Here is a 144179-nt window from a genome sequence, read left to right as displayed (position 1 = left end):
TGTATGTTACTTTTCTACCAATCTGTATTAGAGAGTCTCATCAGATACGGTATTACAGCTTGGTTTGGTAACCTGTCTGTACAATTAAAGTCCAAACTGGTCCGTCTGATGCAGACTGCATGGAAGCAGGGCCATAGCCAGGGTTTAGAAATTACGGAGGTCCATTTATTTTTTTGGCCCAGACCAGCCCACTATAATCGGTTGGACGTCACACCACCCACCAGTACACCATCCTTGCGGTCCCCTTAAATATGCGTACCTGGCGGTCAGGTGGCGTAGCGGAGATTGCGCTCGTCACCAACGCAGGAGATGCTGGGTTCGAGCTCAGCTCTTGGCGTTGCTACCAGCTTGGCTGGTCGTTCATACTAATACAATTGGCAGTATTAGGGGGTGGGAAGCTGGTGGGTGGGAAGCTGGTGGGTGGGAATCTGGCATTGTGGACAGCGACGCCTACAGGTCAGGTCTCGATGCTTGCTCAGCGGGGGCAGGACTTGGTGGAGATAGCGTGCCCTCCCACGCGTTACACTTCACCAATGAGAGTCCTCGCTGCCAAGTGAAAAGACGTTACTGGCTGTCGCTGCACGTATCGGAGGAAGCGTGTGATCGGCTTCGGGACGCCCTTGTACCGACTCGTAGGAGAACATGCATACAACAACCAGGTAGGGTAGGGGAGGGGGGAATTGGCACAATGACTAAATTGGGACGGGGAGAAAAACAGAGAAAAAAGTGGAGAAAGAGAAGGTAAACATTTTTTTTAATGAAATATGCGTACCTACTGTACTATTCCCCCAACCCACTACAAAGCTGGGTAGTAAGTGCCATGGACAAGTGGACCAGTGTACTCACTCGCTCTTGGCTGAATCTTGTTTTGGGTGGTGATGTAAAAACACCTGCATCATAGCAGGCTCAGGATGGGCAAAGTAGTCTATAGCCTGTTCATCCCTGTCTCTCTCCTCCACAACCTGGCTTGACTAGACATAAGGAGAGAGAGATGATTACAATTAACTGGTACATTCAGGTCCAGAATAGTTGGAATTCCCTGACAAAGATGTGCAAAAAGCTGTACAATTTAAACAATACCATACTGGTAATGAGCAAATAGTTGTTTATTCAATGAATGCATAGAGCTGTTCCATCTTATTTCATTTGATACTAACTACTCAGTTCATACAGATTTCAAGTATTCAAATATCAATGATGAATATTGCATAAGGTTTACACAGTTAATAGATCACCTTATTGTTTTATATTCATGTTCAGAGAGGAGTAAAAGTTAGATCTTTGTATGTGATTTATATGGCAATTAAATCAATGGTGTGTTTGTTTGGGGAGTTTGACCTACAGTTAATGTGCCTACCACGTGAAGGTGCATGATCAAAGGACAGCACAAAACCAATTTGTGTAGGTGGAGACTAGAGCTACCACAGATAGTAATAAGTTATTTAGAGTAAGTAATCCATACCATATATATCCTAATAGTTAACTTATTACCATACTTGGCTGAAAATAAACTTTGCTGCCTGTTGTGAATGTGTTTTTCCCTGTAGGCTAATACATAAGTTAGTAGGCAACTAGGCATACATTTTTGCAGTTGAGCAAAAATTAGCAGTTGAGTAGGCTATATGTGCTGTGTTTTTATCTCTTCCATCGAGGACCACCTTGGAAATAAGTGTTTTAATGAATGCTTGTAGGTGATATCCTCAGGAATACAAATTGGTCAAGATAATTTGTTTTTATGATGTGTTTTTAATTTCCAAATAAATCTAATCAAATCAAAAGAGCAGTTTTTGCAGTTGAGATACAGGTGTTGTTTTTTATACAGCCTTTTCATGCATCTTTATCAAGGGAACCCTTATCCTAATGATTTTTTAAATAATACTCCTACAAGTCGGTTGGTGCGCCTGCGCAGTAGAATCAGGAAGTGTCGGGGGCAGCGTGAGCCTCCCACGCGTTACTCCTCGACACAGAGATCGAGCTGCGCAGGTGAAAAGATGCGACTGCTGTTACCTCAAGTACCGGAGGGGACTTGTGCTATGTATGACTTAGTCCATATTGCAGCCGGCTTGTGGGAGGCAAGAAACAGCGTTCGTGACAGGGGAGGGTTGAATTGGATGATACGAAATTGGGATGGGAGAAAAATATAGAAAATGGGAGAAAAAGTGGATAAAAAAAAAAATTATTTTTTAAATAATATTATGATGATACGATATGGACCTAGTAGTTGGGTCATCTGTGGCACTTCGTTTCTCAATGGATTTGTCATCTAGGAGGGATAATAAACTAATTTAGCTGGGGTGTATTTTTTAAAAAGGCGGGGGAAATTTGTGAGAGACCAAAATCCAAAATGGCTGCCGTGGAAATTAACTTTAATGGTTTGACATACAATGATGAATGGTACCAGCCCCCTCTCAGTCATGTACCAGCCCCCTCTCAGTCATGTATACCAGCCCCCTCTCAGTCATCTACCAGCCCCCTCTCAGTCATGTACCACAGCCCCCTCTCAGTCATGTACCACAGCCCCATCTGAGTCATGTACCAGACCCCTCTCAGTCATGTACCAGCCCCCTCTCAGTCATGTACTAGCCTCCTCTCAGTCATACCAGCCCCCTCAGTCCTGTATACCAGCCCCCTCTCAGTCATGTACCAGCCCCCTCTCAGTCATGTACCACAGCCCCCTCTCAGTCATGTACCACAGCCCCATCTCAGTCATGTACCAGCCCCCCTCTCAGTCATGTATACCAGCCCCCCTCTCAGTCATGTACCAGCCCCCTCTCAGTCCTGTACCAGCCCCCTCTCAGTCATGTACCAGCCTCCTCTCAGTCATGTACCACAGCCCCCTCTCAGTCATGTACCACAGCCCCATCTGAGTCATGTACCAGACCCCTCTCAGTCATGTACCAGCCCCCTCTCAGTCATGTACTAGCCTCCTCTCAGTCATACCAGCCCCCTCAGTCCTGTATACCAGCCCCCTCTCAGTCATGTACCAGCCCCCTCTCAGTCATGTACCACAGCCCCCTCTCAGTCATGTACCACAGCCCCATCTCAGTCATGTACCAGCCCCCCTCTCAGTCATGTATACCAGCCCCCCTCTCAGTCATGTACCAGCCCCCTCTCAGTCCTGTACCAGCCCCCTCTCAGTCATGTACCAGCCTCCTCTCAGTCATGTACCACAGCCCCCTCTCAGTCATGTACCACATCTCGAAAGTAGACGAGAGTAGACGAGTGCAGCCGGGGGAGGAGTTAAAAAGGCGGACACTTCAGATTTGACGAGAGCCTCTCGCCTAGTCTTGCATGGCAGATACGCGTTCACGTTACCACACACACATACACACCCGTCCCATTATAATGCGATGGCCGTGTGCAAAATTAGATTAGATTCAAATGTACAGCACACCATATACTGCTATAGTGGAATATACTATTCATATACCATAATGTATACCATCTTGTTGCACGCTCCTGGCCACCGCAGCGCGCACGCACGCACACACAACACAGACACACTGCTGAATAATTCTGTTTTGCATCAATATATATTAGGGGTGCACGATATAGATTTTTTGACCCTGATATCGATACCGATAACTTGCTGCTCCTCAAGGTCGATACCGATAACCGATATATATATATTTATTGTATTATAATCTTTTTTTAATGTATATTCCTGTAGTGTTGACCTAACCAGATTTATCATGACATGAGCGTTACTACTATGAACAAAACAAAGCCAAGACAACAGTTTTGACTCTTCAAATAAAGTGACTATATTTATTTTTCAAAATAAATATAATTTGAGTCAATCACAAAATTCACAATCCGTCAATGTCATTAACAATGTGTTTCCCTGAACAATGAGTGAACTAAAAACCAACAGGTATTGTGCTTTGTCAGTAGGGATGGGTACCGTTCACATTTGAACCGATACGGTACCGGTACCTGTGAATCGATACCGGTACCCAACGGTACCTTTTTTCGGTACTTTAGTCTCTAAAATTTTAATCTACCTACCTCAGTTGTAAAAAAAAAAAATCCAAACTTCAAATAACCACATTTTCTACCGTTTTCGGCTTGCCATTCCCCCGACTGCTTTGTTGTTGAATCAAGTCAAATCCTAAGTAAGCATATATTGTGCGTGTGAACGTTGACATGAAAAGAAAAAAGTTAAAACATTTAAAAAAAAAAGTGTAAAAAATATATATATATATTTTTTTATCAGAGCTATCAATAATTGTATCGGTTTATCGGGATGACGTCATAATTGCTGATCCCTAATATATATATATATATAATACTGTATATTGAGGCAAAACAGAATTATATATACAGTATATATTGAGGCAAAACAGACGACGCGTGTGTGTATGTGTGTGCGGGATACAGTATTCGTTAATCTATCTAGCGATTGGGTTAATTGAGAGCCAGATTGCTTAGAGGAGTACTGTACATAGAGCCAGGGGCGTAGCTGTAGAATCTGGGCCCCATGAATGTATTTGTAGGCCCCCAGTGAATGCGAGCGCGTGTGAGCGAGCGAGAGAATTTTTTGTGTGGCCATTTATTTATTGATGAAAACGCATAATATGGTTTTTACCTATACATTCGAATCAGCAGTTCAGCACCTGCACTGTTGGTGGGTGAGCCTAGTAAAGGATGTCGCATTGCGTTCATCTTCAATGAATGGACCAATGCAATAGTCTACCAAAGCCCCCCCTCTCTCTCTATATATCTCTCACACACACACACACACACACACACACACACACACACACACACACACACACACACACACACACACACACACACACACACACACACACACACACACACACACACACACACACACACACACACACACACACACACACACACACACACACACACACACACACACACACACACACACACACACACACACACACACACACACAAACATAGTATCAATGAGAGCATCAATAATACACCTGAGTGATGTCTAGTAAAAAAAAAATGAATAAAAAAAATTTTGCCCCCCCCCCCCAGTGCTGGGCCCTTGGAATCATCCTAAGCTCCCCCCCCCCCCCAGCTACGCCCCTGCATAGAGCGGTAATGCTCAGATTGCTCATTGAGTCATGACTATAAATGCAAAACGTAATTGTCGTATTTATTATCATTATAATTATTTAATTCCGATGATAGAAACAGTCTGTAGAATCGACTTGAAGAAGCAATCACCATTTGTTCAGGGGGGTTGATATATTGTTATTTTGATAGAAACTCCATTGCAGAGATGGTTATTAAGACAGCATTTATTACTCTGATAAAAATAATTTGGTGTCTGACAGCTTGAAGTTTATCATGATGATATGATGATAACGTTATTTGAGGAAGCTCTTGGTACCCAAACTCCTGTATCCAATAATAATAATAATAAATATATCTGATAAGACGGGATAGACGGGACCCGTACTGTATTGTACCCATTCTGCAATCGGTTAACAAAGTTTTCAATCAATCAATCAATCAAACGTCTCATAACTTCCTCTTGTGGGCGTGGCTGGTGGTGACAACCAGGTGACAACTTTTCTGAGCCAATAGGCGCTTTGCGCAGCGATAGCAAGTCGTTTCCCATCATGGATTTGCGTGGAGCAGTCGAGTGAGAGGTATACTGTGGCGCCTCGCTCTGAAGACTCTGCGTGGTTCGCTCCCGTGAGATTTCCGCGGCTCGCCTTGTCAGATTTCGAGAGCAAGTCGGACAACAGACGTGTTCGAGATTGATTTCGGCTCGCCTCGAAAGTAGACGAGAGTAGACGAGTGCAGCCGGGGGAGGAGTCAGAACGTCGGACACTTCAGATTTGACGAGAGCCTCTCGCATGGCAGATATCGCGTTCACGTTACCACACACACATACACACCTGTCCAGTTCATTATAATGTACTTGAGGGCCGCGTGCACAATTAGATTCGATTCAAATCAGTGGCGGCCGCTGTGAACTACATTTGGGTGGGTGCGAGTTCATTCATACTACACTAGTACACGTATGATCATCAATCCAATAATGAACACATATATATCTTGTCATTTTAAACAAGTTACCATTCATTCATTCAACCATTATGCATCACGCGCTGCGAAATTAACACGCTGTGTTGAGAGCGAGAGAGAGAGAGAGAGAGAGAGAGAGAGAGAGAGAGAGAGAGAGAGAGAGAGAGAGAGAGAGAGAGAGAGAATTAACTCACTTTGTTTAATTGAAACGTGGTCCAGCCGGAGGGCTTGATAAAGTGTATGTCCACTGACTGTCCCACAGTCCCAGACTGTTGTCGATGTATATCCACTGCCCACTGTCCAGACTGCATCACAACACAACAGCATAGAACAGCCTGCAAACTACCTGGCGTTCTATCGCCATGCTCTAAGACAAACTCTAACCTTAACCAACTTTGAAAGAGTGCCTAAGCTTAACCGTCGAAAGAACTTGCCGTCAGCCCATCACGCTCTAAGACAAACTCTCTCTAACCTTAACCAACTTCGAACAGTGGCTACGCTTAACCAGTGTAGAAACTGACGTCGGCAAATCAGAGAGTCTCCGAGAAATGCGGCTACGGAAAGTATAGACGCTGCTTGCTTAGAATGATATAGACCGCTTCAAAACGCGCCCGGCATCCATCATAAATACATCATATTTCAACGCACAGCGCGTTACGCACTGATTGGCTGCGACGGATACAGCGATGAAACCAGTGCAAGCCCAATGTAAGGCGCTATTGCGTCTAGCCCGAGCGAAATGCGGCTACGGAAAGTATAGAGGCGGTATTATTCTCAGACAGTCACTTCCAGACAGTCACTTCCTGTTAATGAAAATAATTATTTATATTTGATATATTAACGTTATATTATGCATTGGAAACACAAACATACTTGAAATGAGTAAATATTATTCATTTTAAACATGTTTATTTTATTTATAGGGCTATAAAAAAAAAAAAAAGATCTTCTTCTTCTCTCGTTTAACCAGGGAGGGCGGCGCTCTAGCGCCCCTATTGACCAGCCGCCACTGATTGAAATGTATTGTCATCACACAGCACACTAGACTGTATTCAGTGGTGCAGTGGTGGTGCCACGCGGTACCATGCCGTCCCAGCAGTTTTCTGAGCAGAAGTACGCACAGTCGCGCATGGATGTGCACGCGCGCGCACACAAAAATGCATTCACAACTTTCACTCGACTCGACGTCCGTGCGCCAAGTACCGGTACTCAGCTATCACCTAGTCTTTGCATAACAATGGCATAGCAATAGCATAACAAAGAACGAGAAGTGCAAAACCAAAATACAAGCCCTGTGGGCAGTGAGTGCTGGTCCGGCTACCCTGCTTTTTGATATAATGAACTTTATGGGATTGCAGCACCCAGTGTTAGAACTTGTGAGCGCGGTCTAACTTGACTATATTTATATTGAAGGCTACATCCTGCTACCTTTTTCAGCTTCTCTATTTCAAGGCAATATTTACAAAAACTAAACTAAAATTAGTAATTTCCTATACAAACATGTTTCCTACTATTTATGCATAATAATCATCTGTTCTGTGCGCACGCGAGGGAACATGTATGCACATGCGCGTTAAAGAGACACTACAAAAAGATTCAATCACTTCACACGTCAGTGGTATGGTATTGGTTATACTACAACACTTAACACTTTGCCTGCCACTCACGAGATTTCTCAGGTTTATTTATACAGTAGGTGGTTGAAAGCCACTCACGAGATTTCTCGGAATTATTATTATTATTATTTTTTTTAGCGATCTGAAATCATATTGCATCACCCGAGCCTACCCGAGTATAGCCGAGCGGCGCCGGCGATCATTGTGGAAAAAAAGCGCCCCCTGTCGTCTCCCAGATGACATAAGTGATTTTGGAATGGACTCAATGAAAATGAATGGGGAAAAAAATCCGGTACTCCACATTTTCCAGTCCACTGATCCAGCCGGGGTTACCACAGTTCATTCTGGAACCTCAGAGCCCCGCGGATCAGGGAGTACTACTGTATCGCGTTGGATCCATACACGTATCGATTTTTTCGAATGGTGATCAGGAATTGGAATATACCAGTTGGATACCATCTCATGTCAGGTAAGGACTCTATGTTATCAGTGTTAGGATAATCAGAGTAAGTTTGATGAAGTTATAAGCTGTTTTGTGAAATGTCTTCTTTCGGTTTCACTGTAAAAGTCTGTGAGGAAATCAATGGAGCGATTATCCGTGCGCGGCCGTAATGTGCTTGCGTGCACGTATAATATTGATCATCTAGCGTTTATTTGAAAACGATTAATAAAAAGGCAGACGAATATCAACGTTGTGGAATATTCCAGTAAAAGACGATTTTCATAGAATGCTCCAGAATGAGCTGTTTTTTTATCTGAAAACGGGTGCTTTTCTAAATGCTCTGAAACGGAAACGACGCGATAAAAAACCAATCTGCCTTGACAGCACTGACTGGAAAATAGTCTTTAATAATGCGATGGGCAGATTAGACACATAGCCATAATTTAAAACATAGATTAGGCGATATTAACGTTAACATTGGCGCCGATGGTGGCATTCAGCCGGTAAAAAGGAAAACCAGGCGTGGCGCTCAAAGTGTTAAGATTTGGAAAAAATGCTTTTTCATAATTCTGGGGATTTTGTATAGGAAAAAACATTAAATATCTTCACTCTTATAGAGTGTAGTGTCACCAAACTCACTGCACACATCAATGTTATCCTACTGGTTATCCTCTTGACTAGCTCGTAGAGTGGGTGGGAGGGATTCTCCAGGATAGCAGCCAGCTTCCTTCTCATCCCCCTCTATATATTTATATATATTTTTCTATGCAGTCAGGCCACTGAACTTAGAAGCAGGCCAGGCCAGTGTTTCTAGTTGCAGCAGCGCAATAGTTAGATAACCTAGATGGGGAACAACCTGGAGATCACTGCAACTCACACAAGTTGGAGAACTATCTCTCTCTCTCTCTCGCTCACACACACACACAAAGGGAGCCGCATGTGATTGGTGGAGGCGGGACCCTTACAAAAAACTGTTGTTGCTAATCATTGACACATGCTAGCCTGTAATAATCCCCCCCAGATAAATCTACTTTGCATTTGATATATTGTAAATATATGCCATCACACACACTGGCATTTAAAGGGTTAGAATTATAAAATGAATATGTGGTGTTATGATCAGGGCTGAAGTTGAATAAAATATTGTATTTTCTTCAATCTGACATTACAAATTTTTTTGTTGCTAATCATACATGTGCTAGCCTGTTTTTTAACAATAATTTGTGATGCCATCACAAACACTGGCATTTAAAGGGTACAAATAAAAAAAATTGCTGCACCAGAATTAGGGATGTCCGATATTATCGGCCTACCGATATTATCGGCCGATATCAGCATTAAAATGTGATATCGGAAAATATCAGTATCGATTTTAAATTTTAAATTTTTTTTTTTACATTTCTATAACCTTTATTTACCCAGGCAAGCAAGTAAGAACAAATTCTGATTTTATTTATTGTCAAAAGTATGCATAATGTTGTGTTAATTCCACAACAAGAGATATGTAATGTTAATTACCTGAAATTATTAAATTTTCTGGGGGGGAAACCCTGCATATATCGGTATCGGTTGATATCGGTATCGGAAATTAAGAGTTGGACAATATCGGTATCGGTAAAAAAAGCCAATATCGAGCATCCCTAACCAGAATGCAGGAAATTAAGTCTTTGTAACAAAAAAAATCCTGGTGGGGGGCCCCCAGACACCCTGCTTAAAAAGTGGCCTGACTGGGGCTATATTTTGCACTATATTTCCTGGCCTGAATGATTTCCCCAGTCCGGCCCTGGTTAAAAGCCTCCGTTTGCATGTTTCAACCATACATTTCCATTTATAAAAAAAAATATGTATATATTATACATTTTTTTCTTTTTTTCTTTTTACCTCCTATAATAGTGGAGGTACCCCTCCGCCTCCTGTTATCCGGAAATCATAGCGAGAGTATTTGTTTTCATGTTACCAGCTCTCCCCACAATCCCATTGTCCTTGGCATGCCTTGGCTCAAATTACACAACCCCGTCATCAACTGGCCTACCGGCTTAGTGACCAGCTGGAGCGCTCACTGTCACGTTGCCTGCCTACAATCAGCTCGGTCGCTACTAGGGGTCGCTGGTTCCCACCTCCCCAACGAAACCATTGACCTGTCTGCTATTCCCCCTGTCTACCATGACTTAAAGGCTGTATTTAGCAAACAACAGGCTCTCTCCCTGCCTCCCCATCGCCAATACGACTGTGCTATTGATTTACTCCCAGGACCGCCACTCCCCGCTAGTCGCCTGTTCAACCTCTCACGCCCAGAGAGGGAGTCGATGGAGAAGTACGTCCACGAGTCTTTGGCCTCAGGCATTATCACTCCCTCCTCCTCTCCTGTCGGCGCAGGGTTCTTCTTTGTCTCCAAAAAAGATCGTTCCCTTCGCCCCCGTATCGACTACCGGGGTCTCAACAATATCACAGTCAAAAACAAGTACCCCCTGTGTTACAAAGGATCAGATTAAACCGAATATATATATTTATTGATTGATATATATTGCATAGTATTTGTATATCGTTTGATATCCCTTGTATATTCCTTGTACATATACACGGAATATCCCTTTAGCCCAGACCATAATATTTCATTCTCCTATTGGACAGCGGTCCACAGGCGCCAGAGCCGTGCCTCCAGAGTCAGGTTCAAAGTCACCGTCAAGACATGTCTGTGCATGCCCGGCCTTGCCCAGGGCTACGAGACAGAAATGAGGCTGGCACTAGATTGTTCGCCGTGCATATAAATATGGCGCAGGTGAATACAGAAGCACTTAGTCAGAAGTCAAGAGTTACCCAATAAGTTGAAGCCTCACCCACGATACTCCGTGCGGTGAAGTATGGCCTGTTTGGCCCCAAAGTAGAGCATTGAGACCGCGTGCGAATTAATAACTGAATTGTCAGAGTTTGGCGCTATACCGTCGAGTGCGACATATTTCTATTAAGTCAGTAATAGTCTATTTGTGTATAGTGTATCGTGCGGCTAAAGTTCTACAGTGACCAGCATCACCAACGCTTCCTCGTATCAGCTAGAGTGCTTATCCAGGCTGGGCTGCTTTCATGGCGCTTTCACCCGAGGAGACCTAGACGAGAACCGTGTGGACATGTACACTGGATTAATCTACCCGACGACTACATAGCCCTTTGCGGCTGGATTATATTTGTTTTGGTCCTGTGATTTATGGAGCGGAGAATCGCCGACGCCTACACGTGTTGGATTTACCCTGTGAGGAGCCAGGTCGAGTCGGCGCCTCAGAGAGCCTGAGGCCGGCTAGCTTTCTTCACTGTGGAGCTACAGTCTACGGAGAACAGCTGTATTCGTCTGTGGATCAAGAGACTATTGCACCGTCTCCTGTACTTGGAGTCTCCTTAGTCATCGTTGACCAGACTCTCTACTACCGACAGATCCTCTACCCCTGCTGGCTTACAACCGGGGGGACCCTTCCAGTATCTCCCGCTATATATTACTAGTGTACCATAGATATAATTCCCTAAGATTCAGGTTGTATAATTACCTCCTGCGTAACCAGAGAATGGACATTCATTATTGATTTGCCTACGCACATTCCTTTGCCTTATAAGCGCATCCAAAGTATAATAGAGAAGTATTATGTACCTTTTGCTGCAATAAATACTTAAAGACAACTTTGTGTAGAACCGGTTCATTGTGGGAAGTGTTCATTATATTTAGATATCATGTACTGTATGGCCAGTAATTAAAGTACATAAAGCGGTAGTGGTTTAATGATACCATACTTATCAATACAGTCAGGGAATTGTACCCCTCAGTTACAATTGGTCCTTCGAGCCGGAGGGTAACTAGTGTAATATTAATATAGTGGTATTAATATTGACATGGCCTATGATGAACACTCCACAAAACGGTTCTCCTAAAGTAGATCGCCCGCAGCGTAGACGGCAGACACCTCAGTACTTAGAGGATTACGTTGCCAATATACTACCTAGCTTTCTACAGACGGTAAACGCGGAAAAAGTAGATAGTAAAATTATGTCCGACCCTATCGACCAGGCTACCCCGCCAATAGAGGCCCTAGTGGGTTCTAACGTAACTGACCAAGCTCACGGTAGGGACCAGGAGGGACCCGACATGACTTTACCCCCCGCCAAGACCGAAGAAGTAGTCCCCGGAGAGCTCCAGGATAAAGACAGCTCTCCAGGGATGGAACTCTACCCGCTACAAGAAGAGGAGAGCACCCCGGAGATGGATCTCCAGGACTCGCCACAGGAGAACAGATCTCCAACGAGTACTGCCAGGAGCGGATCACCTCAACCAGCGTCTTCCCCCAGCGAGGCGGACAAGATGCTGGCACAGGCATTCCTCGCCAGCCTAGCAGCCTCAACAGAGCGCGATTGACTCCAAGCACAGACGCTTAGTGAGCGCGAACATTCTTCCATGAAAAGAGAACGCCTTCAGGCGCAGCAACGGAGCGACGAAGATCGTATACGTCTAGAGATTAGACGCCTTCAGACGGAAGAGAATATGGTAAGGGACCGGGCCGAAGCCCAGCGCGCCGCCGCCGAAGCCCAGCGCGCCGCCGCCGAAGCCCAGCGCGCCGCTGCCGGTGCCCAAAGAGAAGCAGAGCGCGACCTCGCTCTCACCAAGCGCGAAGCCGAGCGCGACCGATTACAAGCGCGGATAATGGAGCAGCTGATCACCAGGGCAACACCCCCTCCCTCCGCACGGGGTTCCAGGGCCTCGTCAAGACAAGGGTCAAGGGCACCCTCCCCTACCCGATCAAGCGACCCTGAGCCCGACCACCAGAGAGAGCCTATACCCCCCTCCGAACCCCTTCCCCGACCGGTCCAAGTGAGACCCAGCTACAAGGAAGAAACGGTCTACACCGCGGAGAGGCTAAATAGACGACTACAGGATCTAGAGGACCTGCCAGAGGAAGAAGAAGAGGGAGAGGAGGAGAGTCAAGCCCGACAGCAGCACAGTACTCCACAGGACCAGGAGGTCCAGTACAGCCCAGGCTCTACCCCCGCGGCTCTGCGCTACAGACCCCCGACTCAATTCACGGGTGAGCTTGACGCACGACCAGCCCCGAGGGACAGCACCTGGATACGCGGGCCATGGTACCCAGCAGGTACCAGCCCACCAAGAGGCGTAAGAGGAGACTCGCCTAGGAGGCCTCTCTTCCAACGCTCACCGATGTGCCAGCCATCCATGGCATCATACATTGGCACACCGACGTTTCCGGACTTCACCCACGAGAACAGAGCACAGTACACGGAGCTACGAATGTGCTTAGAGACAATGATGTCCGATGTAGCTAATGAACCGTACAAGTATGCTATCCTACTGAAGCACCTCAAGGTGCCCCGAGCGCACAATATAGCGCTGGCCTATGCCACCTCTACTACCCCATACACAGCGGCTCTAGCAGCACTCGACCAAAGATATGGACGCATATGGGACTATGTAATACAAGAGATAAGGCATATTGACCGCCTACCCCCAGCCACAGACAATCGCTCACTAGATGACCTGTCTATCAAGGTACAATCCCTGGTAGGGATGCTGGGGGCGCAAAGAGAAAAGGGTATGCACGAACTGTACGCAAACTCTAATGTCGAGAGGATTTTAGAGAAGCTTCCGCCCGCCCGACAAGAGCGCTTCAGGCGGCAAAGAGACCACCGTGATCCTAACGGTCCCGAGCCATCCCTCCTAGACCTAGCCGACTTCCTGGCGAGAGAAGTCAACAGCCTACGGTTGGATACGTTCATGCGGAGCACCCCAAGCTCCAGAGAGGGACCTAGGAGAGCAAACGATGGCCGAAGATTGGTGACCGTCATGCACCAATCAGAATCAGTACCGAGCAGCAAGAACCACAGTACCCCCTCGATGAAAGAGAAGTGGAAGATGGTGTGCCCGTACTGCGAAAAGGAACACTGGTTGTCACAATGTGACACGTTCAAGAAGATGACCGCCGACAAGGTGAGTCAATGGATAAAGTCCAACCGACGCTGTTACCGATGTGCGCGCAGTCACATGGCAGCCGATTGCCGCTTAAAGAAGAGGTGTAGTCGGTGTGACGGAGCCCACCTAGATGTCCTACACGACAGTAACAGAAGAAAGCCTGCACCCTCAAGCAGCACAAAGGCAAGTGTTATGTACATTGACCCCGCCAGCAGCGGGGGCGCCCGGGTGCTCTTAAAGGTGGTCCGCGTAACACTGAGTTACCAAGACAAGGTCATGGACACTTACGCCGTCCTTGACGACGGGTCAGAGAAGACCCTTCTCCTCGCGTCCGCTGCGGCCCAGCTGGGGCTGCGGGGGAGCGAAAACCAGATGACGATTCGGACAATAAGAAGAGATCTAAAGACGATAAAGGGCGAGAATGTCTCCTTCACTATCGCAGCAAGCGGGCAGCCAGAGAGACGGTATAGGATTACTAATGCTTTCACCAGCCAAGAAATAGGCCTGTCGCAGTACACCTACCCCATCGCCAAGCTGATGGATAAATATGTGCACCTGCGTCAACTACCTATACCGCTCATAGACGGTGCCACCCTGACCCTGCTGATAGGCTCCGACCATGCAGACCTCATCGTCCCGATAGACCGGGTCCACACAGGGCCCAGAGGCTGTCCTGCAGCAGTCGAGACCCGCCTAGGATGGACATTACAAGGCCCCCTCGCTAAGTCTCTTAACCGAACAGCAGCCACTAACTGCCTCCACTCCAGAGTGACAGAAGAAGACACCACCCTCCTACAGCATGTCGAGAGGCTATGGACACTAGAGACAATGCCCTTTAAGAACGAAAAGAAAGACATTCGTTCCAAGGAAGACATTTACGCTATAGCCCTCCTCGAGCAGGGGACAAAGAGAGTCAAAGTCAACGGAGTGATGAGATACGCAACTCCACTCCTGAGGCGAGAGGGTATGCCTACCTTCCACGCCCCAAAAGAAGCGACGGAGCGGTATCTATTGAACACAGAGCGGCGCCTAGCCAGAGACCCCGCTCAAGAGACGGTGTACCGCGCTGAGATTAACAAGCTAATCACAGCGGGACACATAAAGAAAATTGACATTAAAGAGGCCGATCAGACGACCGAATCATGGTACGTGCCGCACCACAAAGTCCACCACAACGGCAAGGATCGTATTGTGTTCAACTGCAGCTACCAGATCGGATCACAAAATCTGAATAAAGAGCTCTTGCCCGGCCCAACACTCGGCCCCTCTCTACTAGGCGTGTTACTACGTTTCCGCCAAGACAAGGTGGCCATCAGCGGCGACATCAAAGGGATGTTCCTGCAGGTGAGACTAGTGGAGGAGGACAAGCCCCTGCTGCGGTTCCTATGGAGAGAGAGGATCGGGGATGAGCAACCAGCCATCTATCAATGGGAAGTCCTCCCTTTCGGAACCACATGCAGCCCATGCTGTGCTACGTTTGCACTGCAAAAACACGTCGCAGAGGACCCAGCAGCTGATGAAGAGGTCCGACAAAGTGTAGGAAATAGTTTCTACGTGGACAACTGTCTGCAAAGCGTCTCGACGCCAGAAGAAGCCGAGGCCCTTCTACTCAAGCTCCGCGCCTCCCTGATCAAAGGCGGCTTTGATCTCAGGCAGTGGGCCAGCAGCGACCCGCAAGTATTGCGCAGCCTCTCCCTCGAGGACAAGGCAGCAAGCAGCGAGACCTGGATGGCGACCATCCCAGGAGAAGCCCAAGAAATGACATTAGGACTAGTCTGGCGCTTCAAAACAGACTCGCTCCATTATAAACACACACCCCTGACCAAGGAGCAGGGAAGGTCGACTGCACTACCGACCACCAGACGGAGTGTATACAGAACACTCGCCAGACAATATGACCCGTTGGGATGTATTCTACCTTACACCACCAGGGCAAAGATGATTGTAAGAGCGTTATGGGACAAGGACCAGGGCTGGGACAACCCCATACCCGAACACCTTGCATCCACATGGAGAGAGTGGGAGACGGAACTCAGCTCACTCCCAGGTGTCAACATACGCCGCAGCTACTTCCCACCCACAGTGAGGCCGGAGACGTGCCAGATGGACCTGCACGTCTTCAGCGACGCCTTCGAAGTAGCCTACGGTTCGGTGGCCTACTTGCGTGCCCGAGAGGAGGGAGGAGAAATACATACTGCTTTCATCCTGGCTCGCTCAAGAATAGCCCCACGAAAGCAACAATCTATCCCGCGTCTAGAGCTCTGCGCAGCCCTAGCAGGAGCGCAACTCGCCACGTTAATCCAACGTGAACTCACCATTCCGGTGCAAAGAACAATCTTGTGGTCAGACTCCACGACAGTACTCACATGGATCCGGTCTGATTCGTGCAGATACAAGGTCTTCGTGGGAGTCAGAGTCACAGAGATTCAAGATTTAACAGAAGTAGCAAGCTGGAGGTATGTGGACACAAAACACAACCCAGCTGACGTCATCACCCGGGGAATGTCCCTGGATGACCTCACCCGTCACAACCTATACAGTGACGGGCCAGAGTTCCTCAAGCTCCCGGAAGAAGAGTGGCCTACACCCACCCCACGGGAAGCGAGTAAAGAGGAGGCCGAAAACAAGAAATCTATGTTCTGTGGATTGAACACACTCGTCTCCACAGACCCCGACATAGACGATTGCCTCACCCTAGAGAGTGCGCAGCTAAAGACATTCCTGTGGCACCACCCAGAGGTTCAGCTCACTACTGACATTACAGCAGCTGACTACGAAGAAGCAGAACTTCTTCTACTACAACGAGCCCAGAGAGACTCGTTCCCCGATGAGCTAGACTGTCTACAGGGTGCAAAGCCCGTCCCATCAGACAGCAGACTGCTCCACCTAGCCCCCGAGAGCGACGCCCATGGTCTCATCAGAGTGGGTGGTCGTCTGCGGAGAGCTCCAGACTTACCGGATGACGTCAAGTACCCGATAGTCTTAAACAGCCGACACAAGGTCACAGAGCTGATCATAAAGAAATACGACGAGGATGTGCATCACGCCGGGGCAGAGAGAGTCTTCGCGGAGATCAGACGTCGTTATTGGATACTGCAAGGGAGAGAAGCAGTGCGGCGCTTCCAGCGAACCTGTCTAGACTGTCGTAAGTGGCGAGCGCAGCCCAGTATACCCCGGATGGCTGACCTACCTCCCTGTCGCCTCCGACTCGGCGACAAGCCTTTTCACTCCACCGGTATGGACTGTTTCGGCCCGCTGTATATAAAGAAAGGAAGAGGAACCGAGAAGCGGTGGGGTATTGTATTCAAATGCATGACCACCCGAGCGATGCATATAGAACTCCTTCCAACCATGAGCACAGACTCATTCCTTATGGCCTTCCGAAGATTCTCATCGCGGAAAGGCAAACCGTCTATATTATTGTCTGATCACGGGACAAACTTCAAAGGCGGAGAAAGAGAGCTGAGAGAGAGCTTCCAAGCTATGGGCCCAGAACTTAAGACCCACCTCGCTCCATCCCAGATTGACTTCCAGTTTAATCCCCCGAACGCACCTCACTTCGGTGGAACTTGGGAACGAGAAGTACGTTCAATAAAGACAGCCCTGTACGCCGTGCTTGGGGCCCAGACTGTGGCGGAAGAAGTCCTAATGACAGTCCTCACGGAGATCGAGGGAGTATTGAACTCAAAGCCCCTCGGTTACGTCTCAAGTGATGTAGCAGATGTCGACCCAGTCACCCCCAACACACTCTTGATTGGGCGGCTGGACCCCGCGCTACCACAGACAATGTACAGGCCTGAGGAAGCGAACGGCCGAAGAATGTGGAGGTACAGTCAAGTATTGGCTGACAAGTTTTGGAACAGCTTCCTACTCCACTATCTACCGTCTCTACAGACCCGCCAGAAATGGGTGAAAGAGAGAGACAATTTGACAGAAGGAACAGTCGTCATGATTATCGACCAGTCACTACCCCGAGCTATGTGGCCGGCTGGCCGCGTAAGCAAAGTGATCACCGGTGCCGACGGAAAGGTCCGAGCAGCCGAAGTGCTCGTCCAAGGACGGATCTACACCCGACCCGTGGCGAGGCTAATAGAACTGCCAAAGCTCCCCGATACTATCGATGACGACCATGACCCCATGACTTTGTGAACTGCCCGACCCCTCACAGCGGACATTGAGTAGTGGACAGTGCGGTTAATCTGTCTCTGCTTAGCTAATTAGGTGGGACTAATTAGGGGGCGGCTGTTACAAAGGATCAGATTAAACCGAATATATATATTTATTGATTGATATATATTGCATAGTATTTGTATATCGTTTGATATCCCTTGTATATTCCTTGTACATATACACGGAATATCCCTTTAGCCCAGACCATAATATTTCATTCTCCTATTGGACAGCGGTCCACAAGCGCCAGAGCCGTGCCTCCAGAGTCAGGTTCAAAGTCACCGTCAAGACATGTCTGTGCATGCCCGGCCTTGCCCAGGGCTACGAGACAGAAATGAGGCTGGCACTAGATTGTTCGCCGTGCATATAAATATGGCGCAGGTGAATACAGAAGCACTTAGTCAGAAGTCAAGAGTTACCCAATAAGTTGAAGCCTCACCCACGATACTCCGTGCGGTGAAGTATGGCCTGTTTGGCCCCAAAATAGAGCATTGAGACCGCGTGCGAATTAATAACTGAATTGTCAGAGTTTGGCGCTATACCGTCGAGTGCGACATATTTCTATTAAGTCAGTAATAGTCTATTTGTGTATAGTGTATCGTGCGGCTAAAGTTCTACAGTGACCAGCATCGCCAACGCTTCCTCGTATTAGCTAGAGTTCTTATCCAGGCTGGGCTGCTTTCATGGCGCTTTCACCCGAGGAGACCTAGACGAGAACCGTGTGGACATGTACACTGGATTAATCTACCCGACGACTACATAGCCCTTTGCGGCTGGATTATATTTGTTTTGGTCCTGTGATTTATGGAGCGGAGAATCGCCGACGCCTACACGTGTTGGATTTACCCTGTGAGGAGCCAGGTCGAGTCGGCGCCTCAGAGAGCCTGAGGCCGGCTAGCTTTCTTCACTGTGGAGCTACAGTCTACGGAGAACAGCTGTATTCGTCTGTGGATCAAGAGACTATTGCACCGTCTCCTGTACTTGGAGTCTCCTTAGTCATCGTTGACCAGACTCTCTACTACCGACAGATCCTCTACCCCTGCTGGCTTACAACCGGGGGGACCCTTCCAGTATCTCCCGCTATATATTACTAGTGTACCATAGATATAATTCCCTAAGATTCAGGTTGTATAATTACCTCCTGCGTAACCAGAGAATGGACATTCATTATTGATTTGCCTACGCACATTCCTTTGCCTTATAAGCGCATCCAAAGTATAATAGAGAAGTATTATGTACCTTTTGCTGCAATAAATACTTAAAGACAACTTTGTGTAGAACCGGTTCATTGTGGGAAGTGTTCATTATATTTAGATATCATGTACTGTATGGCCAGTAATTAAAGTACATAAAGCGGTAGTGGTTTAATGATACCATACTTATCAATACAGTCAGGGAATTGTACCCCTCAGTTACACCCTGCCTTTAATTGACTCTGCTTTTGAGCCCCTGCAAGGTGCCACCATCTTCACAAAGCTGGACCTCAGGAACGCCTATCACCATGTCCGCATCCGGGAAGGAGACGAATGGAAGACGGCCTTTAAGACACCACTCGGCGCTTCATCAGGGACTACAGCCGGGTCGCAGCACCCCTCACCCAACTCACCTCGCCTTCCGTGCCCTTCGTCTGGTCCGACGAAGTGGACTCCACCTTCGCCGAGCTGCGACGATGCTTCACAACCGCACCGATCCTCGTCCAGCCTGACGCGTCCCGCCAGTTCGTGGTGGAGGTGGACGCCTCCTGTACCGGAGTGGGGGCGGTCCTTTCCCAACGCTCCATCCTCGACCAGAAACTGCACCCCTGCGCCTTCTTCTCGCGCCGCCTGACCCCAGCCGAGGTCAACTATGACATCGGAAACCTGGAGCTCCTGGCAGTCAAACTAGCCCTGGAGGAATGGAGGCACAGGCTGGAGGGTTCAGAGGTCCCCTTCCTGGTTTGGACGGACCACAAGAACCTTGCCTACATCCAGACGGCCAAGCGCCTGAACTCCCGCCAGGCCAGCTGGGCGCTGTTCTTCGCCAGGTTTAATTTCACCCTTACCTACAGGCCTGGTTCCAAGAACACCAAGCCAGACGCTCTCTCCCGGCAGTTTGTCCCCGAGGAGGGTCCCGCGCACCCCGACACCATCCTCTCCACATCCTGCTTGGTGGCCGCCGCCACCTGGGAGATCCAGTCTATCGTCAGGGAGGCTCAGCGTGCCCAGCCGGACCCAGGTAACGGTCCACCTAACCGGCTTTTTGTCCCTGACCTTGTCCGCTCCCAGGTGCTCCAGTGGGTTCACGCTTCTCGTTTCGCCTGCCACCCTGGGATCGACCGTACCCTGTCCCTGCTGAAACGGCACTTCTGGTGGGTCTCCATGAGAGAGGACACCCGTGCCTTCGTCCTGGCATGCACCGTCTGTGCTCGTGCAAAGGCCTCCCATCGACCGCCCGCCGGGCTCCTTCGTCCGCTCCCTGTTCCCGGTCGGCCCTGGTCGCACGTCGCCCTGGACTTCGTCACCGGCCTTCCCCTCTCACACGGTAACACAGCCATCCTCACTATTGTTGACCATTTCTCGAAGGCTGTGCACTTTGTTGCTCTTCCCAAACTCCCCTCTGCTGCAGAGACCGTAGATCTGATGGTACTCCACATCTTTCGCCTCCACAGGATCCCGGTGGACATCGTCTCCGACAGGGGCCCTCAATTCATCTCCCAGGTCTGGAGGGCTTTCTGTCGCAGACCAACGGCCAGTCGGAGCGGGCCAACCAGGACCTGGGATCCGCCCTCCGCTGCGTGACAGCCCGGGACCCCTCCGGCTGGAGCACCTTCCTGCCGTGGATCGAATACGCCCACAATTCTCTGTCTTCGGGGGCCACAGGTCAGTCTCCCTTTGAGTCCTCTTTGAGCTACCAACCCCCGCTGTTCCCTGCCCAGGAGGAGGAGATTGCTGTTCCATTGGTGCAGGACCACCTCCGCTGCTGCAGGAGAATTTGGGAGGACACAAGGGCCGCGCTTCTCCGCTCTACGGACCAGAACCATTGCTTCGCCGACCGCCACCGGACCCCGGCTCCCGACTATCAACCAGGTCAGATGGTATGGCTCTTGTCTCGGGACCTGCCGCTCAAGTCCGTTTCCCGTAAACTAACCCCCCGTTTCGTTGGTCCCTACAAAATCCTGTCTCTCATCAATCCCTCTGTCTTCAGACTCCAGCTCCCCTCCCATATGCGGATTCACCCCTCCTTCCATGTCTCCCAGCTGAAGCCGGTGGTCTCCAGTCCCCTGTCTCCCCCTGCTCCGGAGCCTCCTCCTCCGCTGGTCATCGACGACCACCCGGCCTACGTAGTCCGGGAGTTGCTGGACGTGCGGCGCCGCGGCCGAGGCTACCAGTACCTGGTCGACTGGGAGGGCTACGGCCCGGAGGAGCGCAGCTGGATCTCCCGCCAAATGATCCTGGACCCAGACCTCGTCCGGGATTTCCATCGGGCCAACCCTGACAAGCCTGGGCCACCAGGAGGCGCCCGTAGAGGGGGGGGTCCTGTCATAGTCACAGCACGAGCGTACTTCACTCCCCCTCCTTTTCCCCTCACATTCACCACACACTCCTCTCCATCCTCCCTTCCATCCACCATGCACTCCTCTTCATCGTCCTTTCCATCCACCACGCACTCCTCCTCATCCTCCCTTCCACCACGGAAGCCTCACGCCCTTATATGGCCAGCATCCCTTCACTTCCCGTCACTCAGCCCAGCTGCACTTCATCCCCCTGATTCACACGCTGTCAGGCACCTCACTCCTCACAGCTGTATCCCATCCCCCGTTGATGAAGACCCTACTTCTACCGGACGACGCTGACCAGAAGTCATCGTGGTGTTAGTATCACTACCTAGGTACGACGTCTCGGCCTGAAGCCCTGCTAACCTGCTCTTGTGATTATTCCTTGCTCTAATCTGTTTCTCTTGTGCCCAGGACCCCCGTTCCAGTGCACCTTCCTGCCTGGACATCTCGTGCTGCACAAGGAGTGCTCTTGCTCTCTCTCCCGACACAGACCTGTGTCTTCTGCCCACAGCTGCACTGGGAGTGGCTGTGGGGCGGCGTGGCTCTGGGGTAGAGCGGGGCGTCCAATGATCGAAGGGTTGGTGGTTCGAATCCCGCTCAAGTCCATGTCCATCCCATTGCCGTTGTGTCCTTGGGCAAGACACTTAACCTACTTGCCTCGTATGAATGTGTATGCAAGTGAATGAATGTTGGTGGTGGTCGGAGGGGCCGTAGGCGTTGATTATTCGCCACGCTTCCGTGAGTCTGCCTCAGGGCAGCTCTGGCTGCAATTGTAGCTTACCACCACCGGTATGACTGTGTATGAACGAATAATGGACTATGTGAAGCGCTCTGAGTCAGAGCAACAGTCAGTCAGAGAAGAGCGCTATATAAATCCAATCCATTATTATTATTATTTGTCCTCACCCCCCAAGAACATTCTAACCCCTGTCTGTTGCACATTCCTGATGTAATACTTGTCTGCTTGGGAAATACCATTAAAACCCCTTGAAACGCTCCATTCTCCTCTCCTGTGTTCAGCGATTGGGCTGAATTTACCCCAATCAATCAGATTATATTTCTTTAAATGTGCCTGATGGCAGTAGGCTTAATGGAATGAATAATCAAATGAGATCTATTGCTAGCGAAAATAATTAGTTAAACTCTTTCAGAATAAGTAGATACAAACAAGCCCAAAGAGTATCTAATTGATACGAATTAATAGATGCTTATGAGGATATCTGTACTGTATGCGCTCGGCTTAGGTATCTTTATATATAAACACAGTTTTCAAGGCGCGACCCCCGAAATAACGTGTCAGAGAGACTTGGAGCCGGCTATACAGTTTCACTATTAATCAGGTTTTAATCTGTTTCGGACATAATCCATACATGTATTGAATTGATCAACCTTTGGTTCATACCAGTGACACATGTTCATCATCAGATGGAGTGCTGGAGTGCTGACCGGAGTGTCGGACGTCCCGTGATGAAGGCCGGGAGGATGCGACCCTCTCTGCGTGCCCTCGTGTCTCCGGAGGTCTCGTAGTGGTGACCGGAGTGCCGGACGTCCCGCGATGATGTCGGGGAGTTCGCGACCCTCTCTGCGCCGCCCCCTATCTCCCTGTCTCCGGCTGTCCCTGAGCAATGACCGGAGTGTTGAATGTCCCGTGATTAAGACGGGGAGGATGCGACCCTCTTTGCGCCGCCCCTGTGCCTCAAATAGATTCGCTATCAGCTCTATCTTCAATCTTTCAAAATGCTCAGTTGCTATAGCTATCAGCTCTATCTTTAATCATTCAAAATGTTCAGTTGCTATTGCATGCACTCATCTGTGTTTCACTACATACTTGAGTGCATGCTTACCAACTGTTAGTCTGCAACACTACTATCACCGACATCTAAGAAGGGAGATCCCCCCTTGAATGGCCCTTCTAAGGTTTCTCTCCTCCACACTGCCTGTGGAGCATTTTTCCCTATTGTTAGGTTTTAGTGAGTTTTTCCTTACCTTCGCGTGGGGTATATCTGGGAGTGCTTGCATTCTTTCATTTATTTGCATTTATTTTAAATTTGTTGGACCTTATGGTGTTCTTGTTCTGTTCTTGACTTATTGTTATGTTTTCTTCTTGACTTGTTTAAAGAAGACTTGTACGGCCCATGGGGACATTAACGTGTGTTGTCGGGCCTTATAAATACATTTGATTTGATTTAGATAACAGTGCTTGAACAGATACATGCATTTTCTCAAATGCATTAATGTCAACGGCTCATTCAATCTCTCAAATCCATCAAACAGCGCATCTCATCAGACATTTTAATCCCAGTTACAATATCACAATAACGTGTGAGTGACAGTGATACAATTCAACAATCCACAGATTCAGATTCCTCGTAATTCATAATCCACAATCCACGCATAGACACTTCAATTTATGCTTGAATGAAACACAATCCGGGCGCTCCGTTAAGCAAATACATCCAAGTTATTATTATTATTATTAATCAGAGCCAAACGCCCAATAGGTTTCATTCAGTAAAAATATCCCAGCGGGATTCACATTTGCAATGCGCCGTTATTAAAATAACCACATGCAGTGTGTATCGCGACTCCGAGCGCCGTATCCGTATAAATATGACGTGTATTATTTAGGACAAAGTAAATCTATAGGCTGAATATGATTTATTATCAGCATTTTAGGTCTATTATTTTACATTTCAAAAGCCCCCTCTAGGAAAACAAAGCACAAAAACATAATTCAGAATGGTATAATGCAGATCTACACTGTGATAATTATTTCAGGAAGCAAGCTGGCATTTCTTTGCGAGGGTGTGGCCATGGTTCATCCAGCTAACTGAACTTAACCCTGCTCCGGACCAGGTTCAAACTTTCTGATCTGTTACCATGGCGATTTAGAAAATCCGACGTCGGGGAACGGAAATGTCTGGCTTAAGTCAAGCTATGCTGAAAATTATCCGGCTAACTCAGTTAGCCAGGTACGGGGAATAGGGCCTGGTTTCCATTTACAGTGCAATCCTTCTGGCCTTCCTTGCTGCAATGTCATCAATCATCATATGAAATCTGACCACCAACCTCATGGTTAATACTGATTACAGCCAGACCACTGAGGCGTTCTTGAGCCATGGTTGACCTCAGATATGTTTTCAAGAGTTTTAATTTGCGGCTGGGTAGCGCAGCGGACTAAGCGTCTGTCTACCACCGCAGAGACACTGATATCGAATCCAGCTGTCAGCGGTGCCTCCGGCTTGGCCGGTCGTCATACTGACACAATTGGCAGTGTCAGCAGGAGGGAAGCAGGTGGGTGGTAATCTGGTCATTGTAAACAGCAACTCCTACAGGTTGGTCAGGGCGCCTGCACAGCGAGGAAGGGATCTGGATGAGGTAGTGTGCCCTCCCACGCGTTACACTCACCCAATGAGAGTCCTTGCTGCCAGGTGAAAAGAGGCTGCTGGCTGTCTCCTATGTATCGGAGGAAGCATGTGATAAGACTTCAGGGCTCCCTAGACCGGCAAGTAGGGGGCAAATGCGTGCAACGACCAGGAAGGGGAGGGGGGAATTGGCATAACGACTAAATTGGGATGGGAGGAAAATACAAGAAAAATAGGAGGAGAAAAAGTGGATAAATTTTTTTTTTATTATTTGGAAAAACTCCTCTCGGCTGAAGCTACTGTTACTGGTAGCGTTGCACTGATCCGCAGAGCAATACACAAGTTGGGATATATTTCTGTGAGCTGCTTTGTGTGTATGAATTTCAACAACTCAAGAGTTGTCATGCTCTTTGATGGCAAGTCAGGTACATTTTCCAACTCCTGAGCCAGCTCCATCCCATCCAAATCAGATTGCCCTCCATGGTTTAAGGTGTGTACAAGTGCCTCTGCTTGCTTCATCAGGTCTTGGAAGTTGTACAAAATTGCATACCTTTCACCTTGGCATGTTTCTCTTATTCTTTTCTTCTCTTTTTATACTGCGACCCGGATGGCTTTTGTCTCTTCATAGTTCTCTAACAATAGTATTTCTTTCCTCAACGCTCAAATCTATAAACACTTGACCGATACCCATCAATGCACAGCACTCTAGCATGTTCTGACTGTGAACACCTAAAGCTGAGGCTCAGACCGACTGACCGTTTTAGATTTTTGGCTCATTTTCCCTTACAACAACCTACCGCTCAGCCTGGACAAACACCAATACGCCTACAGACAAGATAGATCCACAGAAGACACAATAGCCACAACATTACATGAGGCCACCACCCACCTGGAGAAGGCGGGGAACTATGTGAGGATGCTGTTTGTGGACTACAGCTCAGTTCAACACTATAGTCCCCGCCAGACTCAGGGAACTAGGAGTCAACCCCAGACTGGATCCTGGACTTCCTGTCGGATCGACGCCAGGTGGTGAGGATGGGCCCTCACACCTCCGACCCCCTGACTCAACACTGGAGCCCCCCAGGGCTGCGTCCTGAGCCCTCTCCTCTACTCAGTGTACACCTATGACTGCGTAGCCACACACAGCTCCAACACAGTGATTACATTTGCCGATGACACCACAGTGATAGGCCGAATCACCAAGAGTGACGAAACGGCCTACACGAGAGGTTGACAACCTGGCAAAGTGGTGCCAGGAGAACAACCTCTCCCCGAATATGGAAAAAACAAAGAGCTGGTCATAGACTACAGGAGAGGGTGAGAGAAGCTGGTCATAGACTCCAGGAGAGGGGGAGAGAAGCTGGTCATAGACTACAGGAGAGGGGGAGAGAAGCTGGTCATAGACTACAGGAGAGGGGGAGAGAAGTTGGTCATAGACTACAGGAGAGGGGAGAGAAGCTGGTCATAGACTACAGGAGAGGGGGAGAGAAGCTGGTCATAGACTACAGGAGAGGGGGAGAGAAGCTGGTCATAGACTACAGGAGAGGGGGAGAGAAGCTGGTCATAGACTACAGGAGAGGGGAGAGAAGCTGGTCATAGACTACAGGAGAGGGGGAGAGAAGCTGGTCCTAGACTACAGGAGAGGGGGAGAGAAGCTGGTCATAGACTACAGGAGAGGGGGAGAGAAGCTGGTCATAGACTACAGGAGAGGGGGAGAGAAGCTGGTCATAGACTACAGGAGAGGGGAGAGAAGCTGGTCCTAGACTACAGGAGAGGGGGAGAGAAGCTGGTCATAGACTACAGGAGAGGGGAGAGAAGCTGGTCATAGACTACAGGAGAGGGGGAGAGAAGCTGGTCATAGACTACAGGAGAGGGGGAGAGAAGCTGGTCATAGACTACAGGAGAGGGGGAGAGAAGCTGGTCATAGACTACAGGAGAGGGGAGAGAAGCTGGTCATAGACTACAGGAGAGGGGGAGTGTGACGGTGCGGCTCCGTCACTGACTTTGCGGGCAGTGCGCATACTGTACATACACACACACTCATTGTCTGTCTTTCCATATACCATAACCGTATAATGTAATGTGGTGCGTTTCATGTGGACAGCGCACATGGGAACGCACACACGCCATATGCCGCGGAGCACACACACACACACACACGCCAAACATTCCCTCTTGTCAGCTTTCGTAGGATGTCCGAATGCGCACAATCATTTCATTCCGTTTCCGTTGTTATAGCAGAATGACGTTCATACAGCAAGACATTCATTCATCACATCACATTTATTTACTCAGTCATGATGCATTCGCTTCGCTCTGCACTCCTAGGTTGACGTGTTGGCCAAGCAGAAGCACACATATCCGCCAGGTTAAATGGGAGGGGTTGACGCAAGGTAATCGTCATGTGAGCGATATGATTGTATTGTACTGTTTACTTGGTTATCTGTAATTTAAAACAGTTGGAAGTGGAGGATATATATTTTGTGTGTAGGAATTGGTTTAATGTGTTAAAAAGAATAATAATATGTACATCCTGTTTAAAGCCTAGTGGGAGGGGCTATTGGATACAAGAGAGCTGCTTTGGCCCAGGGACGTCAGTCTTGAATGGACTGAGTTACAGTGAAGGTAACCAGGATCCCTAGTACAACGTGTTGGTATTGCTTGTAGTAGAAGTAGTAGTGTATATTGTGTATTTAGACTTTGTGTAGTGTTAAGTATTAAGTATATTTTGTTTTGTTTATTTGTTTTCTCTTTTTCCACTTTTGTTAGATATAGTAAGTATAGGGTATTTTGGTTTACGTTACTTTCACTTTTCACATTTTTTGTAAAACTATATCACCTCTGCACTTTTGGGAGGCGGGAAATAAACACCCACCAACGAGATCTTTCGACTACGCCTGTTTATGAGAGAATCAAAGGAGTTCGGGAGAGGACCCCGTCACATATGGTGTCAGAAGTGGGATGGCTAGCCGAAAGAAGATAACCCGCCTGCCCAGGCAGCGCGCCGGACTGCGCTCCCAGAGACAAGAGCGAGATGAGGAGTTGGCAGCCAGTGATACCGACCGGGCTTGGGAGACAGACCCGGAGGACGAGAAGGGCGCTGCAGCCCCAGCGCCGACCGGTGGACCAGGGGGAGAACTGCTGGTAATAATGAGAGACTTCCTAGCAGGACAGCAAAGGAGAGAGGAGGGCCTGCTGGCAGAGATTCGAGGCCTGCGGACCTCTCTTCCACTGGTTCAACCAGCTCCCCAGCAACGTCAAAATATTTCACTGCCTGCCCCAAATTTGCATGACCCTATTGCAACTCCAGGGACAGCAAGCAACCCCAGACTTGACCCGCCAACACCTGCACCCTCTCTGCAGTTTTCTGACTCAGTCAATAGGCCGGAGCAGTCAAGGCCAGATTGGAGGCACTATAATGAGCCTAAAATTCCCCAATTTTTGATGGGTGAGGACATTGAGAACTACCTGTTACGTTTTGAGCGCATGGCTAGAACATGGAACTGGGCGGAAAGTGAGTGGGCATGCCGACTCGTGCCACTGCTGTCCGGGAAGGCATTGGAGGCCTACACGGCGATGGATGAGGAAAGAGCCCACTGCTATGCAGACCTGAAGACGGCACTGCTGATGAAGTTTGACATCTCTCCAGAGACGTACCGGCAGAAGTTCCGGTCCACTGCAGTACCACCGGGAGAGAACCCCACCGAGACCTATCACCGCCTGAAGGGGCTCTACCGTCGTTGGATTCGGCCCGAGCAGCACAGCAAGGAGGAGGTTGGAGAGGCGATCATCTTGGAGCAGTTACTCCTGCTACTTCCCTCCGAGGTGAGGACATGGGTGAAGGAGCATGAGCCAGGGGAGGGACTGGCAGCTGCTAAACTGGCTCTACAGTTCGTCAACGCTCGAAGAGGAGGACCAGCTGTACGCTCCACCAGTGCAGAACCCCGGCAGTTGCTCCAGCCACCTTATCTAAAGCCTGCACCGCGAAGGTATAACCAGGAACCTCCAGGTAACCCCAGCTCTGCCCCAAACCAACGATCAGCCGGTAAGGACTTTGACTTTGTGTGTTACTATTGCCAGCAGTCAGGCCACAAAGCTTCTGAGTGTCCCATACGCAAGGCTAAGGCCACAGGCGCTTGCTATGCACCCCGGCCTGAGGTGGAGACTACCGGGGATAAGGAAGTGCAAGCTCAGCACTATAGGACTGTGACTGTTAATGGCCGCCAGGTTACTGCTCTGTTGGACACTGGTAGCTTTATGTCATTTGTGAAACGCAGTATAGTACCAGTAGGCAGTGTGGACTATAGCCGCCAAGCAGATGTGTTGTGTGTGCATGGGGATAAGCATCTGTACCCCAAAACAGAGATAACTGTTACCCTTGAGAACCAGCCTTACCTATTAACTGTTGGGGTGGTAGACAATTTGCCGGTAGATCTCATATTAGGGAGAGATTTACCGATACTGGTGGATTTACTGCAGGAGACAGAATTGCCAGTCCAAACTGTCTCGGGGAAGAGGGGAGATGTTGTGTGTCCTGTGATAACTCGAGCCCAGGCAAAGGCTGGAGTCCAACCACTCCCAGATTTTGACAGTAGTCTGTGTGAGGGTGGCACTAAGGGGCCAAAAAAATCTCGGTGCCAACGCCGCTTTGAGAAGCAGCTAAAATCTACCGAACCTGAACCAACAGACAAAATGTGGGAAGTGCCTGAAAATATTTCTGTGATACAGAGGGAAGATGTAACTTTGAAACCGTTGTTTATGCAAGTGGTAGAAGAGACCAAAACAAATTGTGTGGGAAAGGAAATGTTCATTGTTGATAATAACGTGTTATACAAAGTTACAGATGACCACAGACGTCTTGTGGTGCCTGCTAGCTGTAGAGGACTGGTCATGCACCTAGCACACACCCTCCCATGGGCCGGCCATCTTGGCCGCCATAAAACATTTTTACGGGTTAGTGCGCGCTTTTATTGGCCCTGCATGTACACTGACATTGATCAATATTGCGCCACATGCCCCACATGTCAGAAAACATGCCCTGCCCGCAAATCTGACCGAGCTTTCCTCCAGCCACTCCCTGTCATCTCTACTCCATTCCGCAGGATTGCTATGGACATCGTGGGCCCTCTGGTGAAAAGCAGCGGTGGACACCAGTACATCCTGGTTGTGAGTGACTACGCCACCCGTTTCCCAGAGGCCTTTCCCCTGCGCACCATCACCGCTCCCGTGGTTCTGCGGGCTTTGGTACAGCTGTTCTCCAGAGTGGGGATACCAGATGAGATCTTGACGGACCAGGGGACCAACTTCACCTCTAGGCTGATGCATCTCTTCCACAAACAATTGGGCATCTCAGCTATCAGGACCACCCCTTACCACCCGCAAACTGATGGTTTGGTCGAAAGGTTCAACCAGACGCTGAAGAGGATGTTGCGGAAGTTTGTGGATGACACTGGCAAGGACTGGGATCGCTGGCTCCCATTTCTGCTCTTCGCCTACCGAGAAGTTCCCCAGGCCTCAACAGGTTTCTCACCATTTGAACTGTTGTATGGCTGGGAGGTACAGGGACCGTTGGATCTGCTCCGAAAGGGCTGGGAGGGTCCTTCCACCCATTCGAGTGACAGAGGGGTGGTGCAGTTTGTGCTGGAGATGAGGGATCGGCTGGCCGGATACCAGGAGGAGGCAGAGGTCAACCTGCGTGAGGCCCAGAAAGGTCAGAAGGCCTGGTATGACCAACAGGCCAGGCACCGTGAGCTACAGGCTGGCCAAAAAGTCCTGTTGCTCCTCCCTAAGTCCAACAGCAAGCTCTTGGCGAAATGGCAAGGGCCATACCTCATCACCCGCAAGATGGGTCCTGTCACATATGAGGTCCATCACCCGGACAAGAAGAAACAGAAACAGACTTATCACGTGAACCTCCTGAAACAATGGAAGGAACGTCCAATCCAGGCGCCAGGAACAGCTCTGCTGGTGAGGGAGGTGGACGTGGAAGAGGAAGTGGAGACAGGACTGAGAGCTCTAACTACAACTGCTACCCCTGTCTTAGTACATCTAACTCTAGAGCAAGCTGCACAGCTCCTCCAGGTCTTCCAGGAGTCTCCATCCCTCTTTGCCGCCAGGCCAGGGAAAACCACCCTCATTGAGCATGTAGTTCGCCTAAAAGATGGACGGCCAATCCGCCAACGTCCCTACCGTGTCCCCCAACAGCTGGTGGAAAAGCTGCGACTGGAGATAGAGGAGATGTTGAAGCTCGGAGTGATTGAACCTTCTAACTCAGAATGGTTCTAAAAAGATGGTTCACTCAGGATATGCATTGACTTCAGGAAGCTCAATGCCATCTCTGAGTTTGATGCCTACCCCATGCCAAGGATCGACGACTTACTGGAGAAGATCGGAGCTGCCAGATACATCACAACCCTGGATCTCTGTAAAGGATACTGGCAGGTCCCGCTGGAGAAGTCGTGTCGGCCATATACAGCATTCCGAACACCAGCTGGCTTGTACCAGTTCACAGTGATGCCCTTTGGACTTCATGGAGCACCAGCCACCTTCCAAAGACTGATGGACAGAGTCCTCCAGGGGTGTGACCACTGCAGTGCAGCATACCTGGATGATGTGGTCATCTTCAGTGCGACTTGGGAGGAGCATGTCCAAGATGTGTCACTGGTGCTGGGAAGAATCCGAAAGGCGGGATTGACACTCAACCTTGCCAAGTGTGAGTGGGCACAGCAGGAGACACGGTACCTGGGCTACCTGCTAGGACGGGGTGAGGTGCGTCCGCAAGTGGATAAGGTGGAAGCTATCCAAAACTCCCCTCGACCTCGGACCAAGAAGGAAGTACGGTCCTTCCTGGGATTGGCTGGCTGGTACCGACGTTTTGTGCCCCAGTTTGCAACCATTGCAACCCCACTTACAGCACTGACCAATAAGGACCAGAAGAATCCAGTAAACTGGTCAGAGGAGTGTGAAACGGCTTTCAAAGCATTGAAATCCCACCTATGTTCTTCCCCTGTCCTCAAGAGCCCGGACTTCACCAGAAGATTTCTGGTACAGGTGGATGCATCCGAAGTTGGCCTTGGAGCGGTTTTGGCCCAAGGAGACCCTGGGGAAGAACATCCAATCCTATACCTGAGCCGCAAGCTGAAGCCACCGGAGACCAGGTATTCCACAGTGGAAAAGGAGGGCTTGGCCATTAAGTGGGCGCTGGAGAGTCTGCAGTACTACCTGCTTGGACGGGAATTTGACCTGGAAACGGACCACCGAGCTCTTACCTGGATCAACTCCATGAGGGACCACAACAGCCGCCTTACCCGATGGTACCTCTCACTCCAGCCATTTAAGTTTAACATCCGACACCGATCGGGCAAGACCAATGTGGTGGCAGATTACCTATCCAGGTTGCCTCGAGGAGGAGAGGGATGATGTGACGGTGCGGCTCCGTCACTGACTTTGCGGGCAGTGCGCATACTGTACATACACACACACTCATTGTCTGTCTTTCCATATACCATAACCGTATAATGTAATGTGGTGCGTTTCATGTGGACAGCGCACATGGGAACGCACACATGCCATATGCCGCGGAGCACACACACACACACACGCCAAACATTCCCTCTTGTCAGCTTTCGTAGGATGTCCAAATGCGCACAATCATTTCATTCCGTTTCCGTTGTTATAGCAGAATGACGTTCATACAGCAAGACATTCATTCATCACATCACATTTATTTACTCAGTCATGATGCATTCGCTTCGCTCTGCACTCCTAGGTTGACGTGTTGGCCAAGCAGAAGCACACATATCCGCCAGGTTAAATGGGAGGGGTTGACGCAAGGTAATCGTCACGTGAGCGATATGATTGTATTGTACTGTTTACTTGGTTATCTGTAATTTAAAACAGTTGGAAGTTATGTGATATAGTGGAGGATATATATTTTGTGTGTAGGAATTGGTTTAATGTGTTAAAAAGAATAATAATATGTACATCCTGTTTAAAGCCTAGTGGGAGGGGCTATTGGATACAAGAGAGCTGCTTTGGCCCAGGGACGTCAGTCTTGAATGGACTGAGTTACAGTGAAGGTAACCAGGATCCCTAGTACAACGTGTTGGTATTGCTTGTAGTAGAAGTAGTAGTGTATATTGTGTATTTAGACTTTGTGTAGTGTTAAGTATTAAGTATATTTTGTTTTGTTTATTTGTTTTCTCTTTTTCCACTTTTGTTAGATATAGTAAGTATAGGGTATTTTGGTTTACGTTACTTTCACTTTTCACATTTTTTGTAAAACTATATCACCTCTGCACTTTTGGGAGGCGGGAAATAAACACCCACCAACGAGATCTTTCGACTACGCCTGTTTATGAGAGAATCAAAGGAGTTCGGGAGAGGACCCCGTCACAGGGAGAGAAGCTGGTCCTAGACTACAGGAGAGGGGGAGAGAAGCTGGTCATAGACTACAGGAGAGGGGGAGAGAAGCTGGTCATAGACTACAGGAGAGGGGGAGAGAAGCTGGTCATAGACTACAGGAGAGGGGGAGAGAAGCTGGTCATAGATTACAGGAGAGGGGGAGAGAAGCTGGTCAGACTACAGGAGAGGGGGAGAGAATTGATTGATTGATTGAATACTTTATTTTGACACAAATCGTAGAAAAAAATTAAAAATAAAACATTTTAAAAGACAAGGCAATAACAGTGTCAACAACGCTGGTCAAAAATGGATAAAACACAATAAAGCCAAGGCTTGTTTCCATTGTGGTCCATACATGGAACATAAAAAGGCACAGAAACACAAATGGACATGTACACTAGACAGGATACATCCTAAAAATGTGTATAAAAACACCTAACCTGACAACTCATACAGTTAACTAATGTTAAAAGAAAATCCGCAAACCCTTAAAAGCAACTCATGATAAAAGAAATAAAAGCCAAGTTATGATAAAAGAGATAAAAAACATTTTAAGACCAATTTGAGTTGCTGCTGAGCCATGTTTTTAGGGCGGATTTAAATCCGAGAGGAGAGTTCAGGAGTTTTATGAATGTTGGCAGGGCATTCCACATTACCGTAGCCGAGTAAAAAAATGCATCTTTCCCCATGCATGTCCTGACTCTCGGCGGGACCAGGTCCGTGGGGCTTCCTCTTGTGGCGTGTTTGTGGACATCTCCTACTTTATTAAAATAATTTACTAGGTACTTGGGGACCGTTTCTTTCAGTACTTTAAAAACCAGTAGCATTTTAAGCTGGTGTACCCTTTCTTCAACCCTAAGCCATCCCAGACTGCTAAAGTGGGCTGGCGTTAGGTGAGTCCTAAAGTGAAGGTTGTGCAGGAGTCTCACTAGTTTGTTTTGGGAGGTCTGGAGCTTTGTCTTCATTTGTTTTGATATGTTGCTGTACCATGAAGTGCAAGCATAGTCAAAGTGACATTGGATGAGGGCTCCAGCTAGGGTCCTCAGAGCGTTTCTATTTATGAATGAGGAAATTCTAAATAAAAATTTGGTTTTTTGATTGACCTTAGTAATAGCTTTTTGTGCCATTTTTTCATTAGAAAGTTTGTTATTTAAAATAAAGCCCAGGTAGGTGACCTCCTCTTTATCCTCAATAATGTTTTCACCTACTCTAATTTTAAAACCCTGGGATTTCTTTAGGTTGGCATTTGACCCAAAGAGTATAGCCTCTGTTTTTCCCAGATGTAGAGACAATTTATTGTCACTGAGCCAAGAGCAGATCTTTTTCATTTCACTGCTCAGGACACTTTCCACTTTAGACTTATCCCTGTCAGAGACCAGGAGTGCCGAGTCGTCAGCAAACAGGAACAGGTTGCAATCGCATGCCGATTTCATGTCATTAATATATATTAAAAACAGTTGAGGCCCCAAAATGCTTCCTTGGGGGACCCCACATGTCACTGGAAGGGACGAGGACAAGGTGCCATTGATGTCTACCACCTGTTCTCTTCCCTCCAGGTAGGACTTGACCCATTTGGCTGACTTGCTATCAAAGCCTATCGCTCTCAATTTTTCTAGTAGGATGGAGTGGTTGACCGTGTCAAACGCCTTTTGCAGGTCCAACATTACCATCCCGCAGTAGTTCCCCTTGTCCATCTCCCGTTTTATATAATCGGTCAGGTACAGTAAACAGGTGTCAGTGGAGTGTGATTTTCTGAAACCTGATTGGAACTGGTACAGTAGTCTATGTTCAGTCAGGTAGTTGTCTATCTGCTCATATACCAGCCTCTCAATTACCTTTGATATGGAACAAAGGATAGAAACGGGGCGGTAGTTACCTGGATCTAGTTTGTTTCCTTTTTTAAATAGAGGGGTTACCCTAGCAAGCTTGAGTGATTGCGGGATGTGACCCTGGTTGATGGAGAGGTTGGTGATATGGGCTACAATGGGAGCTATGATGGAAGCAGAGTCTGGTGGGAATATTGTCATGGCCTGTGGCTTTTGTTGGCTGCAGCATACTGAGCTTTTTCATAACCTCTTCAGTAGTTACTTCAGTCAATTTAAAATCATTTTCACGTACACCCAGTTCCTTATAAAAGGCCTGGATGTGCTGTATGCCATATCGGCCAGAGTGGATCGGCAGTTTGTTCACCAAAGTGGTAGCAACAGTTGTGAAGAAGGTGTTTAAACAATTTCCCACGCTCAATTTGTCAGAGATGATCGTGTTATCTATTTTCAGGTTGAGATTTGTGGTTTTAGTCTTGAGTCTATTATTGTGACCCAGTGTTTTTAAAGACTTCCACAGTTTTTGAGGATTATTTTTATTTTCCTCAATTTGTTCGTTAAAATAGTTCAGTTTTGCTTTTTTGATCATATTAGTTACTCCATTTCTTAGTGTTTTACAGGTCTCAAAGAGCTGTTCATTTTTAGTTTTTCTGTATTTAGAGAAGCTCTCATTTCTCACTCTAATGGCTTTTAGAATCTCGGCAGTGACCCAGGGCTCTGTTCTAGCTTTGACCCTGGTCACCTTTGAGGGTGCAAGCGTGTCAATAACTGAAAGGAAGGTGGTTTTAAAGCATTACCAAGCTTTTTCTGTCGATGTGCAGTTTAGTACATTTGTCCAATCTACTTTGTCCAGAGCTGTTTTTAAGGCTTCACTTGTGTAGTTTTTCAGAGATCTGAATCTGATTGTGTTGTGACAATTTATTACAGGTCTGTGAATTTTACGAGTGCAGAAAATGATGTGATGGTCACTTAGACTGCACTCTATCACGCCACTTCTAGAGATCTTGGTCTGGTCTGATGTCAGAATTAGATCAATGATGGTTTGTGTGGAAGAGCAGACTCTTGTGACTTGAGTGATCAGCTGATTTAAGTCATGTAGGTTGCAGTAATTTCTGAATGATTTAAAGATTGGTGCATCTTTTTTAAGAGTGTTGGTATTAAAATCTCCAATCAAAATCACCTCAGATTTACAAAGATCCACTGAGCTCTCCTCCAGTAAATCATAAAATTAATTTTGAGTTGGAGGTCTGTAGAGGACACCGATTAAGAGAGGTCCTTGGAACAGGCTGTCATCCCCACCTGTCTGAAGAAGTCCACCATCATCCCTGTACCCAAAAAATCTACGCCCGCTTGCCTCAACGACTACCGCCCTGTAGCCCTCACCTCCATAGCCATGAAGTGCTTTGAGAAGCTAGTGAAGGGCTACATCTGTTCCTCCCTCCCCATCAACCTGGACCCTCTGCAATTTGCATATCGCCCCAACAGGTCCACGGAGGACACCATAGCCCATGTGCTGCACACAGCAGCATCACACCTGGACAAGAGGCAGGGGAACTATGTGAGAATGCTGTTCATCGACTACAGCTCAGCATTCAATACCATAGTCCCCTCCAAACTCATAGCCAAGCTCAGGGACCTGGGCTTGAACTATGACCTCTGCCAGTGGGTCTTGGACTTCCTGACGGGCAGACCCCAGGTGGTAAGAGCCGGCAACTGCACCTCCTCATCCATCACGCTCAACATAGGGGCCCCCCAGGGCTGTGTTCTGAGCCCCCTCCTCTACTCCCTGTACACACATGACTGCGTAGCACAGCGGAACAACAACACCATCATCAAATTTGCTGATGACACAGTAGTGGTGGGCCTGATCTCTGCCAACGACGAAAGGGCCTACCTGGAAGAGGTAGAGAACCTGTCACAGTGGTGTCAGGAGAACTGCCTCTCCCTGAACGTCAGCAAAACAAAAGAGATGATTGTGGACTTCAGGAGGTCGGGGGTCAAGGACTACAGCCCCCTCAGCATCGACGGGGCACCGGTTGAGAGAGTGAACAGTTTCAAGTACCTCGGAGCCCACATATCCGAGGACTTGACATGGACCACACACATTGACAGTGTTGTGAAGAAGGCACGACAACGCCTCTACTTCCTCAGGCGCCTAAGGAAGTTCCAAGTCAGTCAGAAGATCCTTAGGAACTTCTACTCATGTACAATAGAGAGCATCCTGACCGGCAACATCACCTCCTGGTTTGGGAATAGCACTGCACAAGACCGTAGCAGACTACAAAGAGTGACACGTTCAGCCGAACGCACAATTGGAGGGGGGCTTCCCACCCTCCAGAACATTTACAACAAGCGGTGCAAGGGGAAGGCTAAGAGAATTATTAAGGACTCGAGCCACCCGAACAACTGCCTCTTTGAACTGCTGCGGTCAGGCAAGCGATACCGGAGTCTTAAGGCGAGCACAGAAAGACTCAGAAGAAGCTTCTATCCCCAGGCCATCAGGCTGCTAAACGAACAATAATCACTATGCAACAACCATCAAATGCACACACACACCCACACGCACACACTCACTCAAACAAACAACACACTGCAGCACCCACTCTCCACACTTTAGATCACACAAACACACTTACACTTTATATATTTTTTTTTTTTATAAACAAAGTTTTTTATTCAAAGATTGCATTTACATTCATATCTTGCATACAGATGTCATGTCCTTTGTTTTTTCCTTACTGAATATCCCTCCCTCCCGCCCCACCCAGAAAAATAAAAAAGACAGTACAAAAGTAAATAAATACATACAAAATAAAATAAGACAAATACAAAATGTGACATTAGGATCCACTTTAACAGCAATATGGTACTCTTAAAGGATAAGTATATTTGCTATGGATATAATGAAACATAAGTGCAACTCCAGGTCCGATACACAAGCCAGGTCGTATGACCCTAGATACGTGAGGTGGGAGATTAAATAAATACACGCCCACTGTCCCCAACAGCCCCAATCAACAGGTAAGCCCACTCAGTGAAAACTGTCCCCCCCCTACATGGTACTCGACATAACTTCAGTCAGGAGGAAATGGATCTATTCTATCTACATATGAGATTAGCGGTTGCCAATGTGTGTAGAATTTATCAGCTGATCCTCGAATTGTAAATTTTATTTTTTCCAGTTTTAGGAATGACATCACATCATTCAGCCATAATCTGGATGATGGGGGAGGTTCTGCTTTCCAATGCAAGAGTATCCTCCTGCGGGCAATCAGTGAGGCAAAGGACACTACATTGTATTGTTTTTTGGTCAAGATCACATCCTCCTCGGGGATCCCAAAGATAGCAATTTGGGGGCAGGGCACTATAGTAATATCCAGTACCTCCGAGATGGTATCAAAAAAGAACTTCCAGAATGTTATCAGTTTCGAGCAGGACCAGAACATGTGGGTTAGATCCCCTGGTGACTGTGCACATCTGTTACAGTTGTCTGTCACATTGGGATATATTTTAGCCAATCTGGCATTACTATAATGGACTCTGTGAAGGACCTTAAACTGAATAAGGCCAAGTCTGGCACAGGAGGAAGAGGTATTAACTCCCTCTAGTGCGTCCCCCCACCATTCATCCGAGAAGGCTACCCCTAGTTCAGTTTCCCACCCCGTCCTAATCCTGTTTATGGCTGTGTCTTTTCTAGGTATGGTATCATAGAGATATGAAACATGGCCCCTATCCATACTAGCCGAGTGTCGAAAACGCTCCACACCTGATGGAGGGGGCAACTGTGGAAACGTAGGGGAATGGGTCCTCACAAAATGCCGAATCTGGAAATATCTAAACCGGTCAGAGTGAGGTAAGTTATATGTGTCACATAGGTCCCCAAATTCTGCAAATACACCATCTATGTATAAGTCACTCAAAGTGATTAGTCCCTCTTTCTTCCATCTAGCGAACCCAGAATCCAGTGTAGCAGGTAAGAAAAGGTGGTTATTACAGATGGGTGCTGACATAGAGAGCTTAGTCCACCCGCATATCTTTCTCATCTGGGCCCATATCTTTAATGTGGAAACAACAATTGGGTTCTTACTATATTTTGTTGGTGACAGTGGCATTTCACCACAAGCTAAAGCTTGAAGGGAAGATGTTGGGCAAGAACTGGCCTCAAGTTGACCCCAGCTGCTGTCCGGTTCACTCGACCACAAGACAATTTTGTGAAGATTGGCGGCCCAGTAATAGAACATGAAATTTGGTAGGCCCATTCCTCCCTGATTCCTATCCCTTTGCAGCAAGGATAATTTTATTCTTGGTGTTTTGCCCTCCCAGATAAATGAAGAGATCATCTTATCCAGATCAAGAAAAAATGCTTTGGGGAGAAATAAGGGGAGACTTTGGAATAAGTATAAATATCTGGGTAATACATTCATTTTAATGGAATGTACTCTGCCAGCTAAGGACAGGGGTAAGCCATTCCACCTCTGTAAGTCAGCCTTTACCTTTGTTGTTAATGTGGTAAAGTTTTGTTTTCGAAGAGAGCAAAGAGATTGGGAGATGTTAATGCCCAGGTACTTAAAACCAGTATCCGCTATCTGGAAAGATGGAAGGCGATGGGAAATATTCCGGGCGAGATCATTAATTGGGAAGCATTCACTTTTCTGTACGTTTAATTTGTAGCCAGAAAAGCTTCCAAAAACCTTTAGAAGAGACAAAATATTTGGGATACCGGCCATTGGGTCCGATATGTAGAGCAATAGATCGTCTGCATAAAGAGATACTTTATGCTCGCTACCTCCCCTCCTAATGCCAGAGAACAAGGATTCAGCTCTAAGAGCTATGGACAGGGGTTCAATGGCCGCCGCAAAAATCAATGGAGACAGTGGGCACCCTTGGCGTGTCCCACGTGTGAGCGGGAAGGGCTTAGAACTGAAGCCATTAGTTGTGACACATGCCTGGGGGGCGGTGTACAGTAAGCGTATCCACGCCAAAACTTCTTCCCCAAATCCAAACTGTTTTAATGTAAAGAACAAATAGTCCCACTCCACTCTATCGAAGGCTTTTTCCGCGTCCAGAGAAACCACTACCTCCGGGACTATTTGAGAGCTTGGTAGTCCAATAATGCTCAACAGTCTACGAATATTTGTAAAGGAATGGCGGTTCTTTATAAAGCCTGTCTGGTCCTCAGATATTACTGTGGGGAGAACAGCCTCTAGTCTACATGCCAACGCTTTAGCTAATATTTTATTGTCCACATTAAGAAGAGACACAGCTCGATAAGAGGAGCAGTTTATGGGGTCTTTATCCTTCTTAAGGAGTAAAGAGATGGAGGCCTGCGTGAGAGTAGGTGGCAGAGTACCCTTCTGTAATGAGTCATCAAACATCTCTAATAATAAAGGGGCCAATTGATTTGAAAATTTCTTAAAGAATTCTACAGGGTAGCCATCTGGGCCTGGAGATTTTCCGCTCTGCATCTTTTTAATAGCTGCAGCAACCTCACTTAGTTGTAGCGATCGGTCTAAGTCCTGACAATCTTCTGGAGAAATTTTAGGAATAACTTGGCCTGAAAAGAAATCTAGCATTACAGAGGTGTCTTTGGGCGCTTCAGATGTGTAGAGCTGTGAATAGAATGACACAAATGCGTCATTAATTTGTTTAGGATCCGTTGTTAGTGAATCTGAACTATCGCGAATCTGTGGTATTAGTTGTGAGGCTGATCTGCTCTTCAGCTGTTGGGCCAGAAGTCGACCCGCCTTGTCCCCACTCTCATATAGGGCACCCCTTGTTCTAAGCAACAGTCGTTCTGCCTCTTTGGTGGATAAAAGATTATGTTCCGTCTGAAAGCCAAGCCGGTCCTTATAAAGTTCCGGAGTCGGAGCCACGGCATAGCGACGATCAAGATCTGTAATCAGAGTCTCCAATTGTTGTTGCCTTTCGAGACGCTGTTTGTTAGCATGTGCGGTGTATGAAATAATTGTGCCCCTAACATTTGCCTTTAGTGTCTCCCATAATAATGAGGGTGAGGTTTCGTCATTTTTATTTGTCTCGAGAAATAAGTCAATCGCTTGAGATACCACGTTACAGAATTCATCAGATGCTAGTAGGGTAGAGTCCAGTCTCCAGAAACGGGCCTCTTTGGGTTTAGATTTGAAAATAAGTTCAAAGGTTACGGGGGCGTGGTCTGAAATAGTTATAGCAGAATAGCTAGCTGAGGACAAAGACGGTAATAAGGCCTTATCAAAGAAAAAATAGTCTATGCGTGTGTAGGAGTGATGCACATGAGAAAAAAAAGAGAATTGTTTATCTGTAGGATACAGAAATCGCCACGGGTCAATGTAGCCATTGTTATTCATAAAAGTAGACAATGTTTGAGACATCTTTGAGGGCACAGCAGTCCTGGTACTCGATCTATCAAGGTGGGGGTCCATTACACAGTTGATATCTCCTCCCAGTATTAAGTGATGTGTGTCCAAGTCGGGAAGTGAGGACAGCAGTTTCTTTATAAAGTTAACATCATCCCAGTTAGGTGCATACACACTCACAAGGACCACTGGGGTCTGATATAGTGAGCCAGTTACTATTATATAGCGACCATTGGGGTCTGAAACAGTCTTAACGGGAGTGAACTGTACTTTCTTGCCTATCAGTATGGCTGTCCCTCGTGTTTTAATTTCAAATTTAGAGTGGAAAATCTGACCGATCCATGGTCTAGCGAGTCTCCCCTGGTCAGTGGTACGTAAATGTGTTTCTTGAAGAAATATAATATCGCCTTTCAATTTTTTTATGTGGGAGAAGACCCTAGCCCTTTTGACCGGCCCATTTATTCCCCCCACATTCCATGAGAAGAATCTGACTGTGTTCCCCAGTCCCATCGAAACCTTTGTGTTAGTCATTGTCAGTTGTTAGTGGGTCAGACATCATACATAATAATAGTTGCAGAGTGTATAATAGTATCCCAACCAGGGAAGGGTACCAACCTAGACTGCCGTGCATCGGACCTAGAAGAGCACACGCTAAAATGTCAATCACAGCAAACAGACAGAGTGTATAAGAATAACAGAGTACCATAAAACAAAAACAAAAGCAAACACAAACCCTCCCACCCCCCTCCCCCCTCCCCCCGCACATCAAGTGTTCCATCCCCGAATGATGGGAACAACCGTGCTGACTCCAACAGGAGCCTTTCCCTTCAGTGATACTTACGGCTATAACCATGGCTAACAAAAACAAAAAAAAGGAGCTCAGCAGAGTTATATGTAAATATAAATATTAGGCACCTAGAATACAGTGCAACCTGAGTCAAAATAAAGGATCATTTTATCTAATGTTTAATCTATGACTTTATGGTCCTTGGATGTAAATGCAAATTAAACATGGTCAACTTTCAAAAATAGAAAACCACTGGTTATTGACCGACACCAGACCTTATATGTAGTGGGTACACCCATTACAAAGAATATTCAGGCTCTGGAATATCCCCCCTCCCAATGTCAACCTCATTAAACATAGAATACAGTGCAACTTAGATCTAGTGCTTAACCTACAACATGTATGGTCCTAGGGTATAAATGCAGATTGAACCTGCCAATTTTCAAAAATAGGAGAAAATTGGTAGATGTTTAAATCAGGCGTGATTAGGTATAAAACAAATTATACATATATACATGGTATATTGACCAACCTCAAACCATACGATTAGGGGCACAACTGTTACTAAGAGCAATGATAAGAGTACAGTGCAACTTAAATCCAGTATTTAACCTATGACTTTATGGCCATATGATATAAATGTAAATCAAACATGGTCAATTTTCAGGTATAGTGAATAAATGGTGTATTGACCAACCTCTCGCCTATGTGTAGTGGGAACAGCCGCTACAAAGAGTAATGATAAGATCTTATTACAACTTAATTCTATTGTTCAACCTACGGCTTTATGGCTATATGATATAAATGTAAATTAAACATGGTCAATTTTCAGATATAGAACGTGTTCCCTTCACAGTTATAGGGCATCTTAAATCTAGTGTTTACCCCCGACCCCCTTGGCCATGTGCTATAAATGTAAATTAAACGTGGTCAGTTCCCAGATACAGAAAACATCTGGCACTAACCGACATCACACTATGTGTGTCGTGGGGACGGCAGCTACAGAAAGTAATGATGAAAACACCCTACAACTTAAATAAACGTGGTACATTTGCAGATATAAGGGAATAAGTGGTATCTTGATCGCCCTCGTATCACATGTGTGTACACCGCCCCCCGCGCGCACCCCCACCACGGCCCCACACCACCCGCAGGCGGAGGAGTGTCTCCCCCTGTGGACCGCGACGGACCGCGGCCAGAGCGCACACGAAGGGCAGCGCACCCACACGGCCCGAACAGCCATAGAATAATAATAATAAAAATAAAAATACACACTGTACCACCCAACTCTAATGTTTAGAAAATGACTGTTGTATTGACCTACAGTACACCATACCTGGTCGCGGTGGCAGCAGCTACACAGTAATGATAAACATTGTACCCCTCAAATCCAAAAATGTAACGTGGGGCATTTTCAAATCTAAAAAATAAATAGCAGTTGACTGACATCCTATTATGTGTAGCGAGCACAAGTTGAGGCTTTCATTTTTCTTTTTTTATACAACTTAACTAATAGTTGGCCCGAATATGTCGTTGACTCACCAATCAGTCCGTGGTAACTAATCGAAAACAGTCCCATCTTTAATTCAGTCTAGTCCCCATTTCTGTTCAACGATTTGACAAAAGTTGCAGCCTCCTCAGGTGTGTCGAACTGACTCTCTTTGTCGCGATAGGTAACTATGAGGCGGGCTGGATGGCGAATTCCAAAACGGAGCCCCTCCACCTCTCGGAGCTGGCTTCTCACCTCGTTAAACGCTGCACGCGCCCGTGCTATCTTGGCTGTGTGGTCTGGGAAAACGGAGATGGACACCCCCTCGTACATGATCCTCTTCGTCTCTCTTGCCTTCTTTAGGATGTCGACACAGTCTGAAAAGTAGTGTAGTCTGGCCACAATTGTGCGAGGTCGCTCCCCCGGTCGGAGTCGCTCCCCCGGTCGGGGTTTGGCCTGGAGTGTACGGTGCGCCCTGTCCAACACAGGTTCCTTCTCCATGTTGAAAGCCTCCTTAAGCAGCCTGGAGACGGCTGCAGTCGTGAGGGGGGAGCCTGTACCTTCAGGAACGCCAACAATCCGTATGTTGTTGCGACGAGACCTAGATTCGAGATCTTCACATTTATTTTCTGTTTTAATCAGTTCTTTGACGAGATGTTCAACTTTCTCCTTCAAAATGGCGACGTCGTCGGTGCATGTGGTTAGCGCGTCTTCCACTCCTGCCACTGTGCCTTTTATCAACGTTACCTCAGATTGTAAAGTTGTTATCTTGGCTGACCATTCAGTTTTCATGGCTTGTAGTTCGGATTTGATGGTTACTAGGTCATTTCCCAGAGCCGAGTGCAACTCAGTTTTAAAGATTTCAGCAATATCCGTGCGCACAGTTGCGAGAATGTCCAACTTGAAGGCCGCGGCTTCTGACTCCCTGGTATCCACTGGGAGAGAGTGGATCGAAGGCTCACGCGAGAGCGGGGCCGCACCACATTGCGTTATTTTCTGCTGCAACTGAGATGAACACGGTATTTTAGTAACTTTTGGAGGCATTTTGAAGCCCAAACAAAAACTGTCTAGTTCACGGGTGTATTATATTCAATACTAGTAAAAACGTTTTCTTGAAAGGGTGCCTTTAGATTATATAATTAGGCAATTCTGCCGGAGCTCTTAAATCTGCGTGTCACTCCATAGTACGTTAAACCGGAAGTCCACACTTTATATTTATTGATAAAGGATTTGCACTACAACTCGTACACCTACTGTGAATTGTACCTAAATTGCACCTCGTCCCATTTCTCCATTTCTGCCTTGCACTATATAGTATTGTATATTAGTACACTGCACAGTATTGTATATTGTATGGTAACTACGTCTATTCTGCATCGAACATTGTACATATGTCTAAACTGAACACTGTGACCTCGTTTTTTTTACTTCTAATTTTACTATGTTATTTTATTTCATACTTATCTTGTCTTGCACAGTCTCTGGAGCGCAACAGTAAGAAGCATTTTGTATAAAAGTATTCTGTACTTCTGTATGACAACTATTAAAGAAACTTGAACTTGAAACTTTTGTTTTAGGAAAAATGATATCAAGCCACACTGCTTCGATATCATTGTGATTTAACTCGGGCCTCATGTTAAAACAAATGTCTGCTCGGACATAGACACATACACCCCCCCCATTTCTATTTCTGTCTTTACGTATGACAGTGTAATTTTCTATTTCAATCTCAGAGTCATTTATGGAACTGTCCAGCATTGTTTCAGAGAAAGTTAGTATTGCGGCTTTGCTATTTCCAAACATTATTCTGATTTCGTCCATTTTATTGATTAAGCTTCTTACGTTGAGATGAGTGATATGGAGTCCTCTGGAAGAGAATACACTGTCCATTTCTGCGGTAGTTAGAAGATCCGCGCTGCCTCCCTCGTCCGCTGGGTCCGACGGGCTGTAGCAGGAGCCCACGGAGGGCACCCTAATCTCCTCTGGCGTTTGCAGCTGAGTCGACTGAGACAGTTCTGGGCCTGGATTCGGTTGTATGTTACCCGACATCAGGAGTAGGAGAATTAGAAGTCAGGTCCTCCTCGCTGGGCTGTTCGGCTTGCCGTCGCAAGTGCGCACTGCATAGGGGGAAAATCTCCCATTTCCCTGGGCCCACAGACAGCGTAGTCCTCGCGGCAGAACCCCGAGTAGTTGAGACGTCCATGAGAGAAAGTCCTCCCCGAGCAGCGGGGTTTTCATGGCAGGATCTCTCACTGAATCCGGGGAATCCATGGTGCCTGGGGTAGGCGGCGGCCACACATCTAGCGGTGTGTCTTGTGGATCTTCCGCGTCAGCAGGGACACCAGTCCCGGGGATCCCCAGCACCAGGTAACCGACCAGGTAGAATAGCAGGGGAGGTGGCCACATTTGGCACATTATGGGATTTCGTAATACAATGTAAAAAAAAATTTAATAACCCAAACGCCTAATTGCTACCAAACATTTGGCAAATGTTCTCTCTGTCACAGAGAAAGAACGTGTACAAGATTTTACACAGACACGGTGTCACATTCCACGCTGTCACATTCCAAGCATTCTAAATGGCCGCGCCAGTGTTGTTGGCTGGAAATGTCTGGATGTTGTTTGTGTGTGGCCGAGTTTTGCAGAGAGTGGTAAAAACAGGATAAAACAGGGTACAATCGGATAAAACACTTGATAAAAACAGGCTAAAAGCACTTAAAAACGTGAGTATCAGACGTGACCGCAGCCCAATGCAGTAAACATTTCCCGGGAGCTCTTTGAAATGCGACCGACCACGTCAGGTAAGTATTTGGTAGTGAATCTGGTCATAGACTACAGGAGAGGGGGAGAGAAGCTGGTCATAGACTACAGGAGAGGGGGAGAGAAGCTGGACCCCATCACCATCGACGGGGCTGCAGTGGAGAGAGTCAGCAGCTTTAAGTTTCTCGGTGTCCACATCACCGACAAACTCATCTGGGATGTCCACAATAATCATGTGGTAAAGAAGGCCCAACAACGCCTTTACAACCTCAGGAGGCTGAAGAAGTTCGGCATGACACCCAAGATCCTGAAGGTGTTCTACAGAGGAACAACAGAGAGTGTCCTGATGGAGTGCATCACTGCCTAAAGGGGGAACTGCACCGACCTCAACCTCAGAGCGCTGAGCAGAGTCGAGAGGACAGCAGAGTCATGAGTGTAGTATTAGGTTATATTTGTATAGGAACCTTTGTGCGGTAGGAACCTTGATGTGTGACGGGGGGGGGGGGGGGGGGGGAGTTAAATAGAGCATGCACGGACTCGAAAGCTATCGCCTGTGTCATATCGTCTCTTGATTATAACAAACCTAAGATCTCATGATTATAACTCAACATGGTGTCAGAAGCGGGATTGAACATTAGATATAGCGTTAACTAAGTAGTATAGACTTTAGAGTAGGCTGCTACAGTAACGTTAGTACTAGTTTGAGTTTGAGTTTAGAGACAGCGGCGCAAGCCCAACGGCGCGAAAGCGAAAGTATGAGTCAGTTTCAAGTTCCCCCGCCAGAGAAATTCACCTTCAAGGCAGAAGACTGGACAAAATGGATAAAAAGATTCGACCGTTTTCGGATTGCGTCGGGATTAGAAACCCAAGCAGAAGAAAACCAAGTGAATGCATTAATCTACACTATGGGAGAAGAAGCTGAGGATATTCTGACTTCTCTGCATCTGAGCGCCGAAGAACAGGCTGAGTATGAGACGGTCAAAGACAGTTTGGATGCTCACTTCATAGCACGCAGAAATGTCATTTTCAAGAGGGCCAAGTTTAACCAGCGGCAGCAGGAGCCGGGGGAGTCAACAGATAATTTTATTACTGCACTGCATTGCCTGGCCGAACATTGTGGATATGAGACACTGCATGATGAAATGGTGAGAGACAGACTCGTGGTTGGGCTGAGGGATTCAAGACTTTCAGAACAGTTGCAAATTGACCCTGACCTAACACTTGTAAAAGCTGTAACCAAGGCTAGACAGAGTGAGCAGGTAAAGAAACAACAAGAAGCTCTCAAGAGAAACTTTAAAGAGGACTTTACAAATACACAGCTTGATAGTATGCAGGCCCAGCAGCGGGGCAGAGCTAAATATACACAAGCCAGGCCACAGTCATTCCAGTCGGGTAAGAGAATAGCACAGAAAATGAATTCTAAGCAGACAGTGTATATGGTGTGGCGACATGGAAGGCCACAGCCGACAGAAATGCCCGGCTAGGGAATCGCTGTGTAACCACTGTAAGAAGCAGGGACACTATGCCAGAATGTGCAGAGCTAGAAGGAGCACTGAGGGGCACATAGCCACGTTGACAGATGAGCCACGTTGACAGATGACAGGAATGACTATGAGGGGGATGACTACGATGTGGATGAAGAGGCTTCATTCCTTGGCTCACTGACTGTCGATTCAGATGAAGGTCCATGGATGACGGAAGTAAAAATGGACCACTGCAACATTGTGTGGAAGATACACAGGTGCGGATGTAACAGCAGTGCCAGAGACCATGTGTAGTCAGGAGCAGCTCAGTAAAATGGGGAGATCAACAAAGCCTTTAAAGGGGCCAGGAGGAAGGCCACTGAATGTAAAGGGGAAATTCACAGCCACACTCAAGAAAGGTGAGAGGATCACAAAACAGGATGTTTACGTTGTGGAGGAACTGGCCGTACCATTGCTAGGCCGGTCAGCTGCCATAGCACTGCACATGGTGGCAAGGCTGGATGCCATCAGCCTAGCTTTAGTCTCAAAAGAAGATGTGAAACAGGAATTCCCAAAGCTCTTCAATGGTCTGGGGAAAATGCAGGGAGACTACAATATTGTATTAAAGCCAGGGGCTAAGCCCTTTTCTGTCTCCACTCCTAGGCGGATATCCCTCCCCCTCCTACCAAAAGTAAAGGAAGAACTAAAACACATGGAGCAACAGGGAGTAATTTCAAAGGTGGAACAGCCAACGGACTGGTGTGCACCAATGGTGGTGGTTCCCAAGCCGACGGGAAAGGTGATAATATGCACAGACCTCACTGAACTGAACAAATCTGTCAAGAGGGAGAGGCATCCACTTCCCTCAGTTGAACACACACTGGGACAGCTCGCCGGAGCCAGAGTGTTCTCTAAGCTGGATGCAAACTCAGGCTTCTGGCAGATTCCACTGTCAAATGAGTCATCGCTATTAACCACCTTCATGACACCATTTGGACGGTATCGCTATAACCGCATGTGCTTTGGAATATCGTCTGCACCAGAGCACTTTCAGAAGCGCATGACACAAATCCTAGAGGGTCTGGAAGGCGTTGTGTGTCAGATGGATGATGTGCTCATCTGGGGAGCCACACAACAACAGCATGATGAGAGGTTACGCACGGCACTGACACGACTCCAGGAGGCAGGGGTCACGCTCAATGCTGGAAAATGTGAGTTCTCCAAGAGCAAAATCAAGTACCTGGGACAGGTCATCGAGGGGTCAGGGGTGAGCGCAGACCCAGACAAAGTGTACGCAGTGAAAGCCATGAAAGAACCGAGGAACGTCAGAGAAGTGAGAGGATTTCTGGGGATGTTAAATCATCTTGGAAAGTTTCTGCCTCACCTGGCAGAGAAGAACCATCCACTCAGAGATCTGCTAAAGAGGTCAAACATGTGGGCATGGGGGCCCCCACAGCAGGAGGCCTTCGTTAATATAAAAAAACAACTGACTACACCCCCTGGATTGACACTGTACGACCCAAACGTAGAAACCTTGGTCTCCGCTGATGCCTCGTCATATGGGCTGGGTGCAGTCCTTCTCCAGAGGCAAGCTGAACAAGCATGCAAACCGGTGGCGTATGCCTCGCGAGCCCTCACCAACACCGAACAGAGATACGCTCAAAGAGAAAAGGAGGCACTGGCCTCCACATGGGCCTGTGAGAAGTTTGCTGAATTCCTCATTGGGAAAGACTTCCACATTGAGACAGACCACAAACCTCTGGTCCCTCTGCTAGGCTCGAAGACCCTAGACCAACTTCCACCACGCATACAACGTCTTAGGATGAGACTGATGAGGTTCTCCTACACCATATCACATGTGGCGGGCAAAAACATCACGACAGCAGACGTGCTCTCCAGAGCTCCTGTAAGCAGCACAGCAGACGGGCTACAAGAGGAAGAAATAAACCTGTATGTCGACTCCATCATGACAAGCCTGCCCGCTACAGAGAAAAGGCTCAGAGAGATCCAAACACACCAAGACAATGACCCCATAGTATGCCAGCTTAAGAGGTACTGTGTGGAAGGATGGCCAGATAAGTTCTCCATAGAACGCGTGATTCAGCCCTACCTGCCACACTCAGGAGAGTTCACGGTGCAAAATGGACTGATGCTAAAGGGGGAGAGAATAGTCATCCCAGCAGCACTCAGAGCTGACATACTGGAAAAGCTGCACAAAGGACATCTCGGGATAACAAAATGTAGGGAGAGGGCTAAAAAGTCAGTATGGTGGCCAGGCCTTAGCAAGGAATTGCAAAAGATGGTAGAGAACTGTGACACATGTGCACGTGAGAGGGTAAACAAAAGAGAACCGATGATGATGATGTCCACTGTCGGAGCAATCTGTTTCAAAACAACAACCAACACTACCTAGTCATCGTTGACTATTATTCCAGATATGTGGAAGTCGCCAAACTGACATCCACAACATCAGAGGCAATGATCCAGCATTTCAAGTCATATTTGCTCGTCATGGGATCCCAGAGGAAGTCCGCACGGACAATGGCCCACAGTATGCATCAGAGTGTTTCCGCAAGTTCTCACAGGACTGGTGTTTCAGCCATGTGACGTCCAGTCCTCGCTTTCCACAGAGCAATGGGGAGGCAGAGCGCGCAGTGAGAACTATAAAAAGTGAAACCGTGAACCGTGAAACAGATGTAGTGGAGACACATGTCGCTAAAGTGACTCAAAACCAACAGCAGTGGCAGCCACAGAGCTTAATGACTGAGATACGATACCCACCTAGAGTGAGGGGCCCTCCAGGGCACCTAAATGACTTTGTGTGCACACGTAGTTAAGTCCCTAATAATAATAATAATAATAATAAAAAAAAAATAACAGAGTGAGATATGGGGCAGAATAATCCTCACACTCTGCAGAAGGGCTGGGCAGTCTACCCCACCCTTCTCTAAGAAAGAAGTTAAGTTACCGTTCTAATGTGTTGTATAAATGCAAATAACTTTATACAGAAGAAGCGGAAAATATTATTAGTTAGTTATATTTAGCTACTATGGTTGATTGTTGAGACTGTCATGTTATAAGTTCAGGGAAAGTTATTTATCCTAAGTTCAGGGAAAGTTATTTATCCTAGGAAGGGAGATGTAGTATTAGGTTATATTTGTATAGGAACCTTTGTGCGGTAGGAACCTTGATGTGTGACGGGGGGGGGGGGGGTTAAATAGAGCATGCACGGACTCGAAAGCTTTCGCCTGTGTCATATCGTCTCTTGATTATAACAAACCTAAGATCTCATGATTATAACTCAACAATGAGGACAGCACAAAATAGGCCGTATGGTGAAGGCTGTATCGTTTCATCCCGTTCCCACCTCTGCGAATTACACAATTTTCACTCTGGGTGAAAGTTCGATTGGTGTAGATTTAGGAACAAAAAGTTCTCCATTGACAAAATAGCACATTTTGCGCAATCATAATTTAAAAGTCGGGACTAGATCTTTCCTCGCGAACGGATATTTGGGCACTGCAGAGTTTTATTTGACGCAATTGGTGCTAGTTCGGTCACGTATCTGGCGCTCGACCAATAGCAGCTCTCCTTGTTGCGAGGTCATCGCAACAACGATAGCTGCTATTGGTTGATCCGGTGTCAACAAAGAAATTACATCCACACAGTACTCTAACGTTACGGACTAAAATGGACAGAAAACACCTTCTAAAGTTTGCAAAAAGGTTTCTAAACAATGTTATATGCATCTCACGTCCGTTCAGAAAGAATGTGTACAAGATTTGACAGACACGGTGGGATAGATATAGAAACTGCATCGAACGGTGGCCTAACCCACCAGGCCAGAATCATACCATTGTGGAGACATAAACATTGTTTAGAGATCGATTTGTGTCATAAATGTCATGATGAATTGAAAATGGGGGACCCTGACAAGACGAAAGTATTTCTCTGGTCTGCATCCCCTTAACAATTGTGTGTATTGAGCTGTACTGTATTGTACCCATTCTGCAATCTGTTAATAAAGTTTTCAATCAATCAAGATAAGATATTCCTTTATTGATCCCATTGGGGAAATTCAGGCATCATAGCAGCATGGGGGAGGGGAGGTACAGGTAGTAAAAACAAGCAATGTAAACAATATAACAAGTTAATATAATTAACTAACTAACTAACTCAAATATACAGTATTCACATAAGGTGCAGTATGCATAAGGTAGTGTTATTGTCCTTTTTAGGTTCCTAGTAGTTGTAGTTGGATGTCTGGCAGCAGTCCCTGCCCATGTTGTGGAGCCTGATAGCCACTGGTATGAAGGACTAACCGGATTCGTCACATACATACACAACTAACACACAAGTTTCAAGTTTGTTTATTATTTATCACAATAAAATACAGGTACTTTATGATGAAATGCTTGTTTCTGTATGAGCCCCTGAGAGTGTGCTTCATACAGTAAAAGAAAGTAAGTAAGTAAACAGGAATATTCAATATACAATACAGAGTAAAATGAGTAAACAGTGAGGTGTGTGGAGAGATCAGTGTCAAACTGATCTCAACAAATACAAACAAATCACACTACTACTGTATAATCCTAATCCCCTCGCCCTATACATCCCAATCCAGTCCACACCCTCATCCACCACTGTGATGTATGTGGCTGTGGGTGTTTTGACTACCTCACCATTCCTACTCCTGCCCTCTAGGGGGGGGGGGGGGGGGGGGGGGCAAGCACTTCTTAAGGTGACTGCTGCTCAGGCCGCTTTGGGCGTTGTTGTTATGGCAATAAAGCTAGCTACAGCCATGGTGTGGTACAACGTATTCCGTGTGATTAATATGCTACCATGGTCTGGGATCACATATATAATAAATTGGCGATGAGTACGTTTCATCCAGTGACGACACTGGTTGAAGAGAATCCACGCTAACGCTGGCTTATGACAGAACAGGTTGACGGGGAATCCGCGTTAGCGCCTGCTAGCGACGGAGCTAACGGCAGCATATCTACGAGACAATTACGCAGAGAGATGGCTGGGATCATCGGACATATCGTGGCTTTTGATGAATCTACGGAGCAGTGGGCGACTTATGTGGAACGGATTGAAAATTTTGTGGCTGCAAATGACATTTCCAATGAGAAGAGGCTCCCGGTGTTTTTGAGTCTAATAGGGTCAACAACATACGGATTACTGCGCAGCTTAATTGCTCCGGATAAACCAGGGGATATAAATGATGCTCAGACTGTGCGAGTATTGCAAGCCCATTTTTCTCCCAAGCCCATTGTGATTGCGGAAAGATTCCGTTTCCATAAAAGACATCAATCAGAGGGGGAGACAATCGCCCAGTATATTGCGGATTTGAAAAAGCTGTCGGAGCACTGCGAGTTTGGCCTGTACCTATCAGAGGCTTTGCGGGACCGGTTCGTGTGTGGTCTCATCAGCGAGTCCATACAGAAGAGACTATTAACTGAGAATGCCCTCACCTATCACAAAGCAGTGGAAATCGCCATTGCTATGGAAACGGTGGCGAGGGAGGCCCAACAACTCAGCAGCTCCGTAAAGGTGAATGCAATGTCTCTTTCGTCTACACCTGGGAGAAAATGCACCCGGTGTGGAAGGACCAACCATATGGAGAGTGACTGCTTCTACAAGGACCAGACCTGTCACCGCTGCGGTAAGAGCGGCCACATTGCACGTACATGCAGAGAGAGCAAGCAGGAAAGTAAAACCGCAAGTAACACAAGGTGGGAGCAAAAAGACAGAGGGGGAAGTAACACAAGGTGGGAGCAAAGAGACAGAGGGGGAGAAAGGTCAAAAAGGCGGATAAATAAGATGAACACCAGGGAGAAGCAGAGTGATACAGAGTCTGATTCATATGTGGAACCCTGCACAGGGTGGATGCAGCAGAGGATATGTCTCAGCAGGGCAGTTCAGCATCATTAGTAATCTGGGTCAGGCCAAAAGTGGAGGGGAAAATGATTGACATGGAGCTAGACACTAGTGATGTGACGATTCATCGATTTGCATCGGTGCGCCGGCATACACGTTCACGATGCGAGTGCACCGGTGGAATAAGTCCGCTTCGGCTACAATTCAGGCTGAACTCGCGATGCATCTTGTTGTAGCGTCTTTGCATCGGTCAAAAACCGATGCATTCATATAATTTCCTCTCATCCACTTGTCAGCAGTGCACTGTGACTGCACACACACACAGCAGATACTATTGCTTCGCTACTACATAAGGCGAGAGCCGCGTCACAGTTATCAACAAACAGTGGAAGTCAAGGAGACATAGAATAGAATTGATCAACATGCTAACGCTAGTAGCCTCTGGCTAACGCCAGTTAGCTGTTCAGCTAACGCTAAACTAGTGTCTAACTAACTGACTAAAGTGACTCTGCAACACCAGTACCATTAGTGAGGAGGGGGGGGGGGTATATTGAAGACGCTTGACAACAGGGGTTCAAAGATAACTTCACATTTATTGGTTATTTGTTTCTTAATTATATCGCTTCATGCAATCCATCCAGCCTGGCTCCGTGTTGTTGACATACGGTCGGAAAGTATAGACGCATCCTAGTGACCTAGTCTAGTGTGTGACATCATCAACTGTCGACGGCAGCTCAGACGGAGAGGGTCTCTCTCTCTCTCTCTCTCTCTCTCTCTCTCGTGTGTTTTTAGCTAAAGTCGATAGAAAAGACAGTTTATGCAAAAGTCTTCTTAGGCACCCAAGAGTTTTTATATAAATTGTCTTACAGTAGATTATTTTATTTTTAATAATAATATAAGCTGCATATAAGGAATACAACCAAATCCTCTGTCATACCATAAAATTGTATCATTATTTTGCATCGTGTTGAATCGCATCGTATCGCCCCGAATCGCATTATGTTGAATCAAATCGTATCGAATCGTATCGTATCTCAACAGGGGGTGAATCATATCGCATCGCCCGGTGCTTCAAATGTATCGTTAATGTATCGTATCGTTGGCACCGTATCGAGATGCGCATCGCATCGGCCTCAGTGAGGAGATGCACATCCCTACTAGACACAGGGGCAGCCGTTTCACTTATGTCAGCGAAAATGTATAGTGAAAAATTCAGTCATATTCGCCTGCGCCACACCCACACCCTGCTGAAAACATATACAGGTGAAGTGATCGCACCAGTGGGGGTGGTAAAGGTGAAGGTTCAAATGAACAGAGAAAAAGCACGGCTCCCACTATATGTGGTGAAAGGCGATGCACCCCCCCTATTCGGCCGTGAGTGGCTGAGAAGAGTGAGACTGGACTGGAGAGCCATAAAAACAGTTAGATCTGGACAACGCATGCAGGGAAACACGCTGGAAGCAGTGTTAAAGAGGCATGCCAATGTATTTAAGGACGAACTGGGGACATTGAAGGGCTTTGAAATAGCTCTGACACTCAAGCCAGAACATTAACCGAAGTTCTGTCAGGCCCGGGTGGTTCCCTATGCACTCAGGCCAAAGGTGGACGCTGAGCTAGAGCGCCTGCAACTGCTAAATGTGATTTTGCCTGTGCAGTTCAGTGAATGGGCGACCCCCATTGTGCCTATCACTAAGAATAATGGGAGTGTGCGCATCTGCAGGGATTTTAAAGTGACTTTAAACCTGGCCCTCTGTGCTGAACATTATCCAATACGCCGGATGCCTAAATATTAAAGGCAACCAACTTGTGTCTAACCACGCCCAACTTGCGTCTAGCCACGCCCCCGCGGCGACAGAGCGGAGCTCATTATATGCCAGTAACCGCCCCTTATTCTGTATCCAGAAATAGCTCAATTGGCAAAGCTGCATGGCTGTGGATCCTACGGCTCGTTGCTGGCTAGTTCGATTCCCTTCAATTTTTTTTTTTTTTTTTACGTGCATTCGCATTCTTTCGCCGTTAAGTTTAGGCATAACTTTAAGCATTGTTTCGGAGTTGGTTAAGGTTAGGCATTGTTTCGGAGTTGCTTAAGGTTAGAAGGGTTAAGTTTAGGCGCTGTTAAGGAGCTGGTTAAGGTTAGAGTTTGACTTAGAGAATGGCAATAGACAGCCTATTTCCGCGCTGCAGCGCGAGGCAATAGACAGCCTATTTCCGCGCTGCCGCTCTCTCGCGCTGCCGTGGTCACATGGGCGTATTGGCCAATCAGAGAAACGCTAAACACAAGTTGGTTGCCTAAAATATTCACGCACCCCGGATAGAGGATATGTTTGCAGGGGGGCAGCGGTTCAGCAAACTAGATCTGGCTCATGCATACATGCAGGTGCCGGTGCAGGAGAGTTCCTGCAAATATCTCACTATCACAACACACAAGGGGATGTTCTGCTATAACCGACTGCCTTTCGGCATAACGTCAGCGCCCTCTATCTTTCAGCGTATTATGGATCAAGTCCTTCAGGGGCTTCCCAATGTGCACTGTTTTTTGGATGACATCTTAGTAACGGGATGTAATGATGCAGAGCACCTGAATAATCTGGAAGTGGTGCTGTGTCGATTGGAGAAGTTTGGTCTCAGGGCGCAGCGAGGGAAATGTGAGTTTTTCAAGGACTCACTGGAATACCTGGGACATTATATTGACGCCACGGACCTTCATAAATCCCCAGAAAAGCTCAGGGCAATTGCTGAGACCCCAGCCCCAACGAATGTAGGCCAGCTGTGCTCCTTCCTGGGATTAATGAATTATTATGGCCAATTTGTTCAAAACATGGCAACAACACTCAGCCCCCTTCACGCATTACTACACAAGGGGACACCATGGAAATGGTCACAGGAGTGTGGGAAGGCATTCTGCTCAGCTAAGGATCAACTGCTCTCGGAGAGGGTATTGACACATTACAATCCCCAACTGCCAATCATACTGGCATGTGACGCCTCGCCCTATGGCGTGGGCGTGGTGATTTCGCATGTGATGCCGGGGGGTCAAGAGAGGCCTATAGCGTTTGCCTCCAGGACGTTGAATAAAGCGGAGCAAAATTATGCTCAGATTGAGAGAGAGGCCCTGGGGATCATATTTGGCATGCGCAAGTTCCACGCCTATTTGTACAAGCGCTATTTTACCCTGATCACAGACCACAGGCCCCTGACTACAATATTGAGCCCCAGTAAAGCTATCCCATCGATGGCGGCTGCAAGACTACAGCAATGGGCCCTAATATTAGCTGCTCACAACTACACGATTCAGTACAGGGGGGTGGCGGAACATGGCAATGCAGACTGCCTCTCACGCCTACCACTGCCGGTTGAGCATAAGGACAAACCAGGTTCAGTGGATACCGTACTGATACATCACCTTGAATCGCTGCCAGTATGCAGCACTGACATTCGTAAATAAATGAGGTATGATCCAGTGCTCGCTCAGGTGATGGACATGAGTTTGTCAGGTCACTTTCCTGTGGCGCAAGGGCAGGACAGTGCACTGACTCCATATTACACAAGAGGAGATGAACTCTCAGTGGTACAGGGGTGTTTGTTGTGGGGAAATCGGGTGATTGTGCCTCCAAAATTAAGACCCCAATTGCTACAGGAGCTGCATGCAGGCCATCCGGGAGTAGTGAAAATTAAAGCTGTGGCTCGTAGTTACATATGGTGGCTGAGGATTGACGCTCAAATAGAGCAACAGGCCAGAGTGTCAGTCATGTCAGCGCAACCAGAAATCTCCCGGTCTCTCCCCACTTCACTCCTGGCCATGGCCAATCACTCCGTGGCAGAGGCTACATGTGGACTTTGCAGGGCCCTTTGAGGGTCATAAATTATGTTTATGGTGGTGGTGGATGCCCACTCCAAGTGGCCGGAAGTGAAGCTGATGGGCTCCACCACAACCACTAAGACTATTCAAGTGCTGCGGGGGTTGTTCAGTCGCCATGGACTGCCAGAAATGGGCCGCAGTTCATTTCAAATGAGTTTGCAGTTTTTCTCAAAGGAAATGGAGTGAAGCACATGCGCTCTGCTCCTTTTCACCCGGCCACGAACGGTCAAGCGGAGCATTTTGCACAGACGCTAAAACGCTCATTGAAAGCGTCCCGAGGATCAACGACAGTGCAGCACAGACTGGATTTGTTTCTGCTCAGCTACAGAAATGCTCCCCATGCCACGACTAATGAATCTCCTGCGGTGCTTTTCCTTCGCTGCCGACTCCGCTCCCGCCTTGACCTCCTCAAACCCAGTGTGGCGGCGGTGGTGGATCAGGCTCAGACAATCCAGCAGGGTCGCAGAGCCCTGTTCGCTAGAGACAAGAACTTTGCATCGGGAGACCCGGTGCTGGTCCGTGATTATAGACGGGGGGAGGATAAGTGGATGCCAGGGGTGGTGGTCTCCCAGGAGGGGCCAGTGTCCTACACAGTTGGGGTCAGCTCGGGTCATTGGAAACGCCACACAGAACAGATGCGGGCCTGTGACCCGATGCTACTCACATCAGGGGAGCCAATACCACCAGCCCCATTGGTTCAAACTGCTACAGTCCTTATGCCAGATCCAGTGACCGTTTCCCCAGCGGGCGGACAAGAGTCCCCCCTAACCGGTCACTCAGTCACGCACACTGAGGCAACTGACTCAGAGCCAACCAGAACATCCACAGAGACTAGTAGGAGGTACCCATGAGGCTGAGTAAAATGTCATGGTAAGCCAATCAGAGGTAGAGGTGGGCGGGTCTAACGCATCCAGAGTCTGAGCCACAATACAAGCGATTCATTCAGCGTGAGACTGCGGGTCCGTGTAGTGTACGGTTTGAGCCATGGACCGCGGAACCGGTATGGCCAGTAGGGCCGTGGCACTACCAACTTTTGGGGTGTTAAAAAAAAAAAAAAAAAAAAAAATTCATTTGTTTTGCTCTGCGCAGTTTTGGCGCCCTCCTCTATATCTGAAACCATTATTATACCATGAGCCTCAGCTTTAGGTGTTCACAGTCTTTCTTTCTTCTTAATTTTCTTTGAAAGCAAATTTGCACATTCTTTTATTGTTTGTTATTGTTATTATTATTATTATTATTATTATTATTATTATTATTGTGTGTTAGCTAAGTTGTTTATTTGTTTTAATTCTTTAGTGTGCACTTTACATTTATTCTTAGCTCTTGTTCTTGCTTGTAAAAAATAAAGGTGCAGTACTTTACTGTATAACTGTTAACCCTTTCACTGCCACACAACGGAGGGTTAACCCTTTATTATCACACAACCGACAGTCGTGAAAGGGTTAACCTTCTGTGTATTGTCGCAGTGAAAAGGGTTAACCGGTTGGTAGCGCGGCGATGTTTTGATTTGATTGGGGGGGGGGGGGGGGGGTTGGGGGGGGGGGGGGCAGTGGTGAACCTCGCCTAGCAGTAGGGTTTATCTCCTACGATTGTGCAGGTGAATTGACAGGTTTGACATATCCCTGAATCTTCTCTCATAAGTGGATTTTCTCATGTTTACTCAAATATGCTAATGTTCTGAATCTCTTATCACACAAACCACAATGATGTGGCTTCTCTCCTGTGTAAATTCTCCGGTGTTATTTCAGACTATGCAGTTGACTAAAGCTCTTCTCACACTGGTGACAGAAGTAGGGCTTTTGTCCCATGTGTGAATTATCTGGTGTTTTCAGATGAGACAGTTGACTAAAGCTCTTCCCACACTGGTCACAGAAGTAGGGCTTTTGTCCCATGTGTGAATTATCTGGTGTGTTTTCAGATGAGACAGTTGACTAAAGCTCTTCCCACACTGGTCACAGAAGTAGGGCTTTTGTCCTGTGTGAATTCTCTGGTGTGATTGCAGACTAATCTGATGTCTAAAGCTCATCCCACACTGGTCACAGAAGTAGGGCTTCTCTCCTGTGTGAATTCTCTGGTGTGATTTCAGATTATCCAGTCGACTAAAGCTCTTCTCACACTGGTCACAGAAGTAGGGCTTCTCTCCTGTGTGAATCATCTGGTGTGATTTCAGACTAGCCAGTCGACTAAAGCTCTTCTCACACTGGTCACAGAAGTAGGACTTCTCTCCTGTGTGAGTTCTCTGGTGTGATTTCATACTATCCAGTCGACTAAAGCTCTTCTCACACTGGTCACAGAAGTAGGGCTTCTCTCCTGTGTGAATCATCTGGTGTGATTTCAGACTATCCAGTCGACTAAAGCTCTTCTCACACTGGTCACAGAAGTAGGGCTTCTCTCCTGTGTGAATCATCTGGTGCGTTTTCAGATTAGACAGTTGACTAAAGCTCTTTCCACACTGGTCACAGGAGTAGGGTTTTTCTCCAGTGTGAATGCGCTGGTGTTTATTGAGATTCATCTTTGAACTGAAGCTTTTTCCACACTGGTCACAGGAGTAGGGCTTCTTTCCAGTGTGAATGCGCTGGTGTTTATTGAGATTCATCTTTGAACTGAAGCTTTTTCCACACTGGTCACAGCAGAGACCTTTTCTTCCATCCAAGCCTCTTTGTTTCATCCCAGGCCTGGCAGCACAGTTATCTGGATGGAGATAGTGATGGAGAAGAGTGTCAGAGGAAGGATATTTGGTGATTTTATTCAGCTTAATTTCCATGTTAGAGGTTTATAATGGTATGTAGCTGGGTTTTATGGTTTAAGACAGTGTAGTCCAGAGTCGTCTACAGTTCTAGACTCAACGCCCACTTTGAAGTCACTTTGAAGTCCCCAACACCAACCAACAGAGAGGGGTTCTGACCACGGAGCACACGCAGGACTCACCACTCACTGTGACAACGGCAGAGGTACGTACGGTTCTGAGCAGAACAAACCCACGGAAGGCAGCCGGCCCAGACAACATCCCCGGCCATGCCCTCAGGGTCTGTTCATCAGAGCTGGCTGACGTACTTGCTGACATTTACAACCTGTCACTAGCACAAGCTATTGTGCCCACCTGCTTCAAGACCACCACCCTCGTGCCCCTGCCAAAAAAAAACACTGTAACCTGTCTGAATGACTATCGTCCCATTGCACTCACACCAATAGTGATGAAGTGTTTCAAGAGGACAGTCATGTCGCACATCAAGGAGACCATCCCAGACACACTGGACCTGCTATGGCTGCACGATTTTGGGAAATAATCTAATTGCGATTTTCCTGACAGATATTGAAATTGCGATACAATTATTATTATTATTATTATTTTTTTTTTTTTTAAAGCAGCCAAAAATGTTTCTTTTTACCTGGGAATAGATACCGGTACCTTTTTTCTGTACTTTACTCTCTCTCTCTGAAGTATAAACTTCACAACACACACTCTCTCTGAAGTCTAAACTTCACAACACACAATCTAAAACCCCTCCCTACCTCCCTCTCCCAAACCGTTCCTACAAGAAAAGAAATATGTTGCATGATCATGTACATTTATTTTGTATTATAATTTCTTTTACGTTTAAATATCAACATTATCTGGCAATCCTCAGTAAATACTATCAAACTCCTCTGATGTCATCTGGTCTTTCAGAAGACCAGATATGGGAGATATACACACACACACACACACAGACACACAGACACACAGACACACACACACACACACACACACACACACACACACACACACACACACACACACACACACACACACACATTTGAATACTTTATTTGGTTCCACAAATTATATTACATAAACAGGGAATCAAATGTATCGCACTGAACACTTAAGGGTACACAATACATAGCACCTCGTCCTCCATGTGGCTAAGCTGCCAATAATAGCTGAGACAGAGCAATATTTGGCAATTTGTTTGGCTTTTCTTTTAGACATTGCAGCAATTCTCAGACCGGTCATGGTGCATTTGTATACATGGCCAAGACTTCCAAATACAAGTACACCATATCTACACCTATACCCAAGGTCGGCCATCACATTGAGCAGTGGTTGGTATTTGATATACTTGTCCCGGAAGGCCTGGTCCATGTACAAATCAAAGGTACAGCCTACTTCTAATGACCATCACCTCCCTGTGGCTGGTGTCAACAAAAACAACATCCGGTGTATTTGGTATGTTAGCAAATACATTGTTGGTAAGGCCAAACCACTCTGGTTGCACTCTAGCATGTTTGTACATTGCTGCACTAGATGGTTCCGTACCGCATCAGACACAATGTCCACAATACGGTCATGACGAGCAATGTACAGGTGTTTGTATGCATTACATCCATTTGTTATGTGTGCAATGGATTCTAGGTGTTGTGAATCCTGATGGTTTAAACAGAATGGACTGTGAGTTTGAGGATACCAAGTGGACAGATTGTATTTAGTGGTGAAGAATTATGGTGATTCGCCTGTGATTATAATATGAATTAATGTTGACAACAGCAACCACACTCCTTGCCTGGCAGAGGTGAGGTGCGTGACCTCTCTCTCTTGGAGCTGTAACTAGGGCGGAGTATGGGACAGGTCGCTCGACCGGGCTCTGGAAGTCATAATAGGCATTCCTTAAAGATAACGGGTGGAGGAGAGCAGAGGGGGTGAATCGTCTCCAGTCGAATGATTACCGGAACGAGAGAGAGAGCGAAACAGGAGAAGCTGATCAAATGGACTTTTATTAAATGGACTTTTATCAATGGACTTTATTACAAACTGTCGAGACTGTCAAGGAACCCACATCATTCCTGTGAAACTTCCCTGTTTGGTTGAATAAATGTTCTCCCTGATAACTGTCAACTGAGCCGTGTGAGAGGTGTTCATTCTGATGTTTCTGTGAGCACACAAGAGGGATCACTAAATTACACAACGGAGGACACTATCGGTGGAGCCATCACTCACTGGGATTATCGTAACATCTAACAGTGGGTAATACCTGCAGTCTTGCTTTGATGGTCAATTTAAAAACATCCTCACCAACAGCGCCGTTCTTAAACACTGAGTGTGAGACTGAGTGGTCAACAAACTCCAAACAAGCTAGCTTTCCCTGTAATCTGAGTCCACACCAGTGCTGCCTGATCTCAGACTGCTTCATGCTAAGCAGAACCCTCCTTGCAGAGTCTCTGTGCAGTTCGACAGTCTCTTCCTGCGGTGTTGTGATGTTGGCCTTCACAACCACACAGGGGTCTGTGATAAGTTCATCAGAGTCAGGGACTCCAGCGACCGACTGCTCAGTACATCTCAGGAGCAGCCTTTGTTACAAGGGAATGGGGAATGTTATATAAACACCCCCACAGTGGTGTGTGTAGTTTGTACGTCCCAGCAGGGACCAGAATGTAAACTATGATGTCGTGTTATGGGTTGGCAATACAGACGCACAGTTGACACACACGCTCTAGTCTCCTGGCTCGTTATTGAACACAAACATGGTGTCAGAAGTGGCTAGACCAGAACGTGAGTAATTGTACGGGTCAGGGTTAGAAATTAACGGGGCTTGGGGCAAAATGCCCTAAAAAATTTACCAAATGCCCTCGAAAATCAACCTGTTAAGCCTTAAGGTCCCCCTATAGGACCCCCTGCTTTTCTTTATCATAAATCTATCAATAGAGACCGTATTAGATCCCCAATTATTATATCATGGGGTATCATTGGAAAGCTACACTCATTGGCTACAACCCTGTGCGGAACTAGAGCCCCGGGAGTCGGGGGTGGTAATGTGTACTTTTGCGTACTTTGGGGCACGCCTCACATATCGGCATGTAACTCGAGAACCGCTGAACGGATTTTGTCACCTGAAAGGGCAATCGACAGGCAACAAATAGGGCTTTAATTCTATCTATATATATTGTATTAAAAGAAATGCACACCCGAGCCACTAGAGGTAGGCAAAGAATCGTCCAGATGTGTGCCCTTGGATGTTAACACTTTGCATGCCACGCCCGAGATTTCTCGGGTTCACCCCCTGCGGGTTGAATGCCCACTCATGAGAATACTCGTATTTTCTCTTTTTTAGCGATCTGAAATCATATTTCATCAACCAAGTCTACCGTTGGAAATTCAACTACCTCAGGCGCTCAGATGTGAAAAAAGCGCCACCTATCGTCTCCCAGGTGGTAATTCACCCTTTTGGATTTAACTCAATGAAAATGAATGAGAAAAAGAAACCTGCACTCCACATTTTACTTCTCACTCACGCAGCCGGCATCTACCAGCTTCATGCTAGACTCTCGGTGCCGCAGAGAATATGTGTTTTACTGTATACACAGTGGATCACTAAAAGGAGCGATTTTTTCGAATGGCGATCAGGAATTGGAATAATCCATTTGGATACCATCTGATCTCAGGTAAGGAATCTATGTTACAAATCTAAGGATAATCAGACCCGTTTTCACGGATATATAAGCTTTTATGTGATTATGTGATATCGCTGTTTGACTGTGCGCGCCGTCAGGAAATAGGAGAAGCGATTTTCAGCGCGCGCCACGAGCGTGCATGCGTACACATATACTATCGATAATCTAGCGTTTATTTGAAAACGATTCATAAATAGGCCGAACAATGACAACGTTCTAGAATATTCCAGTAAAAGGCGATTATCATGGAAACCTCTTTTTTCTCCGTGAAAACGAGGGGTTTTCTAAATGCTATGAAACGGAAATGAACCGATAAAAAAACAATCTGCTTCGACAATGTTGACTGGAAATAGGTCATTGATAATGCGATGGGCAGATTAGACACATAGATTAGGCGATATTAACGTTAACATTGAAGTGGCCTTGGGCATTCAAGGGGGTAAAAAGGAAAACACGGCTGGCTCTCAAAGTGTTAAGAGGTTAATGTTTTTAAATATTTTTTTTTGTAGCAAAGAGTAAAGACCATAACCCTATCAAAAACAGTAGTCAAAGTGTATATTTTCATTTTCCGATTTATCGGAAATACGAATTTATCGGAAAATGCTAATTATCGTAAAAACCGCAAGGAAATGACTAAATCCAGATTCAACCCTGCCATTGGAAAGAGGAGCATTTTCCCTATCCATAGATGTATGATTTGGCCATAATAAGGTTTTATTACTTGTGATTTTATTACTGCACCTTAGGTTTGAGTCCCAAATTTCATTGTATGCAAATATAATGACAATAAAGTACAATCTAATCTAATCAGGGTCCCCCATTTTCAATTCATCATGACATTTATGACACAAATCGATCTCTAAACAATGTTTATGTCTCCACAATGGTATGATTCTGGCCTGGTAGGTTAAGCCACCGTTCAACGCAGTTTCTATATATATCCCACCGTGTCTGTGTCATATCTTGTACACGTTCTTTCTGAACGGACGTGAGATGCATATAACATTGTTTAGAAACCTTTTTGCAAACTTTAGAAGGTATTTTCTGTCCATTTTAGTTCGTAACGTTAGAGTGTGGATGTAATTTCTTTGTTGACACCGGATCAACCAATAGCAGCTCTCGTTGTTGCCATGACCTCGCAACAAGGAGAGCTGCTATTGGTCGAGCGCCAGATACGTGACCGAACTCGCACCAATTGCGTCAAATAAAACTCTGTGGTGACAAAATATTATGATTGCGCAAAATGTGCTATTTTGTCAATGGAGAACTTTTTGTTCCTAAATCTACACCAATATATCTTTCACCCAGAGTGAAAATTGTGTAATTCGCCGAGGTGGGAATGAGAATCGTTTTCTAGCCACTTCTCAGCCTTCACCATACGGCCTACATGCTAACATTGACCAGTCGTGAAAAATTCAGGTGCTCATTCAGCACCTTCTTGAGATCAAGTGTACAAAAAATTCATAAAAAAGTAAATTAATAAAGGGAAGATTTTTTGTAGATAAAGTACTGAAGTGTGCATGCAATTTGGAATGTGAATATACCACCAGGCTTGTATAAGTGGACAGGGGAGGAAATTAGGCCATTTTACTCACCAAATGAGTATTTTCTATGTTTGGCGAGTGATTCATGAAGACCACTCGCCACAGTGGCGAGTAAAGAAAACAAAACAAAAAAAGATTGGTTCATATTGCGATACTCTTATTTTGAAAATCCGGCGAGTCGTATCCGCCGGATACGGATAGTAGTGTGAAACGCTGTGTAGCTCTGTACAGCAGAGCAGGGCTACAGAGCGCCTATTTTGCGACGCGATATAAGTCTGTGCAGTTTTTTCCCCGCAACGGGTCAAATGCAACTAACATGCTTTGCATCGTCGCCATTCCTTTATGCCCATGTCGCGTTACGTACCTAAATTAACGTTACGTTAGCTGCTTACGCTAACTAAGCTAAGCAGCTAACCCTGAGAGAGAACAGGAGACGGAGAGGGGAAGGAGGGGCAGTCTCCCTTTCTGTGTGGGGACTGGGGAGGGGCATTCTGTGTGTGTGTGTGTGTGTGTGTGTGTGTGTGTGTGTGTGTGTGTGTGTGTGTGTGTGTGTGTGTGTGTGTTTGAAAAGACCAGATGAAGTCAGGAGTATTATATTGATAGTATTTACTGAGGATGGACAGATAATGTTGATATTTAAACATAAAAAATATAATACATAATAAATGTATTCATGATCATCATGCAACATAAAACAATTGTAGGAACAGTTTGGGAGGGGAAGGGGGAAAATGAACACTCACCATGCCCCGCTCAATCCAGTATTTAGTCCAGTCCATTCCAGCATCTCTTGTCCAGCCCTACCCAGTCCAGTGCCACCCAGCACAGCCCAACCGAGTCCAGCATCTTTCACTGCCCAACCCAGTCCAACCTAGACCAGCCCAACTTTCCCTGCCCAACCCAGTCCAGCCCAGCATCTTTCACTGCCCAGTTCAGCCCAACCCAGTCCAGAATAGTTCCCTCTTTCATGTTAATGTTTTATGCTAATATTGTGAAGAGTAGAGACACTGTTATTAATGTTTTATGCTAATAAATATTTGAAAGAGTAGAGACACAGTGTGATTATTACTATGATTGAAAATCTATTTAGATGAAGACATACAAAGAAGTAATTATCACAATTAGCTGTTTGGCTGGTAAAAAAAATCATCTACCTCGCCAGTTGGCTGGTAAGCCAAAAAGTTAGTTTCCTCCCCTGGAAGTGGAGCAATCTTCCTTTTACTTGGGTATGTACTTTTAGGCGAATGTAGAGAGTCTGGCTTAAGAGGTTAAAGGCAACACTTATAAAGTCATAATGTTTTCAGATTAAAGTCAACATTTCCATACTTGTTTCCATGCAGTCCAAACAGCTCTGCTCCTGGTCCAGCTGTGGCGGTTTCATGCAGTCCACCAAACAGACAGACAGTTCTCTCAAACCAAGGTGTGAGAGGCTATGAGGAGTAGTCATATTCAGACCAATCTTGGGGGAAAGTAAGGAGAGAAATATCAGTACATTGTACATTCATCCTAACAAACAAACTTTTCAGTTGACATTCACCAGGAACATAGAAAGACAAGCAAGAACCATCAGTCCTTAATTAGCTATACAGGTAGCTCTATTTTCCTAGGCTAACAAATTGGAAAGGAACGAAAATCCTGACAGGAAGATTTTCATAAGAACTGAAAAACACATGGGTGTATATATAGACAGATGCATTGCTATAGTTCTGATCTATGAATATAAGCCTATGATATTGCATTTGATGGCCAAAACATCTGATTGGTTATTGATGCAGGCAGCTGTTGTTTTTGGCCAATCAGATGTTTTTGTCTTCCAAGTGGTGTTTCCAGGGTCACATTGGAAAAACTAAGACCATGTCCCCTTCAATTAAATGAAAATACAACTAAATGCAATATCGTGGACATCTACAGACGATTGAAAAATAATTGTTTGCTAAACTGTAAATAATACAACTTTACCATAGACTCCTAAACCAAGCTAAACTAGAATAATGTATGTCAGATAAACAGATGAGAAACATATTTTCGAATATGAAAATAAAATTCGATTATTAAAAAAAAATATATATATATATGAATATATATATATTTTTTTGCAAAATCAACTCTGCCTCTCTTTGTTAACTACAACAAGCAATGCTGTTTGTTATTTAAGATGAGGTCGGACTCGGCACTGACTTTGTGTTCATTGTGCTGCTTTTATAAAGCCTCAAATGACGGCTTACAATATTTAATGAAAGCTAAGTGTTTTGTTTGTCTAAGGTTTAAAAAGGTTTAAACTTTACAGCACTGACAGTGCTGTACAAGTCCCACAACATTAAAAAAAAATATATAAAAAAATATATAAATGTTTTTTATTACATTTCTTTTATTTTTATTTTATTTCGAAGCTTCGAATTAAAAATCGAATCTCGGCCCCGAAGCTTCGAATTCCAAAAAAAAATTATCGAAGGTCAGCCCTACCGGGGACTATAAAATATTTATTTGGGATGAACACAAATCCTCTCCGGGACGCGTCTATTCTTATCCTAACCAGTGGTGCAGTGCTGGGCAACCGCGGTCAAACGGCGTTTGGGCTTCGAAGTGCGCGCATCCTATTATTATGCAAAGTCTAGGTGATAAGTGCCTAGACTTTGCATAATAATAGGATACCGTTTGGCCTCCGCCCATATTACGACTGCACCCCTGATCCTAACGCATGTTTGCTTCCGCGTTCGCGTTTTGCGCTCTGATTGGCCACTGATGTACGCTATTTTTGCCCCCCCCCGGTATGAGCGTAGAAATAATGCGTGGAGAGCGAGCCTCGCACACACGCACTTTGAAATGAATCATTCCAGCTCGAATTACTGTTTTAATGGGTATCACAGTAGTAAGTCCTACTGTAGAACATGACATATTAGCATGACATGTGATTTATTAATGCCAATACTAAAGATTAGGGACAAACGCAATTGGCACAAGTGTAAATCATGGATTAGTCACTCAGTTTTAACATGACAAGCGCAATTGGCGCAAGTGTAAATCATGGATTAGTCACTCAGTTTTAACATCCGATTTAGCTCACCTCGTTAGTCTGCTGGCTGTGGATCCTATGGTCACAAGTTCAAATTAGGCTTGGGCGGTATGATGGTATTACGGTATACCAGGGTATTTCGAGATCCCGCCGGTATGATTCTCAATACCGTGACGTCACAGACTGCTATTACACTGAGTTGATTGTAGTGCACAGCACGCGCCAGCAGAGGGTTACGTGGCTATCGTTCTGGGACTGGGAGCTAACGTTATAGTAGTACCTGGATGGTGCGGGGTAACTGGTGTTTATTGAGATTCATCTTTGAACTGAAGCTTTTTCCACACTGGTCACAGGAGTAGGGCTTCTTTCCTGTGTGAATGCGCTGGTGTTTATTGAGATTCATCTTTGAACTGAAGCTTTTTCCACACTGGTCACAGCAGAGACCTTTTCTTCCATCCAAGCCTCTTTGTTTCATCCCAGGCCTGGCAGCACGGTTATCTGGATGGAGATAGTGATGGAGAAGAGTGTCAGAGGAAGGAGATTTGGTGATTTTATTCAGCTTAATTTCCATGTTAGAGGTTTATAATGGTATGTAGCTGGGTTTTATGGTTTAAGACAGTGTAGTCCAGAGTCGTCTACAGTTCTAGACTCAACGCCCACTTTGAAGTCCCCAACACCAACCAACAGAGAGGGGTTCTGACCACGGAGCACACGCAGGACTCACCACTCACTGTGACAACGGCAGAGGTACGTACGGTTCTGAGCAGAACAAACCCACGGAAGGCAGCCGGCCCAGACAACATCCCCGGCCGTGCCCTCAGGGTCTGTTCATCAGAGCTGGCTGACGTACTTGCTGACATTTACAACCTGTCACTAGCACAAGCTATTGTGCCCACCTGCTTCAAGACCACCACCCTCGTGCCCCTGCCAAAGAAAAACACTGTAACCTGTCTGAATGACTATCGTCCCATTGCACTCACACCAATAGTGATGAAGTGTTTCAAGAGGACAGTCATGTCGCACATCAAGGAGACCATCCCAGACACACTGGACCTGCTATGGCTGCACGATTTTGGGAAATAATCTAATTGCGATTTTCCTGACAGATATTGAAATTGCGATACAATTATTATTGTTATTATAATTTTTTTTTAAAGCAGCCAAAAATGTTTCTTTTTACCTGGGAATAGATACCGGTACCTTTTTCTGTACTTTACTCTCTCTCTCTGAAGTATAAACTTCACAACACACACTCTCTCTGAAGTCTAAACTTCACAACACACAATCTAAAACCCCTCCCTACCTCCCTCTCCCAAACCGTTCCTACAAGAAAAGAAATATGTTGCATGATCATGTACATTTATTTTGTATTATAATTTCTTTTACGTTTAAATATCAACATTATCTGGCAATCCTCAGTAAATACTATCAAACTCCTCTGATGTCATCTGGTCTTTCAGAAGACCAGATATGGGAGATATACACACACACACACACACACACACACAGACACACAGACACACACACACACACACACACACACACACACACACACACACACACACACACACACACACACACACATTTGAATACTTTATTTGGTTCCACAAATTATATTACATAAACAGGGAATCAAATGTATCGCACTGAACACTTAAGGGTACACAATACATAGCACCTCGTCCTCCATGTGGCTAAGCTGCCAATAATAGCTGAGACAGAGCAATATTTGGCAATTTGTTTGGCTTTTCTTTTAGACATTGCAGCAATTCTCAGACCGGTCATGGTGCATTTGTATACATGGCCAAGACTTCCAAATACAAGTACACCATATCTACACCTATACCCAAGGTCGGCCATCACATTGAGCAGTGGTTGGTATTTGATATACTTGTCCCGGAAGGCCTGGTCCATGTACAAATCAAAGGTACAGCCTACTTCTAATGACCATCACCTCCCTGTGGCTGGTGTCAACAAAAACAACATCCGGTGTATTTGGTATGTTAGCAAATACATTGTTGGTAAGGCCAAACCACTCTGGTTGCACTCTAGCATGTTTGTACATTGCTGCACTAGATGGTTCCGTACCGCATCAGACACAATGTCCACAATACGATCATGACGAGCAATGTACAGGTGTTTGTATGCATTACATCCATTTGTTATGTGTGCAATGGATTCTAGGTGTTGTGAATCCTGATGGTTTAAACAGAATGGACTGTGAGTTTGAGGATACCAAGTGGACAGATTGTATTTAGTGGTGAAGAATTATGGTGATTCGCCTGTGATTATAATATGAATTAATGTTGACAACAGCAACCACACTCCTTGCCTGGCAGAGGTGAGGTGCGTGACCTCTCTCTCTTGGAGCTGTAACTAGGGCGGAGTATGGGACAGGTCGCTAGGCGACCGGGCTCTGGAAGTCATAATAGGCATTCCTTAAAGATAACGGGTGGAGGAGAGCAGAGGGGGTGAATCGTCTCCAGTCGAATGATTACCGGAACGAGAGAGAGAGCGAAACAGGAGAAGCTGATCAAATGGACTTTTATTAAATGGACTTTTATCAATGGACTTTATTACAAACTGTCGAGACTGTCAAGGAACCCACATCATTCCTGTGAAACTTCCCTGTTTGGTTGAATAAATGTTCTCCCTGATAACTGTCAACTGAGCCGTGTGAGAGGTGTTCATTCTGATGTTTCTGTGAGCACACAAGAGGGATCACTAAATTACACAACGCAGGACACTATCGGTGGAGCCATAACTCACTGGGATTATCGTAACATCTAACAGTGGGTAATACCTGCAGTCTTGCTTTGATGGTCAATTTAAAAACATCCTCACCAACAGCGCCGTTCTTAAACACTGAGTGTGAGACTGAGTGGTCAACAAACTCCAAACAAGCTAGCTTTCCCTGTAATCTGAGTCCACACCAGTGCTGCCTGATCTCAGACTGCTTCATGCTAAGCAGAACCCTCCTTGCAGAGTCTCTGTGCAGTTCGACAGTCTCTTCCTGCGGTGTTGTGATGTTGGCCTTCACAACCACACAGGGGTCTGTGATAAGTTCATCAGAGTCAGGGACTCCAGCGACCGAGTGATTAAAACTGCTCAGTACATCTCAGGAGCAGCCTTTGTTACAAGGGAATGGGGAATGTTATATAAACCCCCCCACAGTGGTGTGTGTAGTTTGTACGTCCCAGCAGGGACCAGAATGTAAACTATGATGTCGTGTTATGGGTTGGCAATACAGACGCACAGTTGACACACACACTCTAGTCTCCTGGCTCGTTATTGAACACAAACATGGTGTCAGAAGTGGCTAGACCAGAACGTGAGTAATTGTACGGGTCAGGGTTAGAAATTAACGGGGGCTTGGGGCAAAATGCCCTAAAACATTTACCAAATGCCCTCGAAAATCAACCTGTTAAGCCTTAAGGTCCCCCTATAGGACCCCCTGCTTTTATTTATCATAAATCGATCAATAGAGACCGTATTAGATCCCCAATTATTATATCATGGGGTATCATTGGAAAGCTACACTCATTGGCTACAACCCTGTGCGGAACTAGAGCCCCGGGAGTCGGGGGTGGTAATGTGTACTTTTGCGTACTTTGGGGCACGCCTCGCATATCGGCATGTAACTCGAGAACCGCTGAACGGATTTTGTCACCTGAAAGGGCAATCGACAGGCAACAAATAGGGCTTTAATTCTATCTATATATATTGTATTAAAAGAAATGCACAGCCGAGCCACTAGAGGTAGGCAAAGAATCGTCCAGATGTGTGCCCTTGGATGTTAACACTTTGCATGCCACGCCCGAGATTTCTCGGGTTTACCCCCCGCGGGTTGAATGCCCACTCATGAGAATACTCGTATTTTCTCTTTTTTAGCGATCTGAAATCATATTTCATCAACCAAGTCTACCGTTGGAAATTCAACTACCTCAGGCGCTCAGATGTGAAAAAAGCGCCACCTATCGTCTCCCAGGTGGTAATTCACCCTTTTGGATTTAACTCAATGAAAATGAATGAGAAAAAGAAACCCGCACTCCACATTTTACTTCTCACTCACGCAGCCGGCATCTACCAGCTTCATGCTAGACTCTCGGTGCCGCAGAGAATATGTGTTTTACTGTATACACAGTGGATCACTAAAAGGAGCGATTTTTTCGAATGGCGATCAGGAATTGGAATAATCCATTTGGATACCATCTGATCTCAGGTAAGGAATCTATGTTACAAATCTAAGGATAATCAGACCCGTTTTCACGGATATATAAGCTTTTATGTGATTATGTGATATCGCTGTTTGACTGTGCGCGCCGTCAGGAAATAGGAGAAGCGATTTTCAGCGCGCGCCACGAGCGTGCATGCGTACACATATACTATCGATAATCTAGCGTTTATTTGAAAACGATTCATAAATAGGCCGAACAATGACAACGTTCTAGAATATTCCAGTAAAAGGCGATTATCATGGAAACCTCTTTTTTCTCCGTGAAAACGAGGGGTTTTCTAAATGCTATGAAACGGAAATGAACCGATAAAAAAACAATCTGCTTCGACAATGTTGACTGGAAATAGGTCATTGATAATGCGATGGGCAGATTAGACACAGCCATAAATTCAAACATAGATTAGGCGATATTAACGTTAACATTGAAGTGGCCTTGGGCATTCAAGGGGGTAAAAAGGAAAACACGGCTGGCTCTCAAAGTGTTAAGAGGTTAATGTTTTTAAATATTTTTTTTTGTAGCAAAGAGTAAAGACCATAACCCTATCAAAAACAGTAGTCAAAGTGTATATTTTCATTTTCCGATTTATCGGAAATACGAATTTATCGGAAAATGCTAATTATCGGAAAAACCGCAAGGAAATGACTAAATCCAGATTCAACCCTGCCATTGGAAAGAGGAGCATTTTCCCTATCCATAGATGTATGATTTGGCCATAATAAGGTTTTATTACTTGTGATTTTATTACTGCACCTTAGGTTTGAGTCCTAAATCTCATTGTATGCAAATATAATGACAATAAAGTACAATCTAATCTAATCAGGGTCCCCCATTTTCAATTCATCATGACATTTATGACACAAATCGATCTCTAAACAATGTTTATGTCTCCACAATGGTATGATTCTGGCCTGGTAGGTTAAGCCACCGTTCAACGCAGTTTCTATATATATCCCACCGTGTCTGTGTCATATCTTGTACACGTTCTTTCTGAACAGACGTGAGATGCATATAACATTGTTTAGAAACTTTTTTGCAAACTTTAGAAGGTATTTTCTGTCCATTTTAGTTCGTAACGTTAGAGTGTGGATGTAATTTCTTTGTTGACACCGGATCAACCAATAGCAGCTCTCGTTGTTGCCATGACCTCGCAACAAGGAGAGCTGCTATTGGTCGAGCGCCAGATACGTGACCGAACTCGCACCAATTGCGTCAAATAAAACTCTGTGGTGACAAAATATCCGTTTGCGAGGAAAGATCTAGTCCCGGCTTTTAAATTATGATTGCGCAAAATGTGCTATTTTGTCAATGGAGAACTTTTTGTTCCTAAATCTACACCAATATATCTTTCACCCAGAGTGAAAATTGTGTAATTTGCAGAGGTGGGAATGAGAATAGTTTTCTAGCCACTTCTCAGCCTTCACCATACGGCCTACATGCTAACATTGACCAGTCGTGAAAAATTCAGGTGCTCATTCAGCACCTTCTTGAGATCAAGATTCATAAAAAAGTAAATGAATAAAGGGAAGATTTTTTGTAGATACAGTACTGAAGTGTGCATGCAATTTGGAATGTGAATATACCACCAGGCTTGTATAAGTGGACAGGGGAGGAAATTAGGCCATTTTACTCACCAAATGAGTATTTTCTATGTTTGGCGAGTGATTCATGAAGACCACTCGCCACAGTGGCGAGTAAAGAAAACAAAACAAAAAAAGATTGGTTCATATTGCGATACTCTTATTTTGAAAATCCGGCGAGTCGTATCCGCCGGATACGGATAGTAGTGTGAAACGCTGTGTAGCTCTGTACAGCAGAGCAGGGCTACAGAGCGCCTATTTTGCGACGCGATATAAGTCTGTGCAGTTTTTTCCCCGCAACGGGTCAAATGCAACTAACATGCTTTGCATCGTCGCCATTCCTTTATGCCCACGTCGCGTTACGTACCTAAATTAACGTTACGTTAGCTGCTTACGCTAACTAAGCTAAGCAGCTAACCCTGAGAGAGAACAGGAGACGGAGAGGGGAAGGAGGGGCAGTCTCCCTTTCTGTGTGGGGACTGGGGAGGGGCATTCTGTGTGTGTGTGTGTGTGTGTATGTGTGTGTGTGTGTGTGTGTGTGTGTGTTTGAAAAGACCAGATGAAGTCAGGAGTATTATATTGATAGTATTTACTGAGGATGGACAGATAATGTTGATATTTAAACATAAAAAATATAATACATAATAAATGTATTCATGATCATCATGCAACATAAAACAATTGTAGGAACAGTTTGGGAGGGGAAGGGGGAAAATGAACACTCACCATGCCCGCTCAATCCAGTATTTAGTCCAGTCCATTCCAGCATCTCTTGTCCAGCCCTACCCAGTCCAGTGCCACCCAGCACAGCCCAACCGAGTCCAGCATCTTTCACTGCCCAACCCAGTCCAACCTAGACCAGCCCAACTTTCCCTGCCCAACCCAGTCCAGCCCAGCATCTTTCACTGCCCAGTTCAGCCCAACCCAGTCCAGAATAGTTCCCTCTTTCATGTTAATGTTTTATGCTAATATTGTGAAGAGTAGAGACACTGTTATTAATGTTTTATGCTAATAAATATTTGAAAGAGTAGAGACACAGTGTGATTATTACTATGATTGAAAATCTATTTAGATGAAGACATACAAAGAAGTAATTATCACAATTAGCTGTTTGGCTGGTAAAAAAAATCATCTACCTCGCCAGTTGGCTGGTAAGCCAAAAAGTTAGTGTCCTCCCCTGGAAGTGGAGCAATCTTCCTTTTACTTGGGTATGTACTTTTAGGCGAATGTAGAGAGTCTGGCTTAAGAGGTTAAAGGCAACACTTATAAAGTCATAATGTTTTCAGATTAAAGTCAACATTTCCATACTTGTTTCCATGCAGTCCAAACAGCTCTGCTCCTGGTCCAGCTGTGGCGGTTTCATGCAGTCCACCAAACAGACAGACAGTTCTCTCAAACCAAGGTGTGAGAGGCTATGAGGAGTAGTCATATTCAGACCAATCTTGGGGGAAAGTAAGGAGAGAAATATCAGTACATTGTACATTCATCCTAACAAACAAACTCTTCAGTTGACATTCACCAGGAACATAGAAAGACAAGCAAGAACCATCAGTCCTTAACCAGCTATACAGGTAGCTCTATTTTCCTAGGCTAACAAATTGGAAAGGAACGAAAATCCTGACAGGAAGATTTTCATAAGAACTGAAAAACACATGGGTGTAGTGTTGTCACGATACTGGAATTTCGACTTCGATACGATACCTTGAAAAGTATCGATACTTTCGATACTTTCAATACCAAAAAAAAAATTATAATAATTTTTTTTTTATAATATTTTTTTTATTAATTTTTTTTACAAATTTTGCTTTTGTTGCTGGTTGATTCTCCTCAGCTTCTCTCTGGTACTATACGAGAAGATAAATACACTTTTAAAACCCTTTGTTTATCTTTAGATCAGAGAGAGAAAGAGAGAGTGGCTGCTGGAGATTTTAGGTCTACTGAGCGCACCTTTCTAGTTACCCGGAAAACAAGGGTACGAGAGAGAGAGAGAGAGAGAGAGAGAGAGAGAGAGAGAGAGAGAGAGAGAGAGAGAGAGAGAGAGAGAGAGAGAGAGAGAGCGAGAGCGAGAGCGAGAGAGAGAGAGAGTTATGCTCGGAGCATTTATTAACGTTACATTTTCAACAACATTGCTGCTAATTGGACACTTCATGGAGGCGGGGTAACGTTGTGTCGGGTTCATGTGTGTACTGGTGTAGGATGGGCTCCGGCTCCGCTAGACCTAACGTTGGAAACGGGGTAGTTGTGTCGAGTTCATGCGTGCCGTGTACTGGTGTAGTGGGCTCGGCTTGACGTTACTCCGTTTCCATGAAGTAATAGGTGGCCAGCTAGCTAGCATTAAGCTAACGGAGGAACGACAGCTAACGTTAGCTAATAATAGCGTTGTTTACAAACTGAAGACAGGGCTGCGCTGCCCGGCTGTGAGGGGAGGAGGCTGCAGCAGCAGCTTGTGTCTGTTGCTCTGAGCGAGGAGGAGGAGGAGGAGGAGGCGGAAGGGCAAGGCTCTGGCAGCGCGTCTGTCTGTCAACAACTTGCGGGAGCAAGCCATACTGCAGAAAGTATCGGTACTTCGGGAAATGAGTATTGAAGCCGTTTTAAATATTGAGTATCGATATGTATCGATACTTCGATATTTTTGACAACACTACATGGGTGTATATATAGACAGATGCATTACTATAGTTCTGATCTATGAATATAAGCCTATGATATTGCATTTGATGGCCAAAACATCTGATTGGTTATTGATGCAGACAGCTGTTGTTTTTGGCCAATCAGATGTTTTTGTCTTCCAAGTGGTGTTTCCAGGGTCACATTGGAAAAACTAAGACCATGTCCCCTTCAATTAAATGAAAATACAACTAAATGCAATATCGTGGACATCTACAGACAATTGAAAAATAATTGTTTGCTAAACTGTAAATAATACAACTTTACCATAGACTCCTAAACCAAGCTAAACTAGAATAATGTATGTCAGATAAACAGATGAGAAACATATTTTCGAATATGAAAATAAAATTCGATTATTAAAAAAAAATATATATATATGAATATATATATATTTTTTTGCAAAATCAACTCTGCCTCTCTTTGTTAACTACAACAAGCAATGCTGTTTGTTATTTAAGATGAGGTCGGACTCGGCACTGACTTTGTGTTCATTGTGCTGCTTTTATAAAGCCTCAAATGACGGCTTACAATATTTAATGAAAGCTAAGTGTTTTGTTTGTCTAAGGTTTAAAAAGGTTTAAACTTTACAGCACTGACAGTGCTGTACAAGTCCCACAACATTAAAAAAAATATATAAAAAAATATATAAATGTTTTTTATTACATTTCTTTTATTTTTATTTTATTTCGAAGCTTCGAATTAAAAATCGAATCTCGGCCCCGAAGCTTCAAAATTATCGAAGGTCAGCCCTACCGGGGACTATAAAATATTTATTTGGGACGAACACAAATCCTCTCCGGGACGCGTCTATTCTTATCCTAACCAGTGGTGCAGTGCTGGGCAACCGCGGTCAAACGGTGTTTGGGCTTCGAAGTGCGCGCATCCTATTATTATGCAAAGTCTAGGTGATAAGTGCCTAGACTTTGCATAATAATAGGATACCCGTTTGGCCTCCGCCCATATTACGACTGCACCCCTGATCCTAACGCATGTTTGCTTCCGCATTCGCGTTTTGCGCTCTGATTGGCCACTGATGTACGCTATTTTTGCCCCCCCCGGTATGAGCGTAGAAATAATGCATGGAGAGCGAGCCTCGCACACACGCACTTTGAAATGAATCATTCCAGCTCGAATTACTGTTTTAATGGGTATCACAGTAGTAAGTCCTACTGTAGAACATGACATATTAGCATGACATGTGATTTATTAATGCCAATACTAAAGATTAGGGACAAACGCAATTGGCACAAGTGTAAATCATGGATTAGTCACTCAGTTTTAACATGACAAACGCAATTGGCGCAAGTGTAAATCATGGATTAGTCACTCAGTTTTAACATCCGATTTAGCTCACCTCGTTAGTCTGCTGGCTGTGGATCCTATGGTCACAAGTTCAAATTAGGCTTGGGCGGTATGATGGTATTACGGTATACCAGGGTATTTCGAGATCCCGCCGGTATGATTCTCAATACGTGACGTCACAGACTGCTATTACACTGAGTTGATTGTAGTGCACAGCACGCGCCAGCAGAGGGTTACGTTGCTATCGTTCTGGGACTGGGAGCTAACGTTATAGTAGTACCTGGATGGTGCGGGGTAACTGGCTAGTGGCTACCGTCCCGGGAGCGTGTAACTGTTCCGCAACAGTAAGTGACTTCCGGGGTAGGCCTGATTGGCCCCGACAGGCACGTGACGCGCAACTTTCTCTGCCGCGCGGCACGCTCCGCGGAGCCGAGCGGCAAAGCTTACGGAATTACGTAACCGTCCAAATACGCCATGACTCTCATTCGGCGCTATAGCTCACCTGGCAGAGCAGCGGTCCTGTGGTCCGTTGTTGGTGAGTTCGAATCCCATCAAATCTTTTTTTTTTTACGTGATTTTTTTTTTTAACGTGTATTCTTTTGCCGGTTAAGGTTAGGCATGGTTAAGGTTAAGGTTAAGGTTAGGCATTGTTTCGGAGTTGGTTAAGGTTAGAACGGTTAAGTTTAGGCGCTGTTAAGGAGCTGGTTAAGGTTAGAGTTTGTCTTAGAGAATGGCAATATTCTTTCTATGGTTAAGGTTAGGCATGGTTAAGGTTAAGGTTAAGGTTAGGCATTGTTTCGGAGTTGGTTAAGGTTAGAACGGTTAAGTTTAGGCGCTGTTAAGGAGCTGGTTAAGGTTAGAGTTTGTGTTAGAGAATGGCAATAGACAGCCTATTTCCGCGCGACAGCTCTCAGCAGCCTCGTTGCGCGTCCTGAGTTTGCCGCGTCACGTGCCTGTCGGGGCCAATCAGGCCTACCCCGGAAGTCACTTACTGTTGCGGAACAGGTACACGCGTCCCGGGAGCTCACGTTGATACCTGGATGGTGCAGGGTAACTGGCTACCGTCCCGGGAGCTCACGTTGATACCTGGATGGTGCTAACTAACTAGCTACCGTCCCGGGAGCTCACATTGATACCTGGATGGTGCTAACTAACTAGCTACTAGGCTTGGGCGGTATGACGGTATTACGGTATACCGGGGTATTTTGAAATACCGACGGTATTGAAAATCAATACCGTCTAAACGGAGTTTTGTTGTAGTGCACACACGCGCCGGCAGAGGGCGAGACTAGTCCTCACTAGTGGGGCGAGCCATGCAGAGCTGGTTGTCTCTACACATAGGAGGAGGAGGAGGGGAACCCCGCTTCAGTGAGTGAAATTAAATGAGACACGCTTACCGTTGCTGGTGCTGCGGGCTAACTGGCTATTCTGAGAGCTAACTGTAGTGTTGTGTATGATCACAACGGTGTTCACGCTTTACGGTAATGTTGCGACAGTGCTGTGAAAATACCGTAAAGCGTTGTGACGATAGTGTGTGTTGTTGTTGTGTGTAGGATGCTGCAGGCTAACTCCTACCATTCTGAGAGCTTAACGTTAGCACTCGATGCTGCGGGCTAACTGCTACCATTCTGAGAGCTTAACGTTAGCACTCGATGCTGCGGGCTAACTGCTACCATTCTGAGAGCTTAACGTTAGCACTCGATGCTGGGGGAGGACTGCTACCATTCTGAGAGCTTAACGTTAGCACTCGATGCTGCGGGAGGACTGCTACCATTCTGAGAGCTTAACGTTAGCACTAGGAGGCTGCGGGCGAACTGGCCATCTCCGTGATTTGTTTACTTGGTAACTCGGGTTGCCACCCCCGCCCCCCGCTGATGATAATGAAAGTCATACCGTCATATACCGTATACCGGGGTATTAGGTAATCAAGGTATAACGGTATGAAAAAAGTCATACCGCCCAAGCCTACTAGCTACCGTCCCGGGAGCTCACGTTGATACCTGGATGGTGCTAACTAACTAGCTACCGTCCCGGGAGCTCACGTTGATATAGAGCTGGGCGATATGGCAGAAAATCATATCGCGATAACGATATGATAATGTTATCATATCACTCGATATATTTTTTTAAACAACAGATGTATGTTTATTTTGCAGCAATTCTTTGTCGTTGCCGCCATCTTTAGTGTTACATCCCCTCACACTCCAGTTCTCAGGCTGCAGCTGGTTTAAAAGCGAAAGTAAACCGGCTTCTCTGCTGGCTGTGGCTCCAGGGGAGTTGAACAGTTCTGGCTCTGCTAGTTTATTTTCTATCTTTTGGCGCTTTTTTGGTGGACAAACCACCGCACATGTGCACCATGACTCGTGACTGGAGTCTAGCTCTGCTAGCACACATAGCCTACTGTGTACAGACGGTTTCAAACTGTATTTTAAATTGGAAAGCAAACAAAATAAATGGACAAGAGAAAAAGAAATCTCAATTTGGTCAGTATTGTCATTTGGACAAGCAAAGCCATTACTTTAAGTTGCAGGCAAGAAAGACAAGTCTGTCCACTGTCTCTGGTTTTAAAACTGCCCTGTTGCAGGTCAAAAAAAAAAAAAAAAAAAAACGATATCGATTATTAAAATATATCGCGATATTTATCGTTATATCGCCCAGCCCTACGTTGATACCTGGATGGTGCTAACTAACTAGCTACCGTCCCCGGAGCTCACGTTGATACCTGGATGGTGCTAACTAACTAGCTACCGTCCCGGGAGCTCACGTTGATACCTGGATGGTGCTAACTAACTAGCTACCGTCCCGGGAGCTCACGTTGATACCTGGATGGTGCTAACTAACTAGCTACCGTTCCGGGAGCTCACGTTGATACCTACTAACTGGCTACCGTTCTGTGATTTGTTTACTTCGAGGTTGAAGAAAGTGCACTTTCAGGTTGAAAGAACGGCCCTAATCTCAACGTGTTTCAATATAAGCGTTATGTATGGTGATAACGAGTATATTGTTAGCTCCCCCCCCCCCCGCTGATGAAAATGAAAGTCATACCGTCATATACCGTATACCGGGGTATTATGTCAGCAAGGTATGACGGTATGAAAAAAATGATACCGCCCAAGCCTACCTAGTTCAAATCACTCTTGGTTAAAGTATTTTTTTATTTTTTTTATGTTTAATTAATTCATCCACTCTGGTTGGATGGTGTGTATGTATGTATTGTGCTGTATAATGACAATACATTTGAATCTAATCTCATTTTGAAATCGCTACCTGTTGAGTGGAATGCAATCACCTCCGAAGCTGTCTGCCACTGTCGTGTCCATAGGCAGCGTAGCGATTTCAAAATGAGATTCGATTCAAATGTATCGTCATTATACAGCACAATACATACATATACACACACCATCCAACCAGAGTGGATAAATTAATTAAACGTAAACAAGAGTGATTTGAACTTGTGACCATAGGATCCACAGCCAGCAGACTAACGAGGTGAGCTAAATCGGATGTTAAAACTGAGTGACTAATCCATGATTTACACTTGTGCCAATTGCGTTTGTCCCTAATCTTTAGTATTGGCATTAATAAATCAGATGTCATGCTAATATGTCATGTTCTACAGTAGGACTTACTACTGTGATACCCATTCAAACAGTCATTCGAGCTGGAATGATTAATTTCAAAGTGTGTGTGTGCGAGGCTCGCTCTCCACGCATTATTTCTACGCTCATACCGGGGGGGGGGGGGCAAAACTAGCGTACGTCAGTGGCCAATCAGAGCACAAAACATGAACGCGGAAGCAAACATGCGTTAGGATAAGAATAGACACCTCCGGGACGCAGTGGGGACGAAGAGGATTTATTTGTAAAATGTCAACTGCGCCGACTGTCAGTGCGCATATCACTGCACTGGCAAACGGTGTGCGTCTTCTGAGTGCTCGCTTTGTTGACAGTGCCACGAGAGCACTGCACAAGACCCGCGGACATATAGAATGTTTAATAAAAGTCCCGCGGTACTAGCCATCAGTCAAGAGAGCACTCGCAAACAGATAACGTTAAACACAGCAAAAGATGGAAAACAGACAGACTGACCAACATGGAACTGCATCCTAGTACAACCCTCGAGTCTAAGGTAAGGACACATTTAAATCACAGAGGTGTAATGTTAGTCTATTGGAACTGTATACAGTAGTTAGCTTCTAGTTAGCGTGTTAGCTATATAGCTGCTTGCTAGCTAACGTTAGCCCTGTGTGTGTGTGTGTGTATGTGCGCGTGTGCTCAAAGCAGCCCACCCCATGTTAGCTAGGTGTATCTGTTATATTGAGGAGGCTTGACAACCGAGGTTCAAAGTTAACGTCACATTTATTGGCTGTTGGTTTACATGTCGCTACGAAAAAGAATCACGCAGCTCATAGTAAGTAAGTAAGTAAACTTTATTTGTATAGCACCTTTCACAGATAAAATCACAAAGTGCTTCACAGAAGTAAAACATAGCAACATAGAGATGAACGCACTACACATAAAACAATTCTGACACATCGTAAGCATAGGCATAACATAAGAAAATTAAATAACTAAATATGAGTGCAACATAAATGTCAGTCCTAAAAACAAAACAACAATTATAAATAAATAAACAAAGTATACAACCAGGAATTAATTAAAAGCCTGTCTGAATAAAAAAGTTTTCAACTGTTCCTTAAAAGTGGATAGGGAGTCAAGTGAACGCATAGAAAGGGGGAGGGTGTTCCAAAGGGTAGGGGCCATAAATTGGAAGGGCCGGTCACCTTTTGTGTTTTGTTATTAATCGGGTCCGTGGGACAACCAGGAGATTTTGGTGGGAGGACCTAAGTGCACGACTGGGGGAGTAGGGGCGCAGTAAATTAAAAATGTACACAGGGGATTTACCTTGGAGGGCTTTAAAAGTTAAAACAAGAATTTTAAAATGGACACGATAATTAATGGGGAGCCAATGTAGAGTGGATAAAATGGGGGTGATGTGGGCACGCCTACTTGTCCCAGTTAAAAGCCTTGCTGCTGCATTTTTAATGATTTGCAAGCGGTTTAGCAGATTTATCCAGACAGGTAAAAATGTAATTGCAATAGTCCAGGCGTGATGAAATAAAAGCATGGATGATCATTTCCATTTCAGCTCTAGAAACAACAAATCTTAATGTTAACAGAACTCACTTTAGGGCGACAATAATGTGGTCAAGAGGCATGCTTTCTATCTTGTGCCTGAACTGGCATGGCTTTCTTTTATTCACATATAAGCAGCAGTTGTACAACACTCTTCTCTCTTTGAGAGATGTTGGAGGAGAGAACGAAAGGGGTGGGCACTTTTCCTTTTATAGTTGCCCTAAGGTAGAATACCTGGGTGGCTACGCCCAGAGCGCCCTCCAGTGGGGACAGATATATATGCACCAAGGTAATCACTGGTGGAGACAATAGTCTACACAGGTAAACAGTTACAAGTGTAAACAGTCATATGTACAGTTAGACAGTTACTAACAATCCTATACAGAGTCTCTTATCTCAACACTCCCACTTTTTAGTATACCGGCTGACTTCTTGGAAAAACATTTTAACAAAGGAAATAATATATATAAACTCAAAAGTATCCATAGGGTATGACATTCAATACCTTCACCTTAAACATGACCCTTGCAAATCACATCAGTTTTAATTTGAAAACAGGTTCCCTCATAGTATCTATTACTATTGTCCGTTGGACAGTAAACCGGTGTCATTCTTTCTTATCTGATGGCTAAAAGAGTTTTTTCACCGAAAATATATCACCGAAACAGAAACAACCTGTAACCTAACGCGTGTTGTTGTGATGATGTCATCAAAACGTGGCTTCAGTCATTACATGCGCGCTGTTTCTATGTGTCGCGCTGTTTCTATGTAAACTCAGTGCGCAACGCGTCCAATAAATGCGTCTTTAACATGCTTTATATCCTTATTTACTATATGCCCGTCGCGGTTAACTTAAGAGGGGGGGGGATTGTGTTTCTCACATTGACGCCGTCTGTCGTTGATAATATAATCTGAAGAGCATTATTATTATTATTATTATCATTCTCAAGAATACACGCCGCGCGTCTACTGTGCCAAAGTCAAGAGAGCACATTCATCTGCGGACTAGAAAGGTGCGCTCAGTAGAGCACAGATGTCCGCCACTTGACTTGGAATTAATGTACTGTATGCATTCAGAAGTGCTGAATAAATGTTTTATGGACCCATAATAGTGATTATTTATTATTTAAGTTAAGTTTTGCCATAATCATATATGTTTCCATAATCAGGTAGCTGAACAACATTGGTAAAAAAAATCTATTCTATGAATCATTTTCGGCCTTTCGGCCAACTGTTTCCTATTTTCGGTATCGGTTTCGGCCAAGAATTTCCCATTCGGTGCATCCCTAGCTCTAAGCCTTTGCTGTCTTTTCTGAAAAATCGCTGTCCGTCTGCAGCACCTCTGGGATAACGAAAAACATATTTTTGACGTAGTTCAATGATTCTCTGTGGGATCAACAAAAAGAATACTATGACATTCTTACTCACTACAGAACATAGGTCAGGGCGAGTACAGGCTGTCCAACAGAATGAAGTTACCCACAGTTTATCTATACATTTCTTACTTCAGTCAAAACATCTCAGGACCTTCTCCCCCATATCTCTTCTGGGATATTTTTACACAGTTGACAGACTGTTCGAAGTCCATACCTATAAAATGGTTTAACCTGCCTAGGTCTTTCTTTTGTGGTCTGGAGCGATGATCAAATCCTCCACTTCTGTATTTTTAAACATAGATCACCTCTGTACTTTAACATTGTAAACCACCCACCTTTGTACTTAAACATGGGGTTAAACATATGGCTCAATTCTTCAGCATTCAATCAATTTCCTATGAACCATACTTTGTATTTACCGTGGTCTTCAATACCTTCCTGGATTGGATACCCCCGTCTCCCTCCCACTGACTGCCTGCCCTCTAGTAACTTGGTTGGATACATCCATTTTCCCTCCCACTGTATGCATGCCCTCTTGGGGGGACATTGTGGCCTCTTTAAAGGTCGGGTTTACCCCACTGACTACCCTGTAGTAGTGCTCAACGGGGATAGGTGTATTGTCCTCCTCGTCACTCCCTTCCCTGGCATAGCCTGTCAGACGTTCTGGGGGTCTGTGTTCCCTTGTGGAATACCTCCCACTGCTTGAGGCGCTTGTCGTCACCCTCAGGTGCTTCTCGTCATCGCCCTCTGGGGGTTGCTGACTGTCTGTCTGTGCAACTGTACTGAGTACACTGGGGTGTTGTGTTTCTATTTCTACACACCTTGTTCTGGAGTCCAGCTCTGGCTCCTCTGTCTGTGTCTCGCCCTCACAGGTTGCCTTCGTGACAAACTTGACTAGCATGTGTTTCAGCACTATCCCTTTACCGGGATGATAAACTAGGAGAGCAGGACTTCCTCTGTCGTGTCCTATGAAAAATCCTTTAACATCCTTGGACTTGGGTTTTCCCTTGTCCTGCAGGTACACATAACACACTGATCCAAATCGGCGCATTCTGGCTAGATTACACTTCTTTCCTGTCAGCGCTGTACATGGAGTGGTGCCCGAGTGCTTATTAAAGCACCTGTTTCTGGTGTAAGCGGCTTCTTGTACCGCATAATGCCACAGGCTCTTTGGTAAGTTACTATCTGTGGTTCTCAAACTTTTTACACCAAGTACCACCTGAGAACGTAGCTGGCTCTCCAAGTAGAGATGTTCCGATACCATTTTTCCCTTTCCGATCCGATTCCGATACCTAAGCTTTGGGTATCGGCCGATACCGATATTTATCCGATACCAGTGCATACAAAAAAAAAAAAATTATATAATTTTTTTTTTTTTTTTACAGATACTGTTATACTGTTTTTAGTAATAACTGGAAAGTAATGGTATTTATTCAACAACAGGTGATTGTATAGATTTGTATTAGTATCATTAATCAATGAGTATGGGCTGCAGCACTGCAGATATACCCTACTCCAATGATCCACACGGACATTAAACGGTGTTGCACTCGCTACTCCGTGGCTCTGCAGATATACCCTATTCAGTCTGTAAGCTAGTGGCAGATAGAACGTTCATGTTGTGATTTTTGATGCAAAATAAATATTCAACATTCTCTTTTGAAACTCCGCCTCAGACTCTTATCCTTTGGCACTTGCTGTACTTTGCTTGCAGGTCTGCAGCCATTATTGCTGGATTATAAATAGCACCAACTTTAGACACGGTAACGTTATCAAGCTAAGCTAACTGACCTAGCTCGTCTTCCCGCATTGACATTTGATAACGTTGGTAATAGTCAGCTAACGCTAGTCAGTAGCTACTTAACTTAAATACAATTCACCGTGGGTGCATTATTGTTGATAGACGGTCACGGACAGTGTTAGGTCCTGGAGAAAGGACAGGCGATCATCTGATTTGATGTAACGTTAAAGCGGATGTTGTTCCAACTAGCTATCTTTCCAGCTAATGCTATCATAACACCAGCAAAACACATCCCGTCCGAGCTCCCCGTCACACCGCACTGTCGGGGACAATGGAATTTAAGAAAGTGTATCTGCTGTTAAAATGACACAGCATCACACTTTAAAACATGTTCATTTTATAATCCTCACTCTCCGCAGGACTCGGCAGGAGATAAATTACATCATGGGATCGGAGGCTAGAATTTACGTGTACTCGCCAATACCGATACCAGCATTTTAGGCAGTATCGGCGGCATTTCCGATACTGGTATCGGTATCGGAACAACTCTATCTCCAAGTACCACCATATGACCGGCGTTAAAATACAGTCTATTCAGCTATGCACAGTTCACGCAGGAGGCAAATGTATTCCTAATACCATTATTTATTGTTAACCTTTGTCAGACACAGCCACAATGTACAAAGGGATAGCACTAGAACTAGCAAACGCTTCCACACAACTCATACAATGCAAGGGGCATTGAGAACATAATAACTAACATTCTCACATAGCAAGTGAGAAAATTAAGAACAACTGTATTTCAGCAAATGTACTTAATTCTCTCTCTATCTCTCTCTCTCTCTCCCTCTCACTCTCACTCTCTCACACAGCAAGCAATTGTCCGTCATTCTCACTCACACACACAACACACACACACACACACACAATTATTTTGTTACAAAAACTTAATTTCCTGCATTCTGGTGCAGGAATTTTTGAATGTTTACCCTTTAAATGCCAGTTTGTGTGATGGCATCACAAATTATTGTTAAAAAAACACAAAAAGTAAAATATTTTCAATATATCAAATGCAAAGTAAATTTTTCTGGGGGGGGATTATTACAGGCTAGGCATGTGTCAATAATTAGCAGCAACACATATTTTGTAATGTCAGATTTAACACCAACTCTTTTCAGAAAAGTGGGAGTATTTCATTTTTTATCTGACATTACAAAAAATCTAAAAATAAATGGTTATGATCAGGGCTGAAGTTGAATTAAAGATGTATGACTGTTTAGACTGCATTACTCTCTGTCACAGTGATCTCCTGGTTGTTCCCCACTTAGAGTATCCAACTATCGCGCCGCCGCAACCAGAAACACTGGCCTGGCCTGCTTCTAAGTTCAGTGGCCTGACTGGATCTTTTTTTTTTTTTTGCTTTTTTGGAAATGTTTTCAAGTACCACCAGCAGTACCACCAAGTACCACTAGTGGTACGCGTACCACAGTTTGAGAACCACTGTGCTAGCTTACATCTAGCCATTTCGGAAAGGGTGTGCCATTCCCTCTCTGCCACCCCGCTCTGGTGTGTGGGATATGGACGTGACGTCTCGTGTCTTATCTTATACCTTCCCAAGTGGGCTGTACGTTAACTTTTTTTGCACATAGCACTGGTGCTACAGAGGTTGATAGTTTTGTAGCACTGGCCAAAATCTTGTAGCACAATATATTTGTAACAGTCACAAATGTGTCTATTGTATTTGTGTTATTTAGTTGCAGTCAGGGAACAAACGTAACTTTTTGACTTACCAGCCATTTGGCTGGTAGATTTAAAAAAGGCAGATTTTTTACCAGCCAAAAATTATAAATTGCTTTTTAGTATATCGCCATGTGTTATTATTACTATAATACTCTCATATGCTATTTTCAATTAATATCATAAACAACATAAGGAATATTAGCATAATTTAGAGTGGACTGAAGGAATGAGTCAGCGTTAATAGTTTTAAATGCAAATAATTTATTGAAACATAGAAGTGGGGTCGGTTGGGACACACACACACACACACACACACACACACACACACACACACAATGGGGGACCCTGATGTAAACAAGACGAAAGTCTTTCTCTGGTCTGCATCCCCTTAACAATTGTGTGTATTGAGCCGTACTGTATTGTACCCATTCTGCAATCTGTTAAATAAAGTTTTCATTCATTCACACTGTTTCAACTCACCACCCCTGCATCATATTGTAGTCTAGTCTGTCTTCAAACTTCCACTCCTCTCGACACACACACACCGTTTCCCCAGTCCCCTGTTCTCTATGGCTCTGCCTCTGATCAGGATTAGCTTGTTAGCTTATGCCAATGTAAATTTCATTTCGGGCGATGTGGGCATAAAGGAATGGCGACGATGCAAAGCGTGTTAGATGCATTTGACCCGTTGTGAGAAAAAAAAAACACCACAGACTTATTTCGGATCGCAAAATAGCCGCACTGCCGTGCAGCCCCGCTCGGCTGAGAGCAGAAGGCAGAAGCACGGTCTGGGGCGGATATGACATCGCGGAGTTGCTATGGGTTTTTTCAAAATAAGAGTATCATATGAACCTGACCGTTGCTAGCTGCCGGAGCCCAGATATTTGACTGGAGCTGCGCTTAGGCGGAAATGAGACTTGTGACAGGATTTTCAAAATAAGAGTATCAATATGAACCGAATGCCTATCGCACCAGTGCTACTGAAGTAAATCCATTCATCGCACAGACCGCTGTTGCTGTAGCACGTGCGATATATATGTCGCACTGTACAGCCCTGCAAGTAACAGTGATTGGAACTCTCTGTTTGTGAACTCGGTTTCGTGGTCTGACCTCAAACATCTTACTGTACCATAAGGGGCTACGTCTGCCAGGAATTTTTCTGTGGCCTGGAGTGTGTCACTCTTTTCTTTGATAAAGTAAACAAACACTGCCCCTGTACACACGTCTGTAAAAGACTGTACATATCCAAAACCTCCTATGGACTCGTTGCTTACTGGGCCGACTAGGTCCATGTCAACTAGTGCAAGTGGTACCCCTACTCTGTCTGTGGGATTTCTGTATCTCGGTTGGGTAAACTTCCCCGTTTTGCACATTGCACAATTTTTGTCAGGTCTACGCTTCTCCCCCTCAATGTGCATACCCTCTGACACTACTTGCAGTTTCAGTAAATCCTCGTAATTACAATGACCCATAATCTCGTGCCATGTCTGAATATCGTGACTGGCCGTCCCGCTATACACATCATCATTATCGTTACACTGGTCGTAGTCATTACACTCTGTTTTCAGATAAAATACTCTCTGGTACATCTTTATGTCAAACCGGGTACCGTCAGGTTCTACAAGAAAATGTTTACCTTTATCGAAGGATACCTTGGCGCCGCTTGCAGTAGCAGCTATTACAGAGAATAGTCCTTGTGGGAACGATGGTACATATAGAGCGTTCTTTAGCGTCACCGTACGCCGGCGCCCCCTGCTGTCCGTGAGGCATACCTGTGCGTCTCCCCTCTCTTGTGCCAGTCCGTAGATGCGTCTACCAGCTCCATGCAGTGCCTCTCCGAGTGGAAAGTGTCGTCAAAGTTCTTGAACCGACTCCTGTCGTTGATGACATGGGACGACGCGCCCGTGTCCACGATCAGTCTCCTTCTCTGGGCCCGTTGCATCTGGGCCGGTCCGGCGATGCCCGCCGTCCGCGCTCCAAAAGCGCAGTCTTCTTGTCCCGTTATCCTCCGAGCGTCGCCTCGACTTGCCTCGCGTCGATCGTCGCCGCCATCGATTCTCCGGGCGTCATCTCGATTCATCTCACGTCGATAGTCGCCGCCGCCGTGTCCGCTGTCGTCATCCTGTCCACAGCCATTATCTTGTCCGTAGTCGCCATTTCGTCCGTGTCTTTCGTCTCGCCTGTAGTCGCCATTTTGTCCGTGGCTTTCGTCTCGCCTGTGGCCGCCATCTTGTCCATGCGCGTATCGCGCGCTCTGGTTATGTTTCTTTATGCACGATCTGTCTGTGTGCCCCGTGGATTTGCAGAAGCTACACCAGACAGCCTTTTTGCATTCGCTTCTCCGATGGCCTTTATCTCCGCATCGCCAACACGCCAGGTCCGTCGTAGTCCTGGTTCTCTCTTATACAGAGTCTCTTATCTCAACACTTAATTTGGCAATGTTTCTGAGCTGATAAAAACATGACCGTGTGAGCTGGTTGACATGGCTGTTAAAAGACAGAGAGTCATCAAAAATTACTCACATGAGGTTTGACACACTGACCTAAAGGTCCAATAGAATTTTTTATAATGGGGATGATGTGGTCGGGAGCAATAATGAGGGCTTCTCTGTCTTACTTGCATTAAACTAGAGATGTTCCAATACCATTTTTCCCTTTCCGATCCGATTCCGATACCTAAGCTTTGGGTATCGGCCGATACCGATATTTATCCGATACCAGTGCATACATAAAAAATAAAAAATAAAAAAAAAATATTACGGTATATAAATTATACCTTTTTTTTCTTTTTTTTCATACAGATACTGTTATCAGCGTTTCCGTTAGAACATATTCGTGCCGGTCTGGGTGTCCTGCAAGATTTCTATCCCCGGACATATTCGAGAAATTCCGGTCAGAGTTTTAAACAGCAGTCTGTTATAATCACATTTTTATGAGCTAACGAATTCCGTTATATTGGACATTTGTATTAATTACATCAAGCGAAGAATGAGAAATTGATTTGCAGAATCAAATTACTATCTCTCGCCTCCCAAGTTAGTGCGATACACTAATCCAGCATCAAGCTCCCGCCCCGCAGGCTTGCGCTGCAGCAGCTGTCACACGCACCCCCAAATGAATCTCGAGTCGACATCGCTTCACCTCGTTGTATCAGACATGTCACACATATCATAATGTTCAACTTCACACACAGCAAACTGTAGTTGATCTAGGGCTGGGCGATAAAACGATAACGATAACTATCGCGATAAATTATTTCCTCGAAATAAACATGAAACGTGGTCGCAAAGTTTCGATATATCGATTTTCCAAGCTTGGATATGAGCACGCACTAACAACCAATCGGTGAAGGAGATGGCCGAGAGCGAAGGAGACCAGGAAGGAGACCCAGAGGTAGCACTCACTCAACAACAAGGCTTGCTAGGCTAACTAGCTTGCACGGCGATGTTTTATATATTTACGTGCCGAGTATGTGTGCGGCGTGAATTCCGAGGCCACGTTCATAGTAGGGGTGGGAATCACCAGTTTCATCATGATACGATACGATATCGATTCTTTGGACAACGATACGATATTTGCCGATATCACAAAGTCTCTCACGATACAATACGATACGATTAGATTCAGGTGCCTGCGATCGATATGAGATGATATCATATGCCCATTTAACACAATCAGTTATGAGACTCGCCACAGGATTTTCAAAATAAGAGTATCGATATGAATCGATCTTATTACATCGCATCGATCCGATTCGATCGTTGATAATTACATCGATGTATCGATCTGGATCGATGTATCGTCCCACCCCTAGTTCATAGTAGTGTGTGGTATACAGTGGACGTCGTTTCAATATATTGTGGCGGAAGAGAGTATTTTAGTATCATATTGAGCACATTGTCATGGAATACACCGCTTAGGAACAACAGGCTGGCTAGGCTAACTAGCTTGCACGGCACTGTTTTATATATTTACGTGCAGAGTATGTGTGCGGCGTGAATTCTGAGGCCACGTTCATAGTAGTGTGTGGTATACAGTGGACGTCGTTTCAATATATTGTGGCGGAAGAGAGTATTTTAGTGTCATATTTATTACATTGCCATGAGATATTCCGCTTGTCGGCTAACTTCTAACGTGCACGGACTGATGACGACATCAACTCGACTCGAGACATTCGCAGCAGCATAATAAGACAACAGGCTGGCTAGGCTAACTAGCTTGCACGGCGATGTTTTATATATTTACGTGCAGAGTATGTGTGCGGTGTGAATTCTGAGGCCACGTTCATAGTAGTGTGTGGTATACAGTAAGGCTGAGCCCGAACCCTGTTTTTAGGGTTCGAACGTTCGCCAGGGTTTATCGAACGAACGTTCGAACGTTAGTTTTTTGTAAATTAATAAATCGCCTGTCATTCAATCAAAATTGTTCTATTGCATTGGTTGAGACTAGAGCTCTGGTTGAGTATCCAGCAACAGCCCGGCAGAGACCATACTGGTTGAGCCGAGCGACTCGGGGGACGCGCCGCTTCACATCGCCTCACCGTCGTTGCGCCTGCTTTATTTTTTTTCACCAACGTTCGAACCCATTAATTAAAGTCCGGATGTCAGCTTAACGAACGAACGTTCGAACGTTCGAACGTTCGGGCTCAGCCTTAGTATACAGTGGACGTCGTTTCAATATATTGTGGCGGAAGAGAGTATTTTAGTGTCATATTTATTACATTGCCATGAGATATTCCGCTTGTCGGCTAACTTCTAACGTGCGCGGACTGATGATGACATCAACTCGACTCGAGACATTCGCAGCAGCATAATAAGTTAATTAAACTTGACATACATTATATCGACGATAATTATCGATATCGAATTATATGAAAATAATTTTATAATTTTATCGCGATAACGTTTTTGGTCATATCGCCCAGCCCTAAGTTGATCATCACATTGCCTCATTTGCTAGCTCGTCGCCACATGCAGAGAGGACGAGCCACATGCTCGTAACGAATTTGTTGATTTCATTATAGCCTACATTTAGTTATAATCAATAATATGCATTACTATGTGACACGGCAGTCAACCAACAGTTGCATATGATTAAAAAATGTCAACACTCACTCACCCCGTCTCTCGTTGTGCCTATCCGTTTTGTACCTGCGAGAACAGCGGGGTCGTCTGGTTGGTTCGACTTTGATAGATCCCCATTGGAACAGGTGGACGTCTGCGAGGCTCGCAACGGTAGCAGCAGACTGGGGATGCTCTTTGTGGTTCAATCAATAAAGTGTACTTTGTGTACATTCAATCAATGTTATCTCTCGTACATCAGGCTAGACTACTAGACTATAATGTCGCACCTCAGCCAGGAGAATTTAACTTTCCACTCGGGCCTGAACGCTCGACATTTCTGTTTCTTTTCCGCGGGAGCCACCACGGCATCGGCGGTCTCTGTGACTTCAGAAGACTCATCTTTAGGCCTGCCATGATAACACATTTTGCTGGGCGATTAATTGCCCCCGAAAATATCGCGATAAGCGATATTATTGCGACCGGTTAGAGAATTTTTTTTTGAGACATTTATTTCCCAAAACTTTTATTTTGAAGCCCACCGCTCCGTCTTTTCCGGTGTTTTAGACTTTTATTTTGAAGCCCACCGACCGGACCGGAAGTATTGTTGTTATTATCCTAGCGGCACCTATGAGCGGCCAACTTGTCTCGTCCGGTTCTGTGTTTTTGAGCTAATGATAAAACAAATATTGAGATTGTTGGTGAACAACTAACTTTAGGTTAGTTTTAACGTTAGCTACTAACGTTAGATGCAGCTACTACAGGCAATCAACGATGAGGAGGAAGCGTCAAAGCAGTATATAATAGAATAGCTGTGGTGCGTAGGCACTGCAGCACGACTCGAAACTACCTACTACGTTATAATAAATGAATTCATGTTTAACTTGTCCCCGTGTCCAGTCCTTTGACTAGCCCCACCCGTTCATTGTAAACAATGATGCATGTAATTGTATTAACGTTATTCTGTGTTGTAGCTATGCTATACGTTATATTTCGTTTGTTAGCTATTTAGCTAATGTTGTTATTATTGAATGAGAATCAACACTCGATCTTTCATCTTTATTTAGCAGTCCAGTTTCTCCGGGCAGTAGCGAGTAACTACTTGGGTCTAAAAATAGCTAACGTTACACTATAAATAACGCTACTTGGTTAAAAGGAGCAACACCATTGAGAAATGTAGTTAAGCTATATGTGGCGTTGCTACTGCCCCACGGAGCTCCCGTGCTGTGCTCTGTAGTAAGGCCAGCGGCCCCCCACATGGACAGTGACTGACAAGGGGCACTGGTTCCGCCTCATTAAAACAAACGCGCAAATAGCAATTAATCGCGCCCGTCAAAATCATTGCATTAATTTTAATTATCGCGGCAATTAATCGATTTATTGCTTATCGCGGCAGGCCTACTCATCTTCGTTGTCATTATTATTAGACCTGCTTGTGCTTGGTCTCATTAAACATTTGTTAAGCTTAGCTTGTTTGGCCATCTCTCTCGCTCGTATACCGGTTTGTCGTTATGGTGGCCAGACAGGCTCAAAAAAAGAAAAAAAGATTCACATCTGAGCGGCGCCATCCGCGCTTTATCAGAGTGAAGCAACAATGAAACAAATGTAATGATTGTTTCGTTCATCGCATAGGCTATTTAATTTTAGCCTATTTTAATACAATTCAAATAATAAAATTGTGCTTAGAGGAATTATTTTCACCGGACATTATGACCGGAGAGATTTAAATATTCGGACTTCAACATATTTTGCCGGTCAAATACCGGTAATTACCGGCTAACGGAAACGCTGACTGTTATACTGTTTTTTAGTAATAACTAGAAAGTAATGGTATTTATTCAACAACAGGTGATTGTATAGATTTGTATTAGTATCATTAATCAATGAGTATGGGCTGCAGCACTGCAGATATACCCTACTCCAATGATCCACACGGACATTAAACGGTGTTGCACTCGCTACTCAGTGGCTCTGCAGATATACCCTATTCAGTCTGTAAGCTAGTGGCAGATAGAACGTTCATGTTGTGATTTTCGATGCAAAATAAATATTCAACATTCTCTTTTGAAACTCCGCCTCAGACTCTTATCCTTTGGCACTTGCTGTACTTTGCTTGCAGGTCTGCAGCCATTATTGCTGGATTATGAATAGCACCAACTTTAGACACGGTAACGTTATCAAGCTAAGCTAACTGACCTAGCTCGTCTTCCCGCATTGACATTTGATAACGTTAGTCAGCTAACGCTAGTCAGTAGCTACTTAACTTAAATACAATTCACCGTGGGTGCATTATTGTTGATAGACGGTCACGGACAGTGTTAGGTCCTGGAGAAAGGACAGGCGATCATCTGATTTGATGTAACGTTAAAGCGGATGTTGTTCCAACTAGCTATCTTTCCAGTAGGGATGCGCCGATATGAAAATTGGCCGCCGATACCGATACCGATTGTTCAACTAACACTATCGGCCGATACCGATACCGATATTTGTATATTTGTATATAAGTATTAGTAAATTTTTTTTATTTTTTTTTTTATTTTTTAATGAAACTACTGTATATTTGTATGTGTATGTTTGTATTTGTAGGCCTCTTTACTTACTTAAAAAAAGGAAACATCAAGAAATATGTTTATGGTATCACTATCTCTCTCCCAGTATCGTCCTGCGGCCTGCAGAGGGATACTATTTTCTCAACCAGAGCTTTCAACCAATGCAATGGAACCATTCTGGCGGCCTGCAGCGGGATACCATTCTCTCAACCAGAGCTTTCAACCAATGCAATGGAACCATTTTTTTGATTGACAGTCGATTCGGCCAATTACGCCACACCGCTAGCACCCACCTCCTGCTGTCCTTACCACCAATCGGCAAGCGTTTATTCATTTTCTACTTTCGGGCATGCCGCCATTGTTCTGTTTGCGAGAGCAGAACACACTTAACGTAGCTACGTTAGCTGCCCGGCCCGCCGACCGGCGCTCCACAGCATGACCAAATGAGACATAATGATTTTACTGCAACAAATGTTATAATAAAACAAAGCCTTTCTATACATTTGTCTGGTTGAAAACTTTATTAACAGATTGCAGAATGTGGTACGGAATGAGCAACGGAATGGAACCGAGCTATGAACGGACTAACAGAGTAATGCCTTGTTTACTGCTATCTTCGGGTAAATAATATGCTTGTTATTGAACGTGTAACACTAACTATATAACGTTAATGCCACAAAACGAATGTTTGTGTCATTTTAACAGCAGATACTTTCTTAAATGCCATCTTCCCGAGAGAGGGTGTTGACGGGGAGTTGTGTTATTAATAGCATTGAACAGCTAACCGAAAGCTAGCGTTAACTATTGTTAAAGGTTTAGCCATAACGTTACCTTGGCTAAAGTTGGGGCTATTCATAATGCAGCAATAATGGCTGCAGACCTGCAAGCAAAGTACAGCAAGTTGGCAAAGGAGTATTCCAACGCAAATCACATTTTCACCAGTAACGTTAGTCTTGCATCTCCCGGTAGCTAATGAACGGACTCGGAGTAATGCCTTGCTGCTATGGGTAATAATAATATGCTGATGTTATTGTCCGTGTAACACTAACTATATAACGTTAATAGGGGTGGGACAATACATCGATCCAGATCGATATATCGATCTATTATCAATAATCAAATAGGATCGACGCAACGTAAAAAGATAGATTCATATTGCGATACTCTTATTTTGAAAATCCCCGCGAGTCATATCCGCCGGCGCCCAGTATTGTGAAACTCCAGTCCGTGTAGACATTACAGCAGTGTTTGCGTCTGCTGTAAAGCACTACAGAGCGTCTATTTTGCGAGCCGATATAAGTCTGTGCAGTTTTTTCCCCGCAACGGGTCAAATGCATATAACAGGCGTTGCATCGTCGCCATTCCTTTATGCCAACGTCGTGTTAAATATCTAAATGAACGTCGCGTTGGCTGCTTAAAAGCTAAGCAGCTAACCGTGAGAGAGAACAGGAGAGTGAAGAGGGGACTTGGAAGGAGGAGGGGTGGGGGCTGTGGGGGACTGTGTGTGTGTGTGTGTGTGTGTGTGTGTGTGTGTGTGTGTGTGTGTGTGTGTGTGTGTGTGTTAAAGCTCAATATATAAAAACAAAAGTGAACAGGAGGTCTATTTGTATTAAAAACAATAGATTGTTTTTCATTTAAATGTCTGGAAGAGCTCAAAAATAAATACATCAATTGATATTTCCGTAGCCTTTTTTTAGTTGATCTAAATGTGACTGATTGTGTTAAATGGGCACATAATATCGCCTCATATCGATCGCAGGCACCTGAATTGAATCGTATCGTATCGTGGCAGACTTTGTGATATCGGCAAATATCGTATCGTTGTCCAAAGAATCGATATCGTATCGTATCGTGATGAAACTGATGATTCCCACCCCTAAACGTTAATGCCACAAAACGAATGCCTTGTTAATCATAAGTAGGGATGTCCCGATCGCCTTTTTTTGCTTCCGATCCGATCCCGATCATATGATTTTAAATATCTATCGATCCGATCGTTTCCGATCCGATCTTTCACATTAGTAATCAATTTTGACGCATTTTTGTCAGAAACTGGCAGAGTGAGACAAGCCCATCTGTTGCCTATAATAGGGCGCGAGAGCGGAGGCTTTTGTTATTACATTCACCCTGAGAAATGTGCTTCTGCTTCATATGAGAAATATTAAAAGTTTCAATATATGTTTGCACATTAGTATACATTCAGTGTTCGACTTACGTAATGGTCCATTCTGGTCTGAAACGCCGACGATACGTCACGTAACGTTATCCTCCAGTTGAAAAGTTAATCTGAAAACTTCGCCTCCAGCCTGCTGCTTCATGAGTTTTTCCTCCACGCGGAATCTCCTCCTTGCAAACATTGCAACTGGCTTGACTTTCTATTTTTAAATGCTTAGTTCCAAACCTCTGACATTAAGTCTAGCTGCTCAAGTCAGTGGATATTAACCGTGTTTCGGGAGCGACGTGTTGTTGTTGTGATGTGGTCGCGACTCGCGTGTAGCGTGTAGCGTCTAAATTAAAGGGAATGTTTGTTGCAACGGTGAAAATTAAAGGGGAATGTGTTTGTTGTGGATAATTATTCTGCTCTGTGTGACAATAAATACATTAATGATGATATATTATATGTAATTTAAAACCAAAACTAAGGCCTCCGTATGAGTTTAAGACGTGGACATGGTCATGTTTGTTGAATAAAAAATTTCTTTTTTTGACTGCCGATTTTTATTATTATTTTTTCCCGATCCCCGATACTCTGAAAAGCACGTGATCGACGCAGATTCCGATCACGTGATCGGATCGGGACATCCCTAATCATAAGTAGTTACTTTGATGCAGTAGCTTGTGTGTGTGTGTGGGGGACGGCGGGCGTTGTGCAGGTAGGTCGCGAGTGAACTTTTTTTTTTTTGCCTTTTGACGCTACACAAATTGATGGGTATTTATCGGCGACTGCTATCGGCACATTTGAGCTTATCGGCCGATAGGCCGATAGCAGTCAACAAGGCACTTATCGGCCGATACCGATACCCGACCGATATATCGGTGCACCCCTACTAGGGATGCACCGATATGAAAATTGGCCACCGATACCGATACCGATTGTTCAACTAACACTATCGGCCGATACCGATACCGATATTTGTATATTTGTATATAAGTATTTGTAATTTTTTTTAATTTTTTTAAATTTTTTATTTAAATTTTTTTTTTAATGAAACTACTGTATATTTGTATGTGTATGTTTGTATTTGTAGGCCTCTTTACTTACTTAAAAAAAGGAAACATCAAGAAATATGTTTATGGTATCACTATCTCTCTCCCAGTATCGTCTGGCGGCCTGCAGAGGGATACTATTTTCTCAACCAGAGCTTTCAACCAATGCAATGGAACCATTCTGGCGGCCTGCAGCGGGATACTATTCTCTCAACCAGAGCTTTCAACCAATGCAATGGAACCATTTTGATTGACAGTCGATTCGGCCAATTACGCCACACCGCTAGCACCCACCTCCTGCTGTCCTTACCACCAATCGGCAAGCGTTTATTCATTTTCTACTTTCGGGCATGCCGCGAGAGCACAACAAACTTAACGGAGCTAATACGTTAGCTGCCCGGCCCGCCGACCAGCGCTCCACAGCATGACCAAATGAGACATAATGATTTTACTGCAACAAATGTTATAATAAAACAAAGCCTTTCTATACATTTGTCTGGTTGAAAACTTTATTAACAGATTGCAGAATGGGTAGTTTGGTACGGAATGAGCAACGGAATGGAACTCAGCTATGAACGGACTAACGAAGTAATGCCTTGTTTACTGCTATCTTCGGGTAAATAATATGCTTGTTATTGAACGTGTAACACTAACTATATAACGTTAATGCCACAAAACGAATGTTTGTGTCATTTTAACAGCAGATACTTTCTTAAATGCCATCTTCCCGAGAGAGGGTGTTGACGGGGAGTTGTGTTATTAATAGCATTGAACAGCTAACCGAAAGCTAGCGTTAACTATTGTTAAAGGGTTTAGCCATAACGTTACCTTGGCTAAAGTTGGGGCTATTCATAATCCAGCAATAATGGCTGCAGACCTGCAAGCAAAGTACAGCAAGTTGGCAAAGGAGTATTCCAACGCAAATCACATTTTCACCAGTAACGTTAGTCTTGCATCTCCCGGTAGCTAATGAACGGACTCGGAGTAATGCCTTGCTGCTATGGGTAATAATAATATGCTGATGTTATTGTCCGTGTAACACTAACTATATAACGTTAATGCCACAAAACGAATGCCTTGTTACTCATAAAGTAACTTTGATGCAGTAGCTTGTGTGTGTGTGTGGGGGACGGCGGGCGTTGTGCAGGTAGGTCGCGAGTGAACTTTTTTTTTTTTGCCTTTTGACGCTACACAAATTGATGGGTATTTATCGGCGACTGCTATCGGCACATTTGATCTTATCGGCCGATAGGCCGATAGCAGTCAACAAGGCACTTATCGGCCGATACCGATACCCGACCGATATATCGGTGCACCCCTACTAGGGATGCACCGATATGAAAATTGGCCACCGATACCGATACCGATTGTTCAACTAACACTATCGGCCGATACCGATACCGATATTTGTATATTTGTATATAAGTATTTGTAATTTTTTTTAATTTTTTTAAATTTTTTATTTAAAATTTTTTTTTAATGAAACTACTGTATATTTGTATGTGTATGTTTGTATTTGTAGGCCTCTTTACTTACTTAAAAAAAGGAAACATCAAGAAATATGTTTATGGTATCACTATCTCTCTCCCAGTATCGTCTGGCGGCCTGCAGAGGGATACTATTTTCTCAACCAGAGCTTTCAACCAATGCAATGGAACCATTCTGGCGGCCTGCAGCGGGATACTATTCTCTCAACCAGAGCTTTCAACCAATGCAATGGAACCATTTTGATTGACAGTCGATTCGGCCAATTACGCCACACCGCTAGCACCCACCTCCTGCTGTCCTTACCACCAATCGGCAAGCGTTTATTCATTTTCTACTTTCGGGCATGCCGCGAGAGCACAACAAACTTAACGGAGCTAATACGTTAGCTGCCCGGCCCGCCGACCAGCGCTCCACAGCATGACCAAATGAGACATAATGATTTTACTGCAACAAATGTTATAATAAAACAAAGCCTTTCTATACATTTGTCTGGTTGAAAACTTTATTAACAGATTGCAGAATGGGTAGTTTGGTACGGAATGAGCAACGGAATGGAACTCAGCTATGAACGGACTAACGAAGTAATGCCTTGTTTACTGCTATCTTCGGGTAAATAATATGCTTGTTATTGAACGTGTAACACTAACTATATAACGTTAATGCCACAAAACGAATGTTTGTGTCATTTTAACAGCAGATACTTTCTTAAATGCCATCTTCCCGAGAGAGGGTGTTGACGGGGAGTTGTGTTATTAATAGCATTGAACAGCTAACCGAAAGCTAGCGTTAACTATTGTTAAAGGGTTTAGCCATAACGTTACCTTGGCTAAAGTTGGGGCTATTCATAATCCAGCAATAATGGCTGCAGACCTGCAAGCAAAGTACAGCAAGTTGGCAAAGGAGTATTCCAACGCAAATCACATTTTCACCAGTAACGTTAGTCTTGCATCTCCCGGTAGCTAATGAACGGACTCGGAGTAATGCCTTGCTGCTATGGGTAATAATAATATGCTGATGTTATTGTCCGTGTAACACTAACTATATAACGTTAATGCCACAAAACGAATGCCTTGTTACTCATAAAGTAACTTTGATGCAGTAGCTTGTGTGTGTGTGTGGGGGACGGCGGGCGTTGTGCAGGTAGGTCGCGAGTGAACTTTTATTTTTTTTGCCTTTTGACACTACAAAGATTTATGGTTATTTATCGGCGACTGCTATCGGCACATTTGCACTTATCGGCCGATACCGATACCCGACCGATATATTGGTGCACCCCTACTGAAGACTCTGGCAGGAGCACTCATTCAAGGGTACTACGACTATGCTTGCACCTCATGGTACCAAAGCACCTCAAAGGCGCTAAAAACTAAATTACAAAATACAAACATCTCAAAACAAACTGGTCAGACTACTGCTTGACCTTACTCCTAGAACCCACCTCACCTCTGCCCACTTTGACAACCTAGGATGGCTTAGAGTAGACGACAGAGTACAGCAACTTGCAATGGGCCTGGTCTACAAGATACACTACACGACCAAGGTACCCATGTACATGTCAAAATACTTCACAAAGGTCAGTGAATACCACAATCACAACACCAGAGGGAGCTCCACAAATCATGTTAAACCCAGATTCGGCTCAAACAAGGGACTAAACACGTTTCGCAATTATGCCACATCAATGTGGAACGCCCTACCCACAGCTGTAAAGGAATGTGAATCACTACCCACTTTCAAAACCACTCTCAAAGAACAGCTACGGGAGACTGCAATTCGAAACTGGCCCCTGTAAATGTCCTAACCCAACCCCCTCCAATGTACAGTAAATTACCTAGTATGGTCGTCAATATTCCAATGTACAGTTTTGCTTGTACAGTTGTACAGTGTGTGTGTCCCCCCCCCAACCTCTCCTACCCCCCCCCCCCCCCCTACCCCCCCCAACCTCTCCTGAAAACTTTATTTAACAGATTGCAGAATGGGTACAATACAGTACAGCTCAATACATACAATTGTTAAGGGGATGCAGACCTGAGAAAGACGTTTGTCTTGTTTCCATCAGGGTCCCCCATTTTCAATTCATATAGACATTTATGACATACACAACATACATGACATTTATGGCATAGGGACATATAGGTATTTAGTACTGATACATTTGTGACATAAACGGTATTCAAATATACAGTACTGTGTTACCCCTAGATCCTGACAGAGTATGATGGGGAGGGGACTGTACATTAGGAGGGGGTGGGTGGGTGGGAGAGAAATATACATACGGCGGGGAGGGAATATATACATGCGGTGGGGAGGAGACTGTCTATTAGGAGATGTACTGTATTGTACCCATTCTGCAATCTGTTAATACAGTTTTCAATCAATCAATCAATCAATCAATCAATCAACGTAGCATTAGCATAGCAGCTTAGCTTGTTAGCTGCTCCAGCTACCTCTGGTCAAGGCCCAGTCTGCATGGAAAAGTGGCAGAAACGCCCAACAGATCAGATGTGCGGTCAGTAGATTAATAAAAGCAGACTTTACTGTAACAAAACGGAGAGGTCTACATGAATCTAATGTACCTTTGTTTACCAGAACGAGGAGAATCCAGAAAGGTCCGTGTACATTTTGATAGTTCTTCTTCTTCTTCTTCTTCTTCTTCTTCTTCTTTGGAATTAATGGCGACCACAGAAAGGCGCATACCGCCACCTACTGTACAACCCAGCAACTGGAGCAGATAAAGCAAGAACCCTGCAAAGAAAAGAAAACAATAAAGAAAAACCAATAAACCCAGCACAAACAAAACAAAATACCCAAACCTAACATCACCACCCTATCCAAACCTAATAAAATTAAAACTAAAACCTAAACACAAACAAAAGAAATTAAATAAAATTCAAATCCTACCCCCCAAACCAATTGAAAACACAAACCCCAAAACCAAATCCTGCACCCCTTTACTGCCCACCTCATCCCTCAACAATCCGCCCACCGTAAAATCTGCACCCCCCCCCCCCTCTCCCTCACCCGACCCCACAAGACCCCACTCTCCCTCTCATACCGAGCACAATGAAGCAGCACATGTTCAACTGTTTCCAGCTCCCCACAAGCAGGAGCTGTTTCCAGCTCCCCGGTCTCATGCCTCCCCACCTTAAATAACGAGGAATTGAGCCCAGAGTGCCCCAACCTCAATCTGGCCCACACAACCTCTCTCCTCCTATCCAGCCCCCCCACCTTCGACCTGGACACAGAGGCTTGACTCGCATACAGATGCCACCCCCTCACCTCTCTATCCCACTGCCTTTGCCACTCCACCGCAGTTGCGGCTCTGATGAGGGCTTTCGCCTCCCCTTTACCAAACGGCACAACTAGCTCCACCCCCACCATCCCAAGCGCCCGTTTTTGCCAATCCATCAGCCACTTCATTTCCCCTCACCCCCACATGTACCCAAAAAAAACCTGACCCTAACACCCATCCTATCGAGCCTAAACCGCTAGATGCACTTCTGTAACCAAGTCCTCCCTACATGACACAGGGGCGGACAAACCCTCCAGGGCAGACGCGAGTCCGAGCACACGACCACCCTGTCCGGCCTAACCTCTTCAACCGACTGCAAGGCCAGGATTATGGCCACCATCTCTGCAGTATAAACAGACAGGTTATCAGTCAACCTCTTGGACAACCTGACCCCAAACATTGGCACATACACGCCCGACCCCACACAACCTGTCACCGGATCCTTGGATCCGTAAACACAGGGAGAAACTCCCAGAACTGCCGACCAACATAATCATGCACCCACACACCAACATTACCAATCCCTGCCCCATTCCTATTCTCCATCAGCCATAAGTCCACATCCGGTGTCAGAAACAGCCACGGTGGGACCTGAGGCACCACTACGGTCGGCCCAACCACAATATTATCAATACCAAACTCCCTCGCCTTCCCATTACCCGTCCACCCAAACCCCAAGCCTGGCTTCACAGCATATAGGCCGTATAGGGTGAAGGCTGTATCGTTTCATCCCGTTCCCACCTCGGCGAATTACACAATTTTCACTCTGGGTGAAAGTTCGATTGGTGTAGATTTAGGAACAAAAAGTTCTCCATTGACAAAGTAGCCCATTTTGCACAATAATTTTAGTAAAGTCGGGACTAGATCTTTCCTCGCGAACGGATATTTGGTCATTGGTGCGAGTTCGGTCACGTATCTTGCGCTTGACCAATAGCAGCTCTCCTTGTTGCCAAGTTACAGACAACAAGAGATTGTGTAAACAGCTGCGTGATGTTATCGTGTCATTCACGGAGTACATCTCGACGCAAATGGACAACAAACACATTCTAACGCTCGCAAAATAGGTTTCAAAACAATGTTATATGCATATACGCTACTTGATATAGGCAATCGATTGAATACAGCTGTGAAACGGGCGATAATGTTCGTGTTATTAACCATACTGTACATTTAAATCATATCGCCTTCTATCTACACCAACAACACAGCATTTCACACCGATGCATGACGTCCTGTCGGGGCAATTATTCAATAAACCTCCATAAACACACAATCCGTGATGCATGCAGCACATTTGTATCAAAAACACTTTACTTTGTGAAAAAACCTGGTTAAGAAGCTAAAAGTGAGGTTGGGTGTCTTTTTCAGAAACAAATCGTGCTTTTCTTTTAATGCAAAGAAGAAACTAGTTGCTGCCACTTTTTTACCAGTATTAGATTATGGTGATGTTTTATACATGAATGCCTGTTCCACCTCACTACACATGTTGGACACTGCTTACCATGGTGTATTAAGATTTATTTCTGGATATAGATCACTTACCCATCATTGCACTCTGTATACTAAAGTTAACTGGCCGCCCTTGACTGCCCGTAGACTGCTTCATTGGTACACCTTCATTTATTAAGCAATTATTGGTCAGCTCCCTTTTTACCTCGGTTCATACCTCACCATCACATCAAACCAGCTTACGATCCCAGGACTATTTATATGCCTCAGTACCCAGAACCTGCACAGAGTTTGGGAAAAGGGCCTTCATGTTCTCTGCTCCCTCTGCCTGGAATGGACTTTAAAAAACATTGAAACTGCAGGCCCTCACTACCATATCTGATTTTAAAGTTAAAATTAAGGGCATTTTAAAGAATGAGATGGGAGAATGTCGATGCTTCACTGCATAATGTGGTGCTATATTTTATATTTTTAACTTGACCTTCTCTCCCCAGCAACCTCCTGCAAAGCCTCACCTTCCATCCTCTTTCTACCTTTTTACCCTACCCTCCAATCTCCCCCAATCTCATTCAATCTAGTTTGCTGCAACTCAAAATCCCTTGCCCCACTTTGCCTTTTATGTCTCTGTCTGTGTTTTGTGTATTTTGTATGTTTGTTTTTGTTTTGCTGCCATTTTGGCCAGGGCCCTATTCCCCGTACCTGGTTCAACTAAGTCGATCAAAAGTCCCATTATCCAGATTCAATTAACCCGATGTTTGAATCCGGGATTTTCCTGTTCCTCAAAGGTGGATTCAGTCTCGTTCATTTGAACCAGACTTGAGACTCAGGATAATTGCGCGCGGCCGCCTCAGCTGAAAAGACAGCAAGTGTCGATAGCAGAAATCCTGATTTTCTAACGGCATTGATTGATTGATTGATTTAAAACTTTATTAACAGATTGCAGAATGGGTACAATGCAGTACGGCTCAATAGCCTCGCCGACAAGTTAAATGCATAATCTATAGGCTAATTTTAAGTCCCTCATTACCCCAATCAATCAGATTATATTTCTTTAAATGTGCCTGCTGGCACTAGGCTTAATGGAATGAATAATCAAATGAGATCTTGCTAGCGAAAATAATTAGTTCAGCTCTTTCAGAATAACGATAAAAACAAGCCCAAATAGTATATCTAATTGATACGAATTATATTATGAGGATATCTGTATGTGCTTAGGTATTATGTACTATATAAATACATGGTTTCCAAAGAGAGGCTTGGAGGGAGGCTTGCAGTTACACTATTAATCAGGTTTTAATCTGTTTCGGACCTAATCCATACATGCATTGAATTGATTACCCTTTGGTTTATACCAGTGACACCTCATGTTCATCATCAGATAACAGTGCTTGAAAAGATAAATGCATTTTCTCAAATTCATTCATCAAAAACGTCAAAGGCTCATTCAATTTATCAAGTCACGTCATCAAATCCATCAAACAGCGCATCTCCTCATATATTTTAATCCCAGTTACAATATCACAATAACGTGTGACACTGTCACAGTGACACTGACAGTGATACAATTAAATACTCCACAGATTCAGATTCCTCATAATTCATATCCACAATCCGTGCATAGACGCTTCATGTATGCTTGAATGAAATGCATCCGGGTGCTCCGTTAAGCAAATACACAGCGAAGAATATTAAACTAATCAGAGCCAAACACCCGATAGGTTTCATTCATTAAAAATATCCCAGCGGGATTCACATTTGCAATGACCGTTTAGTCCGTTATTAAAATAACTGTGTGTGTCGTGACTCGCGAGCGCCATATCCGTATAAATATGACGTGCATTATATAGGACAAAGTAAATTCATAGGCTGAATATGATTTATTATCAGCGTTACTGCAGACCTATTATTTTACATTTCAAACGAAGCACAAAAACATAATTCAGAATGGCATAATGGGATCTAGACTGTGAGAAATATTTCAGGAAGGGAGCTGGGATTTCTTTGCGAGGGCGTGGCCATAGTTCATCCAGCTAACTGAACTTAACCCTGCCCTCGACCAGGTTCAAACTTTTTGATCTGTTGTCATAGTGATTTTAATCGAGCGTCGGGGAATGGAAAGGTCTGGCTTAAGTCAAGCTATGGTGAAAATTATCCGGCTAACTCAGTTAGCCAGGTACGGGGAACGGGGCCCAGGTCTTGCTCGAAAAAGAGATCTTTGATCTCAAGTGACTAGGCCTACCTGGTAAAATAAAGGTTAAAGCAATCACTGCCACATCTGTATCAGGGCTCTTGATGACTACAGTTTGATAGATCTGTGCAGCATGTTGTGCGTGTATAAACACCCTGGTGTCACATTCCTCGTGGTCACATGTTAGATCATCAACAGCACAGAGAGTTTGTGAACCGTTTGTTACAGTCACACAGTGACACAGCTTTCCATGTGCTATATCCAAGTTGTTGCAGTTGATTGAGGCCTCAAGGATCTATACTCGGATCTGGTGTACTCCTTGTAACAGGTTGTGTGATATCGCACCTCCATGGCACACAGTCTTTGTCTTGGATATGCAAAAGCTGGCTGGTGTCTTGCTTCACCTGGGCAGCTCTCAGCAACAGGCCTTTAAATAAAATTGGAAAATGACATGAGTGTGTGTTGGGACTGAGAATTTCTTTGATTGTATTTTGATAATGTGAGGAAAATGTAATCTATGTCAATCTGTGTTACTTAAATCTCTGCAGTCTCTGTGGAGACTGTGGCCCACACACAAGGACAAAAGAGACACAGCCCAGGTGGCCAGCATACTCGGCCCAATTCCGGCTAAAAGATAAACCGGCTCTGGCCCGGCAATGGTTGCCGGGGCGGAGCCGACTCGGGCTCGCCAAAGATAAACCGGCTCTGGCACGGCAATGGTTGCCGGGGCAGAGCCGACTCGGGCTCGCCAAAGATTAACCGGCTCTGGCCCGGCTCGGCTTGCCGTGCCAGAGCCGACTCGGGCTCGCCAAAGATAAACCGGCTCTGGCACGGCAATGGTTGCCGAAGCAGAGCCGACTCGGGCTCGCCAAAGATAAACCGGCTCTGGCCCGGCTCGGCTTGCCGTGCCGGAGCCGACTCGGGCTCGCCAAAGATAAACCGGCTCTGGCACGGCAATGGTTGCCGGGGCAGAGCCGACTCGGGCTCGCCAAAGATAAACCGGCTCTGGCTCGGCAATGGTTTGCGGCGTCGTTTCTTGCGCTAGCCTCTTGTTAGCCAGCATAGCTTTGAGCTAAGGATCTTTGCCGATGCATAAAGTATTGTTTATAGTGCATTTCTTGCCACCTTATAGCATTTGTACATTTGTATGACCGTCTATACTGCTCCCGTTAGGTTTTTCCGGACGTTTTGGTAATGATTTTCACTATAAAATCATATTTCTAAATGACAGGAAGTTGATAAACTGGCCGGAATAGCTTTGAGCTAACGGATCTTTGCCGATGCATTCCATTCTAAACGTAACGTTAGTTGTTCAAAACATTACCCGTCTATATAATTTGTTCCTCAACGTTATATAGACGGGTCATGTTTTGTAAACTAACGTTATGTTTAGAATGGAATGAATACATGGGTCGGGAAAGATAGTTAGCTCAAAGCTAATCCGGAAGGACAGCTAACAGTAGCTACTGTCTAACTGTGATGCATTTTCTGTTTGCAGTCCAATGTTCACCAAAACACACACCCACACACTTATAATTTGTTCCTCAACGTTATATAGACAGGTCATGTTTTGTAAACTAACGTTATGTTTAGAATGGAATGAATACATGGGTCGGGAAAGATAGTTAGCTCAAAGCTAATCCGGAAGGACAGCTAACAGTAGCTACTGTCTAACTGTGATGCATTTTCTGTTTGCAGTCCAATGTTCACCAAAACACACACCCACACAATTATAATTTGTTCCTCAACGTTATATAGACAGGTCATGTTTTGTAAACTAACGTTATGTTTAGAATGGAATGAATACATGGGTCGGGAAAGATAGTTAGCTCAAAGCTAATCCGGAAGGACAGCTAACAGTAGCTACTGTCTAACTGTGATGCATTTTCTGTTTGCAGTCCAATGTTCACCAAAACACACACCCACACACTTATAATTTGTTCCTCAACGTTATATAGACAGGTCATGTTTTGTAAACTAACGTTATGTTTAGAATGGAATGAATACATGGGTCGGGAAAGATAGTTAGCTCAAAGCTAATCCGGCCTGTTTAACCACTAGCTTCTGTTAGCTAATGCTGGCTGAGCAAGGAAACTAACAGTAAACGTTTTTACATGAAATACAGCCCAAAAACCCTGCTGACAAACGTTTGCTTATTAAATACATTCTATACTATAATAATACAAACGTTTCATTGCCTCTCTGTGACGACAAAGTTGTTTAAATAAGGGGAGAAAAGTAGCTAAAACCAATGTATTTGGATGGGACAGGAAGTGCTATTGGCAACCGGAAGTCAGCCGGAAGTCCCTATATTCAGGTTGTGCGAGTGGAGAATTATTTTAATGGCAACAAATAAATAATAATAATAAAATTAATAAATAAAATGTTAGAGGAGTGGAGGGGGGGAGGGCAGAGCGAGGTGGGTGTTAGAGGAGTGGAGGGGGGGCAGAGCCTCATAACATTAGCTGCACTCATAGGAGCCTGCATGTTGATGTAGCCTCATAAAGCTAACATTATAGCTGCACTCATAGGATGTTGATGTAGCCTCATAAAGCTAACATGCTGCACTCATAGGAGCGTGTTGATGTAGCCTCATAAAGCTAACAAGAGTATATGTAATACTGTGGTTATGGCCTCTATAGTTAGCAGCTCCCCAAGCTAACACAACATGGACCGCAGCTCCCCAAGCTAACACAACACAGACTGCAGCTCCCCAATCTAACACAACACAGACTGCAGCTCCCCAAGCTAACACAAGCTAACACAACATGGACCGCAGCTCCCCAAGCTAACACAAGCTAACACAACACAGACTGCAGCTCCCCAAGCTAACACAAGTTAACACAACATGGACCGCAGCTCCCCAAGCTAACACAACATGGACCGCAGCTCCCCAAGCTAACACAAGCTAACACAACACAGACTGCAGCTCCCCAAGCTAACACAAGCTAACACAACATGGACCGCAGCTCCCCAAGCTAACAGAAGCTAACACAACACAGACTGCAGCTCCCCAAGCTAACACAAGCTAACACAACACAGACTGCAGCTCCCCAAGCTAACACAAGCTAACACAACATGGACTGCAGCTCCCCAAGCTAACACAAGCTAACACAACACAGACTGTAGCTCCCCAAGCTAACACAAGCTAACACAACACAGACTGCAGCTCCCCAAGCTAACACAAGCTAACACAACACAGACTGCAGCTCCCCAAGCTAACACAAGCTAACACAACATGGACTGCAGCTCCCCAAGCTAACACAAGCTAACACAACATGGACTGCAGCTCCCCAAGCTAACACAAGCTAACACAACACAGACTGCAGCTCCCCAAGCTAACACAAGCTAACACAACACAGACTGCAGCTCCCCAAGCTAACACAAGCTAACACAACACAGACTGCAGCTCCCCAAGCTAACACAAGCTAACACAACACAGACTGCAGCTCCCCAAGCTAACACAAGCTAACACAACATGGACTGCAGCTCCCCAAGCTAACACAAGCTAACACAACACAGACTGTAGCTCCCCAAGCTAACACAAGCTAACACAACACAGACTGCAGCTCCCCAAGCTAACACAAGCTAACACAACACAGACTGCAGCTCCCCAAGCTAACACAAGCTAACACAACATGGACTGCAGCTCCCCAAGCTAACACAAGCTAACACAACACAGGTAATTTGGACATTCTTTCGATGCCATTATGAATGACTAGCAATCTGTCGGAGTCGATGAGAGCTTTCATTTATGTCATTTAGTCATTTATTCAAAATGCCATTCCAGAATCCGTTCCTATGAGACAGTTTTAGTTCAATTCTGCACTAATGCCAACTGTTTAACATGAGTATGCAACAAGCTCATACTGGCTGCATATCTGTTCTACTGTCTATCTAGAAGCTCATACTGGCTGCATATCTCTTCTACTGTCTTATCTAGAAGCTCATACTGGCTGCATATCTCTTCTACTGTCTTATCTAGAAGCTCATACTGGCTGCATATCTCTTCTACTGTCTTATCTAGAAGCTCATCTGGCTGCATATCTCTTCTACTGTCTTATCTAGAAGCTCATACTGGCTGCATATCTCTTCTACTGTCTTATCTAGAAGCTCATCTGGCTGCATATCTCTTCTACTGTCTTATCTAGAAGCTCATACTGGCTGCATATCTGTTCTACTGTATATCTAGAAGCTCATACTGGCTGCATATCTGTTCTACTGTCTCTAGAAGATCATATTGGCTGCATATCTGTTCTACTGTATCTAGAAGCTCATACTGGCTGCATATCTGTTCTACTGTCTCTAGAAGATCATACTGGCTGCATATCTGTTCTACTGTCTTATCTAGAAGCTCATACTGGCTGCATATCTCTTCTACTGTCTTATCTAGAAGCTCATACTGGCTGCATATCTCTTCTACTGTCTTATCTAGAAGCTCATACTGGCTGCATATCTGTTCTACTGTATCTAGAAGCTCATACTGGCTGCATATCTGTTCTACTGTCTCTAGAAGATCATACTGGCTGCATATCTGTTCTACTGTCTCTATATAGAAGATCATACTGGCTGCATATCTGTTCTACTGTATCTAGAAGCTCATACTGGCTGCATATCTCTTCTACTGTCTTATCTAGAAGCTCATACTGGCTGCATATCTCTTCTACTGTCTGTCTAGAAGCTCATACTGGCTGCATATCCTTTCTACTGTATCTAGAAGCTCATTGGTTTGTAAATTGACTAGATTTTCTAGAGATTTTTAGTTTTTAATTGTATGTTTTGTAATCTGTATCTGTCGTTACCAGTTAGTCGTGTTACTTTGCTCGTATTCACTGTTCTGGTGGTTCTAGTTGTACGCCTGGATCTGGTGTTCTTTGACCGTGTCCTATATGCCCTGTAAATAATATGTACAGATACCGAGATGTCACAAATATGTTACCTGTTACCTGTTTATTGCACAATGTTGTTTTTTTATTGGATTCTATTATATGTTGTACCACGTATTGCACATCGTTGCGGGCAAGACCACCCGCATTTCATTGTATACTTGTATGCCGTGACAATTAAAACTCTTGACTTGACTTGACTTGACTTGACCCTGCTACACAATTCATCTCAAAACAAACTGGTCAGACTACATGCTTGACCTTACTCCTAGAACCCACCTCGCCCCTGCCCACGTGACAACGGCTTAGAGTAGACGACAGAGTGCAGCAACTTGCAATGGGCCTGTCTACAAGATACACATATACACGATCAAGGTACCCATATATGTGTACATATCAAAATACTTCCCAAAGGTCAGTGAATACCACGACCACAACACCATAGAGGGAGCTCCACAAATCATGTTAAACCCAGATTCGGCTCAAACAGGAACACGTTTTGCAATTATGCCACATCAATGTGGAACGCCCTACCCAAAGATGTAAAGGAATGTGAATCACTACCCACTTTCAAAACACTCTCAAAGAACACCTACGGGAGACTGCAATTCGAAACTGGCCCCTGTAAATGTCCTAACCCAACCCCCTCCAATGTACAGTAAAGTACCAAACATGGTTTTGTCAATATTCCAATGTACAGTTGTGCTTGTGCAGTTGTACAGTGTGCCCCCCCACCCCTCCTACCCCCCCCACCTATAATGTACGGTTCTACGTCAAATATATACTCTCTTTTCTAGACTCTTTTTGTATCACAAACAGTAGGCCTACTGTATTTGCAAATCTGGTATGTCATAAATGTATAGAAGTGTCTATCTGTATGTCACATGTCATGTTATGATGAATTGAAAATGGGGGTCACTGATGTAAACAAGACGAACGTCTTTCTCTGGTCTGCATGCCCTTAACAATTGTATGTATTGAGCTGTACTGTATTGTACCCATTCTGCAATCTGTTAACAAAGTTTTCAATCATTCAATCAAAACCGTGGTCAGTCTGTGCGGAGAAACAAGGATAGCATGGTTGCCAGATCGGATTAACAATATCCGAACCGCCCATTATTATCAAAGGTTTGTCAGATTAAGGCTGACTCTCAAATCTGGCAACACTGATGCGTTGCATTGTGGGGGATCCCGGTTTGAAATTTGAATTGAACCGCGCTACAGACAGAGCCTGCACCACGTCGTGAGCAACGGAATTGCATCTTCTCCTCAGGTAATTGTGCAACACATATCTTTTATTATTTATAAGTAATGCGTGCCGCTGATATAAATGAGTGCTGTTTAGTCTGTGTTTTCAGTGACTACTGTAACGTTATTAGCTCGATATTATTAAACTGGCGGGATCTGTAAAATACCGGAGCTGCTAACTGGCTAACGGTATGACTAGCTAACGTTGTATACTGTACCCGGAGCTGCTAACGTTATGACTATGACAGCTAACTTTTGGTTCCTACTGTACCAGGAGCTGCTAACTGGCTAACGTTATGAGAGCTAATGTTGGGGTACATATACTGTACCCGGAGCTGCTAACGTTATGACTATGAGAGCTAACTTTTGGTACCTACTGTACCAGGAGCTGCTAACTGGCTAACGTTATGAGAGCTAACGTTGGGGTACATACTGTACCCGGAGCTGCTAACGTTATGACTATGAGAGATAACTTTTGGTACCTATACTGTACCAGGAGCTGCTAACGTTATGATAGCTAATGTTGGGGTACATACTGTACCCGGAGCTGCTAACTGGCTATCATTCAGGTGGGGCTTATAGTGTGAAAAGTATGCTAACCCTACTGTCATGCACTAATAAACTAACCTACACTGTAACACGCAACACTTTGATGAATATTGTTACTCAGTTATATAAAATAAAAAAAATATATAATTTCATTGTTGCAAATATACTGTTACAGTGCTGGATCTCATCAATGAGATGAACGCAGAAGACGGCTCAAGAACAACTACTTCAAGTGGTCGTAAGTGATGTATAAATTTTTTTTATTGTGTGTGTGACTGTATATATAATATATACTTTTTAATCTGGGACATCATTTTCAAAGAGTCATCCTGTAATGCCTTCTCTCTCTCTCTCCCAAGACGGTCAAGATCTACCAAGTCTTCAAGATCTTCAAGTGGTCATGCTTGTAAGTGATGTATACAATGTTTTATTGTGTGTGTGACTGTGTATATATATACTTTTCAATCTGGGACTTTCATTTCAACAACTGGAAAGGGTCATCCTGTGTTGATGGATGCTACTGTATATTGTATGTAGATGTGCATGACATGGACTAAATTAGAGGTCCTAGATATGCAAAATAATATTGAGAATCACTGGCCTTAGACTATCTACTAACGTATTCTCGCTCTCTCTCTAGGTTCATGGCCACTAATGACTTCAGACCTTCAGAAGGACAGTATGCTGGATGAGGAAGGTCTTGGCCATGCTGCGATGGCTCCTAGAAGACAAGAACGGAGAGGTGCTGGACCTGGCTGTCAAATGGTTTGTAATGCTAAAGTATATTATGTAGATGTGCATGACATGGACTAAATTAGAGGTCCTAGATATGCAAAATAATATTGAGAATCACTGGCCTTAGACTATCTACTAACGTATTCTCGCTCTCTCTCTAGGTTCATGGCCACTAATGACTTCAGACCTTCAGAAGGACAGTATGCTGGATGAGGAAGGTCTTGGCCATGCTGCGATGGCTTCTAGAAGACAAGAACGGAGAGGTGCTGGACCTGGCTGTCAAATGGTTTGTAATGCTACAGTATATTATGTAGATGTGCATGACATGGACTAAATTAGAGGTCCTAGATATGCAAAATAATATTGAGAATCACTGGCCTTAGACTATCTACTAACGTATTCTCACTCTCTCTCTAGGTTCATGGCCACTAATGACTTCAGACCTTCAGAAGGACAGTATGCTGGATGAGGAAGGTCTTGGCCATGCTGCGATGGCTCCTAGAAGACAAGAACGGAGAGGTGCTGGACCTGGCTGTCAAATGGTTTGTAATGCTACAGTATATTATGTAGATGTGCATGACATGGACTAAATTAGAGGTCCTAGATATGCAAAATAATATTGAGAATCACTGGCCTTAGACTATCTACTAACGTATTCTCGCTCTCTCTCTAGGTTCATGGCCACTAATGACTTCAGACCTTCAGAAGGACAGTATGCTGGATGAGGAAGGTCTTAGCCATGCTGCGATGGCTCCTAGAAGACAAGAACGGAGAGGTGCTGGACCTGGCTGTCAAATGGTTTGTAATGCTACAGTATATTATGTAGATGTGCATGACATGGACTAAATTAGAGGTCCTAGATATGCAAAATAATATTGAGAATCACTGGCCTTAGACTATCTACTAACGTATTCTCGCTCTCTCTCTAGGTTCATGGCCACTAATGACTTCAGACCTTCAGAAGGACAGTATGCTGGATGAGGAAGGTCTTGGCCATGCTGCGATGGCTCCTAGAAGACAAGAACGGAGAGGTGCTGGACCTGGCTGTCAAATGGTTTGTAATGCTACAGTATATTATGTAGATGTGCATGACATGGACTAAATTAGAGGTCCTAGATATGCAAAATAATATTGAGAATCACTGGCCTTAGACTATCTACTAACGTATTCTCGCTCTCTCTCTAGGTTCATGGCCACTAATGACTTCAGACCTTCAGAAGGACAGTATGCTGGATGAGGAAGGTCTTGGCCATGCTGCGATGGCTCCTAGAGGACAAGAACGGAGGTGCAGGACCTGGCTGTCAAATGGTTTGTAATGCTACAGTATAAATTATTGTATTACCTCACGCTCACCATCAATGACTCCACCATCACCCCTCCCCCCTAGTCCGCAACCTCTGTGTCATCCTCGACCCCACCCTCTCATTTGACCCCATGTCCGCTCCATTGTCAAAACTTCATATTTTCACCTCCGCAACATTGCCAAAATCCGTCACTGCCTCTACCCCCTGCTGCTGAATCCCTCATACACGCCTTCATCTTTTCCCTCCTGGACTACTGTAACTCCCTCCTCACTGGCATCACCTCCCGCTCCCTCCATAAACTGCAGATGGTCCAAAACTCAGTTGCCCGCCTCCTCACTAACACCCGGTCCCGCGAACACATCACTCCTGTCCTCCACTCCCTCCACTGGCTCCCGATCAAGGAACGCATTAACTTCAAAACACTACTCCTCACCTTCAAAGCCATCCATAGCCTGGCCTCACCCTGGTCTTAAACTTTTTACACCAAGAGAACGGTGGGGAGAGAATATATACATATGATGGGGAGAGAATATATACATACAGTGGGGAGGAGACTGTACATTAGGAGGGGGTGGGTGGGAGAGAAATATACATATAATAGACAGTCTCCTCCCCACCGTATGTATATATTCTCTCCCCACCATATGTATATTTCTCTCCCACCCACCCACCCCCTCCTAATGTACAGTCTCCTCCCCACCGTATGTATATATTCTCTCCCCACCATATGTATATATTCTCTCCCCACCATATGTATATTTCTCTCCCACCCCCTCCTAATGTACAGTCTTCTCCCCACCGTATGTATATATTCTCTCCCCACCATATGTATATTTCTCTCCCACCCACCCACCCCCTCCTAATGTACAGTCTCCTCCCCACCGTATGTATATATTCTCTCCCCACCATATGTATATATTCTCTCCCCACCATATGTATATTTCTCTCCCACCCCCTCATAATGTACAGTCTCCTCCCCACCGTATGTATATATTCTCTCCCACCCCCTCCTAATGTACAGTCTCCTCCCCACCGTATGTATATATTCTCTCCCCACCATATGTATATTTCTCTCCCACCCCCTCCTAATATACAGTCTCCTCCCCACCGTATGTATATATTCTCTCCCCACCGTATGTATATTTCTCTCCCACCCACCCCCTCCTAATGTACAGTCTCCTCCCCACCGTATGTATATATTTTCTCCCACCCCCTCCTAATGTACAGTCTCCTCCCCACCGTATGTATATATTCTCTCCCCACCGTATGTATATTTCTCTCCCACCCACCCCCTCCTAATGTACAGTCTCCTCCCCACCGTATGTATATTCTCTCCCCAACGTATGTATATATACCGCCATCTTTCTCCCGGGTTGGTGTGATCACATGACTGACAAAGCCGTGCAGTGATAGGCCAGAAGTCAATTCGATTGCATCCAGGCTCGATTGCTTATCCTGTCTGGGTAGCCCGGATGATGGTTTTTTACATCGAATTTTATACACCGCAATTATGCATCGAATTTTTTTACATTGAATTTTATTATACATTCGAATTTTTTACATTGAATTTTTATTTCACATAGGTAAATTCGGAGCAAAAAAATTCAGATACATGATTTTCAAAGTAATTATTTTCAATGCTATAAATTCGGTGTCTGAAAAAATTCAGATACATTTTTCAAAGTAATTATTTTCAATGCTATAAATTCGGTGTCTGAAAAAATTCAGATACATGTTTTCAAAGTAATTATTTTCAATGCTATAAATTCGGTGTCTGAAAAAATTCAGATACATGTTTTCAAAGTAATTATTTTCAATGCTATAAATTCGGTGTCTGAAAAAATTCAGATACATGTTTTCAAAGTAATTATTTTCAATGCTATAAATTCGGTGTCTGAAAAAATGCAGATACATGTTTTCAAAGTAATTATTTTCAATGCTATAAATTCGGTGTCTGATAAAATTCAAAAATCAGATACATGTTTTCAAAGTAATTATTTTCAATGCTATAAATTTGGTGTCTGAAAAAATTCAGATACATGTTTTCAAAGTAATTATTTTCAATGCTATAAATTCAATTCAGATACATGTTTTCAAAGTAATTATTTTCAATGCTATAAATTCGGTGTCTGATCAAATTCAAATACTTCTGTCACTCATTTGCTTCCATACTGTGGCTCTTGTTGTATTTTGTTATCTTGCTTTCCTTCTCTCTCTTCTCTCTCTCTCTCTCTTCTCTCTCTCTATCTCATCCTCTTCTCTTATGTCGTTGAATTTGTGGTTCGTTCTTTTTATTTGCCTTTTTCACTTTTCGTGTAGGGCAGTGAGTGGAAGTCCCGTCCCCTCCACGTCGGGGACCAGCACGCCTCGCCGGGGCCGGCGACAGCTCCCCCAGACCCCCGCCATGCTACGCCCCCACGTCACCTATTCCCCGTGGTCCGTAAGGCTATGCCCACGCCTCCCGGGGTGCCCCAGGGGCGCCTCTCGGCCCGGCCCCCTGGCGCTTTTCTCCGGAGCCCCCCCCTGCCGGCCCCCCGCCACCCCACCATGGCTCACCTCGTCAGGGTCGCCACCCGCCACCTCGCTGGGGTGACGCGGGAGGAGGGGGGTCTCCATGGAGGGCGACGGTTGCTTCTACAACCAGGACTACGAGCCGCCCGCCTATGAGCAGAGCCCCGCATAACATTGGGGTCTTGTGCTTGGCACTCCGAGCATGGCACTAACACTGTCACGGTTAGGAGTTTGATTCCTGCTGGGGCCACCCGTTGTGAATGATGTATACAGTCATTCCAAAGCACTTTATGTCCTAGTAATAGAGCTGTGCTATAGAGATGCTGTCATTCATTCATAACCAAACCAAAAGACATTTATAAACAACGTCTTACTAAATGCAGGCTTTCATTTACAACTGAATGGCCATATCACTCGTTTTTGTATTAATTCTCCTAAAAGAATTTGCTAAGCTAGACTAACATGAAAGTTTAAGTGAAAGTACACACTTGAGTAAAAGTCAAAGTTTCTACTTTTAAATGTACTTAAGTAGTAAACAGTGAACTTTTTTTCTGACTGTCTATATTCTTCTGCTAGCAGGTGTTTAATCAAAGATCCCCTGTGGGAGAAGCTGTTGCAGGGGAACAATGGGTTAATTTCATTGGAGGCTTTATCGTTGGGTTCAGAGAGGAAGATGTGATATTTTGTTAATAAATGTTTAAATATCTATTCAAGTTGTCATTTTTAACTGGAAAAAGTAGCATGTATGAGGGTAATTGTTACTTTACTTGATATTTGAGCTTCACTGCAGAATGATGTATATTGTGTACATACACTGAGAATATATTTCAGTGAGGTAGGAGACAGCATGTAAACTTCTGAATTTTTCAATGAGGGACATGCCAATACTGAATTGGTAAAGGGAAGGGTCCTTAAATATGTGGCATTGTATTACTAATCAACCATTTCCTACTGTATTTCCGGTAATGTACGGTCATAGGCAGATAGTGGAGTAGCTCTGGCAGATGGGTACACAGTAAATTCCGCTGACTCAAACTGAGTACATTTCACTCAAACTGAGTAAAATTTCTTTACTCAGTTTGAGTCAAATCTACTCTGCGTAATTTACTGTGTAGTACCAGTATTGCATTGGCAGTGTCGGCTAGGCTTCGGGCAACCAAACCTGGCCCAGCGTGTGTGGGTCGCATCTGGGCTGCTTTAGGCAACCGGACGTTCACCGCTTCCGGCAACCCCGGACATGGCCCAGTGTACTCGGGCCGGAATCGTCCAGTCAGTCATTGCCGCCTACTGGGCCGATCCGGACGTTCACCGCTTCCGGCAACCCCGGACCTGGCCCAGTGTACTCGGGCCGGAATCGGCCAGTCAGTCATTGCCGCCTACTTGGCCGACTCTGGCAGCCGGACTTGGGCCGACTAATTTCTTCCGGCCTGCCGGATACAGGCAATTAATGGGCCGGAACTTTTTGGCCACCTGGGAGGCATGCACCCCTCTCCCAGTATGGTGTGTGTGGGGGGGAGAGAGGTGGTTAACAGAAGCTAACATACTTTAAACATCACTATGAGATAACTAGTAGTAAAGCTACATACAGTATCTGAAGAAAACTAGAATGCTAGTTATGTCCACTATAAAAACACAGCTACAAATCCCCCGACACTCAACTAACCGCCTCGGACAGTCCTTCATACCAGCGGCCATCAGGCTCCACAACAGTGGGCAGCGACTAGCGGCCTCCAGGCTCCAAACAGGGGGCAGCGACTGCTAGGACTGCTTGACCTAGGACTAATAGGAACCCAAGGAGGACAATAACACTACCTTAGGCATACTGCACCTTATGTGGATACTGTGATACTGTGAATAATGTATATTTCAGTGGATACTGTGATACTGTAAATAATGTATATTTCAGTAGATAGTAAATTATAACACTACCTTATGCATACTGCACCTTATGACACTGTGAATACTGTGAATATATTTTTTCAGTTAGTTAGATAGTAAATTATATTGACCTATTTGTTTACACTGCTTGTGTTGTTTTTACTACCTGTACCCCCCCCCCCCCCCCCCTTCCCCATGCTGCTATGATGCCTGAATTTCCCCAAGGGGATCAATAAAGGAATATCTTATCTTATCTTATCTTAAACTGTATCTCAGCACAGCATCAAATAGTGTATTTTTCACATTTTTTTCATACCTGCAGACAATGTTTCAGCCATATAGATGGTCCCTCTTGCGTTTGACCTTCACAGTCACATATTTGTCCATTTTCTTGCAAATGATGCACAAGACTGGAAGTACAGGTCCGACAAAAGCTGGTAAGCCTGTCCTGGGTCGAAGTTTTTTCAGAAGACTTTCACTTGTAGAGCCATGTGCTGTAAGTTCTGGCTCTCCTGCTTCCACATCTTGAGCTGCAGAACACATAGCCTGTTTCGCAGCTGTATCCAAGCCAGTGGCGGCCGGTATGAACTACACTTGGGTGGTCGCAATCATCTGACCAAGCTGGCCAAGCGAATACTGACTCATAACGTTACCAACATTAAGTCGAGTTAATTGATTCATACTACATTAGTACACGTATGATCATCAAATCAATAATGAACACATATATATAGGCCTATCTATCTTGTCATTTTAAACAAGTTACCATTCATTCATTCAGCCATTATGCAATACCCGGCCACAGCTAAATTAACACGCTGTGTTGAGAGAGCGAGAGAGAGAGAGAGAGAGAGAGAGAGAGAGAGAGAGAGAGAGAGAGACAGAGAGACAGAGAGAGAGAGAGAGAGAGAGAGAGAGAGAGAGAGAGAGAGAGAGAGAGAGAGAGAGAGAGAGAGAGAGAGAGAGAGAGAGAGACAGACAGACCGCATTAACACATTAACTCACTGTAGTTAGTTGAAACGTGGTCCGGAGGGCTTGATAAAGTGTATAATGGCCACTGTCCCACAGTCCCAGTCTCCCAGACTGTTGTTGTCGATGTATATCCCCACTGTCCAGAGTGACTGCATCACAACACAACACAGCATCGAGTAACTAACTTACTAACTTCCTAACCAGAAACAGGCGTTGGCCAATCAGAGAGAGCGTCTCCGCGAAATGCGGCTACGGAAAAAACTGACGTCGGCCAATCAGGGAGCGTCTCCGAGAAATGCGGCTACGGAAATGATAGACGCTGCTGCTTAGACCGCTTCAAATCGCGCCCGGCTTCCATCATAATACATCATATTTCAACGCACAGCGCGTTACGCACTGATTGGCTGCGACGGATACAGCGATGAAACAGTGCACGGCGTGCATGCGCACTCAGAGCGCTATTGCGTCTAGCCCGAGAGAAATACGGCTAGGAGAAATGCGGCTACGGTAACGGAACGTATTCTCTATCAGACAGTGAGTCACTTCCTGTTCAGGAAAACGATTATTTATATTTGATATATTAACGTTATATTGTGCATTGGAAACACAAACATACTTAAAATGAGTAAATATTATTCATTTTAAACATGTTTATATTATTTATAGGGCTATAAAACAAAAAACAAAACAAAAAAGATTTCTTGTTCTTCTCTCTTTTAACCAGGGTTAACCAGGGGGGTTGGCGCCCGAGCGCCCCTAGTGGCCAGCCGCCACTGATCCAAGCGTTTTTTGTCGATAAAATGCCTATAGCAAGTAGTGTGAAAACCAGCATCTCCGGGAACATTGGCAAACATATAAATATCTTGGGATTTTTGTTGATAACACACTAACCTGGAACACCCATGTAGATAGCCTGTGTAGCAGACTACAACAACGACTGCACTTTCTACGTCGCCTTAGAGTGCATGGTGTATATCAAAAATGTATGTTACTTTTCTACCAATCTGTATTAGAGAGTCTCATCAGATACGGTATTACAGCTTGGTTTGGTAACCTGTCTGTACAATTAAAGTCCAAACTGGTCCGTCTGATGCAGACTGCATGGAAGCAGGGCCATAGCCAGGGTTTAGAAATTAGGGAGGTCCATTTATTTTTTTGGCCCAGACCGGCCGGCCCACTATAATCTGTCGGACACCACCCACCAGTACGCCATCCTTGCGGTCCCCTTAAATATGCGTACTGTTGTGAAGGGCCAGATTAAAGCTGAGAATCTACATTTATTGTTTTATATACATTGTATATTATTTATATATACACGGTATATCCCTTTACCTGCGTTCGAACCATAGTAATATTCGCTCTCCTTATTGGATAGCGCCCTAGGCGCCAGCCCGCAAGCCCCCAACGTCAGGTTCAAAGACAAGCTCAGGCATGTTGTAACATGCCCGGAGACAGCGTATTGATTCCAGACAAGAACTGAGGTTTGGGACTAGATAATCACTTAAGTATATATACGGCGCAGGTGCGCCCAGCAGCACTTACTTCCTTCGTTCGTTCATCAAGTTCATCCCGAGTCAGCGGGTAGTGAAGTGAGCAACCGTGCGTTGAGAACATGTGCGAATAGAATAGTAAAGTGTCAGAGTTTAATGCAGTAACGTCAAGTTCGACCTAGTTTAATGTGAAGTAAATAGTCGTTCATTATTGTATATCGTGCAACCCAGTTCGTTCGTGTGTAGCATTACCTAACGGTTCGTTCATGTTAGCTAGTGAACCTTAGCCAGGGTGCGTGGCCTAAATACGTCGCCAGTACCCGAGGAGGCCTAGGCGGAGAACCGTTGGACATGTGCACAGGAGAACCAGCGGCGGCGATTGCAGAACCATTACTGGTTGGATTATATTGATTTGGAACGTGTTACCCGGAGAAGAGCCTCGTTGATTTCCACTATCGTTTGGGATTTAACCTCGTGAGGATTACACTCGGGCTGGCCTCATGGACAGAGGCTGGCTAGCTATCATCGTTTGCTATCGAGCATTTGGATTAAAGTTATTGCTTTTGCTGCTGATCGTTGGATGTACAAGGACTGACTTCTGTACGTGGAGTCCCTTTATTCTTCATTGAATCAGACTGAGTATCCGAACATTCCTCTATCCTCTAGACCTTACAACTCTGAGAGGAACCCAGTGTCTCCAGGCGGTACCAGCGTTGCCTTCTATAATTGCTATTATACGCCAGGTGGCGTCAACCTAGACTCATCGTAGGAATCCTGCTATTCCCAGTGACTCATGCTACTGACTGACTTTATGCATATTCTTCGCCATACAAGCGAGACCCTAATTCTCATTCTGTAACCTAATGTTGCATAATAATAAAATACCCTCAAATACTATTTCTTTGTCAATGCCGTGTTATTATGAGTGTTCACCATCTATATTCGATGTACTGTCTGGCCAGTAATTAAAATACATACTTAGCAGTGGTTTAATCTATCACAATCTTTAATATAGTCAGGGTTTTGTAACCCCTCAGTTACAATTGGTCCTTCGAGCCGGAGGGTATCAGTAATATTTAATATAATATTAATATTGACATGGCCAGCGGTGGACACTCTCCAAACGGCTCCCCCAAGCTAGAACGCCCGAAGCGCAAACGTCAGCTACCTCCATATCTGGAGGACTTCGCTGTCGTTTTACCCCCTAGCTTATCTAAACAGACGTTAAATACGGATAAAACGGATAGTTTAAGCATGCCCAATCCTATCGACTTGGCGGCCCTGCCAGTAGAGACCCCAGTGGGTTCAAACGAAACTGACTTAGCTCACGGGGGGGACCAAGTGGGACATGACGTGACTATACCTCCAGACAGCGTCACCGGGATAGACCCCGGAGCGCTCCAGGATAAAGAAAGCGCTCCAGGGATAGACCCCGGCGCACAACCAACCCAAGAGCGCGTACCCGAGACAGACCTCGGCGTGCAACCAAGAGAAGAGTACCGCGCTCAAGAGATAGACCTCGGAACGCGCCAGGAGAACAGGTCTCCACCAAGCCCTCTCAGCACCCGATCACCTCCGTCAGTGTCATCCCCCAGCGAGGCGGACCAGAGACTGGCGCAAGCCTTGATCGCCACGCTGACAGCTTCAACCGAAAGAGACCGACTCCAGGGTGAGAGCGACCGGCTTCAAGCAAAGACGCTTAGTGAGCGCGAACACTCTGCAACGGAACGAGAGCGCCTCCACACGCAACTCCAAGCACAAGCCCTTAGTGAGCGCGAACACTCTGCTGTGGAACGAGAGCGCCTCCAGGCGCAACAACTAAGCGAGCGCGAACACTCTGCGGCGGAACGAGAGCGCCTCCAGGCGCAACAACTAAGCGAGCGCGAACAACGAGAGCGCCTCCAGGCGCAACAACTAAGCGAGCGCGAACACTCTGCAGCGGAACAAGAGCGCCTCCAGGCGCAACAACTAAGCGAGCGCGAACACTCTGCAGCGGAACGAGAGTGCCTCCAGGCGCAACAACGGAGTGAGTACGAACGCATCAGACTGGAGGAGAGGCGCCTTCAGACGGAAGAGAACATCCAGCGAGAACACGCCAATGCACAGCGCGAAGCAGAGCGCGACCGGCTGCAGGCGCAGATGATAGAACAATTGATCGCCAGGGCGACACCCCCTCTCTCCGCACGGAGCTCCCGGAGATCATCACGACAAGGGTCTAGGGCACCTTCCCCTACCCGACAAAGCTACACGGGACCCGGCCAACAGGAAGAACCTGCCTACGTCTCCGAGCCCCCTCCCCGACCGGTCCATACGAGACCCAGCCGACGGGAAGAACCGGCCTACGTCGCCGAGAGACTAACTAGAAGACTCCAAGACCTAGAGGAGGAAGAGGAGGGATATCAAGCCCACCAGCACGAACCTACTTTGGACCAGGAGGCCCAGTACAGCCCCGACCTCAGCCCCGAGTCACTGCACTACAAACCCCCGACCCAACTCAAGGGTGAGTTTGATGTACAGTCAGCACCGAGGAACAGCACCTGGGGGCCCGGCCTCTGGTACCCACCCAGTACTAACCCACGACCACCCGTACGGGGAGACTCGCCCAGGAGGCCTCTCCCCCTACGCTCATCGGTGTCCCAGCCATCCATGGCGTCTTACCTTGGCACACCGACGTTCCCAGACTTTACGCGCGAGGACAGAGCACAGTACACAGAATTACGCATGTGTTTAGAGACTATAATGTCCAATGTCCACGACGAGTCGTACAAATATGCCATCCTCCTCAAGCATCTCAAGGTGCCCAGAGCGCATAACATAGCGCTGGCATATTCGAACTCAAGTACCCCATACTCAGCTGCTCTGGTGGCCCTCGACGCGCGCTATGGACGCATATGGGATTACGTGATCCAAGAAATACGAGATATCGACCGCCTCCCCCCAGCCAAAGACAATAGAGCACTGGATGACCTCTCTATCAAGGTACAATCCCTCGTGGGGATGCTGGGGTCCCAAAAGGAGAAGGGGAGATATGAACTGTATGCAAATTCTAACGTGGAACGGATACTGGAGAAGCTCCCTCCAGCCCGCCAAGAGCGTTTTCGGCGGCAGAAAGACCACCGTGACCCCAACGGCCCAGAACCATCCCTCCTAGACCTGGCTGCTTTCCTCGCAAGGGAAGTTAGCAGTCTACGACTGGACACATTCGTGTGGAGTGGCTCTAGCCCTAGAGATGGACCGCGGAGGTTCAATGATAACCGCCGGTCAGTGACAGTTATGCACCAGGCCGAGTCAGTGCCGCAGCACAAGAACCACAGCACCCCCCACGTGAAGGGAAAGTGGAAGATTGCATGCCAGTACTGTGAAAATGAACATTGGCTGTCTCAATGTGACACCTTCAAGAAGCTGACCGCTGACGAGGTGAGTCAGTGGATCAAAGCCAACCGCCGCTGCTTCCGCTGCGCGCGCAGCCATATGGCAGCCGAGTGCCGCCTAAAGAAAAGATGCAGCAAGTGCGACGGCGCCCACTTGGAGGTCCTGCACGACAGCAACAAGAGGAGACCCGTACCCCAAAGCAGCTCGAGAGTGAATGTCATGTACATAGACCCTGCGAAGAGCGGGAGCTCCCGAGTGCTCTTGAAGGTGGTCCGAGTGCTCCTAAGCTACGAGGACAAGGTCATGGACACTTACGCCGTCCTAGATGATGGGTCAGAAAAGACTCTCCTCCTCGCTTCCGCCGCAGCCCAGCTGGGTCTGCGGGGTACCGAAGAAACAATGACAATCCGTACCATTAGAAGAGACCTAAAGACCATAAAGGGTGAAAATGTCTCTTTCACGATAGCAGCGGTCGAGCAGCCCGAGAAGCGGTATAGCATCACTAACGCCTTCACCAGCCACGACATAGGTCTGTCACGGTATACCTACCCCATCACACAGCTGACGGAGAAATACGTGCACCTACGTCAACTACCTATACCGCTCATCGATGACGCCACCCCGACCCTGCTCATAGGATCCGACCACGCACACCTCATCGTCCCAACGGACCAGGTCCACATCGGGCCCAGAGGCTGTCCAGCAGCGGTCAAGACCCACCTGGGTTGGACACTACAAGGCCCCCTCTCCGGGTCTTCCAACCGACCGACAGCCACTCGCTGCCTCTACACGAGGATAAACGAAGACGACACCACCCTCTTGCAGCACGTCGAGAGGCTATGGACATTAGACGCGATGCCCTTTAAGAACGAAAAGAAACTAGTTCGTTCAAAGGAAGACACTTATGCCATAGCTCTCCTCGAGCAGAAGACAAAGAGAGTCGAGGTCGACGGAGTGATGAGATACGCAACTCCACTCTTGAGGCGAGAGGGGATGCCCACCCTCCACGCCTCAAAAGAAGCGACAGAACGCTATCTACTGAACACCGAGCGGCGTCTAGCCAAGGACCCCACTCAAGCCACTGTGTACCGCGCTGAGATCGACAAACTGATCACAGCGGGACATATAAAGAAAATTGACAATCAAGAGGCCGACCAGACGACTGAATCCTGGTACGTGCCCCACTACAAGGTCCACCACAACGGCAAGAACCGCATTGTATTCAACTGCAGCTACCAGATCGGACTACAGAACCTGAATAAAGAACTCTTGCCCGGCCCGACACTCGGCCCCTCTCTCCTCGGCGTACTACTACGTTTCCGCCAAGACAAGGTGGCCATCAGCGGCGACATCAAAGGGATGTTCCTGCAGGTGCGACTAGTGGAGGAGGACAAGCCCCTGCTGCGGTTCCTATGGAGAGAGAGGATCAACGATGAGCAACCATCCATCTACCAATGGATGAATGAAATGAATGAAAACTTTATTTAACAGATTGCAGAATGGGTACAATACAGTACGGCTCAATACATACAATTGTTAAGGGGATGCAGACCTGAGAAAGACGTTTGTCTTGTTTCCATCAGGGTCCCCCATTTTCAATTCATATAGACATATATGACATACATGACATACAGATAGTCAGTACTGCTACATCTATACATTTATGACATACCAGATTTGCAAATACAGTACTGTTTGTGATACAGAAGGAGTCAAGAAAAGGGAGTATATACATTTGACGTAGAAACTGTACATTGGAGGAGGTTGGGTGGGGGGGGTTGGGTACATTGGGATATTGACAACCATACTGGGTAATTTACATTGGAGGTGGTTGGGGGGGGGGGGGCCGGGGGGCACACTGTATAAACAAGTAACACTGTACATTGAGGGGGGGGGGGAGACACTGTACAAACAAACACAATTGTACATTGAACTATTGACAAAACCATACTAGGTAAATGACTGTACATTGGAGGGGGTTGGGTTAGGATATTTACAGGGGCCAGTGTTGAATTGCAGTCTCCCGTAGGTGTCCCTTGAGAGAGGTTTTGAAAGTGGGTAGTGATCCACATTCCTTTACAGCTTTGGGTAGGGCGTTCCACATTGATGTGGCATAATTGCGAAACGTGTTTAGTCCCTTATTTGAGCCGAATCTGGGTTTAACATGATTTGTGGAGCTCCCTCTGGTGTTGTGATCGTGGTATTCACTGACCTTTGGGAAGTATTTTGACATGTACATGGGTACCTTGGTCGTGTAGTGTATCTTGTAGACCAGGCCCATTGCAAGTTGTTGTACTCTGTCGTCTACTCTAAGCCATCCTAGGTTGTCAAAGTGGGCAGGGGTGAGGTGGGTTCTAGGAGTAAGGTCAAGCAGTAGTCTGACCAGTTTGTTTTGAGATGTTTGTAATTTTGTTTTTAGCGCCTTTGAGGTGCTTTGGTACCATGAGGTGCAAGCATAGTCGTAGTACCCCTGAATGAGTGCTCCTGCCAGAGTCTTCAGGGTGTTCTTGTTTACCAGAGAGGAGATCCGGTACAAGAATCGAGTTCGTTGGTTGACTTTTTTTATTACATTGGATGCCATTTTGTCACAGGAGAGATTAGCCTCTAGGATGGAACCCAGGTAGGTAATTTCATCTTTCCTTGTGACAATATTGTCACCCACTGTAACTGAGAAGCCGTCGGTCTTGCTGAGTTTGTTATTTGAACCGAAGAGAATGGACTCTGTTTTGCCCATGTGTAATGATAGTTTGTTATCAGCGAGCCATATGCAGATTCTGCCTAGTTCCGAGCTGAGGGGTTTTTCAACCTGTAACTTGTTCTTGTCAGAGACCAGCAGGGCTGAGTCGTCCGCAAACAGGAACAAGTTGCAGTCACAAGCTGACGACATGTCATTTGCATAAATTAGGAACAGTAGCGGTCCTAGTATGCTTCCTTGTGGAACACCACAGCTCACTGTGAGGGGGGGGGATAGGGTACCGTTTACCTCCACCATCTGTTCCCTCCCCTCAAGGTAGGATTGCATCCAGCTCACTGATAGACTATCAAAACCAATTGCTTTTAGCTTGTCAATCAGAATGGAGTGATTGACCGTGTCAAAGGCCTTTTGTAGGTCCAGCATGACCATGCCGCAGTATTTGCCTGCGTCCACCTCTTGTTTGATGTGGTCATTAAAATAGAGAAGGCATGTGTCAGTGGAGTGGGATGTTCTGAAGCCAGATTGGAATTCGTAGATTAGATTTTTTTCCGCTAGGTACTTTTCGACCTGTTCGTAGACTATTTTTTCCATGACTTTCGAGATGGAGGTGAGAATAGAAACAGGGCGGTAGTTGCCTGGGTCTAATTTGCTGCCCTTTTTGTGCAGAGGGGTCACCCTCGCAATTTTGAAGTCCTTGGGGACGTGTCCCTGTTTTATGGAGAGGTTTATTATGTGTGTGATGATTGGTGTGATGGCGGCTGCTGAGTCTCTGAGGAATTTGGAGGGGATGTTGTCATGGCCAGTGGCCTTGTTAGGTTGGAGGGCGCTCAGTTTATTGGTCCTCCCCTTCGGTACCACATGCAGCCCATGCTGTGCTACGTTCGCACTACAAAAACATGTGACAGAAGACCCTGAAGCTGACTAGGAGGGCAGACAAAGCGTAGAGAGGAGTTTCTATGTGGACAACTGTCTACAAAGCGTCTCGACGCCAGAAGAAGCCGAAGCCCTCCTGCTCAAGCTCCGCGCCTCACTGATCCAAGGTGGCTTCGATCTTAGGCAGTGGGCCAGCAGTGACCCTCAAGTACTTCGCAGCCTCTCCCCAGAGACAAAGGCAGCAAGCAGCGAGACCTGGATGGCGACCACCCCAGGTGAAGCACAGGAAATGACATTGGGCCTCGTCTGGCGCTTCAAAACAGACTCGCTCCATTACAAGCACACACCCCTAACCCCGGAGCAGGGAAGGTCGACCCCTCTACCGACCACTAGACGGAGCATATACAGAACACTCGCAAGCCAATACGACCCGCTGGGGTGTATCCTACCTTACACCACTCGGGCGAAGATGCTTGTGTGAGAGCTGTGGGACAAGGAACAGGGCTGGGACGACCCCATACCCGACCACCTAGCTTCCACCTGGAGAGAGTGGGAGAGAGAACTCAGCTCGCTCCAAAATGTGAACATACGCCGGAGCTACTTCCCACCCACAGTGCGGCTGGAGACATGCCAGATGGACCTGCACGTCTTCAGTGACGCCTCGGAAGTAGCCTACGGTTCGGTGGCTTACTTGCGGGCCCGAGAGGAGGGAGGAGAAGTACACACAGCTTTCATCCTGGCTCGCTCAAGAATAGCCCCCCGCAAGCAACAATCGATCCCGCGTCTAGAGCTCTGCGCAGCTCTGGTAGGCGCGCAACTCGCCACGTTGATACAACGTGAACTCACCATAACGGTGCAAAGAACAATCTTGTGGTCAGACTCCATGACCGTACTCACATGGATCCAGTCCGATTCTTGTAGATACAAGGTCTTCGTGGGAGTCAGAGTCACAGAGATTCAAGACCTGGTAGGATCAGCGTGCTGGGGGTACGTTGACACCAAACAGAACCCAGCCGATGTCATCACACGGGGGATGTCCCTAGATGACCTCACACGTCCCAATATCTACAGTGACGGTCCTGAGTTCCTCAAGCTCCCGGAGGAGGAGTGGCCTACCCCCACCCCACGGGAGGCTAGTCAAGAGGAGGCAGAGATCAAGAAATCTATGTTCTGTGGGCTGACGCACATCCCAGTCCCTACTGATCCTAACATAGACGACTGCCTAACCTTTGAGAGTGCGCAGATAAAAACATTCTTGTGGCACCACCCTGAGGTTCCCCCCACTACAGACATTGACGCATCGAACTACGCAGAGGCAGAACTCCTTCTGCTACAGCGAGCCCAAAGAGACTCATTTCCAGATGAGCTAGACCGCCTGCAGGGAACAAAGCCAATCCCTTCAGACAGCAGACTGCTCCACTTGGCCCCTGAGCGCAACACCCATGGCCTCATCAGGGTGGGTGGTCGTCTGAGACGGGCCCCGGACTTAACGGATGACGTCAAGTATCCTATCGTCCTCAACAGTCGACACAAGGTCACGGAGCTCATCATAAAGAAATACGACGAGGATGTGCACCACGCTGGGGCAGAGAGAGTCTTCGCTGAGATCCGACGTCGTTACTGGATACTGCAAGGAAGAGAAGCAGTACGTTGTTTCCAGCGGACCTGTCTAGACTGTCGCAAGTGGCGAGCACAGCCCAGTATACCCATGATGGCCGACCTGCCTCCCTGCCGCCTCCGACTCGGCGAGAAGCCTTTTCACTCCACGGGCGTGGACTGCTTCGGCCCGCTCTACGTGAAGAAAGGAAGAGGGACAGAGAAGAGGTGGGGCATTGTATACAAGTGCATGACCACCCGAGCAGTACATATAGAACTCCTTCAGACCATGAGTACGGATTCATTCCTCATGTCCTTCCGGAGATTTATATCAAGAAAAGGCAAACCGTCTGCGTTGTTGTCTGATCAAGGGACAACCTCGCTCCCTATCAGGTCGAATTCCAGTTTAACCCCCCGAACGCCCCTCACTTCGGGGGAACCTGGGAAAGAGAAGTACGTTCCATAAAGACAGCTCTGTACGCCGTGCTTGGGGCCCAGACCGTGGCGGAAGAAGTCCTTACGACAGTCCTCACGGAGATCGAGGGAGTATTGAACTCAAAGCCCCTCGGCTACGTCTCAAGTGATGTAGCAGACGTCGACCCAGTCACCCCAAACACACTCTTGATGGTGCGGCTGGACCCTGCCCTTCCACAGGCGGTGTACAGACCTGAAGAAGCGAACGGCCGAAAAATGTGGAGGTACAGTCAAATATTGGCTGACCAGTTTTGGAACAGTTTCCTCCTCCACTACCTACCGTCTCTCCAAACCCGTCAGAAGTGGGTAAAGGACAGAGACAACTTACAAGTGGACACAGTCGTTATGATCATAGACCAGTCACTACCCCGAGCTATGTGGCCGGCCGGCCGCGTAAGCAAAGTGATCACTGGTGCCGACGGGAAGGTCAGAGCGGCAGAAGTTATTGTCCAAGGGCGGACCTACACCCGACCCGTGGCGAGGCTGATAGAGTTGCCGAGGCTCATTGACTCCCCTGATGACGATCATGACCCACTGACTTTGTAGATTGCCCTACTCCTCACAACAGATATTGAGCAGTTGACTGGACTATTAATCTGTCTCCCTTAACTAATTAGTTGCGGACTAATTAGGAGGCGGCTGTTGTGAAGGGCCAGATTAAAGCTGAGAATCTACATTTATTGTTTTATATACATTGTATATTATTTATATATACACGGTATATCCCTTTACCTGTGTTCGAACCATAGTAATATTCGCTCTCCTTATTGGATAGCGCCCTAGGCGCCAGCCCGCAAGCCCCCAACGTCAGGTTCAAAGACAAGCTCAGGCATGTCGTAACATGCCCGGAGACAGCGTATTGATTCCAGACAAGAACTGAGGTTTGGGACTAGATAATCACTTAAGTATATATACGGCGCAGGTGCGCCCAGCAGCACTTACTTCCTTCGTTCGTTCATCAAGTTCATCCTGAGTCAGCGGGTAGTGAAGTGAGCAACCGTGCGTTGAGAACATGTGCGAATAGAATAGTAAAGTGTCAGAGTTTAATGCAGTAACGTCAAGTTCGACCTAGTTTAATGTGAAGTAAATAGTCATTCATTATTGTATATCGTGCAACCCAGTTCGTTCGTGTGTAGCATTACCTAACGGTTCGTTCGTGTTAGCTAGTGAACCTTAGCCAGGGTGCGTGGCCTAAATACGTCGCCAGTACCCGAGGAGGCCTAGTCGGAGAACCGTTGGACATGTGTACAGGAGAACCAGCGGTGGCGATTGCAGAACCATTACTGGTTGGATTATATTGATTTGGAACGTGTTACCCGGAGAAGAGCCTCGTTGATTTCCACTATCGTTTGGGATTTAACCTCGTGAGGATTACACTCGGGCTGGCCTCATGGACAGAGGCTGGCTAGCTATCATCGTTTGCTATCGAGCATTTGGATTACAGTTATTGCTTTTGCTGCTGATCGTTGGATGTATAAGGACTGACTTCTGTACGTGGAGTCCCTTTATTCTTCATTGAATCAGACTGAGTATCCGAACATTCCTCTATCCTCTAGACCTTACAACTCTGAGAGGAACCCAGTGTCTCCAGGCGGTACCAGCGTTGCCTTCTATAATTGCTATTATACGCCAGGTGGCGTCAACCTAGACTCATCGTAGGAATCCTGCTATTCCCAGTGACTCATGCTACTGACTGACTTTATGCATATTCTTCGCCATACAAGCGCGACCCTAATTCTCATTCTGTAACCTAATGTTGCATAATAATAAAATACCCTCAAATACTATTTCTTTGTCAATGCCGTGTTATTATGAGTGTTCACCATCTATATTCGATGTACTGTCTGGCCAGTAATTAAAGTACATACTTAGCAGTGGTTTAATCTATCACAATCTTTAATACAGTCAGGGTTTTGTAACCCCTCAGTTACACGTACCTACTGTACTATTCCCCCAACCCACTACAAAGCTGGGTAGTAAGTGCCATGGACAAGTGGACCAGTGTACTCACTCGCTCTTGGCTGAATCTTGTTTTGGGTGGTGATGTAAAAACACCTGCATCATAGCAGGCTCAGGATGGGCAAAGTAGTCTATAGCCTGTTCATCCCTGTCTCTCTCCTCCACAACCTGGCTTGACTAGACATAAGGAGAGAGATGATTACAATTAACTGGTACATTCAGGTCCAGAATTGTTGGAATTCCCTGACAAAGATGTGCAAAAAGCTGTACAATTTAAACAATACCATACTGGTAATGAGCAAATAGTTGTTTATTCAATGAATGCATGGAGCTGTTCCATCTTATTTCATTTGATACTAACTACTCAGTTCATACAGATTTCAAGTATTCAAATATCAATGATGAATATTGCATAAGGTTTACACAGTTAATAGATCACCCTCTTGTTTTATATTCATGTTCAGAGAGGAGTAATAGTTAGATCTTTGTATGTGATTTATATGGCAATTAAATCAATGGTGTGTTTGTTTGGGGAGTTTGACCTACAGTTAATGTGCCTACCACGTGAAGGTGCATGATCAATGTACAGCACAAAAACAATTTGTGTAGGTGGAGACTAGAGCTACCACAGATAGTAATAAGTTATAAGAGTAAGTAATCCATACCATATATATCCTAATAGTTACCTTATTACCATAGTTGGCTGAAAATAAACGTTGCTGCCTGTTGTGAATGTGTTTTTCCCTGTAGGCTAATACATAAGTTAGTAAGCAACTAGGCATACATTTTAGCAGTTGAGCAAAAATTTGCAGTTGAGTAGGCTATATGTGCTGTGTTTTTATCTCTTCCATCGAGGACCACCTTGGAAATAAGTGTTTTAATGAATGCTTTTAGGTGATATCCTCAGGAATACAAATTGGTCAAGATCATTTGTTTTTATGATGTGTTTTTAATTTCCAAATAAATCTAATCAAATCAAAAGAGCAGTTTTTGCAGTTGGGCTACAGGTGTTGTATATTATACAGCCTTTTCATGCATCTTTATCAAGGGAACCCTTATCCTAATGATTTAAAAAATAATATTATGATGATACAATATGGACCTAGTAGTTGGGTCATCTGTGGCACTTCGTTTCTCAATGGATTTGTCATCTAGGAGGGATAATAAACTAATTTAGCCGGGGTGTATTTTTTTTAAAGGCGGGGGAAATTTGTGAAAGACCAAAATCCAAAATGGCTGCCGTGGAAATGAACTTTTTAATGGTTTGACCTACAATGATGCACAATGGTACCAGCCCCCTCTCAGTCATGTATCAGCCAGCCCCCTTTCAGTCATGTACCAGCCCCCTCTCAGTCATGTATACCAGCCCCCTCTCAGTCATCTACCAGCCCCCCTCTCAGTCATGTATACCAGCCCCCCTCTCAGTCATGTATACCAGCCCCCCTCTCAGTCATGTACGAGCCCCCTCTCAGTCATGTACCAGCCCCCTCTCAGTCCTGTACCAGCCCCCTCTCAGTCATGTACCACATCTCGAAAGTAGACGAGAGTAGACGAGTGCAGCCGGGGGAGGAGTTAAAAAGGCGGATAATGTATCAAGAATAGAGCTTCTTGATCGTAATATTTACTCTGCTGCGTTGTGTTCTATTAGCTCTAAGTCTTTTTACCAAAAACACTGTGTAGTACGGCGGAGAAAAGGAATCAAATGAGAGGTTTCTATTTCCCAGATCTGGTTTATTTCAAAGTCAAAAAGTGTACAAGAATAGTCTGGTTCAGTCAATGAAAACGCAATGATATTAGTGGAACAAAGCACTATGCCGCTTGTCCCTAATATCAGACTAATAAAAAGTAGTTAAAAGTAACAATCTTCAATGGAGCTTTGGTTGTTGCGTCTCGTTGGTTGTTGATTCTCGTTTCCAAGGAGACAAAGGAATCTTTGTTCTCGTCCTCAGCGTCTTCAAGCAGTCTTCTTCCCGTTTGGCTGTGCATGAAAAGATTCAAGAGCTTCCTTTTTCTCTCCTTCGATGCAGCCTGTTTTTAAAGGCTAAATCCCGCCCCTGAGCGAACGTCGACCTTGTTCGTCAGGGGGCGGATCTCTACGTCCTGATTGGCTAGAGCTCACAGCGGCCATCTTAGATTTAGGTCGTCGGCCATTTTGATTCTTAAAGGGGCAGTCCCGTCTATTTTAAGGGATAGAGTTACCTTTCTAAAGTTTAACGTTTAAAGGTACAGTATTTGATTTTACTAACTGAAGAATTAGAGATTAATTATTACTTGACTGAGACAGTTAGTTTAAGTCCTTTCCTGAATTCTATGGCCTTCTAGATACCAAATAGACCTATTTGTTGGTTTTATAACAAACTGTTGTATTATAAATAGTCTATAGTCTTATTTTGGAAGTTAGTTTAGTTTTCTAAGTAAATTACACATATTTTGCCACCATAATCTTCTATTTTAAACTATATTTCTGGCTTAATTAGACTTTGCAATGGTGGATAAATGTCTGGGCCCTCATTTATCAACTTGACGTACGCACAGACATGTGCGTAACCCGTGCGTACGATCATTTCTAAGCAAAGTGTGGGATTTATCAATTTGAACTTGTGCTTGACTTTGTGCGTATATTTAAGCACAGGTCGGACCATGCATAGTTGGCGCCCGGTGGTAGAATATTTTTACAACGCGGAAATAAGCACTGATTGCGCTCCGCGTAACTCAACTCGTTATTATTTTGCGCATATATTGCAGAAATACGGGAACGTTTCGATTATATTTCAAAGGCTTTGCCATTGTTAAACGTAATAAGTGGAACCCCGAAGCTGTAAGCAGAATACAAGTCATATGAACACCCACAATATAAACGCATTGCAACGAGAACAGACAGAGGTTATTTGTTGAGTGTATGTGTATACAAAACCCTTGCAATAAATGTGTCTTAAATGAATGAAAAGCATACATGCTCTGGACACAGAGCATATATCGTGTGGGTGATATCATGACTTGTATTCTGTGTCAAAGCCTAAATCAAAACGTCCCCGTATTTCTGCAATCTATGCGCAAAATAATAACGAGTTGAGTTCTAACAAAGAACGTATTACATGCTGGTAGGCTGATAGAGTAAACTATGATATGAATATGAATATGATATGATATAAAGGTATACTGGTCCGTCCGCGAGGATATCGAGGACTCGAGTTGGGGGACCCTGATGTAAACAAGACAAAAGTCTTTCTCTGGTCTGCATCCCCTTAACAATTGTGTGTATTGAGCCGTACTGTATTGTACCCATTCTGCAATCTGTTAAATAAAGTTTTCATTCATTCATTCATTCATTCATTCAGCCATTAAATGCAATTTGAGAATATAGGCTAAAGCGACGGCCTATAGCCTATACATATTATTTAATGTTTTCATAAGTGTAAAGATACAACAGCTAGATTAATGATCAAGTTAGTTTACTGTATGCAGGCTTCGCAGGGCTGTGTTATTATATGCGCAAGTTACTGTTGCATAATGTAGGCTATGGGCTGGCTGCTATTATATGTACTTCATATAGGCTGCCTAATACCAACAACAAAATAGATTGTAGCATATGCCTCTACACACATTATATTATACACATCATATTATATCTTGGTTCGGCAGCGCCTCTGTGAACAATCTCTCAGAGTTTGCTCCATCAGTAATCAGTAATGTGAACGGGATTCCACTTGGTCAATGTACAGATAATCTGCGATGCGCATTTTGGCTGATAATGTGCCGGTGGCCGGAGTCTCATTCATATTCACTTAAATGCAGATCATAGTTATCCACTGAAGCCATATGACTCTGACCAGAACGGGCTCATGACGAGCGCACATAATAGGCATTAGAGCGCAGAGTTGTCTGTGAACTTGGCAACTTCATTGGATTTATTTATTCTCTAAAAATATCTATAATCATACGATTAAATATTGTTTAAAATAAAACGCTAAATACTATTATTCTGTGTGTCATGTTTCCAAATAAGATTGTTCACAGCGGGAAATGCTGTATACGTTCAATTTGTTGGTTGGACCTCGGTGATCAATCTCGCTCTCAGTGAAGTCTCTCAGAGTTCGCTCGGGTTAGTCCACTTTTCCACATTTCATGGGGGTGTTCCATTACCGTATATGGTTAATCGGGGCGGTTCTGGTATGCAAATACTTAAAACAGTGCACGAGCTCAAACGTAGGATCAAAGTCATATTTATCAAGACAGGTGTGCGTAGGACCTGTGTACGCACGTGTGATAAGTCCAGTTTTTTTTGTGCATGCACACATTCTAAATTCTGTGCTTACGTATGAAAATAGAATACTTTCTGAGAAAAATTGATAAATGAGGGCCCTGGTTTAGTCTCATCTTAATCAATACACTATTTTATAACTATTGAGACTAGTTTCCCTACTGAATTAATAAAGGGTTTTGGTTCTGGTTACACACTTAAAACTAAATGCATAGTTTTTAGTCCATTCAGAATCCCTCTTCCCCATCTCCCCGTTTGACAAGGAGGTGAGAAAGGAGGATTCTTCCTGGAGAACAGCTGCATCTCTAGCATGTCCTGTCTTAGTATCAGTTTGAGTGCCTGAGGGCCGTGTCTTTTGTTCTACTTTTGCTTGGTAAACAGACCACTCTATTCAAATGCTAACTTTAGCCACCTAGAAGCCCAGTTTTTATTGTTTTACTGGTTCCAACGTGGGGGAGAGGAGAAGATGTATTTACTTTAAGACTGTATGCTAATATTAAGCAAGTTGCTTTGTCTCAACTTGTCCTTTTAGCAAAATAGACCAACTAGTATGACCCCCAAATTTGCCTGACCCTTTTGGTCCCACTATTATTAGTTTAGCTTATTTTATAGAGATCTAATTAGTGTCTTATCTTTAGCTTTACCAATTATAATTACTTCTAGAAGAAATGTATCTTAATAATCTCTTTGGGGGAAAAGCAGAACACTTATATATAAATAACAGAGTGAATCTTATTGAATACAGCAGAATACAGCTGGTTGTATTGTTTTAACCTCTATGTTTACCAAGTGGAACTACAGGTCACGTTTTTCTATACCTCCTTACCAAATAGAATTCCAACCCGTAGCTGAAGATTCTTTTGGGAATTACATGTTGATGCAGAAATATACCACACGGACACTTCAGATTTGACGAGAGCCTCTCGCCTAGTCTCGCATGACAGATACGCGTTCACGTTACCACACACACATACACACCTGTCCAGCTCATTATAATGCGATGGCCGTGTGCAAAATTAGATTAGATTCAAATGTACAGCACACCATATACTGCTATAGTGGAATATACTATTCATATACCATAATGTATACGATCTTGTTGCACGCTCCTGGCCACCGCCACGCTCGCACACACAACACACACACACTGCTGAATAATTCTGTTTTGCATCAATATATTAGGGTGCACGATATAGATTTTTTGACCCCGATATCGATACCGATAACTTTCTGCTCCTCAAGGTCGATATTTCTTTTTTGTGTATATTCCTGTAGTGTTGACCTAACCAGATTTATCATGACATGAGCGTTACTACTATGAACAAAACAAAGCCAAGAGAACAGTTTTGACTCTTCAAATAAAGTGACTATATTTATTTTTAAAAATAAATATAATTTGAGTCAATCACAAAATTCACAATCCGTCAATGTCATTAACGATAGGTTATGACTATAACCAAGTTCTGTTAATTAGGGGTGACGCTTGGCATCACTCATGCACTCCCTCGCGTACGTGCACGCGCACTGAATAAATTCCACAAATGTACCTTTAATACCAGTATTAGTCTGACCACACCCCTCATCAGCTTACCTTCATAAGCAGGTGTGTGGTCACCTGCTCTCCTCCTACCCAAGCTTTCACCACAAGGTGAGGTCAAGGGCTGCAGCGGCGTCGGATGCCAAGCGTCACCCCTAATTAACAGAACTTGGTTATAGTCATAACCTATCGTTCTGTATCATTAAGGGGTTCCGCTTGGCATCACTCATGCACAAAGGGAGGCCAAGTGGAGCCACTGGCCGACAAATACACCCCGCTGAAGGCCCCCCACAACCAACAGAACAGGGAGGGCCGAGCCCCCCCGACCCCCCCTAATGGAGGGCACTCCCCCTATTAGAGGTTTACCGGGAGGGCGACGGACCCGACCGTGCGAAGAGGCACTCAAGCAACTCAACGGACAGGGTGAGCAGACCGTGGCTTGACCCCACGACTACACACACGCACAACCCACATGCCACCCGGGAACGAACGGAGGAAACAACCTCGTTACTGCCCCCAGAATCACGGGGTCAAGGGCAAACCCAACCCCGTGGCAAGGCCGCAGCAGCGGAGCGCTAAGGAAGACCCAGACCCACCAAAGGGACTGGACCCCCTAGAACGGGGGCCCGGAGAAGTCCATGATGCCAGCATCAAGACCCCACCAGGTGGGCACGCAGTGCCCCGCCCCCCACATCGCCAGCGTATTCGGACAAAGGCCCCTCAGCCGAGCGGGCCCCGTCCTCCCCGATAGTACACTGCCTGGCACACTGACCCTGCAACAGGCAGTCAGCATGGCCGTAAGCACACAAAAAAGGTTAACCAACGGAAGCAGGCAGCGCACCGAGGAAAACCAGGCAACAGGCTGTGAACCCTAGCCCGGAGACTGCGGACGAGACAGGCGCCAAAAAGGACAGCTGAACACAGCCGCCCCGGCGGAAGGGGCGTATGCTGGCGTAGTTGCATGACCAAGGCTCCATCTAAAAAAAAAACACCCAGAGGGGTCGAGGCAGAGAAGGCTGACACGATTGGCAGACGTCATGAACGTGCAGGGGCACCCTCAAAACCGGTTAACCCGGGAGTTGACACCGCAGCAATACACCAGAGAACCAACCACCCAGGTGTTACCCCATGCGGTGGTTGGTCCCATAACCCCTCAGGAAAAAACCCCAAACACACCTGCGCTGCCGCAGCCCGTGTTCCAGTTTCCAACAGGGATATCCCGGGCCTACAGGTCAACAAAACATTACCTCGGACCGGGCCCGGTGATACGGGGAGCACAGGGTCCCCCGAGGAGGTCAAGACCACCCCAACAGGCCCCTCTTCGAATGCGTAAGAGAAGAGCGTAAGAATGGAAAGCCAGCCCCAGCACCGTACTTGGTATTCCCAGGAGGTCACCCAACCAAGTACTAACCATGACCAACCTGTATGGCGGCCGAGATCCGACGAGATCGGACGCGTACAGGCTGGCACAGCCGTAAGCCATTACGACAGAGTAGAATACAATGTACCCAACAAGGGTTCCATAGCGCCCAACCCTGCGACACCCGGACCGACCTAGCATTTTTCCCCCTGAAAAAAACCCAAGTCCCTCAGGGTACCAGAACAGCAGATCTGCATCCCCGGCGGACAACGGGTTCAACTGATCCGGACCAGCGCGACCAGAACCAGTCCCGTGCCCTAACCACGCCGACATGCCAACTCCAGGAGAAGGGGCAGATATGCGTGTTGATCTTAAACATAAAAAGAAGGCGCCACTCAGACGTTCCGGTGCGAACCGCGCCCGGCAGCCCACCCCCAGGGCGTGAGACCCTTCCACATATGTACAGATCCATTCCGTCATCATCCCCTGATATGAACGAGAACCCGTCGACAACCACACAGGGCGTCGGAAGAGGAAAAACCCCCATCCCGATTGCTTTATAAAAACGCTGTTTTAACCCCAAGGAATCAAGGCGCGCCAGTCAGTTACCTAATGTCCAACAGAACATCCTGAGTTAGCACTATGTGTGCGTTGGGCATATCCACATCAATAATAGGCTATTTAGACCATCTTATTGAATCCCCAAGACGCCCAGGGGAACGACAAGAGGGCGGGATGCAACCAACTCCATGAATGAATGAATGAAAACTTTAACCAACAGATTGCAGAAAGGGTACAACATAGTACGGCTCAAAACACACAATCGGTAAGGGGAGGCAGACCTGAGAAAGACGTTAGTCTTGTTTCCATCAGGGGCCCCCATTTCCAATCCATCTAGACACATCCAACTCTTTATAATAATAAAGAAGAAGCATCACCCGTATGAACCCAACTGCACAGCTGGGAGTAAAAAACCCGTTTTCACATGATTTTACATCCAGTCACTCTTCTTTAATCAGAGAGTAAAGACTAGACCCTCCCAGAAAACCTTCCCACACGAGTGGTAGTCATGAGAAAGACATGCAAACCGTGAGTCAAGTGACCAACTGACTCAGGTTTACATAAATCGAGCGCAGCAGACCCGTGAGCCCTACGCTCTAACTCGACACCTTAAGACACCGCAACTCATGGAAGGCGTCGCCATAGCAACACCGCTATGACAGGGGGAAATGCTGCCTTTTTGACTCCTCTCTGTAATAGGAGTTGGCAGGATAACCCCCCCCCCCCCTGCCAAGACGTCTCACCGGCTCGGCCCTGACTGGCTCAGCAGAAGAGATAAAAATCCCCTAAACCAATCAAGTGGGAAGGAGGGGTTTATTCGACACCCCCTCACAAAAAACCCTTCGTTCCCTACACACAGAAAACAACCGTAGCCATTTTGAAAACCTCCAGTAGAATGCTAATGTATAGCGTAAGCTAATACAATGCCCGCTACCCACAAAATGTGAACAGGATTTACAACAAAAACAAGTCGCATGTGTGTGAATCCTACACCCGTTGACTATGTCGTACATAGCAAAAAACGCTGACCGAGAGTAACGGCTAGGCCGTGGAACGTGCGTGTACGAGTATTACTGCAACTAAACAACACAGCATTGTGAGACACATATACTTAGTTCAAGCAATGGAATAACACCAGTTTCTACCTGCATGTGGAGCATCAAGCTAATAGAACCTATTACTGAGTGTATGTTGCAGACCTTGCTTAACCTCGTAACACAACTTCTTCTTTAAACTTCTTTATTTATAATGTTTTAAGGCACAAAATCATAGAGGGGCCGGGGAGGGTGTAAAAGAGAGGGGACACAGAGGGGAAAAGTCACTCTCAGCGGCGTCTGCCACCTCGCGCCGCTCGAGTCTTGCCACCCCGAGGAGCCCCGGAGGGACGGTAGGTTACTGTCTGCTGGTCACGACGTTCCCTACCGTCTCCTCCGGTCGTGGATGGGCCGGCGGTAGCAGAAGCGCCGTCTCTTCTCCTGGCCTTCTTGGAAGGGCCAGCAGCGGCAGCGGAGGCAGTGGTAGGGGCGACGGAGACAGCTCGACGTCGCGGAAGCCTTCTGACTCCACTGGCAAGGACGGGAAGCGGAAAATGGGGTTGGAGGATGGATCCGGACCAGCGCGACCAGAACCAGTCCCGTGCCCTAACCACGCCGACATGCCAACTCCAGGAGAAGGGGCAGATATGCGTGTTGATATGCGTCCCCCTTCTCTCTGAGTGCCCGTCTCCTGGCGCTGACTAAGGTGATGGATGCCTCGGGGTCTTGGCCAAGATTGTAGTGACTGCTCTACATGCACCTCCGAGGCCTTGGATCAGTTATTCACCGCCGTCTGTCCGTGGTCCTGTCAACTGATCAACAGTATTAACAGACTGTTAACAGATTAACAGTCAACGCGGTTTCATTGCTGGGTTAAGTACTTCTATTCTATTCACATAATACGCCTACTTCACATATCTACTCCATTCACATATATGCCTACCACTTGTATCTAT

The sequence above is a fragment of the Notolepis coatsorum genome, assembly GCF_963971535.1.
Source record: "Notolepis coatsorum genome assembly, chromosome: 7".
NCBI lineage: Eukaryota > Metazoa > Chordata > Actinopteri > Aulopiformes > Paralepididae > Notolepis > Notolepis coatsorum.
Note: the sequence above shows the minus strand (reverse complement) of the source record.